This window comes from Tasmannia lanceolata, unplaced genomic scaffold (genome assembly GCF_043159265.1).
Source record: "Tasmannia lanceolata isolate RefF3 unplaced genomic scaffold, GAP_Taslan_0.1 ptg000037l, whole genome shotgun sequence".
Lineage (NCBI taxonomy): Eukaryota > Viridiplantae > Streptophyta > Magnoliopsida > Canellales > Winteraceae > Tasmannia > Tasmannia lanceolata.
The window spans coordinates 53962481-54106659 of NW_027518714.1; the positions used below are offsets into that span (position 1 = coordinate 53962481).

Below are 144179 nucleotides of genomic sequence, written 5' to 3' on the forward strand. Positions count from 1 at the left end.
ATTTCAAAATAATATAGCAAGCAAGTCAGTGTGTGTGTGTTGGGGGGGGGGGGGGGGGGGGGGGGGGGGGTGATTGGTGCCTTGTTTCATGCAAGTGGGATTTCATCTAGTCTTGTGATGGGATTTGTATAGAGAAGTTGTCTTGGACGGTTGAGTTGGATGCCTCTCGTAGTTTCTTAGTTGGATTAGGAGAGAGAGAGAGAGAGAGAGAGAGAGAGAGAGAGAGAGAGAGAGAGAGAGAGAGGTTTAGAAGACAAAAGTAATGATATACCTTATGTAAAAACTAGTGAGAAAGCTTGAATGTGTGGGTAGTGAAAGTTGTTTTGCTTAGATGTTGGGCGCTCTTTGGTTTGATCCTCCGGGTTGGGATAGTTGAGGGGAAAGGATTGCGTTAGTGGATTTGTGATTATCTCAAGTGATCATTATTTTCAGTGGAAGATGATTTCTCTTTTGTGCATGCAGGCTGAAATACCCTAAATTGTAATTTTCGAACTAGTGAAGATTTTTTTGTCAAAAGCCTGAAAATCTGGATTAGGGCTAATAAACTTGACTATAAATACTAATCTCAGGTTAATTCCTCTTAAGAGCCCCTGCGACAGGGAGGGCATGAGGGCACAAAAAGGGGATCCTATCAACTTGTTCCGACTTAGGATAATAAGCTCATGAACTTTGTCCTCCTTCACCGTCGAGAAACGAAAGAAGACTTCCATCTCCAAGCTCCAAGCTTAGCCCTACTAGTTTAGAGTATAGTAAGGGCGTAGCTCGGTTCTTTTTGGGTGGAGAAGATCCTGAGGAGATTTGTTAGCCAAAGGAGACTATTTCATCACCAGAAGGATCGAATCGAGGTAACAAGTTGATTCAGATTAAGATTTTCTTTGTGAATCCTTATATTTTATGGTTTAGTATGAGTTAGGGTTTGTGGGGGTGGGAGTGGGAGGTTTTCTCTGCTTTTTTTTCCATCTCCGGTGGATTTCAGACAAGAGTCTGGCATGTTTGTTGAGCTTATTGGAAATCTCGTGACACGAGCTTTCCAAGGAGCCCAACATCGCGCGATTCCGAAGAGAAACGAAGAAGATAGGAGGCGCCCAAATTTAGTGAAAAATCAGACAGAGGGTCGATTTCGAGTTCAGTAAATTGAACACCAACTTGGTCAACCGAGCTTGCCTCCGGTCGTACCTGCGATCTTTTATGTATTCGAATAGATGCGGAACCGTGTGAAATATTATTTCGTCCTTGGATTTGTGTCTAGCATGCCTATGTTTGCCATGTTCCATGTTCCTTTGAACCATCTCGACAAGTTTGATATTGAGCACCCTATTGATAAAAGGGTTTTGTTAACGAGTTCCCCCAGGGCAATAAGGTGCATTGAAAATGTAAATTTACAATAAATTTACATGGCGATTAAGAGTTTTACATGGGGATTAAGAGTTTTACATGGTTTTTGAGTCTTTTTTCTCAAACAATGTGTAGATTTACATTTCCAGTGCACCTTAACGAGTACTCCTGGGCACTCATTAACAAAACCCTTGAGAAAAATATATCTTTGGTTGCGATAACCAAGGCTTTAAATTTTGGTTTCGGGAGTGATTTCGGTCCTCACCGTAACTGAAATTTTTGGCCGAAATCTTGAAATTTCAGGCGAAATCAACAAAATCAAATAAAACAATATTTTATTCTTGAGAAAATTTCGGACAAAATCCCCGAAATTTCGGCTGAAATTTCGGTACTTTCGGCTGAAATTACGGGAAAGTATTATTTAATGATAAAAAATCTTGAAATCCCTTAAATTTCGGTCAAAATTTTATACCATTTCGGGTAAACCCAATTTCAGTTTCGTTCTCAACCGGTCGAAATTTAAAACCTTGGCAATAACTTCATCTATGACTTTTGATGAACACATGTTTCACACGTACATTGCATATCTATTGCTTACTTTGTTCCGGACACTTCTTGTGGAGGCTAAGGTTAAAATGTGAATTGTGAACTGTCCTGCCAATGGGGCATAATGCGTTGGCAACTATGTGGATCTCGCCCATGGGAAATGTACGTAGGCCCTCTCAAAAGGTATATGTGTAGGAATGAGTTCCGACACCATTGATCATCAGTGAAAATAGCGTGTCTTGTGGACCGCAACGTTCTATGGTAATATGTGGACTAGGCCGATGACCCTGAAGTGTTATTATTTATTCTGTGACCTATTTCTTGAAGATGAAATTACCAAATTAAGGATGAAGATTTCATCATATGCAAATGCTGGTTAAAGAGATGATGATTAGAAATTTCTGTTTTTTCGGACGGATTTTGATTTAAGGAAGGGTGTTGGAAATAGCAAATCAAAATTAATATTTATGGTTTTGTGAAAAGTCTTAGTGGTCTTCTAGGATAGCTATTATTTGTGGAAACTATAAAAGTCATTGTATGTTTAGAGTTCTTAATGTCTAAGCTAGATTATCAAAAGAGTCAATTAGAAGTTCCTATGATATTGCTTTGGATACTGACTACAACAAAGTGTTTAATGTATTTAGCTATATTATGAGTGTTTTGTGTCTATAAGTCATTTGTGTAGAGATTGTAAGCTTTAAGAGTAAATCTTCAAGGGTAGAGGTTCAAGAAGAATTGTAGAGATTAAAAGGAAAGGATTTACTCTTTTGCAGCCTATTCTTTCTCTTTTTTAGCTATTAAAATTTCTCTCACCCAATTTTGGTAAAAATTCTAATCTCCCCTTATTTTAATAAACATTTGGATAGGTTTTACTTCCTTAGAATAATTTTCCTTTTACATTCTCCCATGATAATAAAGTTTGTTCCATATTGGGTAGAACTCACCCCTAAATAATAGCTCGTAGAGCAAGGGTGCCCATTCCCTTTTTACCCATCCCCATCCATCTCACTTTACCAATGTGGGACTATTTGCTTTTGCGTGGAACCCCAACAATCTCCCCCTCCATGCGGAAGCAACGTGGACAATCTCGCCTCACCACGCGGTGGCTACGTGGGAACCATGAGATCCTAAACTGGGGTTTTCAATATCTTCCCCAAGGGACATTTCCGCCCTTGGAGGCAAACCGGGGTTACCATGCCCTGATCTATGATACCATTTGTTGGGACCCGTGTAGAACTCATCCTTAAAAGCTAGCCATTAGAGGGAGGGTGCCCATTCCCTTATAACCCATCCCCATCTGTCTCACTTTACCAATGTGGGACTATTTGCTTTTGTGTGGAACCCCAACACTTCTTCAATATTTATGCATTTAGCCTTTTTCCCTTTCTTGATTTGCTGTAATAAACCCTTGCAATTACAAAAAATTGGTAGCAAACATTCTTTATTTTTGTGCAGTTAATGGTCTTTGGCCGTCTAGTCTTTCTCTTTTCTGGGTATTGAAATCTCTCTCTCAGCCAATTTCTTCTATTTCACATCAATTTCTAACTTCATGCAGCCAAAATCAATATCTTTTTTATACGAACATATCTTTAGCCTTCTATTTTCATCTTAGTATTTTTAGAAGTTTTCTTATTATACTTACAGCAAGAATGTTTTTAGTTTCCTTCTTCTATAATGAGTAGATTTTATAGTAGTTGTCTTATTCTATTTTCAGTAGGAGATCTATATTATGTAGGAAAGTCTTTATGTTAAAAACAAGCTGTAATCTTCAATTTGGGCAATCAATGAAAAAGTGTCTTCTTCTTCCCCTATTCTTTTCTTGTTTTTGAGGATATCTCCCCGAACGTGAGATTAATTAAGTCTCTCTTCCAAGCATCGTATTACTTTTGCTTTCAATTCTTCCACTATGACATTTGCTGATTCATTTGTGGCAATTTCCCATCAATTTCTAATTTCATAACAGTAATTTAAGTATTTTGACGTCAATTCTTCTCCTATCACAACTACTAATTCTTTTGTGCCACCAATTGTTCATCTTTCTCAACTATTTCTAATTTCAACTAGGCCAGCCCTCTCTCTGTCCCAGCTAACTTTTCCTTTGGCGTCTCACAATTCTATCTCCTTAATTGCTAACTTGTTTTTAATGATCGCCTATTCTTGTGAAGGGTTCATGTTTAATTTTTACTATTGAACAAAATAAGAAGAAATGGCTTGATTAATTTAGGGAAATGATTTCAACACAATTATGTTTTGATATTACAACTACCAAAAAGCTCTTATGAACCTATCAAAAGTTGGAAAAAAACATAGTCCTATGGACATATCCATGATCCATCCCTATATAAAAAACAACACAAATGTAAAGGAGCTTTTCATGCTCTGCACACTCTCTCCCTCCCAAGTCTCCCCCCAGTTGAATGATTTTATGATCTAAGAAAAATGTCTAGAGTCGTGATGGGGTCCAAAATATGCAACCAATCGGCTGTTGACACGTGGCCCTCACAGGGACCACTGCAAAGCCCACACCTGTCCCCTGCTAGGTATGCTGCCTGGACCAATCAGGGACTTCCACCTGCCCTTACTAGGCATGAAACCTGGTCCAGTCAGGTGCTACCACCTGTCCTGGACAGGTGGCTCAGAATCACTATAAATAGCCTTCACTTGTGCTAAGGTGAGGGTTCTGAAATCTAAGACCCTTAGTGTTTTGCTCTGACATTGCTCTGCACTCCTGCTCATACTGACTTGAGTGTCGAAGCGTCCGTCCGGAGCACCACTCCGGGTCGGTCTTCTGACCCTTTGTCTTCTTGTCTGTGCCCTTGTGCAGCGCAGGACTCCATCAGCCCTTCAGGCCCGGATCAGCCCTTCAGGCATAGATCAGCCCTTCAGGCACAGATCAGCCCTTCAGGCCCAGATCAGCCCTTCATGCACAGATCAGCCCTTCAGGCCCAGATCAGCCCTTCAGGCAGAGATCAGCCCTTCAGGCCCAGATCAGCCCTTCCGGCCCTACCATAACCTGTTACCAATTTTAGACCTAACAAGTCGATTTACCGATAAAAAAAATAATCCAAAAATATTTAAAAACAAGCTAACCTATCTGATTCTTCGAAAAATGCTACCGAAGATGATAAGTGTCTGAAATAAACGTTGGGGTACCGTAGTCAGAGAAATTCTTCAAATGGGACGAAGGAAAACCAAGAACAAGGGGAAGAAATAGAGTGAAAGGGCGAAAATGCAAATGTAAAAATTCATAACAATGGCAGAGGGGATTTAGCATGCAAATTTTTAAGAGCAATAAAAAATTAGCACCCTAAAATGATAATTAATAGTAGTAAATTTGTTCCTTAATTAGCGGCAATAAAAAAATTATGGATTTTAAGAGTGGCAAAAAATTTGGAGTGCCATAAACTGTTCTTTAGAGGCAACACATATTTATGGTTTTAAGAGCGTTCAAAGAGGATAAGTGTGGGAAAAATGCAATTGAGAGTAGTCAATTTATTCTTTAGAACCATACTTGTTCTAGTTTATTTAGAGCAACAAAACCCAACTAATAGAGGCAAAAAATTAAGTGTAGTAATTTTTTCTAGAGGATGCTAGATTGACAGTCGCCCTTGCAAAAGCCGGGTAAAAAGGTGCCCCACATTGGTCAATATCCATTTATGACCGTTAAGGTTGTAATTTTCTGTGCCATCATAATGGCTATTCACCAGTGGGGGCGCACTTTTATCTGGTTTTTGCAAGGGTGCTTGTCAGCCTAGCATTTCTAGTGATTTTCATTCTTTTCTTTTTATTACTTATATTCATTGTTTCTATTAGAATAATGATATGGTAAATAAGTAGGGGACGAAGGGCGTATGAACACGTAAAGGTCGTACGATAAAGGTGCCACCATTGATATTTGATCCAACAGCAGCTCCTCAAAAAGTGAGCTGCTGTTGGATCAAATGTAAAGGATGGGATGATGAGTACTTGTTCATAAGGCCCTTCATCATATAATTTCTCCGAACAAATAGTCTATTCGCACATTAGCAATCTTGCTCTTTGATTTTTGGCTTTTTATCCACCCCTCCCATGCCATGTGACATGTGAGGATTTATTCGGTTCCACTCTCAATCTCCGTAGCAGCACTCTAAATAAAATATCTATATAAATAAGGAGGAAAATAGAAACAAATTAGAAAAAACCTAAAAAATGATTGTAAAGATAGAGACGAGGAAGAACAATAGAAGGGAAATGTTATCAGCACAACCTTATTTTGATATTTGTAAAAAACCCAGCTGCCTTTTTTTCTTTAATTGGTTCGCAAGAGGTTTTCGGGAAGGGAAATGATACAACTATGTTTTGATATATGCGCTCACCTATCTTGTCTTCCAGTATTTAAAGAGCGGTCAAAAGGTCATTACGGTTCACAAAAAACCATTACAAGCCAATTAAAAAAGAAAAAACAAGCTAAAGCTCTTTAAATATCAAAATATGGTTGTGTTGATATCATTTCGCTTATTTTATTTTTTCTTATTCTTCCATTTTAACTATAGTATGTCAATTATGGTACTTCAACAAAAAGAAGAGGAAGAAAAAGAAAATGAAGAAAGGAGAAGATGAAGAGAGAAATAGAGATTATAGTAACTGTTCACTTGCGTTCCCGAGAAAGCAAATCCCTGGAAAACAACCTCTTTTTTCCTTGACAATACAGAATTCTGGTGTTCACTTTCTTTCCTGAGAAAGTAACAAGCCTAGGTGGAAAATGACAAATAATGACATGGAAATTGCCAAAAATGATGTGGAAATGTCTCTTTTCTCACAAGTGTGGGAAACCAAATCTCACTATTTTGGTCGGATTTGCTTTCCCGGAAAAACTAGTGACAAAAGGTGGGCAAGCAGTTTCTCGTGAAACCTTTTCCTGCACAGTTCCTGCGCACATGAACAGGCGCGAGAAACCTTTTCCTACACAGTTTCTCTGGATTTCTTTTCCTAATTCCATGTCAGATTCCCGGGAGACCTTTTCTTTTCCTTTTTCGGGAAAACAAGTGAACAAAAGAGGAAAAGTCAAAATTGGAAAAAATTATTCGTGAAATGTAGATAGAGGGGTATTAGGTCTTTTTAAAACAAGGAAAAATTGCCAAGGTGGGACTCCAAAATACAAGAATTGTGAACTGGGGACACCCTTTTCAAAAATTGTTAAAGAGGGTTGATAACCCCTTTTTGAGAGTTTGATAACCCCATTTGGAGGGTTGGTAACTCCCTTTTAGAGACTTGATTAACCCCATGTCGTCCCTCTCTAACAAATTTTCAAAAGTGTGTCCCCCGTTCACAATTCTTGCATTTTGGCGTCACCATTGGCAATTTTTCTTTAAAACAAAGACAAAAATTGGGGTGGCGCTAACAAAAACTAGGCATTGGCACCCCAAATTTATCAGTAGAGAACCCGAACCCTCTCCAAAGTAACCCATTTTTCTCTTCCTCTCTCCCGCTTCGAAAGAACTTCAAAATTTTCTTACTCCAATCACAATCTGCTACTGTGCCGGGCGAGATATAATGATGCTTTTTCGCCGAGCCAAAACCCCTCCTCTTCTATTCGCCTTTCATTCCTCCAAACCCTACCAAGGTATTTCTCTCTCTCTCTCTCTCTGCCAAACCCTAACATAATAATTCATTGCACCTTATGGGTTTCTTTCTGCAGTCATTTCTTGGCAAAACCCACCATTGCGTTGTCCATCTTCGTCCTTCTTCTCCACAGACATTGTTGGCGATTCACCTATTCTTGTGAGATAACGTGATTTCTCTCTTCGGATATTACTATTTTTAGGGTTTTGGGCACTCGTTAAGGTGCATTGGAAACATAATTTAACACCCATTTTGAGAATGTTTTGAGATTTTTACAAATGTTTAAGATTGGAAACATATGTAAAATTATGTTTCCATTGCACCTTAGGGAACTCTTTCACAAAACCCTTATTTTTATTAATCGCCTCTCTTTTCACTATCTCCGTCTTAATCTTTTTGTTTCTGTTCATTCTTGCTGCCATTCAAAATCGATCATTTATGTTCCTTATCTTCTCATAGGTGCGAGATTTCATTCATTCAGCATTATACGACCCAAATCATGGGTACTTCTCCAATAGATCAGGGCCAGTTGGGTTTCTTGACAAGACCATCAAGTTCAATCAGTTGAAAGGTAGGTGGTTCTTGCTATAAGAAGTTAAATCTCTCTCTGATTATGTTGAATCTGTGCAAGAAATATGTTACGGGCCTAGATGGGACCCACTTATGATGGAATAAATTAATTTAGATTTTATTAATTTTAGGATTTGATTTGTAGTTGTTTGGGATGTGTAGGAGTTTTAGAAATAAGGATTATCTAGATTCGGGCTTTTCTTTAAATAACCTTCTTAGATGAATGAAGGAAATTGTTTCTGAAAGTGTCTTTGTGCACAAAAGAGGATTGATCCTTCCCTCGAAGTGGATCAAGAGGCTGATCTTCCCTATAAGAAAATCAATCACGTTAAGAACTGATTCGGGTTCGTAACAAAATAATTGGAGTTGTAAAGGTCCTGACTTTCTAAGTTCTACTAGAAATCACATTTTTTTACTGAATTATTTTTCTTGAAAAGTCACTGACATGGTAAGAAAGAATAAAGAAAATATTCCATAAGTTGCTAATAAGTATTTCAAAAATGTCAATGAATTGATTTCATGCTCCATTATGCTATTTTTATTATTGCGATGGCAACAATTAAAGGTAGTTTGGACCATTTAAAAAAAAAAGATATTTTGTTACACAGTAGAAACTTCTCTTGTTGTATATTTTGAGACTTCGTTGTCAAATAATGATCAAGTTCCTGGTTGGGGTGGTCCGAATGTGGCTGGATTGAAGATCTCATTCTACTTATCTTTTGTCCTTCGGAAGCAGTGCTTTCTCAGATAATTAAATTCAATTGCATTTTGGATATTATTTTGTAGATCTCTTCCATTTCTCTTGGCATTAATTTTTTATATAATTCAGGCAGGAATGCTTATTTGCGACTTTTGGATAGTCTTTACAAGCAGAATGACATTGCATGGTTTACTCCGGTGGAGCTTTTTAAGGTACACTCTATTCATTAGTTTGTCTGAATTTATGGATAGTCAGTTCTGACACCATAGGGGGATTTTCTCTTAGGCCTTCTTGTAAAGTGCAAAATTAGATGTCTCTGTCTATTAGTCCAATCCAGAACTTTGTTTAGTTTAGGAGGTGAGTTCTATCAAACTACATAATTTCAGATTGTTGCTGTTGGAGCATTTGGTCTTCATCCATTCTATCCTTCTCAGAATATTTAGGGCAACCAGATCACCTTTATTTGATACTATTGTTGGTTAGTAGGTATGTTCTTTAGTCTTAAGATTTGATTCGTGTGAAGGGGCAGTTTATTCTTTTTACCATTGCTATTTTTATTTCCATAAATAAATTTAAAATGGTCAGTTTTAGGCTTCTCATTATCATCTATTATGCTATCGGGTAGTGGAGTCAACTAATGAGTCATTGCCTTTTTTCTTAATACATCTTCTGAAGTAATCCTTTTCCCATTTAGAGCATAGAGTCTTAGATCCTGAATTGTTCCTTTCCCCTTTTCAAGATCTAAAACTAAGACTAGGTTTGGGTTCTACAAATCAAAAGCTTTCAGGAGGTTTCGTCGAAAAACCTTTGCTGGGATTGTGTGGCTGTACATATTGCATCAAAGCTGTAAGGATCATGCAAGATCTGTTGTCAAGAAAAACTTCATTTGATAGTTATGATTTCGGGTACAAAAAGATACAAATTCTTGGCTCACCACTTGAGTTCCATGTTGACCAATAATGGTGCTCGTCCGGATGAAGCTTTGTGAAGAATAACAGTGGATAACTAGTGGAGATAAGGCACCCACTTTGCATTTCAATGAATTAATGTGTGCTGCTGTTGATTCAGTGAAGTACTTCATGATCCGGGTAGAGCATAAACTCCCGGTCCCCCTTTTCTTGGTCTTCTTGTTTTTGTTTCTTGGCCATGAAGACATGAATTGTGGATGGCATGATGCGTAATTGTGGTATGAAATTGGATTTAGGGCCCTACTAAGATCATGGTTTTAAATTTTCCCGAAACGACCAAAATATTTCCATTTCCATCCCCACCGAAACGAAATCTACATGAATTCGTTCCACGTCATTTCCCCGGAAAATTTGACCGAAAAATGGAAAGATGTTATTATTTGTATTTCATTTCTTTATTATAGAGAATGAGATCTGGTAGGCAACATTATTGAACTGCACAACAAAGTAACCGTATCTTATGCATGGGATGTCAGATCGACATGGGACAAATAACATTTCATAACTCTGTGGTATTGACAGAGTTGGGGTCCTTAATGCTCCGTTTGGTTGCCAGTTAAATTTTTGTCCTAGGAAGTTTTAGTCAAATTTTGGTCCAATCCCATGTTTAGTTGCCTTTTAGCACTAGGTTTTTTTTAATCCCACTCTTGCAATGATTGCTTGTGTGGTGAAATTTTAATCCCACTTTTGTAATGATTGCCTTTTAATCCCATCCCAAAATAATCCCAGGAACAAAAATAAACCCAGGAACCAAAAATAAGCTTGAGAAGAATTTTTTTCTTCCCAATAGTTCAAGCAACCAAACAAAGTTTTTTTTTTTTCCCACCATAGTCCGGTCAACCAAACATGGGATAAAGGGGAGACTGGTCATTTTACTTTCTTGTACTTCATTACATTGTACTTTTGTTTCGAATTTATTGTTCCAGACATTTGCGACAACGCATGTCACCATGTGTTCGATGTGATTAAGCCATTAGGATGGCTTTCGTCCGTATTTTATGGTTTCTAAGTATGTATTTGTGCTTATTTTACCATTTCCCAAAGTTTCATCTTTAAATTTCATCATTTGCATTTCTTTTTTTAAAAGAATAAAAAATTTCACCATTTGCATATGTTTCCTTATGTTTCTGTGATTTTACAAGATTCCCACCGAAACCGAAATTTAAAACCTTTACTATGATATGCCAATAGACTTCTCACAGTCAAGGTATATGAGGATTTGTACCACTGGTTAGGGACGAAAGAGGGTGACAAAGATGTCTACAAGCTTGCTAAGATGAGGGAAAGGAAGAGCAGAGGCTTGAATTATATAAAATGCATCAAAGACGAGAATCAAAGATTGTTAGTAAAAGAAACGAGGTTAACGAGAGGTGGATAAGTTACTTCGATAAGTTGTTTAATGGAGAAGCTGTAGCGAATTTGTGAAAACTTGATAACGCTTTTGATGATACAAATCAGAGGTTTGTTCCTAGAATCCGAACATCAGAGGTAAGAGTAGCTATGAAAAATATGAAATTAGGTAAGGCTAGGGGGTCTAACGATATTCCTATTGAGACTTGGAGATGCTTGGGTGATGTGGGTTTGGTTTGGTTGACTAGATTATTTAACAATATTTTGAAGACTAAGAAGATGCCTGATGAGTGGAGGAATAGTACATTAGTACTTATTTATAAGAATAAAGGGGATATTCAGAGTTGCACCAATTACCGGGGAATTAAGCTAACGAGTCACACCATAAAGCTTTAGGAGAGGGTAATTGAGCATAGACTAAGAAAATAGACTAAGGTGTCAGATAATCAGTTTGGCTTCATGCCCGGACGATCGACTATGGAAGCTATCTTCTTGATTAGGCGGTTAATGAAGAGATTTAGAGAAAATAAAAAGGACCTTCATATGGTTTTCATTGATTTGGAGAAAGCGTATGATAGGGTTCCCAAGAGTGTTATGTGGTGGGTCCTTGAAAGGAAAAAAGTGCCTACTAAATATGTTGATGTGATTAAGGATATGTATGATGGAGCAGTAACTAGTGTCAGGACCACGGATGGCACGTCTATTGAGTTTCCAATAACAATAGGACTGCACCAAGGATCAGCTCTAAGCCCTTATCTTTTTACGCTAGTTATGGATGAGCTTACAGAGGGTATCCAGGATGAGGTGCCGTGATGTATGTTATTTGCAGATGACATAGTATTAATTGATGAAACCAAAGCAGGATTAAATGCTAAATTAGAGTTATGGAGAACTACTTTGGAATCTAAAGGTTTTAGACTGAGTAAGACTAAGATAGAATATATGGAATGCAACTTTAGTAATGTAAGGAGGCAGGACGAGGACGTAGTAAATATGACTGGACAGGAGGTACCTAAGAGGGATATCTTTCGCTATCTTGGTTCAATTCTGCATAAGGAGAGATTGAAGAGGATGTTAACCATAGAATAAGAGCAGGTTGGTTGAAGTGGAAGCTTGCCTCAGGAGTTCTGTGCGACCGTAAAATCCCTACCAAGTTGAAGGGAAAGTTTTATAAGATAGCTGTGAGGCCAACGATGCTCTACGGCTCAGAATGTTGGGCCACCAAGAAGCAGCACGTGCATAAGATGAGTATGGCGGAGATGCGAATGCTTAGATGGATGTGCAACCACACAAGGTTAGATAGAATTAAAAACGAAGACATCGTAAAAAGGTGGGGGGTTGCACCAATTGAGGAGAAGATGAGAGAGCACCGCTTAAGATGGTTTGGACATATCCAACATAGGCCTTTGGATGCTCCGGTGAGAAGTGGTGACTTGTGCCAAATTGATGGAGTAAAAAGAGGTAGGGGCAGACCGAAAACAACTGGGTAGAAACAGTGAGGAAAAACTTGATAGCTAGGAACAAAACACGGAACATGACCTTGGATAGGATAGAATGTAAGAAAATGATCCACGTAGAAGAACCCAACTAGAACTAGGATTAGAGCCGGGTAGATTCCCTTCTTCATAAATTTTTTCTAAAGGATTCATTTAGCCGACCCCAATTAGTTTGGGACAAAGGCTTTGTTGAGTTGAGTTGACTATGATAAGTCAATGATTGTTTTAGGGTGATGATATTTTCACCCCTGCAGTACGCATTCACCCCCCCCTTTTAACGTGATTTGACATAAAAAAGCCTTAAAGTTGCCCACTGTTCACGTCATAAAGGGGGCGAATGCGTACTGCAGAGGGGGTGAAAATATCATCTCCCTTGTTTTATTGACTGCATTTAATCGTATACATTTATACATATTGGGATAGTAATATATTCAACCTAACTTTTTTGGGGTTTTTGTTCCTAAGAAATTGCCTGTGCACTTAAGAAGGTTGCAGTCTAGGTGTTTTGAGTTTTGACTACCTTGGGCTTTCTGTATCAATCTCCGCTGTAATCAATGTTTTAAATTATGGTTTCTCCATGGTGGCCTTACAGAGGTGGTATGCATGTAGCAACCTCCTGGGCATGTTGCTCAGGAGGATATGTGCTCCTCAGTTTGTCGTCTTCGTAAAGCTTTTATGGGATTAAGCAATCTCCTCGAGCATGGTTTGGGCTATTCAGTGATGCAGTTTTGTGCTTCGGTATGAAGCAGTGTATAGTTGATCATCCAGTCTTCAGCCACCAGTTTTCTGTTGGATATATATATATATATATATATATATATATATATATATATATATATATATATATATATATATAGCAGAAGAGAAAAAGGAGAATTATTGTCCATTTAACACGTCAATGGGGATGATTTTTATCGTTTTTTGCCCTCCCCACATATCTGTACGTACTATCTATGTGAGGGTAAAATCGTAATCTACAAACGAAAAGTACCGACATAGGGTACCTGTCTATGACAATTACGGAAAAAAACTACCGAGAAGAGGTAAAGACATATGATAATGACGAAATAACTACTTTATATTACTCATGCAGGACACTTACCAAATATTGACGGATTCCGGGCACCTGAAGAGGAACAACAATTATGGAAACCTCTATTGATTGGAGGGCTAGGATCAACCTATATCGATTGGAGGGCTAGGATCAGCCTATATCGATTGGAGGGCTAGGATCAACCTATGGAAATGATTTTACGGGCACAACCAATTGATGTTGTGTTCCATCACATGGACGGTTTGGATCAACCTATAAAGCCACATAATTTCAATCTTACCCCCCTCCTTTATGCTTTTTTAATAAAAAATCTATAGGGTGATCTTAACCATCTGATTTAAGAGGAACAACATATTATGGAAACCTTTATAGATTGGAGGGCTAGGATCAGCTTATGGAATGATTTTTGGGGCACAACCTATTTATGTTGTGTTCCATCACATGGACGGTTTGGATCAGCCTATGATGTGGTCCGTAAAGTTCTTTGTCGGCCCGTGCATCACATGGGGTTTTTTTACTAGTGTGTATATATGTATATATATATATATATGTGTGTGTGTGTGTGTGTGTGTGATCGTATATGTGGATGATATTGTGATCATAGGGAATGAGAAAGCTGGCGTACAGAGGTTAAAGACTTTCCTACAATGAGAGTTTTCCACTAAAGACCTAGGTCTTCTTGGGTATTTCGTTGGAATTCAAGTAGCATACTCTCGTTGTGAACTCTCTTTGTCACAAAGAAAATAGGTGCTAGATATATAAGAGGAGACTGGCTTGATGGTGATAAAACCTGCAGCTACACCTATGGATCCGAATGTAAAACTCTTTCCGGATCAGGGAGACTTGTTAGATGACCCTGGTAGATACAGAAGGTTTGGAAAGTTGATCTATCTGACGGTCACCCGTACTGACATCTCATTTGTAGTAGGGGTAATCAGTTAGTTCATAAATTCTCCACGTACCTCTTATTGGGCAGCAGTGATCCAGATCATTAAATATTTGAAGGGCAATCCAAGGAAAAGCTTGTGTTTCAAGAAATATGGTCATGAGAAAATAGAGGGGTCTACTGACGTGGATTGAGTAGGATCTTCAGCAGACGGGAGGTCAACTACTGGATATTGCACATTTTTTGGGGGCAACTTGGTGTCTTGGAGGAGTAAGAAGCAAGATGACGTAGCTAAATCAAGTGCAGAAGCATAATACCGAGCCATGTCTTATACAAGTGGAGAACTGATTTGGTTACACTCCCTCTTTCCAGAAATTGGTATTTCATCTTCATCTCTAGCAAGGCTGCAATCCATTTCGCTACTAATCCAGTTTCCATGAGCGAACCAAACATATTGAAGTCGACTGTCATTCTGTTCGTCAGAGAATTCAGATAGGTGAAATATGCACGGTGTTTACTCGATCATTAGGCCAGCTTGCAGATGTGTTCACCAAACCGTTGGGACCTGCTAAGTTGAAAGATGCTTGTAACAAGCTGGAATATATACATTCCAGCTTGAGGGGGAGTGTTGGATGTATTTACACATAGGGGCATACTTGTCATTTTATATATGTAACTCTATTCCAATAATATATATAACATTTTCGTGTGGGAGAGGGGAATACACAACTCTCTCTCACGTCCTCCATCTCTTCTCTTCTTCTTCTCTCCATCTCTCGTGTAGAAACACAACAGTTTCAATGTGTATTTTGGTTTCGGTATCGTTTCGGTGGAGATGGAAATGGAAACATTCCAGTCATTTCGTGTTGGTTTCGGTGGAAATTTAAAACCATGCCTGTAATCATTTCAACCCATCCAATATAGCTACCCTGTTTCCAGCATTCATTCTGGTTACATAAACCATTTACACATCTGGTCACGGGCAAATGGAGATGTCATTATTTGCTATTTTCTCTCTTTGGTACCTATCACTGTAACTTGGTAGGACTCCCCACTCTTGCCAACAAGTCCACAACAGACACTCTCCTTGTCAGTGGTCTTAGAGGCAATGCTTCCTGTTTTGTTGGTGCGGATATCTGCTTTGAATCATACCTTCCTCCATCAATCATCAATGGAGCATCATGGTTTGATGATCATTGAGAATCAGTACTTCAAAGAGGATGGCACCCCGTCTTTCAGGTTTTAGGCTACCTGACTTGGACAAATTGTCGTTCTCCCAACCTTGGCCCGCTTGCGTTCAGATCCTACTCAACTTAGGTACCATCAGCTTGCCCGTCACAGGCGCTGAATCGGTCCTTTTCTACCTGGCTCTTTCGTAATGCTCTCTATAATAAATGGAAGTCAAGAATCTCCTATTCTAGTACTTTTTGTTTCCAGCTTGCAAATTTTGAAACTTAGATATGGTCCCATAAAGTTTTGGAGAATAAACAGTGCCGCAGGGATGTAGCTGTCATCCATTCTGTCCAATTCCACACGTTCCATAATTAGGAGAGGTGTTAGAAGAAAATAAATTAAAGCTTGGTGAATACATGGAAATGCACTAATCAAGAAAATTGTAGGCAATCACTGTTTCATTGAAAAGAGAAGTGACCAGTCTACAAATATGGCATGAGAAGACCTATGGATGAATCCTCTTCATAAAGATCCATTCTGGATTGATCGAAGCTTCTTTCAACATAACTATGAAAGGTAGTTACATTACATATTCCAACCAGCCACAAGGGGAACATCATGACCCCAGCGGAATCGTATTGGCCCATTTGTTAACAATCTCGTCTCATTTGAAGCACCAAACTTGGCACCTGTGATATCTCCACCCTTCGGTAGTAAATTCACATTGACTTGGATTGGAGAAAATGCAACATTAGTCTTTCGATCTCTAGCTTACCTATGTACCCCACACGCTTTAGTTTTGATTGAAATTGGCGAGCCAATGAATTATGGTTAGTGATTCATAAACTAGATACTATTGGTTGTAACTGAACTGGAGTACCATCCGCGGAATTACAACATGCAAATAGTTGATCATTGTGCCTTATGTAGAAGCAGGAGAGATTGAAGATCATATGTTTCTGCATTGCAGGACTGCCGAAGAGATTTGGTGTCCCATTCTTGGGAGATTTGGGTTGTCGTGGGTCTTTTCAGAGCGGATGGTCCATTTCCTAGCATGTTGGTTTTTCGATCCATGGGGGAGGAGGGGGAGGATATTATGGACAACGACGTTGCTGGCTTTGATATGAGTTATCTGGAAGGAAAGAAACGATCGTATCTTTAGAGGATTGGTAAAAAACTCGTATTATTTATATATTAAAGCAATATCGCTAACAATAGCTTGGGTGAAAATTCTTCCCTGTTTTAGGTTCATTTCTAGTACCGACCTGCGGAGATTAGTGTTGCATGGATTCGGATTCGTGTGTCGGGATCCGACACGGATTCGAGGTGTCGGATTTCGCAAATCCCCAAAAGTAGGATTCAAATTCGGTAATTTTTAATTAAAATAAAGTTTTCAAATTTAAAAATAAATAAATAAATAAATAAATATATATATATATATATATATATATATATATATATATATATATCTGTGTGTGTGTCTATACATATATATTCAAGGGTAGAGGGTTGGGGTGAGTTTTGTATTAAGAGCTTAGTTATAAATTCCGTTCTGGTCGCCGTTCCGTTTTGACTACCGGAACGTTCGTTCCGGTGTTTCGGCCGTTTCGTCCGGCGTTCGGGTCGAAAAAAATAGTTAAAAATATGAAAAAATAGAAATTGTTAGAAAAATATAAGAAACACTTAAATGAACTAAAAGACATCTTTATTACTTAAAAACCAAAGTTTAATACAACTAAGACATAAAAAAGTAGAACATAGAAGAACAAAAGCCAAATACATAGTGCCAACCACATCTCATATCATCTCTAAATCTAAATCAAAATGGTGGTGAATCTGGTTGATGATCATCATACTCAACCGACTGGTAGCCCTCATCATCGCCGTCACCACCACCTCTTGGAGGAGTGTCCTCAAGGTTTGCGTCCTCGTCCTCGTCGTTGGCTGCATCAACTCTCGAAGGCGCTTCAATATTTTTCCATCCAATGTCGTCTGGTGTCAGAATGGTATCTTCATCTTCCGCAACCTAATCCATCATAACATCTAGGTGATCTATACTCAGTGGGTCGCTAGTGGTAGAAGATCTTCTGTTTAAGTCCCTGAAAAAAATGTCCAACATAAATTAGTAAGTAATACTTCAAATTTAAAGGCACGTGGTGAAATATGAGAAAATTAATTTCAATTCAACTAAGTAGCATACCTTTCTCGAAACTTGAGGTTGTAATGGACAAATACCAAGTCATTCAACCTCTGGTGCTCCAACCTGTTTCTTTTTGCCGAGTGGATGTGCTCGAAAGTGCTCCAGTTCCTTTCACATCCAGTAGCACTACAGGTTTGGCTGGAAATTCTGACGGCGAAACTCTGTAAGTTCGGGACGTCATTTCCAAACTGGTTCCACCATGCAACTGTAAAGTAAACAATAATAGTTAAGCATTTACCTGTAGAAATTTTAAATAAAATATACTTAATTAAATGAACAAACCAATATACCTGGTCCCAATCTGCCTCGGCTGTGGATTGCCATCTTCATTACAAACATGCCAGTGGACTCCCGATAATTCTCAATCTGACTGGTGATGGTGTCCTGTGTAACTTCATCAGGTACTAGTCGATTAATACATTCAATCAAACCTCGGGTGACTTCATGATGCTTGGAGAGTGTAGGACTGAAAAATAGAGCAGGGTTAAGAAAGTATCCCGCTACATGGAGGGGATTGTGAAGCTGTTTGTCCCATCTTTGGTCAATAATCCTCCAGATGGGAGCATAATCTGACTTCTTGTTCTTTAGCCTAGCCTTAATGTTTTCTTTGGCCCTATCTATGGCCTCATATATGTAACCCATTGTTGGTTTGTCTTGCCGGTCTACCAAATGCAGCACCCTCACCAATGGCTCGCTGATGTTTAGAATATGCTTGTAGTTGTCTCAAATTGTTTATCCAACACTGTACTCACGGCCTCTTCAGTCAATCCATGTCGAATGTACCTACTAGCAGCATACTTATCAGACACGAACATCTGTTGTAGGGCTTTCCTATGAAGCACTAGACTTTGTATACTAATGAAATTGGTAGCAAATCTAGTCCACGCAGGACGACATAAGTCCCTCCCACCCGTGAATTTCTGTCTCATCAAGTTCAATAGAGCTGCGTGGTTGTAGATAAACCTCGTAATCTTTCGAGCCCTGTCAATTGTGCTTCCTATGAGAGGAAACATATCTGGTTTGCCCAAGTGCTCTAAAATCAAGTCTAAACAATGGGCTGCACACGGAGTCCAGAAGAATGTGGCATATTTGATTTTTAACTTATTCCCAGCAGCTTTATAACTTGGCTCACTATCAGTTATAAACTGCACCACATTTTCCGGACCTAACTCCAAAACAATCTCATCAAAAATTGCAAACAATGCCTCAGCATTCTTCACTACGCCAGATGCATTAACAGGTTTAAGGAAAACTACTCCTTTAGGACAGTACACCAAAAAGTTAATTAAGGCACGTTGTTTGGTGTCTGTTCATCCATCGGCCATAATATAATGCAACAGCCACTAGTTTTCCATGTATTCTTAACTTCCCCCAAGTAGTTGTTTACATCTTCTATAGTTTTCTTCAATATCCCCTCCCCTCCCCCCGTAAATCGTGAAAAGAAGGCGCCTTATAACCTGAGCCTACTGCATTTATGGCATCAAACATTAGCTGCCAATATGGTGAATTAGCAACATTGAATGGCAGGTTGGCATCATAGAAAAGCATGCCAACTGCCATATTTGCCCGATCAAGTGTTTCTTTTGTTGCCAAAGCACTCTTAATGCTTGGCTGGGATCCAGGGGTTGTTCGTGGTGCAAAGAAATCTCTTAACCCCCCTACAAGACCCTTCTTTTTCCTCTTTGCCCCACTCAGTTCTACAACTGCTTTCCCCTTATTCCTAGGCTGAGGTGGTCCCATCGGTTCGTCGTCCTCATCCCCCTCCCCCTCCTCCACATCTTCTTCCTTTAGTGTGGCATAAAAACTACCCACCTCTGCCCTTGATACACTTTTCCTAGCCCTTTCTTTTCTCATTTCGCCTAACATTTGTGCCATTCTCTATTTTACATCGGCATTGACTTTTTTACATGCCGCTACATCGCCAGGAACATCCGCTAGATATTCTTTAAACCAGGTTATACCTCCACCCTTTATGAGTTTTTCACAAAAGGTGCATTTAACACAGATTTTTTGACCCGGAATTACTAGGCCATAAGCCCATGTCGGGTCATCCGATCTAGCGGGTGCGGAACCAATAGATGAGGCTCCTCCAGAAGAACTCATTTTTTAAGTTGAAATGGAGAGAAAGAGAATAAGGAATGAAAGGAAATTAAATCAAATAAAGCTTTAACTTTCCTTACGCCTTTTGGATGAGAGAATAAGTTGAAGAAGCCTTAGGTTGTAGAAGAGAAGCCCTTGTCTTTAGTATAGTAGAGCTTGTTGTTGTAGGAGATAAAAAAAAGCCTTTGATCTTCTTGAGCTTGTAGTGGAATTTGAATAATAAAAGCCTTTGAGATGATCATTGTTGTTGTAGGAGAAGTAGATGTGGTTGTATGTAGTGTAGTGTAAGAGATAAAAAAGTTGTAGGAGAAGATTTGAAGAGGAAATGAGTTGTGAAAAACAATGGTTAGAGGGCTATTTATAGCTTTTGGGGTGAAAAATGACGCAAAATGCCCTCCCAACAGCTATAAAACGGTCATAAAATGTGTAAAAAAAGTCCCCAACAGCTACAATGGCATTTCTGTAATTTTTGAGATTTTTTTTCAATTTTTTTGCAAAAAGACGAAAATGCCCTCCTAACAACTATAAAACGGTCACAAAATGAGGGCAAATGTGTAAAATACACTCCCCAACAGCCATAAATGAATTTATGTAATTTTTTGAATTTTTTTGGAAAAAGACGAAAAATGCCCTCCCAACAACTATAAAACGGTCATAAAATGAGCGCAAATCTGTAAAATACACTCCCCAACGGCCTTAATGGCATTTTAGTAATTTTTTTGAATTTTTTCCGCCTTTCCATACCGTTCCGGCCGGAACAGGGAATTCCGCCGGAAATGGGAATTCTGGCTGGAACGACCGGAACGGACTGGAATTCCGGCCGGGACGGAAAATATGCCTATTCCGTTCAGTAATCCTGCCGGGAACCGGAATTCCGGTCCGTTCCGGCCGGAACGGAACGGAATTTATAACTAAGATTAAGAGAGTTTAAGGAGGAAGGGGGTCGATGTTCGAGGGTTGAGGTGCTAGGGTTTTTATTAAAAGAGTACGGGTTGTGCTTTCATATGAAAAAAGTTAGAAGAAAACGAGTTTAAAGGGAAATATAAAGGATTCGCATTTCAAAAGAGACAATGATGAATTGGATTCCCCCGAAAAAAAAAAGGATTTGTGCAGGACACGGCTATGACAAGAATTCGGGTGTGTCCCACGTGAATCCATGTCCGATTCGGATGCGGAGACGTGTCGACACGAATTCAGCAGAGTGGGGCAAATAATCCATGCAACAGACAGAGATGCTAGAAAGAGATTTGCCATGTGTTTTGCTTTTGAAGCTCAACTTTGACGGATAGAGCTTAGGTAGTCTACATCCTGCTGGTGTTGAAGACGTTAAGAGAGACGATCAGGAGAGGACCAAATGTGCCTTTTCTGGCCCCATTAGAATCACAGATTCCAATGAAGCAAAACTGAGTGCTGCCTTGCAAGGCATTAGAATTACTGAGACGGGGAACTTAAGCAACTTGATAGAGGAGGGAGACTCACTAAATGTAATGAAATAGATGGACGGCAGCCACCCCTACCTACGGAGATTTGCTGATATGGTAGATGAGATCCAGGAGAGAGTGGCTGACTTCCTGGTCCGCTTTCAGCACGCAAAGAAATCGGCATATTGTGACACAGACAGATTGGCCAGGGCCTGTGTTGGTAGTCTTTGGGGATTTTTTATTTCCTTCCGCTTGGGGGGCTATGTATTTGTTATTCTTGCTCTCTTGTATTTTCTGTTTTTCTTCTCTTGTTCCTACCATCTCGGTCGTGACTCCTGCCTGTGCCGCCTTCTTTTCTTTTTATAAAGCTATTTTTCCCATTTAAAAATAACTGAACTGGAGTGTGAACAAAATTGCATTTACTTTCATTCTTTTCTTCAATATGACTAAATTGAGCTCCATTCAGGTTCAACTTATTATTTGGAGCATGTTTGTACATTGCAAATCTGAATCTTGTTCATGCCTTACACTTGACTATGCTCATCAGTGACTTTTTGATGTTCTGAACAACTTCTGGACTTGCAGCCTTGGTATGCACATGGTATTGCTGAAGCTATAATGCGCACTGCTGATCTCTCAGTTCCTCTAAAAGTAAGCTCCCTCTTTCTATCATTCTGGGCACTTATGGAAATGTTAACTGTTAGATATTTGGATAGTGCTGGAGTCATGTGGCCGGTTTTAAATGGATCTTGGTACATGGCTTGGTTATCTTTGTTACTTTCCTGTTGTATATAAAACTTATTAATCTACACGCATATGCAGAGCCAACCTTTTTTTCTTGGTTATGTGGACATATCCTTTGGTCACCATTTGTTTTTGCTAAAGCTCAAACAAACATTTCACTAGAAAATAGTTCCCTTCTTACAGCTTATCTTATCATGTGAAATTGTTAATTTGCAAATCAAAAGAGTTTTTTTTTTTTAATGAGTCAACCATCTGTTTCTGTGTTAAAAAAATGCAACTTCTTTGGCATTTGGTCAGTTTAGTCCGTGTGTACCACTTGTTTTCATTGAACTCGAAATCCATTCAATGCTAAAATCCTTCCTTTACTGTTCTTGATAGTTCTTGATGTCAATCCTTAGTACACATTGTTGTCTTATGCTCTTCTTCTAGCATATTTAATTTCTTCATTTACTCCACTATGTTCCCTTGTGTAAGATTTTGTATGCGAATAATGTGTTTTCATACATTATGGTTGTTACTTGTGGCTGCTCAGAAAAAATGTTTATGCAACCTGCAGAGCAATAACATATTCTCTAATTTGGTTTCAAAAAGTTCTATTGTATAAACTCGTGTACGGTTTCCTTGAGTTTTTCTTTTCTGCAGAATTATTCATTTTCCTTTATTTGCAAGGTTGATTTGTTCATCCATTTTTTTTTTTAAAAAGGTTGATTTGTTCATAATTCTCTCTCATTCATGATGTTTTCTGGATTGAATGTGGATTCTGTTACTTTCAGTACTTTTGCTGTTATTTTTTAAGGCTGAATAATGCTGCTGATGTTTCATTATGTGGATTCAGATTTATGAAATTGGCGGTGGGTCAGGAACATGTGCAAAGTGTATAATGGATTACATGATGTTGAATGCACCATCGAAAGTTTACAATAATATGAATTACATGTATGTATATAGTTTGTACTTTCATATGCTTTCTTTAAGCTTTCACTTGGACATGTATTTCATTCTAATACGTTTCAGAGGTAAATCAACAAGGCTCCCAAAGGTAGCTAAATGTAATTAGAGAAGTTATATAATTACAAATGTACGTAAGACATGACCGAAAACCGTCCTAAAGATGAAATTGTTCATGCTTTGGACAATACTCAACTCAACTACGCCTTTTGCCGAAACTAGTTGGGGTCGGCTAATGAATCCTTTAGAAATTTTTCGTGAAGAAGGTGAAAGGATCTACCCAGCTGAAATTTACGAAGTCTAATCCTGACACTAATTGAGTTCGTCTACATGGATCATTTTCTTCCATTCTCTCCTATCCAAGGTCATGTTCTTTGTTATGTTCCTAGCCCTCAAGTCTTTCCTACCGAAGTTGTTTTTGGTCTGCCCCTACCTCTTTTTACTCCACCAACTTGGCACGAGTCACTTCTTCTCACTGGAGCATTCAAAGGCCTACGTTGGATATGCCCAAACCATTTTAAGCGGTGCTCTCTCATCTTCTCCTCAATTGGTGCCACCCCCACCTTTTTACGTATGTCTTCATTTTTAATTTGATCTAACATTGTGTGGCCGCACATCCATCTTAGCATTCACATTTGCGCTACACTCATCTTATGCACATGTTGCTTCTTGGTGGCCCAACTTTCTGAGTCGTACAGCATGACTGGTCTCACAGTTGTCTTATAAAACTTTCCCTTCAATTTGGTAGGTATTTTACTGTCGCACAGAACTCCTGAAGCATGCTTCCACTTCAACCAACCTGCTCATGCTTTGGACAATGTATTCAAGAAATATATTACTTCACCTTTTGAAATGGCATGAGAAACAACCGAGGTTTTAAATTTAAGTTTGGGTTCCTGTCGCCACGGAAATGGAATCGTTTCTATTTGGTTTGAAATTTCGGTGGAAATCCTGTAAAATCACGGAAACATATGGAAATATATGCGAATGATAGAATTCGAAGATGAAACTTCAGGAAATACTAGAATAAAAACCATGCACACTTAAAAACCATCAAATAAACAAGACAACTATCCAGGATGGTTTAAAAACATCAAACACCTAGTGACATGCATTCAAGGTTTTAAATCTCGGTTTCGGTTTCGGTACGAAATTTCGGACGAAATCTTGTAAAAATTTCAGCAAAATTTCCGAAACGTTTCACCGAAATTTCGGAAATTTCGGATGAAATTTTGTACTTGACCGAAACGTTTCACCGAAATTTCCAAAATTTCACCAAAATTTCCGAAATTTCACCGAAACGAAACGTTTTGGCCGAAATTTCTGAAACGTTTCGGCGAAGTTTGGTACTTTTCCTACTCAATGTGAATTTCGTTTCGTTTTCCACCGAAACCGAAATATTTTGGCCGAAACCGAAATTTAAAACCATGCATGCATTGTCACCCATTTCTGGTAATTTAGTGTGTATCAAATTTCACATGTAATTCATACAAATATTTATCAATTATACATGCACCACATTTCACATGCAAGTCATATAAATATAATTATGTAATACATACTGAGATAGTATACCACTATTACATTTGCGATTTTGGGTTTTGCATTTCGGTCGTTTCGATTTCAGTTTCGGCAAGGATGGAGATGGAAACACTTCAATCGTTTCTTGCCGGTTTCGATGGAAATTTAAAACCATGGAAGCAACATAATATTTTGCAACATCTACTTTGGAAATGTGTAATCAATTGGAAGAAGTGTATTTTCAAAACTTTTCTCTCGATCTTTTTACTAGGTGTGTAATCACACGTAGTAGACCATTGCTAAGAGGTCACATCCTGATAGAGTTGAAGACGATCGACAAAACGAAGGGGTTGTCTCCTAGTACCAGCTAAAGGCTTTGTAGCATGACCATAGTTAGCAAAACTTGATTCGGCAAAAACAAATGGGATAGCAAAAATTTGAGTTTAATACGGTACTGGTTAAAAAAAAAGGGAAACACAAGAAAATGGGTTTTAAATTGTCATGTACAAAATATGGTGAGGGTAAAATTGGAAATTTGGCCAAAAACATGTTTAAAACGTTCTAAAAAAACGGAGTTTTATTCGTTGTAAAAGTTTTAAACGGCACACCAATAAAACATGTTTTTTTTGTTGAAAAAAACGCCGTTTAAAATGGAGTTTTGCTAACTACGAGCATGACACCCATTAGATCTCTGGCTGGATAAAGATGAATACTCGAGATCAGAGAGAGATGCAAGTTGGGAGCTCAAGATGAGGGGAAAGGAAGGAAAGAATTCTCGGGGTTTTGGTTTTCCTTTTCATATATCACAAGTGGTGCCTAAATGGGTTTTAATACTACTCCATATATGTTTCCCAATTCCATTCGAAGTCTTAAATCAGTGTTTAAAAACACGGATGCGGCACCGAACACGGCCGAAGAAAATCCTAGTCAACTCAGTATGATGCAGTAGAGTACCTTGTTAATGCGGCTGAGTACTCGGTTGACGCGGTCATAATTCAGGAGAGTCAGAGGAGTTTTTATTGACTTTATAGGGCAAAATGCGGAACGCAACGACAAAACGCAGAACGCAACCAAGGTAAAAGGGAGTCGATTCAGGGGGAGTCCATGATGACGCGGGGCAGTTTTAAAACTAAGAATTTGATAATTCTTGATGTAGTGGCATGAATATATATAAGCCACATATTAAGGTTACAGGTAATATAGTTTTGGCGTTTTCTTGGTGTACTGAATTTCAAAAAGAGAGTTCGTAACCATAATATCGAAATAGTTTGAATTTCAAAAAGAAAATCGAAATAGTGAAATTCTTCTCCCGTGGACGTTGGCACACCGCCGAACCACGTAAATCATTTGCTTCTTGCTTTGTGTGTTTATGTTTCTTGCATCTCATATTGTCATTGGTTGCTCATCGGATTTGATCCTGTTGATTAGAGTTCTCTCAGTTTTCAACATGAGTACTGCCATGCAGCTCACTTCTTTCCCTCTCTGTTCTCCTGTCGTCTCTCCTCTCATTTCCTACCTCTTCGTCTCCTCTCCTCTTTGCCTTCCTATTCCCTTTGTTTTTTTGTTCTCTTTTTATTCTCGTTTCTCATGCAAGCAAGTGGAAGCATAGAGGGCCTTGTGGTCATTTCAAAAAAATAATTTACTTCTTTCCTTTTCTAAAACTAGAGGTGGGCTCATAGCAACAGTGGGCTTTGATCTTAACTCCTGTGTGTGTGTGTGTGTGTGTGTGTGTGTGTGTGTGTGTGTGTGTGTGTGTGTTTGTGTGTGCTGTGCGTATGTATTTTGTTACATTACTTAGAATATAGCCTCGAAAGTTTAGGATGAGTCTATCCTGGGATAGATTAATCTGTGAATAAGCAAATGATCAGTTTTTATCCGGGCAAACAGGCCCTGTATTTTAACAATTACATCTAGATGTACCTTGATTCTATGGGACCGGTTAATTACTGATGTCTGATTTTCTTTGTTTTCATACTTTAATTATATTATCTAGACCAAGAGATATGGAACATTTACTTGCTACTGCATTCCATTTCCTCCATTTTTTACTTACGTAGAACCTGCTCAATTACTTTAAAATCAGTTTTCTTAAATTGCAGCTCCGTGGAAATTAGCTCCTCACTTGCGAAGAAACAACTAGAAACTATTGGAGAAGTTCGTAGTCATTCCTCACGGTTCAGAGTCGAATGCCGTGATGCTGCAGATAGAAGTGGATGGGGTATGCTGACATTTAAGCCGAATAAGTACTATTATTTTGTGTTAGTTCAGATTGTTATTGAAATCTACTTTATTTCTGGGCTGAAAATCCTCTGCTTTTCTCCTGGCCACCATGGTACACCTGGCATGCAAGTATGGTCATTTAGCCCCCCTCCCTCTTTGTCTAATTCTGCTGGAAGAACAGTCTAAACTGAAATGCTAAAGCTATTATGCAATGGTGATTTCTCTCTCCCTTAAGTGACTTCGGCAAAGAGCGGACCATGAAGCCATGAGTTGTACAGTTTATGTATAATCACATAATCAGTCCAAAAATCAATCCCCCTTTGTCGTTTACAGCCTCTGCCTACAAAGACACGACATTTTTCCCTCGATGTAGCTCTTACATAAAAGAAGTTACTGTCGAGACGGAGGAGAGTGCTATATACCTTTACTTCTGAGATGCTATTATTACTTCCATGGATAGGCTTTGAGCACCCTTAAGAGCCCCTGCATAAGTTTGAGCTTAGAAGCAAGAAGTGGGTGCGGGGAAGCGTGGGGTCTAGAAGAGTCTTACTTTGGGAGCGCCATGGGAGCTTACGTGTAATATTTTCTTTATTTATCTTTCAAAATTTAAGTACATAAAAAAATAATAGTTTCTAACCATTTTCATATGTATCTTTCAAAATTTAAGTACATCTAAAAGCTAATTTCTAACCATCTTCACCATCTTCATTTGTGTGCACTCGTTCCTCGTGCCTTTTGAAGATGCACAAGCCTTTCTGCTTGCTCCAACGAAGTACTTTGAAGAGTTGGAGGAGTTTGACGTAAGGAAGTTGGTGATGGTGGGACTTATAGAATAATAGAAGCAGGCTGAGAGCGTCATTAGAGCGGTTCCCGTCTCTCTGGGGTCACGCTCCCTGGGAGCTCCTTCCTAAGGAGCATCGAATCGAGGTTCCGAGGTGGGAGCGGCACCCCAAGAGAAGGTTTCCGCTTCTAAGAGTTTGAGAGCTTAAAGTGTTTTTTATCATGTTATCTATAACTTTCTCACATCTGAATCACCATTATTGGAAGGGTGAACTAATTGGTAGAGACTCGCATTCAGGGAGTAATGTCTTAAAAGTGAAAACTTTTGTTTTTTCTCGATATTCTAGTCTATTCCCTGTAGAAGACAGGGTTTTAGGCTCGAGATCGGCTCGACCTAGGTCACTTCAACCAAAGTCATATAATTTATATCCTACGCTTTAACATTCTGGGAAACATGACTAGAATGATATTAATAAACATCGACATCATCTGACATTTCAGCTGACCTCTTTTAACAATGTTACTTCACCTGGATTTCACATCATCTTTCACTGAAACTAACATATGTTGGCCAAAACTGGCCATGTGCTCGTTGATGTTTAAAACCATAAGGGAGACACAATGCCGAGATATAGCTAGAGAAAGATAGTTGATAGTTTGGGGTAGTGAGAGAGTAGCTGAGGGAGAGGTAATCGATCTGTTACTTGTCACATTCGATTTTCTTCTGTTGAATAACATGTTGTAGGGTAGTTTAGTCATTACCTCTAGTATAGAGGGTATTGTAGTCTTTGTACTCACTTGCCCTATTTGGGCCAATATATACATTGTATGTGTGTAGAGCTCCTTAGTGGAGACTCTCCAACCTTCACTCCTCTTCTTCTTCCTCTCTATCTCTAACCCTAGCTCATTCTAACATGGTATCAGAGCGAAGATCCATGGGAAAGAAGAAAGAAGAAGTGTCACGCCATTTTTCATCCACACATCCCTCTCTTTTTCTCTCTGTCCGTAACCCTCTATCGCGCGTCACTCCCACTTTGGGTTTTCTGGTTTTCGCGCAAATCTCACATTTTGGGCAGATTTGTTTCTCCCTCAAATCTCTCTTTCCTTTTCAAAAATCTCTCTAATCTTTCCTAAAATTTCTCTCAATCTCCTCAAATCTCTCTCCCTTATTTTTCTCTCTCATTGTCTCTCCAATCTCTCATGGTTTGCGCAAACCCTCAAACAACACAATTTTTTTTTTTTAAAATCCTTTTTTTCTCTCTCCATTGAAAATCTCTCTCACTCTAGTTTCCCTAAAACCCTATTTTCTCTCCTCTTTGCAGCACCTACAAAAAAAAATCTCATAAATCTCTACCTAAAAAAAAAATCCTATCTTCCTCTTTCCACTCTTGGTGAAACCCATTTTGGGTTTTCCCTCACAAATCTCCATTCAAACCTCAAATCTTTCCTTTCTTTCTCTTTTGAATTCATTTGGGAAGAAATCTTCTTCACAATTCCTTCTTTGGCTTCCTAAATCTCCACTCCAACATCTATTTTCTCTTTTCTATATTTTTAGGCTTGCTTGGCTCTCCACTCAAAACCCCACATCTCTCATTTCTCTATACTTTCTCACCACCATCCCATTTGGGGAAGCCAAATGGCTCTCAATACTCCTAAACTCCCTCCAAATCTCTTTATGTTGTTATCCAACGCGCACACCGGATGTTCATTGAAATGTCCAAGAGAGGTATGGTGCCTTGTAAGTCTTCTTTTGTGGTTGTTGATGTTGTTTATTTTCTTTTATTGTCTTATGGTTGAGTTCTTGTCATCTTGTATCTTTTTCTTTCCATTGTCTTCTATGTGTTGTTTATGTTTTTCTATGTCCTTTATGTTGTTATTCAAGGCGCACACCAAGTGTTTGGTGAAATGTCGGAAAGAGGTGTTGCGCCTTGCTTGTCATCTTTTGGTTGCAAGTTGAGAGCCCATGGGCTTCAACTTGAGGGGGATTGTTCTCATGTAGTTCTTTGTATCTTTTCTTTCGAGGGAGTGTTGTTATTTCTCTTGATGTTGTCATCTTTGTTGTCTTCACTTGAGGGGGAGTGTTAATGTTGTCTTCTTATTAGTGTAGTCTTGTTTTCGGGTCTTATTTTTCATGTCTCTTCGTGTTGTCCGTCTTTATGCCTTATCCATTCATGCTGTCTTCTACTTCATGTCTTCTCTTGGCGTAATTTTACGCATTCATCTTTCTTTCCGGCTTTATGCCTAATCTTCATCGGACGATAGTTTCGCCATCGTTGGTCGATTATCTTCTTCCTTTTCTTCTTATCTTGAGGCAATGGTTTCCTTTTCGACCTCTCATTAGGTGACGATGTTCATGCCGTTGACCTTCTTTCTAGACGATGGTATCCCCATCGTTAGTTGGCTCCAGACGACGGTTTCCCCGTCGACCTTGTCTCCGATGGTTTCCCCATCGGTTGTTATCCTCTTCACTTGGCATTGTGCTGCTTCGCCAATGTTTGATGTGCGCACCTTTGCTGTGCCATTTTTGCTTGCTGGATTGTAGTTGTTCATGCTATGGTGCCTCCACTACTCGTGATATGTCGATATATTCGACGTGCTCTCATTCAGGGGGAGGCTCTATTTGATCGCTCTCATTGTTGTGCTACTTTAGGGGAGCTGCTCTTTTTTATCGCCATTGATCTCGATGCTATTCACTGTGGCCGCCGCTGTCCTTTTTTAGCATTATGCTTTCATTATGTATTCATCACACCAGCTTGAGGAGTACTATACCAAGCTGGATGCGTATGGGCTTATTGTACTTTTTTGATATATGGTCCTTTTTTGTTGTACTTTTTAGTTGCTGTTGTAGTCTCCCTTGTACCAAGTTGAAGTTCCCTAGTATATACACTCCAGCTTGAGGGGGAGTATTGAATAACATGTTGTAGGGTAGTTTAGTCATTACCTCTAGTATAGAGGATATTGTAGTCTTTGTACTCACTTGCCCTATTTGGGCCTATATATACATTGTATGTGTGTAGAGCTCCCTAGTGGAGACTCTCCGACCTTCACTCCTCTTCTTCTTCCTCTCTATCTCTAACCGTAGCTCATTCTACCATCTTCAAAATCGAATTAAGAAGGCTTCAGGTGGAAAACTATTTTAGAGAAACTCAAATAAAACTCGTCCAGGATGAAATAGATTGCTGCGGAAATCAACCCATATGTTTTTGGAATTCTATTTCTTTTAAAATAGTTTTACCCACATCCAAACAAACCCTCAATTTATGCACTCTTCCAGAGTTCCCAACCAGTAGGTAGTTTGGCGCAGCATACAATATCTAAAAGGTGCTCCAGGTTTTAGGCATTAATTTCAAACTTAATTATAGTCATTTGAGTAAGTTTTTTTTTTGGTTGGTAGTCATTTGAGTAAGTTAGAGTTGTTCTAATTCTGATTGGGCAAGATCTCTTTCAGATAAGTTGTCCACTATAGGATATTGTACATATGTTGGAGGGAACTTAAATGGGAAACGTAAAAAAAAAACAAAGCAGAGTGTTGTTTCTTGGTCGAGTGCAGAGGCAAAGTACAAGACAATGGCTCATAATACATGTGATTTGATGTAGTTGAAGATTGGATATTCGAGATGAGTTTTAGGTTGAAGAGCCTCTAAAGATATGGTTGAAGATTTATTGCTGTAAATTCCAGCAAAAGTTTTTCTAATACACTTTAATAATGAAATGAATGTGGGCCTCATAAATTTATCTTACTCAGTTTTATATTTTTCGTCTTCCTTCCGTATTGTACATGTTTGTTTCTTTATACGCTAAAGTGATCTTGACCTTGATGTCCTTGTATTATAACCTAACTCTTGATTTATGCATTTTGTTATAGGAAATGTGGACGCTCAGCCTTGTTGGGTTATAATGCTTGAGGTACATTTGTCTTTAGCATGTACCAATATAGGAATTCTTGAAATCTGTGCCATGCGTTCAGATGCGTACATGCCCGCAATAAGATAATTTTATAAACAAATAATTTATACATTTACCATACAAACTGTACATATGCAATTAATAATAAATTATGAAACTGTTGTTGAAAGTCTTCACCCGTCAATAAACATTAAAGGTGGAAAAAATAGAAGAGGAAGTGAAGAAAAGATGGGATGTGGAGCACAAGAGAATTCATGTGGGTTAAATCTCCCACACCAAGAATTCATCATGTATATGTATCTAATTATCGATATCACAAGTGTGCCATTAGGGCCATCCAAATGATGGGCCTTATCAAATAATACTTTTAACGAATATAAAACATATAGTATGTGTAGTAGTGAGCCCTATCTAGCTTAATATCTTCATCGGTCATTCGGTCCCCTCTATTTGGTGCATAGGTGTAATCCATTCCTCACCATTCCAAAAAAAAGGTGTAATCCATTCCTAGCTTGTGTCAAATACTTCCAAATTGGCTGCTTAGAAGAGCTTGTAAGTATGCTCGTCAATTGATCTTTGGACTTCACATATGCTGTAGATATCAACTTTTTGATGACCTTTTCAAGAACAAAATGGCAATCCACTTCAATGTGTTTAGTCCTCATGAAACACAAGATTGCTGTCAATGTAAGTGGCAATTTGGTTGTCACAGACTCACAGTACATCTTCATACACAGAGGAACCTCACATTTTGTATATCAGAGTTTTTAATCATATTAATTCACATATTGTGTGAGCCATCACACGATACTTTTCTTCTTTCCTTGATCATGCAACTAGATTTTGCTTCTTGCTGCGCCAAGTAACTAGGTTACCCCCAAGAAAGGTTCAATAACTAGTAGTGGAAACCCTATCCGAAGGAGACCCTGCCCAATATACATCTAAACAACCCTCTCTTCATAGATGGTCGCTTTTCCTTAATATGTCCTTTTTTCGGTGCTCCCATGAGGTACCTTAGAATATACCGAACAACCTCTCAATGATGCACAATATGACTTTGCATGAGCTTTACAAGGAAGGAAATGTCTAGACAATTAATAGTGAGGCAGATCCGTTTTCCACCTAGACAACATTATCTACTAAGATCTTCAATCACCTACCCTTATCCTTGGCCAACTTTATAGTAGGATCCATCGAGGTATCAATAGGATTTGCTCTCATCATGCTTGTTTCTATAAAGAGATCCATAACATATTTCCTTTACTAATTGCAAATTTTGATCGTGCAACTTCAATCCCAAGGAAATAGCACAATTTACCAAAATCTAACAAGAGATCTGTAATAGGTTTCTTTTGAGACAGACTTTTTTCAAATGCTGACCAGCAACTTCGTTCTCAAGGAAATATTGTAATTTACCCGAATGTTTGGTTTGCACGGTGTTTTGCAAATATTTCTTGATAACATCTATGTTTTGCTGATCATTCTCCATAACTGGGATATCATCCACATATATTGCAAGAATCATAATCTATCTGGCTTGTCTCCATATGAAAACATAGTGATCCGCACCTATGATACCCAGTTATGGATACTGACATGGACACTAACACATGAACAAAATGTGGCTCAGCATTTTCCAAACTGTAGGGCACATATTCGGAGATATGTATCCCATGCCATGAGATAAGAATCATACGACACATGATATCTTTAAATCAAATATAAAAAAAACCTAACTAAATTTAACATAGATAATGGAATTCATATTAAATTTAAAATAGCATTTGTGATACTTACATACTCAAAGTTATAATGCCAAGTACAAGACACTCAATATGATAGTTAATTTGAATAGGGAGGCAAATGTTTGAAACAAGACAAATATTTGACCAAAAGGAAGTATATCCATAAAGGACCCGTAAAGTATTTTAGTATTTTGTCGTGTCCTACATGTTATGTTGGGCCATAGATCACTTTACATAATTTGCAAACCTTTCCCGGCTTTCCCAAGCAAACATATCTAGGAGGTATCTCCAAATAAAGTAATAAACATATTCATTTGTATCTTCATGGAGAAAAACAGTTTTGACTTCTAGTTGCCACAACTGTCAAATCAAGATTGGCTGCAACTGCAATGGAGATAATTTCCTTACAAAGTTCAAAATGGCAACATGCACAAGGGTTTCTGATTGGTCAATGCCAAATGTCTAATTGTATATGTTGGGCAAATGTCTTTTTTTTTTTGAAGAGGCAAACATGAAAGGATATATTAAAAAGGGAAGACCAAGGAGGTCACCCAGGAGAAAACAACAAAGAAAAGAAAGGTACAAGAGCCTCAAGGAGGCATGAAATCAAAAAATTCCAATACATCCATAACAACACCCTCCCGAGCGAAAGCATCAGCCTCGCCATTTGCAGATCTGCTCACATGCTCGAAGACAATAGAAGAACCACCAACAATATCATTGATCTCATCAAAGATAGACCAAAATCTCCAGGGAGGCAACGCAGATCCCCGAAGCCATCTGATAACATTAAAAGAATCGCCTTCCACAATAGAAATATTCAGAGATCCCCTATCAATATGTTTGATACCCTCAAAAGCCGCTCTAACCTCAGCTTCACTGGAATCGCAGACTCCCAGGGGACCAGAAAAGGCCCAAACAGACTCACCGCTAGAATTGCGACATAAACCAACTATACTAGCCGGCCCCGGGTTGCCAAAACTAGAACCGTCAAAATTAAATTTCAGATATCCAGGAGGAGGCGGGCTCCACTTTGGAACCACCTTGGGACAATGGGACCCTTCCAAGCATATCACACGCCAACCTTCCCATAAATCAAAAGTTGAAACAAACTGGAAGGGGGGTAAGCATCTAGCCCTTGCGATAACAGAAGCAATGATATTGATATACACTCTATGAGGCGGTTTATGAACACCCTTAAAAACTCTAGTTAAGACAGCCTTCATCAGCACCAATCTACCACCTTTAGTGATGGGATTTCTTTTCCAAGTGTCTAGCCTCTTGTCAATTCTCTCCACCACCGGGTCCTATAGGTGTTTCCTTGTTGGGCAAATGTCTTTTTTCCATGGTTAGTTGGAATCTAAAACCGGGAACTCAGTTTTTACGTTTTGGTAAAACCTAGATATAAAACCCCCTTCACCCACGGCAAGGGTTCGTGGGAGGCTCTTTGTGTGGGGCGGCTGCAAAATGTGGAGATGGAGAGAAAAAGAGAAGAGAGCAGGAGAGGAAAAATGGTTTTTTCTTCTAGGTTTTCTCTTGGGTTTTCTCCTAGGTTCCTCTTGGGGTTTCTCTTGGGCTTTTCTCTCGGGTTTCTTATGTATGGTCTTGGGTGAGAGAAGCAAGGAAAGGGTTGCAGGTTTGGGTTTAATCCATTGTAATCCTTGTAATTTTGCCTTCTCATAGTGAAGATTGTGTTCTCGCCCATGGATGTAGGCATTGGCCGAATCACGCAAAATTTCGGTGTTCATCTTGTGGCTTGTGTTTGTTTTTTCTTTTCCGTTAATTTGTGCACGATCGGATCTGATTTTCTCGTCGAATTTTCTCAACAAGTGGTATTAGAGCTCAGGTTGGAGCGATCATCGAGGCCGAGTGGAGTGATCGTCGGTGTTATTGCCGGATCGCACTTAGAACGATCTTTGAAGGTAGAAAGATTATCCGAGAGATTGTCGTTCGGGGTTTAGCGCTACACCCAGAAGTGCAGAATAATCTGAGATGACAGTAAAATTGAGTTCTACCCAGTTCAACATCGACAAGTTTGACAGAAAGGGCAGTTACACCCTCTGGTAGATGAGGTGAAGGACATCCTAGTTCAATGAGGATTGGCTAATGCATTGAAGGGAAAGGATGGGAAGCCGGAGAAGATAACAGATGCCAAGTGGGAAGACATTGAGTCGAAGGCGGTCAGCACAATTCGGTTATGTATAGCAGATAACATTATGTTTAATGTTATGGAAGAAGAAACGCATAAATTATGGGAGAAGTTGGAAAATCTTTACATGTCAAAAAGCTTGGTTGAAGATGCAGGAAGGCAAAGATTTTCTTGAACACATGACTGTGTTCAATGGGCTTGTGTATCAGCTTCACAAGGTTGAAGGAAAAAGACAAAGCCCTTTTGCTTCTTACTTCACTTCCTGATTCATATGACAACATGGTGACAACTTTATTGTATGGCAAGGATACGGTGAAGTTAGAGGAAGTCATGACATCGGTCTTATCGAATGAGATGTAGTAGAAACATGTTTTTGATGGGAGTCAAAAGCATGAGTCGGTTGTTCATGGTGGGAATCAAAGAGGAAGGTCGTCTGACAGGGGATCAGGAAAAGACAGGTCAACATCCAAGGTCAGCGGAAAGGGTGTGCAATGCTATCGTTGCAAGGAATACGGTCACATCAAGCGGGATTGTCCGAAGTGAGCTTACCGGTCGGATAATGGTGCTACGAATACGATGGTGGCCATAACCAATGGGCATAACAATCGGCCAGCATGTTGTCCAATCTAAGAATCTTTAAATGATAATTCACGATTGTTATATTCATCACCCTACTATCTCCACACACTCTTCAAGTGTCATCTTTTTTTTTTTTTGATGACACGGGGTATCCCCACCCCAATTTTTAGGGCGGGACAAGTGCCATCTTTCTTCGGTGTCAAAAGTGTCAAAACTGCTTACGACTCATGCTCTCCCAGATACTTATCTGAAGCAGCTCATTAGCGTGTATTAAAAAGTATAAAAGATAAATAACGCCTCTCTCCAACAACTTAAGCTTTTGGAGAAGTCGGTAAGTTAACATGGTATCAGAGCCAAAGGTCTCGAGTTCAAACCTCCCTGATAGCAAAAATCCACATGCAATGGTCGGCCCAAAGTGGGACCACATGTGCCACGTGTTTGCCCAGTGGGCCACACATGCGGGGGAGTGTTAAAAAGTATAAAAGATAAATAACGCCTTTCTCCAACAGCTTAAGCTTTTGGAGAAGTCGGTAAGTTGACAGCGTGTTTGCATAACTCTTCATACTTACTCATCTTATATTGCGCTTGCTTTGGTGGACTCGCTTCCGACACCAGAAGTATTGTGGTGTATACTCTGCATGGGAGGTAGGCTAGGAAGCAGTTCTTCGAGAAATCCATTAGACTCCTCTACTAGCAGTTGGACCGGTCACTAAAGCATAAACACTACTCGATTCTACCATGCCATTGATAAACTTAGTCAAGGCAAGAAGGTTGGTACCTTCACTGTTCTTGTCAAACTCTTTCAATTGGGCGAGAACAATTTTCATATTCTCCATCATAATAAAATATGTATTCTTACTTACGCTCATCATGCAGAACCTTACGATCATATAGCTAAGGTCTATCAAGCAAAAGATGGCATGCATTAATAGAAAGGGCATCACATCACACCTTATCCATATACTTGTCACCACTAAAAAATAAAACCGAGAAATGTTTAGTGCACTTTACCACATTTCTATTTTTAATCGATCAAAGCTTATACGGATTTAGTTTTGCCGTGTGCTAATCTGAAGTTTGGAGATGGACTCTTCTGTAATGATGTTTTCACAACTTTCGCTATTGATTATCATTGTATACAGCTCACTGCTAATGGTGCAGGTGGTGTGAAAGACCGAAGATGTTCGTCCTCAACCAATCCTTTTTGCTTGAATGCTTTGGTGAAAATAAAATCTTCGGATTAACTAGAGCTTTCCCATAATCTCTATGTAAGACCTCACCTTCTTTCTCCTCATCAGGAACCTCAACAATCATCATAGATAGGTTCCTCATCACGATCAGCCCCATAATCTAACTCCTCTTCGATCAACAATTTTTACCCCTATACGCACGAGTGTTCGATATTCTCCCGTTATTTGAAGACTTGTGTCCATGTTCTTTGCACTTACAGCACTGGATCTCAGATTTGCTACTGTGTTTTTTAATTATCAGACCAATTCACTGTACTAATGCTGTGATAAAACCTCTTGTAGCCCTAAATCGATCATTACAGTTTCCTGCTTCCCTGGCCGCAGATCTGGAATCTTTCCCTCGTTCATTCTTAGAATTTATGCGTATCTGCTTGTTTGGGACAACTCCAGCCCTAAAAGGCACCTCCTTTTTTGTTCTTTACTACTGTACATTCTCACGCCCAAGGTTTTAAATTTCAGTTTTGGTTTTGGTGATCACTGAAACGGAAACATTTTGATTTTGACTGGAACTTTTGGTGGAAACCTATAAAGCCATGGAAATGTATGGAAACAAATTTAAATGCTTGAATTTTAAGATGAAACTTTAGGAAATGCTAGAAAAAGCACAAATACACACTTAGAAACCATCACACAAGCAAGGCAACCATTGTTAATGGTTTAACAACATCGAACACTTAGTGACATAATGCAGCACATACCTTGTTCTCATATAATTCACATATAATTCATATAAATATGTATTCATAAATCATAATACATATATTACATTTCACTTGCAATTAACATATACTGATATAGTGTACTACTAATACACTTACGATTTTATTCGATATACTTTTCAGTTTCGGTATCCGTTTCAATGGGGAGGAAAACAAAAACATTTCGGTCGTTTCGTGTTAGTTTCAGAGGAAATTTAAAACCATGGGTATGCCTAAGAAATCGTCAAAAAAACAAAAAAATGGAGATAGAGTATGCCCTAAACATTTTGCCGTAAACCCACAAATCGTGCGACTTGCTGTTCATTGCTTTCTAAAAAATCATTTATGGTCATCAATTGAGGAAACTTCTCTATATATTTGTCAAAAAAGTTATCTCACATCAGAAACTATGTGGATGATTTTATGCGGTCTGAGCATAATTGGCGAAAAAAATTTACTCTAGTTTCTACATATTTCCCAATTAGTGATTTCCACCTTTTTTTCCTCGGGATAATTTCAAATGTTCCCACCATGCCGAAGCTCTTTCTTTCAATCTGATGGCCACTAGGGGTGTCAATGGATCCAGACGGTTTGATGGATCATCCGAATCCGAACGTTAATGAACGGGTTCTAAACATATGAAGAGGATCCATGGGCATATTTCGGATCATCAAATCTGGGATCCGAATAATTTCGGATTGGGTATGGGCACGCCACAGATGCCCATTGGATAGTCACGATCCGAAATGGTTTGCAAAAATATCCTCTAAATTTTGTTAATGCTAACCGTTCTATGAAGGGTATTTTGGTCAAAACCTCTCTTATCACTTAACGAATCGGATGGGAATGCGATTTCACTCATTTCAGTCGTTTCATTTCATACTTTCATGAAGGAAAAGAGAGAGGGGTTTTGTTCTTTATGCATCATATTCTTTGATAATAGTTATACATTATATTTGTGTATGTAATTTTGATTAGTTTTATTGTTTACAAGCATTATTATACACATAGATTAAGCATAGATAAAATTTTAATTTAGTTGAAGAAAATGCATAGAGACACACTAATAGTGGACCGCGATTCTAACTCTTTTTAAAGAAATTAATTGTTTACTTAGCTTAGTGGGACATAATAGGACACTCCGATGGAGAGTCCGAATTAAAAAGGATCGTGATCATGACGTGAAAAGTAGGATCCGAAGAACAAACCGACTCCAACCCGACCGATAAGGAATTTGAATGGATCATGACTGTGACAGAGGTGGATCCGACCCGAAGTGGATCCGTTGACACCCCTAATGGCCACTACCTTCACCTTATTGTAATAAAAAATATGTATACTTTCCCAATATTTCCATTACTGTTAAAAAAAATAGAAAATATGTCTCCGGTGCTCAACCAATCTGTGAATTCCTTAGCCCAAATGATTTCGTCGAATTTTGGAATTTTTATTTGTAGAGTCAACTCCTTCTATCATCTCGCACCAACATCATTGAAGGATGGATGTGATTTTGGAATGGGTTCTCTATGAAATCATCCGACTCAAAAACTTTATCTTCCTGAATTAGGTTCACCAACTGCGCCAGTTGCTGGATCAAGAACTTAACTTGTCTTCTCAACTGCTCCATTGCATCTTGGTTGTCACGTGCCAGATGAACTGGTGCAATTGTTGCTCCGCCTCCCATTCTTCTTGGAGGCATGATTACAAACTATGTGAACCCCAATTGAACCGTTCTCTAATGCCAACCAAATGTCAGCAGGTGGAGCGATGTTAGATCTGGAACATGATAAATCAGATCTGTAAACTCTTTATCAAAAAAAAAAAATCAGATCTGTAAACACACTCACACCCTAATGCTCGACAATAAATCTTGTAACAGATAGAGTGGCAAGGCACCCAATTAATACAGCATTGTTGACCAAAATATACGCTAAGAGTATATCTGCTGTCTTTTTTTCTTTTTCTTTTTTGAGTTGCATCTAGAAATCAGATACAAATGTAATAGAGTCAGAGCCATTCAATGGAACTTGTCAGCAAGGAAGTTCTTTTTCATTTCTATTGACATCTGAATACACTGATAGTTTTTATCAATGAAGCGTCATTTCTCATCTTGTTTAATAGTTATGGAGCTATTCTTTTACTTTATAGGTGCTTGATAATCTTCCACATGATCTTATCTACTCTGAAAACCAAATTTTTCCTTGGATGGAAGTCTGGCTTGAGAAGCAACAGGACAGGTATATGACATTGTTCTCCCCTGTCAAACATTGCCTAAATTTATCCGTTATGGATGAATATTTGTTTCTTTCAGATCATAAATGTGAGTATGAACTTTCTTTTCCTGCATGTCACGACATTGGGCTGCATCATTTTATTCAGAAACTAGTATATTAAGGCATTCTAATTTATTATTCCAGTATGGTTCATAGAATGTGTTTTGACTTTTGTGTCAATATACATGGTATATCTTATAGTTTCTCACTATGAAATGATTGGGAAACAGAAACGATCTTCATAATTGTTTATTGATTCCTCAACAAAATTATTATTTGCCACTATAAGTTTAATTTCAAGGATTTGAAATAACTGCCCTTTAAGAAAAATTCAATTATCGTTTATGCATCTCCTAATTTTTGTTGTGTGTATGCTCCCCATTGACGCGAGTTCGAATCCCCCCGGGATTATGCGGTGCGCGGGTTTACGGGTAATTATGCTCATCCGTAGGGATTAGTCCCACCCTACGGATGGGGTGGGGATACCCTATGTCATAAAAAAAATTGTCCTGTGCTAATGTTATAAAACTGGTCTGGATTCGACCATAACTGACCACTTTTCTGGTCCATTTGAACCAAAATGAGAATACTGTCAAAAAGTGGTCCTGTCTGGTGAGACTGGATGTCTTCCTGTGACTGGGGCGTGAAACTCCCTTTTCTGGTTTTTGGAGCCGAGATGTTACTTCTCTTGAGGTTTGAAAGCAAAAATTGTATACTAAAGATTAATTCCCCCACACCTCTTGTTGAGAAAATCTGCTTGGCAAATCCGATCCGATCGTGCACAAATAAACGAAAGAGTAGAAATAAACACTAACCACAAGATGAACACCGAGATTTTACGTGCTTCGGCCAAGATGCCTACATCCACAGGAGAGAACACGATCTTCCACTATGAGAAAACAAAATTACAAGGATTACAATGGATTTAACTTGAAACCCACAAACCCACCCCTTTCCCTTGCTTTTCAACCAAGACCATACATTGGAGAATCCAAGAGAACAAACCGAAGAGAAGCCCATGAGAAACCTGTGAAGAAACTTTTTCTTTCTTTCTTTCTCTCGTCACACCCTTCTCAAGTCACCACTCTTTTGTGTTGATGAAATACCTTATATGTTGTAGCTAGATTTTCTGAACCTACAAATAATACTTTCTATTTTGTCTTCCCAACACAACCAGAGAAGTTGTGTGGGAAACAAGGCAACTTTCCCAACATTAGGTGTGAGGATTGTCTTGGAGGACATCCATCCCGTTGTCATGCTCGTCTATATAGGATTATGAGGTATCTCTACACCACATTATCTTAGGGTTTGACATTTTAAAATTTAGAATTGTTCAAAAATTTTACATTTAAAAAAAAAGGATTGTTCAAAAATTTTCTTTGTTGTTCATAAAATGTCTTGCACATCTTGATGTATTGATCCTCTCAATTTATAAGAGGAAAGACTGACCTCACATGGGTGCATACTGTTGAACAATTCTATAATGTAGGGGTACTTTGAGCAGAGTACATATGCCATAATTTCTTTATTTAGTTAATGGACAACTTCTCACCGATCTTCCTCTCGGTTGGTCTAGGGTCCCATCCTTCCTTCACTGCTAAAGTTCCATATTCATTACATGGGGCAATTGATGGAGGCTCGGGGTGCAACTCGGGTCGGGTTGAGACCAACCTGGACCCAACCTGAAGACCATTTCTCTAACCCGAACCGAGATGCAAAAAAAAAAAAGAAAAAAAAAGAGAAGAAGAAAGGAGGGAATGAGGGAACAAAGCCACGGATTGCTACCAATATTTCCGTTTTCCGAATCTCCTCCCAGTCGCCCTTGTCTAAAAAAATAAAGAAGACAAACAAAAGGACTTTCTTTCTTTCGATAAAGGCCAGGGTCTTCTTTCACCCATTTGTATTCTGCCATTGCTTCCTTGTCTTCTTTTCCCCAACATGAAACCCAAACCCACAATCACCCTTAGAACCAGAGCCAATCTATTTTTTATTCATTTCCTCTTCCTCCTCATTTAGGCATTTTCATAAATAGAAGGCATGGGAGAAATGGGTCCAGGGGTTTCTTCTTTGGCTTTTGACACTACCAAAAAAAAGAAAGAAAAAAGCAATAGAGCAGCAAGCGGCAATGGAGATGAGAAAAAGAAGACCTTACTCTACCATTCAAAGAAGAAGAAGACCTTACCCTAGCATTACCAGACGAATGCTTGTCCTCCATCTTGGCCAAGCTGGTTTGCCATGACGGGAACTCCTAGTCTCTCATCTGCAAGCAATGGAGGCTGATCGATTGCAAGAGCAGGTAGCGACTCGCCTTCGGCCCTCGCTCTGATCTGTCGTCTCTCCACCATTAGGGTTACTGGATGTAGGGAAGAGAGGACAAGGGAGGATGTAAAATTGCTTCGATTAAGGTTACTTGGTTTTCCCATCTAAACTGGGAAGTGATCTATTCTTCCTCGTTTCCTGCTTGCACCAGCCCCCTCTAGTGTATTTATGACTACACTTTTACACTGCAAACGGGTGGTCAAGGAATAAAAAAGGGGCGAATATATCATTTCCCTTAATACTTTATGCATATGTTCGGGTTTTAACTCGGGTCGGGTTGCGGGAGACCTCAGCCCAAATCCAGCCCAAACTCAACTCGGGTTCAATTTTCTTGACCCGAACCCAACCCGATTTGGGAATTCATAAACCCAACCTGCTCAAAATTCGGGTTCAACCCGTCAGGTGCGGGTTCAACCCAACCCGGGTTGACCCCTAATGGAGGCACCTAGTGCTTTCATGAGGAACAGCTCTTTCTAAAGCATATTAACAATTAAATTGGTCTTTTCAAATTTATCAATGTTGTATTAAGACCTATGATTTGTGGACACGGACACGAGTGTCGCATGTCAACACGGACACGGAGTGTCGGACACGGCGAACTCCCAAAATTTAGAAACGGGGACACACCTAAAATAGAAAGTACATATAATTATTATTTGTGAAAATCTAGAAATAGTGTCACACTCATACACATACATACATATAAAGTTACTGACTCTTCTAGCAGTACACTTAAAAGTGTCTAAAGGAGTGTCGACATGTGTGGACATAGGTGTCGTGTCGTACACGACATGACACGTGTGTCAGCAATAAATTCAAAGTGTCGGCCAAATCATAGATTAAGACCTTCATAGCCGACCCCAACTAGTTTGGGACAAAGGCTTAGTTGAGTTGAGTTGAGTTGTATTAAGACCTTCAGATTGGAAAATGTGTAGCATCAGCTGTCTACTCAATAATGTGGCGGCTAATGAAATGCAACATACTTGATTATTCATTTCCTGTTTCTATAATTTAATTCATCATGCTAGTCACTTCACTTTCATCTTACTGGGTATACCCATGTTTATTCCTTATACCTTGGAGTCACTGCTCTGTGTAAAGGGTGGCTGATAATTTGTTGTCAATGTTTCAGAAATCTGGATGCAAGGTTATTCTTTCCATTCATATGTGAACTTAATCAGAATGAGGATGCTACTTGAATATGCTTTGTTCCAATTTTATGAGTGTATTATCTTTCTTTTTTTATGAATGAGATTAGTATGTTATCATGATGATTGAATTTAGTAATAATAGCTATTGCTTTCCGGATGTTTGCTTTACACGCCAGTGATGTTACATAATAAGGGAGACCAACATACAATGTTAGATTTGCTTCTTGTTTTTTTGAATGGCAATGTTAGATTTGCTTTTTAATATTCAATCAGCTGAGTTTCTTTCTACCATGCAGACATATCTCTGAGCTATACAAACAAATACAAGATCCACTTATAAAACGTTGTATCGAGATCATTGACATAGATAAAGGCCCTAGCACTCTGGAAAGTATAGCAATTTCATCTACAAAAAGTTTGTGGTCAAAATTTTTTCCAAAGCCACGAAGAGCTTGGCTACCAACAGGGTGCTTGGTATGTTGAGCCTTTTTATAGTTTCATCTATTTCTATGCACGGATTTACTTTATATATTTAACATGCCCTTGAATTTGTAGCAACTACTAGATGTTTTACATTGGGCGCTACCAAAGATGTCTCTAATTGCTTCCGACTTCAGTTACCTCCCTGATGTGAGAATATCTGGTGAGAGAGCTCCTCTGGTTTCAAGTAAGGTAACTTTCTAATTTCTAGTGATAATTGCGACACAGTTTTCATACTTCTTTCTAGCCTGATTCACTTTATTTCTGAGGCATTTTCAGCTGATATGTGAGCAAGGCTTCAGGTTTCAGTTTTGGTATGCGTTTGATTTGGCTACCGACATGGTTTTTATGAACTTCTTTGGTCACAAGATAAGGGATGTTAGACATGCGTTGTAACGACCCGGATTTAGGGCAGATTTTTAGACAATTTTTTTTTCCAAACTCAAAAATCCGAATCGCTACCCCAAAAAGGGAAACAAGCTGACACACTACAAGAGGAACAAGATAAACTCACCATATTAATTCCATGAGACTGAAAAATTCCATAACTACAATTCTTGAAAATAAAAGAATCACCTACTACTACGTGATGTGACGGAATCGTCTTTCCCAACACTAATTCAAACTCTACGACTCTGCTCCCCAATCCCGTGATGTTGTTCTAGGTTTGTTCATCTGCAAAGGCTTCTTCCTCGCTTTCCTCGAAACCTGTAGAGGTATTGGGAGTCAGCAAATGCTAAACAAAATCATTTAGTGGCTCGCATAGTAAGAGTCCACCAAAAATAAAAGTCACAGTATAACGGTTTTCTTATGATTAGTTATTGCAACAACAATAATATAAAATTGAAACTAACTAAGAAACAGGCTAAACAATTATTTCAATTATGAAGTAATATGGAAAAGAAAGATGCAAGTGCATGAATTATCATTACAAATGCAGTCATTTATCCCCAGTGATCATACGGCAATATCCCATTTTTTTCTCATTTTACGGTGGCCTTTGGCCTAGCAGTGGCTTTTTAGCCTAGAGGTGGCTTTCTAGCCTGGCCGTCAATCATTGACCATCAAGGATTCTCCACTTCCTAATGAAGTGTAATCCTTTCTAGGATTTCCTTTGGGTCACCCTGTACGGGCCCACCTGAATATGCATCACCAACCCGAGGTCGTACGCTCTCAAGTCTCAGTCGAGGTGGCTTTTGGCGCTATGCCCAAGGTTGGCTCTAAGGGGGCCTCCCTTTTTTAGCCTCCCTCGTACAATTACCATGCATCCAATCATGTTTTTTATACGTACCTCTTTCCCTCTTTACAATGAGGGCTTTTTGCCTCTCTTACACCTGCATGGTTAGCTTTTAACAAGTTCCATTTATTTTCAACAATTTTAAATACGAGTATAATATCAACTTCAACAATGTAATTTCGTATGTAAGAGGCAACAAGAATCACAAAAAACATAATTATAACAATGATTTCATTCTTGGAAACCATTAATATGAAAGTTATTATCACTTGCCTTGATTTTTTGTGCCGATCGAAGCTAAATGATCTTGAAGATTGAACGGTGGTGATCTCCCTGAAAAGAGTCACATAACACTATAAGTTTGTTTATTTGATTCGGTATTTTCCTAATGATCACACATGTTACTAAATTCTTAAAGTCTATGTCTTCTCTTTTGGAAATCCTAAAGGTTATATATATATATATATATATATATATATATATATATATATATATATATATATATATATATATATATATATATATATATATATATCCTCTTCATACATACACACTAAACCACATATTTATTAGTAACATACTCATTAATTCTTACATTGGTATTACCTCTTTTATTCAACCTTTCAATGATAAAACTTCTATCCTAAGGTAATAACTTAAAGACATATGCCTTTTAATTATATCAACATACCTACAACTTTTGACGGTCAAATTCTCAAAAATCTCAGGTAAGACGACACCATTTTGTGCGATTATTAAAAACATAAAATTGTTAGAAATCGGCGTTAAAATCCACAAAAAATCGAACACGATTAACCAACATAACCCATATATCAAATCTGATTTTTGGCTAAAAAACAATAGTTAAATTTTTTTAATTTATAATAAGACAAATCTGTTTTGTGCGATAATCAATACTGATTCTAGTTGAAAATCAGCGTCAAATTCTAAAAAAATCAAAACAAGACAAATCAGTATTGCGCATTTATTAAAACAGTTTGTTGCTGAAAATCATTGTTTAATCCCTAGAAAATCCGAATAAGACGCAATTGTGTAATGTTTTAATCAAAACAGGTCATCACTGAAGATCATCATTAAATTATCAGAAAAATCCAAAAAAGACAAAACTGTGTATTGTATTTATTAAAATAATTCATTGCTGAAAATCAGCGTTTAATACTTTAAAAATCCGAATAAGACAAAGAGACTTATTGTGGTTATCAAAAACGGAGTTTTACTATTTTTACTTACAAAAACAGCCATATACGGCTTAAATTTGATTTAAATTAGTTAGATCTTTTCAAAAACTATTCATAAACCCCTAGAAAGACTTTAAAAATGTTCATTTACATCTTTGATTTAATATATACCGATCTATGATGGCACAAAATCACAAAGAACGAATTTTAAACAATTAACCTTTAAGGACATAAAGACTCACAAAACCTAATCAAATCAACACACTAATCCATAAAAGACAAAATTTAATAGGTTAGGCCACTTACTTGAAAGAAGATCGAAACTCGAAGATATCTAGGCTTCTTCTCCCTCTTTTTTCCTTCTTTTTTCTCTCTTTCTTTCTTCCCTTCTCTCCCCCACACGATTTCTCTCTTTTTTTTCTTTCTACTCTCTCTCCCTCTCTCTCTCTCTCTCCACGATTTGGGCATGAGCACAAAGAGTAGGAATAAACCCACGTTTTGGGCTTTTATAAGAAAAGTCCTATTTTCTATGTTTCCTACTAAATCTTGATAAGTGCAGTCACTTTCCTAATTTGCTTCAATTACAAGGTGAGTTTCATAACTCTATTAGGTCTCTTTTATTCTTATTTTATTACCTAAGTTAACTAAAAATGAAAATACTAAATTTTAATATTGGCACTCCTAAAATTGTCTAATAAGACAAAACTCGTAACTATGCCTAACCCTAAAAGAAAAAAGGCCATAACTTACTCAAATCAGGTCTGAATCGCTAAATCTTAGGTCCTTTGGATAGGCATTCGAACGGACAAGATTTGATGCCCCAAAAATAGGTTATACTAAAAGTGACGAAAATACACTATGACCGTCGATTTTTAAGATCGTTTAATCTAATGCGGGATAGGAAATACACAAGAATCTTAAAAATTGGGAATCGATCCAATATCTAATTTACATTTCTTACGGTCTGAAAACTCAAAATCGAAGATCTAGCCGTTAATATTTAATCGAAAGATACCATTTCAAAATATATATATATATATATTTAATCGAAAGATCTACGGCTTATATTTAATTAGGATTTGTATCTTTATAGGCCCTTGGTGGGACCGGGTCATTACATGCGTGCTCGTTAATCATCAGTAGATGGGCTTAAGTGCTTACCCAGTTTAAAGTGACATGCCAAGGAGTTTTAACTGGTTTTGCATTTTCCATGTTGAACCTCTCTAGCACATGTTGAATGTACTTGGCTTGTGAAAGCCAAATCACTCCCTTTATCCCGTCTCATCTAATTTCCACCCTAAAGATCTTAGCAGCACCTAGGTCCTTCATGTCGAATTTATATCTTCAAGGAGATTCCATAGTTTCAAGTACCCTTTTTTCTTTGATCAATTATGATCGGTTTTATGTTTGTAGATGTCAGCCGTACCACAGATGGCATCACACAAGCTTTTCCTGTCTTCCTCTTTAGGTAATTAGGTTTGATGTTTGTGAAGGTGAATAACATGGAATGATATTGAGTTTCCTCTTCTATATATAATAAAAGGATATGGAAAAAGGAAGCTGTAATGCATGTACTAATTTTCTCAAAAATAAAAAGGTCGTTGTCATGCATGCATATTGTTGTGGTAAAGTAGGCGGATAATGTGTTTTAAACAACCAACTCATTATTACATAAGCCTTCATTGAGTAGTCTTAAGAGGTTTGAAAAAGGAAGTTGTCATGCATGCATATTGTTGTGTTAAAGTAGACGGATAATGTGTTTTATACAACCAACTCATTATTACATAATGCCTTCATTGAGTAATCTTAAGAGGTTTGAAAAAAAATCCTTCCAAAGAGACCCTTGGAATTCTCTCCGCCACAACCCTTGGAATTCTTCTCATCCACCAATTCTAGCCATCAGTCTACAAAGATCACATATTTGAAAACTTCCTGATAAAACTTTGACATGTCCCACTAATTTTCATAGAAATTCAACATGTAGAGGTGTACAAATGCCACAATTTGCGCGACATCCATTATTTCGTAGCTAATAGCCTAATACATCAAACATGAGACCAGAATCCCTCCAAAGGGATTCATTTTGATAGAAATTCACATGTTTCAAAGCATTTCAGTAGTCTGTAAGCAACCCTAGGATCAGTTTTTTTGTTTCAACCCTGCATTATTATCGAATCCTATCCTTTGATTATAGCTCTAGCAACCCTTAAGGACCTAAGGACTTTTAAACTAAAATTAGACACTAAAACAACAAAAAATTTATTTTTACACTATTTTCATCGCTAATCCTGTCATCTAACATGAGCACCCTTATGAGGCCCAGAATGGAAAAATCTTGCAAGATCCGTAGAAATATTCATTGTAGAAACTTAGAAAAAGGTCTGTGAAATAAGCCATTAATCTCTCAAAGTGGATATTTGTACGTGAAAAGTTGTACCTCGTGGAAATTTCTTCATCAATTTGAATAAGTCCCGTTTCCCGACAACATCACATAAGTATTGAGTGATAGTTGACTACTTCACATCAATTTGTTTGATTTTTATTTTTTCTCTTTAGGATTTTTATCTCATATAGTATTATTTTTTTTCAAATTATTAAATTATATTGTTGATTCCACAACTCCTAATTTCCATGGTTCACCTTGTCTGATATTATACCAGTACCAATGCAACTTAGGCTATAAATTTTATAAATCATGCATCTTCAGTTTCAGTAGCCGCATGCCATATTAACAAACTGTTTTCTTTGAAATATGTAGAAAGATGGAATCAGTGCAGATTATAGCAATTATCTGGATGCAAAGGTACGCATTTTCTGCCATATTCCAATTATTTTCTCTAGTTTAATGGCATATGTTATTCCTGAATGCAATTAAGTTTATGTCAGTATTAAAACAGATTTCTTTGCAATGACAACTTAAACCTTGGAATAAGTAGGGGTCTCAACTCGATTGGGATGGACCCATAAGCTAATTGAACCTAAAACTTACCAATGTGTCTAAGATTATTGGCCTATAGTATCTTCTTATCATAGGGAAGATTAGGGATTATCTAATGTTAGTGAATCATATTAGCACAAAATTGATGAACCCAAACCCTCTTTCTAAAGGACTAGCACTGGGATTACTTAACAAATATGTAAACTGCATGGATATGATCAGTTCTTTCTTAGTGTACAGCAGCATGTGAACTAATTGGTAACAATAAACCAATTTCAATGACGTCTAGAACTGGTTTCTAGATTCCCCAGCAATTATTTTCTATGTGCCCCATAAAGATGTTTCCATGGAATTTAATACTGTTCTTTTACGTGCCTAGAAACCAAATTCTTTTAAATGAGCAAGTCTGTACAAAACATATATTTGGGGGCATTTCGAGACGTCCAGTCCCAAGATTGGTATGACCCATGGTTTTAAATTTCCACTGAAACCGATACAAAACGACCGAAATGTTTCTGTTTCCATGCCCACCGAAACCAAAACCAAAAAGACCAAAATGCATAAACCAAAACCATAATTGTAATAGTGATATATTATAATTATATTTGTATGAAGGGAAATGATATCAGCACAACCATGTTTTGATATTTACGCTAATCTATCTTGTCTTTTAGTATTTAAAGAGCTATCAAAAGGTTATTACAGTTCCCAAAAAGCTCTCACAAGTCAATTAAAAAAGAAAAGACAGGCTAGGACCACGCAAATAACAAAACATGGTTGTGCTGATATCATTTCCATATATGAATTGCTTGCAAAATGCCGTGTTTGTATTTTGTATAAGAGGAATAAGATTGTGCGCTCGAGCGCACCAAAAAAATGGTGTGCTTGAGGCGTTATAACGCCTCCCATTGGTTCGTGTATGTGGGACCCAAACATTTAAACCAATGGGAGGCGTTATAATGCCTCAAGCGCACCATCACTTCTCTCTCTGTATAAATATTTATATGCATTATATGTGAAATTTGGTATGTACTCTTTTATCAGACGATTGTCACTAGGTGTTCGATGTTTCTAAACCACTATGGATGGTTTTCTTGCTTATGTGATTGTTTCTAAGTATGTATTTGTTTTTATTCTAGAATTTTCTGAAATTTTATCTTTAATTTCTATCATTTTATCATTTGCATATGTTTTGTATGTTTCCTTGATTTTACAGTATTTTTGCCGAAATTTCCAACTGAAATGTTTCTGTTTCTGTGGCGGCCGAAACAGAAACCGAAATTTAAAACCTTTGTATGACTTGAATCCATTACGTAGATTGAACATTGGTTTCCATCACTACTATGAACCCAACAAGGATCATCATAAAGTAAATTGCTTTGATGAGGCTGAATTGTTTTCCATTCAGCTAAAAGGTTGTTTTGGATTTTGTAGGTTTGTTGTTTGAAGCAAAGGGTTGTTTTTGGAATATTTTTGCCTACGGGATTTAGTCATAAACCAGTAGATTCTCATTCCCAGTCTTCGTATGTCCATCCAATCAGAGCATATTTTCTTGATGACTCAAGTGATTTATGTAATTAACCACTGTATTGTTAATACGATTATGAAAAGTGAGTAGCTGGATGAAGAACTTTCTGCAGTCACTCATTCTCATTTTATGAAATTGTCTCTTAGCCCTAATTGTGTAACGTGCAGTTTTGGCAAGACAGCGTTCAAGCCTACCAGATCTAAAGCTTATCTGTTCCATTGCAGGGGGATGCTGACATCTTTTTCCCAACAGATTTCTGGCTGTTGGAACGGATTGACCACCATTGTTCTGGATGGGCGAATCAGCAGACAGAATCTAAATCATTGAAGCAAGTGAAGAAAAGACGAACGATTACGGTGAGTTATATTCATTTATTAATGCGTTAATCTTGAGTCAACCCTTGAGAAAAATGATGCGAACTGCAAATTCGCTTAACACCTCAGAAAATAAATAGTAGCTTGCTTGTGTTAGGTTGGTCACCCTAACAAAAAAAAATTTTTTAATGGATTCAATTATCTTTTTAAAGAATCCATGGGTACATTTGATATTCTTTTTGGGGTTAAAACCGGGAGTCTAGTGTCACTTGCAAGTCTGAAAAGTCATCTGACTTGGACCGCCGATGGCATAAACAATGGGACCTATAGTATATGTCTAGGTGTCTAAATACCAATACACAAGGATTCCCATCACTTGCACAGATGGCAACACAATTGAGATGAGTATTCTAGCTTGTGCAAGTGATACTACTTTAATCCTGAAACCAATTGCTTATAGTATTCACAGTTCACTATCTTTGGATCTTGACTATCACTCTCTTATGATTGTGGTCTTGACTATCATTCCCTTTATTTGTGAAGAATGATATTAATGAAAACCTTCATGGGACCCCCCATATGATGTCAGTGTGCCCAAATCCTTCGTTTGGCAGCCCTACCGTGTTGATACTATAGCCTTAAAATCACTCCAATCAAACAATCTTACCTATTTGACTGATGGCCATAAAAACGATGGTTAAGAAATAATTGAGAAAACAACTCTTTGAATATAATAAGTTACCTTTCAAAAAAAAAAATTCAGAAAATGTCACATTCAAGTACTCGGATCAAGTGGTTAAGATTGTCAAATTGGAGCCATTAAAAAAAAGATTGTCACATTGTATTATTTTAAGGCTATCATCTAAAAACTTTTTTTTTTTTGAAAGATGATAATTTTATTAAGTAATGGTTGGGACAGGTTGTCCCCGCCAATATACAGAAGCGGATAAAACCAAGTACACCATAGATGGTAATTTGAAAAAAGACCCCAATACAAATTTCAACGAGATGTATCAACTAGGCTTGTGGTAACTATGATCTCGCCCTTGTGCACCCCTGATTTGGCAATAACATCTACCTCCTCATTAACTGTTCTTCTCCGATGCTCAATACGAGGTTTTAAGACCTTAATGAAATCAAGCACTTCGGCTATTATGTTCTGAAGGTGCCATGGTCCCGGCGAACTACCCGACGCCCATCCAACAACATTCGTTGAGCCCCCCTCCACTATCAGAGACCTCAAATTTTTCTCATAAGCCCACCGCAGTCCAAATAGTAGGGCCTTGATTTCTGCCTCATTTCCATCACACTGACCTGCTAGTCCAGAATAAGACATAATGATCGTTTTGTAGTTATCTCTAATTAGGCCTCCGATCCCTCCCCTACCAGGGTTACCCACAGAGCTTCCGTCAAAGTTTAGTTTAAGCCATCCCATTGGCGGAGCCATCCATTTTGGTTTGGGTTTTGTTCGAATTATTCTTTCCCAAATTATTGCCCACCAATTCCGTATTAAATCCCCCACACCATATGAAAGTTTCTTTTTATTCCTCGCCCAAGAGATCAATTCCACCTTTATGTCCTTAGCAATTCTCCCCGTCGACCTTTCTTGATCCTCAAAAATTCGTCAATTCCGCTCTTTCCAGATGTTCCACATGGTAGCATAGGGAAAAGTGAGCCAGAGTAGTTGTCCGATCTCTCCAAAAGGTCCCCCTATCCAGTTCATAAGAAGCGAAGAAACAGATTGTGGGCAAACCCAGCACATCCCACAAACCCAGCACATCCCAAAAGCTCATGAGCAAAAGGGCAGTGCAACATTAGGTGATCCAGGGTTTCCTCACTTTGTCGACAAAAGACACAGATACTAGCAAGACTAAAGTGTCTTGTTTTCAAGCGGTCGCATGTATTGATTTTCCTGTGAACCAATGTCCACCCAAAAGCAACCACTCTTGGTGGGGCCACTGAGTTCCAGATGCATCTCTTATTAGATTGTTGAGCAAAGTAAAGCTCTACAAAGAAAGATCTAGCCAAGAAGGTCCCATCCGTTTCCGATGCCCATACCAACTTATCATCTTTAGAATTGGAGCAGTACTCCAAGTCTAGTGTTCTAAGTAATTGCTCCAGATCTTGAATTTCCTCATCCTTCGGATTCCTTCGAAGACGTATGTCCCAAAAACCTCTTCCAAGATCTCCTGCTCGACATAGGTAATCCGCCGCCGATGCCTCCTGATTAATTGCAAGCCGGTATAGTCTAGGATAATCAATCATGAGGGGAGCTTTTTCACACCACAAATCTTTCCAGAATCTGACCTTGTTACCCCTGCCTACCTTATATCTGATCCTCTGATTGAAGTCATCGGATACCGAGGCAATTGATCGCCATAAGCCCGATCCCTTCCTTTGGTTCAGACTTTGAATTGTCCAGTCATCCCCACACAACCCATACTTAGAGTCAACCACCATCCGCCAAAGAGCCTTCTTTTCATTCCCATATCGCCAAAGCCATTTCCCTAAAAGTGATTTATTCCGTAATCAAAGCTTCCCTATTCCCAACCCGCCATCTCTTCTAGATTTTGTCATTGTATCCCAATTAATCAAATGCCGCAGCTTTTTCAATTCTCCTTTACCGTCCCAGAGGAAATCTCTTTGTAACTTTTCAATTCGCAAAGCAACCTTCACCGGAATTTTGAAGAGCGACATGAAGTATACCGGCATATTATTCAAAGCTGCCTTTATCAAAATTATTCTCCCCCCCCCCCCAAAGATATGTATTTTTTCTTCCAATTCACAAGCTTTCACTCTACTTTTTCAATAACCGGATCCCATTGAGATGCGGATGGTATGCCAAACCCCGAGGGGATTCCTAAATTTGTTACTGGAAAAGTTCCTACCGTACAACCCACGGATATCGCAAGATTTTGGATTTGCCGTTGCTCCATGTTAATTCGCAGAAGCATACTCTTCGTCAGATTAATTTTAAGGCCCGAGACAGCCTCAAAGCATGTAAAAACTCTTATGATATTGGGTATTGCCTGGGGAGTGAATTGCAAGAAAACCAGAGTATCGTCTGTGAATTGCAAATGGGAGATCAAGTCAGCAAGCAGGTCTATTGCTAAGCCATGAAAAAGACCGGATTCTTCAACTTTGGTTAGCATTAGACTTAGGGCCTCCACCACCATGATGAAAAGATATGGAGCAAGCGGCTCACCCTACCGCAACCCCCTAGAACCCTTAAAGAATCCTTCCGCAGATCCATTAATAAGAATGGAGAAATTATTGTTTGAAATTAGCGACTGCGTCCACATCCTCCATTTGGTGCCAGAACCCATTCGATCCTGAATAAAATCAACTGCCTCCCAATCAATGTGATCATAAGCCTTTTCGAGATCCACCTTGAGTAATATCCTAGCTTTACCACTTCGTCTTACTGAGTCAATAATCTCATTTGCAATTAGAACCCCGTCCAAATTTTGCCTGGAGTCCACAAAGGCACCCTGAAAATGTGAGATGATATTGCCCAAGTAAATTTTCACCCTACGGGCAAGTACTTTGGATACAATTTTCGGGATACTGTGAATTAAACTAATCGGTCTAAAATATTTAACCCCTAACACCCCTTCTTTTTTCGGAATCAGAGCTATGAATGTTGCTTTAGCTATCTCACTGATTACTCCTTTCTCTTGGAATTCCATAAAAAATAACATAATATCCTTTTTCAGAAGTTCCTAGAATTTTTGGAAGAAGGCCATTGGAAAACCATCCGGTCCAGGTGCTTTGTCACTTGCCATTGAGAACACTGTGCCTCCTCCACTTCCTGCTCTGTAAAATCCCGCTCTAACCAGATCCTCTGACCAAGAGAAATAGTACGAAACTGAATCCCTTCTAACTTGGGACGCCAGCAAATTAATTGCGAGTAAAGGGATTGATAAAATTCGACTATCGTCTTCTTTAGTAAACCCATTTCCTCAATTGATGAGTTTCCCTCCTTCAAACTTGAGATAGTATTATTCCTTCTCCTAGAATTTGCTATTTTATGGAAGAATTTTGTATTCCTGTCTCCTTCTTTAAGCCAAGTAACCCTTGATTTTGCCGCCATCAAATTTCTTCTCTCCGAATTTCTTCGTAATTTTCCAGAAGCAGTAACCTTTCCGTTTTTTCAGTCGAAGAAAGTGAGGCGAAGCTTTCTTTTCGGTCCAAAATTTCTAGTGCAGTAGTTGTTTCCACCTTTACTCGCTTGGTTTCCTCGTCCAATGTTTTTTGCCAATCTGTTATTTTGAGTTTCGAGGCATGAAGTTTTTTACACAGGATAAAGCATTTCCATCCCTATATCACGATGCCTTCCCACCATTGTCTAATAAGTTCTTCTATTCCAGGGATCTCCAGAATGTCAAGACATAAACGAAATGGCCGAGGCCTTCCCGAAAAATCCAAAATCTCGAGGACAATTGAATTGTGGTCAGAAAGAAATTTTGGGAAGGCCTTCTGAGTTATCAGCGGAAAGCGATCCTCCCAACTCGAGGTTAGAAGGATCCGATCTAATCGACACATAACCAATCGGTCCTTATTGGTTATGTGTAAAAGGCGCCTTCCAATGGCAAGTCCACTAGCTCCGTATCCTGAATAAACATAGAAAATTTCCTCATGCTGGTAGATATTGAGGTTGCGGTGCTTTTCTCTGACGGATATCTGACTGTATTAAAATCTCCTCCGAGGATCCACTCTCCCTGATGGTTAGCTGTCATCTAACAACTAGTGCTCCACATTCACGTGGTTAGGATTTTCTGATGGGAGTGTTTTCATACTATGGCATCTACAAGCTGGTCTCCCTGAATTGTAGTCTCAAATCACGCTGACATTAATTGGGGTGGGCACAGTTGAACTTCATTATGCTTTCTCCATGAGTAGGTTATCATAATATCATTCCTTTTTATGTTATTTATTGATAAATGGCCTGTCTGAAATACCACTCTGGGTGAAGAGTTGGAAATGGGTCTCACTTTCTTTGAATGTTTCCTTGGTCAAATCAAGTCTAGCTACTTCCATTCATCATCCGTTCTATGATCAAAGGATGGTGACAAAATTCACCCGTCTGTAAAATATATGATTATGTTTCCAACCAGATTGCAATGGTGTTTAGCTTGCCTCTTCTCTGCCTACTATATTTTTTCATCTAATCTTGCCGTTTGTATGTAGCTTGACACTGCTGCTTTCATGGAAGAGTTCGGTTTGCCCTCTAAGACAAGGACCAAGGATGGCTACAATCCGCTTCTAGACGACTTCAAGAACACCAAATTTTACATCAGTGTACCTACACATAACACTACATAGATGACCCTTGCCCTGTTGTAAAATTTGTTTGAGGAGATAAAAGAAAATTTCAGTACTCCATCAAAAATTTACAAAAATACTTTCTATTCTTTTGAGAGAGAGAGGGTTGCTGCTTTTAAGAAGCTATTGCTGGTGAACTTCACCAACTGTTGAAACAAAAGTGAGCAGGTTTTGGGAGTGAGAGAAGGCTCATTGCATGAGTATAGAAAAAGAAAATATTCCCTGATGCCTGAAGGGTTTTAGGGTTACTGTCACAATAAATAATTAAAACATTGGTGATATTTATTGGTTCTTAATGGAAGCAACATTGATGATATTTACTGGTTTACTAATTTTCTTTTTCACTTGTTGGATTTTTTGAGGATAGAAATTAATAAACTTCTTTCTGTGTTTTTTTGTTTTTTCCAGTATAGAAAGTTTTCTTTCTGTGTTTTTTTGTTTTTTCCATGGAAAATTTTTATTAGTAATTTTTTTCAATAGAAATTTTTTATTGGAATTTTCCAGCATTTTGTAAACTCATTCTCCATGGAAATTATTTCCCAAAATTGAAAATTTCCCGCTTTTATAATGAAAATTGTAAACCGACTAGTCTTGGGATTTTTTCCATGGAATATTATTTTTTGTGAAATTGTTCACACCTTATGCATAGCATGGGTGCTGCATACCATTTTACATCTCATTTTTTTTATTTTGGTTTGATATGGTGGGGTCCACCATTTTACCTCTCATTTTTTGATGGGATGGGACCCACCATCTCCATCCAACCCATCATCCATTTTGTTAATAAAAGCCTTCAACTAAGGACCTCCAAGGGAGCATTGAGCCTGGCCGGGGGGTGTGTTGATGCCTGATGGGGAGGAATTTTTAGCTTTTAATTTCTATGGAGATATTCAGTACGATAAATGTCACCAAGATATCTCTGTGAGGCTGTCTTCTAACAATTAATTTTTGGGCCCACATATGCCACATGGCATGATCAGACCCGTTGAACTGATTGGCAACTACATGTCAACCCATTTCCATTGGCCCCACCTTTGATCAAATAATCTTAGTGCCTCGATCTATCGAAGTGTTGGGTTCCCCAAAGAAAAAGTACTGATTTTCATTCTGTTTCATATTTCGGATGAGATTTTTGCAAAATAGCATTCTTTTCTTCCTATTTCCTATAGTAGCATGGTTATGACGAAGTTAAAAAAAAATTGAAATTGCTTTGAAAGCATTCAACAGCTTTGAATTGTGAGGGTTATATGGTTGAATTCCAGTGCTGGCCTTCTTGAATTATATAGTTGAAACGGGCCACCACAGTGCAAGATTTGTTTTAAGATTTAGATTAGCAATGGGGAGCTTGCAGAACACTAGAATCAATCATGAAGAATACACAGTAGCCTTTCTATCCCATGCTGAAACTGAGAGATGCCAAATATGCTCAAAATTCAAGCCTCGAGTCTAGTTCCATTTCAAAGCAATAGTGTCTCCAGTACAGAAACCCACCCACCTAAGCAATATACAGATCTGAAATTAATTAGTCGAATCAATCACAAACTGAACAACATTTTAACTTGGGTCTTCCAATCAAATGCTGCTAGTCATCCACTGTACACCTTGGGCATATCACTCTCCCAAGGTATCATCAAATCACCATCGCTAAACATGGGTCTCGATCTTTTCTTCATTGCGGCCTGTGAACCCACCACTGATATCCTTCCTGGGCTTCCGTTTGTTGTCAAGCAGCTTTCGACAGAGCAGTCGGTGATCTGGGGAGGTAGTCTGTTCAGAGATTTTTCTTCCAAACAAACTGCCAAAATCTCTGATAGAGATGGTAGTTTTACGGTGTCATTTGGAACATTAAGGCAATCATCGGTGACCTTGATTCCAAGATTTGAGAGTTCTTCCCTAGCAGCTTCAATCCCAGCTGACATTGAAGTCTGTTCAGTAAGAGCTTTGCAGGCTTTCTCTAGTATGGATTGCAAGTACTTGCCTTGTGCCTCAATCCTAAGATGGAGATGCCGCTGAACCTGGTCAAGGAAATCCGAATGACATTTAGTACCAAGGGTTGGTGAATTATGAGGACACCACCTCTAGATTGGAGGTGAAAAAACTGACCTCCAGATGTTCATGCAGTTTTCTTTGAACTTCCATTTGACGCCTCAATGCCTCGGTAACCTGGTAACCACTGAAAAAAGCATGGATGTGAGGGAGAAAACAAGGTTGTAAGAAAATAGATAAATACAGTTAATGACTTACAATTCAGAAAAAAAAAAAGAACAAGTTAATGACTTACTCGTTCAAGTCTTGAGCCATCATTCTTGACGATGAGGATGATGAACCAGTTGCCTGACTTTCTGCATCGCATGAAGCTGCAACCCCATGATGCATATGAATTTTCTGACTAGTTATATAGGCAGTTGATGGAAAATAAGTGGGAAACAATTCTTGGTGGTTGGATTTCTGGTTCTAGGTCCACATATCTTTTTGTCTCAATGACAACTTTTATTGCGAAAGAAGAAAAAATTACTAGAGTGACTGGTAGATAAACCGAAGTGACTATCCCCTTCACTGGCTATAGAATCTTCTCCATCCTTTTGTCTCCCACAAAACATGGAGAAAGGACAACCTGTAAGCCCTTCCCGTCTAGCTCCGATGACACTTCTTCTACTATCATCTGCCATTCCTACCATTGACAACATAATTCTTATTTCTCAACTCTCTAAACTCCTATTCAATGCCCAAAATCATGACTATCCTCACAACTGTCCAAGGTCATCACTTTGTCATTGAATATTGTGCCATCCCTCTCCTACAACCCCATAATGGTATCAGGAGTGATTTTCCAGAGTCAAATTATGCAACCTTTTGTAAGGGCAGCTTTATATTGTTTGTACATATCTCTTTTTATGTTTGTTGGGCTACTTCTCTACCAATTTCTTCTCCAGGCCGATCTCCTCCACCCTCCATTTCAATGACATTTAGGATCTCACACAAAGAAGCACACAAGGACACTTACTCTTCCCTTTCCAATACTCTATTTTATAATATCATTACTAATTTTATTTTTTTTATTGAAAAATTAAAAAATCATAAAACTTTTAGAAAATTGACAAAACCAAGGCATGCACAGATTTGGATATGACCTTTTATATATATAATTTAGGTTGAATTTGTTCACTATTTTCTATCTTTGTTATAAATTATTAAAGAATGTAAAAATTATTTTAAAAATATCTTTGATTAATTTATTGTATTAGTAGTGGTACTACAACAGTATGTGTTACATAATTATATTTATATGAATTAAAATATGGTGTATGTAGTACGTATGCATATTTATATAGATTACATATGTACTAAAATTACCAGACATATGTGACAACGCATGTCTGGTAGTGTTTGATGTTGTTAAACCATTATGGGTGGTTTAAATTGCTTGTGTGATGGCTTTTTAGTGTGTATTTGTGCTTATTCTAGCACTTCCTCGAGTTTCATCTTCAATGTCCATCATTTTCATGTGTTTCTATATGTTTATCTGGTTTTGCAGGATTTTCACCAAAATGTTCATTTGAAACTGGCATGTTTCCATTTCTATCACGACTGAAATGCATACCGAAACTGAAACATGAAACCTTGGTGCAAACTATGACAAGAAAAACACAGGGACTTTCATAAGGAAGCACTCAAGTGAATGGAAATATTGCCTTGTATTTCTCAAAGAACTCACGCAACACTAGAAGCTACAAGATCTAAAGGTGGTTTGCAAATGAGGAGCTTCACCATATATATAGCTACCTATATTACACCAATGGTAAGGATTGCATCGCATGGGAATCATCCAATTTTACTAACTTCATTTTGGTTTCCGTTTCTCCTTTTTCTATTCAATTGAAACTCTGCAATTTTCCATGTCTAATAACTGTATCCCAGAGGTATTTGAAAGAATATTTACACGTATCCGTATAGGTGGGAAAGCAAAGATGATTTGTAGAACTTTAAGACATGTAATTCTCAAACATGGAAGTACAAATGAAAGTGGACTCGAACACTCTCCCTCCAATTCTAGAAAATTCTTCTACTAGAAATCTGTTTAGAAGATAGCTAAATGGTCCAAATTGAGATCCTAGGGAAACACATGGCATGAAAAAGTCATGAATCCCACCAACATCAGTGCTTGATAGCCATTTACATATTCAATCATGTTCAACCAATGATAGTCATTCAGGCAACATTCTGAAGCAGTTCAAAATATATATATATATATATATAAGCACGAAACAATTGCATAATTAACCATGCAATAGGTCCGTGTATGATATATGTGTGGGCCCACATTGTTTGGGTGATGTAAACCATTCATTTGATGGGCCTGACATAGATAGGGTGTGCCCAAAAAATCATCTCCATAGCATCATCCTAACCCATTGATTTGTGGAGGTTAAAATGGACGGGTATAAATCAAAAGGTTAGGATGATCCTATGGAGCTGATTTTTTTGGCACACCCTATCTATGGCAGGGCCTATCAATGAATGCTTTGGATCATCCACACAATATGGGTCCACTGTGTTTCTGGCCGACGGACTAGATAACGTTATCTAGTCAGCCGACTAGAAACACCTTTCTATGGGACTGATATCCTGACGACCTTGTTTTGATAATGGGACGAATTACCTTGTTTTACACTTCTCTAATTGGCTCCTAAGAGCTTTTTGGGAATTGTAATAGATTTTTTACAGCTGGTTAAAAAGGTGAAAAACAAGCTGATTTGTCTCATTATCAAAACATGGTCATGCAGATAACACTCCCCTATACATATGAAGAGAGAAAGAGCGGGAGAGAGATACCATCTTTGGAGTTGTCAGTGAAATCCTTGCCTGCTTGCTTCCCCATCCTGTATTTCTACAAAATGAGGAATTAAGAATATATTACAAAACATGGTTGGATTGTGAAAATGCCTAAAGGTGTAGATCTTCCTAGCACTTTTCACTTTATAGCCAGTAATTGAAAGAATTGTACGAAACAAGGAGATGAAAAGATACGAAGTAATCAGAGAGAGAGAGAGAGAGAGAGAGAGAGAGAGAGAGTTCAATCTGACATGAATAACGTTTTCAACTTCAAAGAAATGGAATCTAGTAAAGCCTCTTTATTTTCCTGATCTCTTGAAAACAGAAAGCCAGCATAATTATTGAGTTTCAGAACAACAGGATTGCATGTAAGCAAAATTGAGAAACATACCTGAAGGTGACTCTTCAAATGATACAGAGTAAGGCCCTTTACACCCATGGTTCTCATGATGGTCTTTGGTGTGGCTTCTACAAAAACAAGATCTCAATGGAATAAAGTCACTAAAGAAGAACTAGGATGATTTATTTAACTTAATTACAAGAATAAAATATCACTAAAGAAGTCGGATGAGTCATTTAAGTTAATTACAGGCACAGAATAAAGTTCTGTCATCATCCAAACATCCGAAATAATAAGTACTATCGGTGTTGAAGCCCAATTGTTGACTAGGACATTGCAATAGCTCCATCCATATGGTGGATATGCATATGAAACCATGATTCAATTGTTTGATTCAAAATAGAAACTTCAAGAATCCTACATTACTGTTTTTTCGAACAAGTATAAATATAAATAAAAAGAGGGAAAACCCCTTACAAAATAGACAGAAAAGACGCATCCCCACAACAAAATCACGGATTTGGCATTTCATCCCAAAGCATTAGAGATCATTGCAAGTCCGCCTAAAATTTGCTAATTTATCATCTAGGCTATTCCCTTCCCTATGAATGTAAGAACATGAACAATTTGACATTCTAGAGATAACACCATGAATTTCCATAGAGATTTCTTTGAATGTCCAAGGTGGGAGAGATTCCTTATTAAGCCACTGGATGATGTTGATAGCTTCGCCTTCGATCCACAGGTTCTGGATGGTTACTTGCTTTAAAATTAATAAAACTGGCCAAACTGCCTTAACCCCTGCTTTACTCTACATATAAATTGAAAACTAACAAGAAATGCATATAATAGGGAATATATCTATCTTTGAACGGAAGTAATAGGATCTAGTATGCATGAATCTTAGTTTTCAATTTAGGACTAGAACATGTTTTATTCCAAAAATAATCTATAGATCTAAGGAATATAAGATGAGGCTTACTTGGTATGCCAACCTAGTATGAACAGGTCCCATCATTAACAAAACATTGCGGGCACCCAAAACCCTAAAATATTCATCAAATCCACATAGTGAGAATCAGAGGATGACCATGCAACTTAAGGGACATCTGTTTTGCCTCCCTTGCTTGTTTGGTGGTATGGTCACACGGGTCCCATCATGGATCCATGATACTTATGAATAAACATGATTCATTGGATCTATGGGTCTAAAAGTGAATCCTGCTGAAAGGAAGAAAGGAATAGTCTTGGATATTGTACTTTTCTTTATTTGGGCATCTTTGGAATGGCCTCGGGTATGCCCATGCCTTTAATCTTTAATATTTTGTAAAGCAGGGTGGGACTCCTGGTCCCAAATGCTATCTTAATATTAATGAAATTTGTCATTTTTTTTCAAAAAAAAAAGTGAATCCTGCTGATTAGCTTTTCTACCCATTTCTGAATTCAAAAAAAAAAAAAAAAACACTACACATGCATACCTCGAATAAAAAACCTATATTCTTCTCTAAGGCTTCAATTGGTGGTGAAAGATCCCTGCCATCGATTTCAAGCCCTAACTCCTCCCATAGATGATTGTCTCACAAAAATGAGAGGTTTGTGACCAGACGAGAATTTATGGATAACTTAAAAAGTGTTATGTTCCTTGATCATGCGAAGAAGGACTGCGCACAATAAGATCCATATAGATCAGTATGTGCCCCTCACCCCGACCAGCAATCATATTCGAGAATCAGATATCAACAAATTGATTATAAGTCTTTCATAGCGGGGTGTTGGCCCAGCACATTAGTCGACTGGATGCAAAGAAGTCCCAATGAATTAAGGGGCCATTTGGATATGCAGATTTTAGAATCTTGGATTTCCTCAAAATAGTAGATGGGACGAGCGAAGAAGGAGACCAACCGTCGTTTTCTGATTTCTCACCCGTCTTTCCATCAGCAAGAGAGTAGGAGATCGTCCCATGTTTCTATGTTTTAGAAATCTCAAGATGGGGGAGAGATTTCTAAAACCTGGATTTCTTACTTAAATTCCAAGATTCTAAAGAGAAGTGAAACGGACGTCTCTTTCTTCTCTTGTCTCCCATCCAATGTTTTGAGGAAATCCAAGATTCTAAAATCCGCGTATCCAAACAAACGGCCCCTAAATGAATCCGACAAAATCTGTTGAAAAGTGAGCCTATGTGATTGCTCTCTCATGCAACAGCCGTCCGCAAAATGCCTTCTGCGATGGTCCTTAGCAAATCCCTTTTAGTACTGTTTTTAACTTTTACTTGTATTGCTTTAGATGGAAGATAGAGATTAATTGTTTAGGTAAGTTAACATTTAGGGTTTCTATTTTTTGGATTTTGGCCATCTATATAATGTAATGATACAAGGAAGGAAAGATATAGATTTGAATAAAGTAAATTTTTGGAAAATCTTTTCTGAAAAGAGCCTCGGCTCTTTTGCATGGTTGAAGAAACTTCGCTTCTTTACGTGTCATATCGGAGTTTTCCTCCAAAATAGTGGTATGGGCTTTCAAACCCCCACAAGATTATTTAGTCGCTGCTTGTGTGATCTCCATCTTGTGTTGCTGCTCGACGATGCAAAATGTGTGATTACTGCCTTTGTTGGTTGTATAAAACCACAACAAAAGCTGAGACTCAGGACCTTTCATTACTAAAAAGAGTCAACCTCTTGCCGGTGCTCCACATTCGACAACGATAACTACTCCCTGAACTCCATCAAATTAAAAAGGAGAGGATCTTCTATGGCATTTCTCTCCAAGTCCGAAACTCTCCACCTCCTCCAATGGTTCACTGGGTTAGATCTCTACACACATCACGAATCCAACCATAAGGCAGAGCAATCAACAGATTTTGGAGTAGATTATGATTAAATTACGATTAGGGACTCCATACCCAATCATGAACCCTTTTGTGTCTTATTTTATCTAATTTTATCAATCTAATAGAAACGAATGATAATAAAATAAACCATCAGCAAAACCTAGTAAATAAATGCAAACAATAAATTACGGATTTTAAGAGCTGACATTAATAATTTTCCCATAAAAATGCTCTCATTCATCAGTAACAGTTGGTTTTTTTTTTTTTTTTTTGAAAGGTAGAACATCAGTAACATTTGTGTAATTCTTAAAATTGCTGCATAGTGCAAGCAATCAAGTCAAATCTCCAGAAGAAAATATACATCTGTGAATCATTATGGCAGAAATCAAACAAACAACAAGCATAACTAGATTCAAATGATGAATCTACATAGCATACAAGAGGTCATTCAAGCCCACTAGGATTAAAATACACAAAATCATCCCACTAAAAAAACTAACATATAAAGATTAAAATTAGATCATATCATTAATCAAACAAGCCACATTACACATAACAGTAAAAGATCAAATGGGTAAAATGCAAAAAATGAAACCAAGAATGACTCAAATGCAGAAACCAAAAATGTGTCAAATGAAGAAAAAAAAGGGGGGTGTGAATACTAACTTTCGGGCCCACCAAGTTGAGTAACAGCATCAACAAACCGATCATGAAGCTCAACCGTCCATCTGAGACGAGGCTTAGGATCAGTGGTGAGAACCAAACAAGCATCTAAAGGGAGATTAGCCCCATCTAGAGATCCCTGCAAATCTTCATGCCCCAAACAATTTTCCAAGGAATGAATGGAAGAATACATGTTCTTTCCTCCTTGGAAAATAAAATCCAAGTTTTCTAAGCTACCAGAGAAATAAGAGAAAGCTTTCGGAGTTCATTCATGGCGGGTGCATTTGAGCTGAAGCAAAATACAGTGTTTGGTATTTTGTTTTCTTTATTTTTATACTTTTTTGGACTTTTTTGGACAGGGAAAGTGTGGGGTGGGTTTGCTTGGTTGGATAAGGAAAGGGAAGGGGATATGATGGGCAATAGGGAAAACGTTGGGGCTGGTTAAGGACAAAAAGAGAGTAGAAAGGTTGCTTTCATGTAGGCTATGAGGTGGGCCCCTGCACATGACACCACAACAGCTGGGCATTTTTTAGCTAGTGCCTAGTTGTTGGGTATATTATAAAAAGAAGTAAGAAGCAAATACATGGGGACAAACACAATGAATCAGAATATAAAACTAGCTACATATAGTTGACTGATATCTGCACGACCATGTTTTGATAATGAGACGAATCTCCTTAGTGTAGATACAGTTCTAGTACACAGTTCTAGTACTCAATTGGCTGTGGGTAGCTTTTTCTAAATGAGTGCACATAAACTTCAAAAAGCTCTTTCTAAATAAGTGCACATAAAAAAGCTTAAGTGAGAGTTCATGTCATTTTCTCTTTGGCCAAATCTAGTACCAACTATGTTTCTAATACTACCCAATCCTTAAAATTTATACAATCGCACATGAGCCCTACTAGTGAGGGGGGAGCAATACAATTCCAAAATATTTGTCAAAAGCTAGTAGGGCCCGTTTGGATACCTCCCATTTTCTATTTGGATTTGGAATTGAGTTTTGAATACAAATTGAATAGATCCAGCAGCTCATGTAGAGGGAGAGAGACAGAGAGGGAAAGAGGTACTTTGTAGTGGAGGGGAGAGGTTGAGGAGCAAAGAGGGTGAAGGAAACTGCCAGATCTATCGATTTCTAATTTCTAATTTCCACAGCAAATTTAGAAATCTGATTTTTTTTCACTGTCAAGTGCTGAATTAGAAATCCAAGAATTTGATCCGATCCAAATTAAAATGCAAAAAGGGCTGCAAATGTGAGAAATCCAAATCAAAATCTTCATGGCATCCAAACGGGCCCTTACAGTTTACAAACATGGTACGGGGAATTGATATATAGACGACCATGGTTTGATAGCTTGTGGAATTAAATCGGGTTTGGGTCAGGTGGGTTGAAGAAGAGCTCAACCCTGATCCAACTTGAAAATAAATCGGGTTGGCTTTTCTAAGAAATTATATGATGAATGGGCGTACAAACAATTATTGGTACGACAGAAGTACCGCCCTTGATATTTGATCCAACAGCTGCATTTGAAAAGGCTTTTGAAAAAGTGTGCTGATGTTGGATCAAATATCAATGGTGGGATAACACATAAGTGTTTGTACGGCCCAGCAGAGTCAATTGGGATCACTCTAGGAGTGTTGGGGACTCTTCAAACAGAGACTTGAGCAAGAACTTCAAAGTAATATAGGGTCTTTGAAGTCCTTAGAACTCGCCCGAAACAGAGTTAGGTTTAAATCCCTCCTCCTAATGTTTGGTGGGTCAAATTGGTCTGGCATAAAATTAAAAGATTCTTCAAGATGTTACCAACTGAAGATTGAAAATCCTTGAGCTAGTATCAGGGCATATAGAGAAAAGACTACAAATTCTGTGATTTCCTGAAAAGTAAAAATCATCAAGATGTCTCCAGTGATCTGTTCTTGCCTCCCCTGAGGTCTCTGCTGAATGAGGATGTTGATGGATTCCCTCAATTTAGATTTCACTTGTTAGCCCAACAGCGCTGTTGTTTTCTGCTGTGTTGGTTCTCTTTGTTTTGGGCTGGGCTGGGTTTCTATCTCCAGGCATTGCTCTTGTATATTATTTCCTAAATTAATTCTGCTTATCGAGCCAAAAAAACAACAAACCAGTTTGAATTGCAGGAATTTTCTAGAGATTACACATGAAAAAAAGTATCTCTAACCACTGCAATTCAAGTTTTATTTAGAGGGAACTTCAAATTATAATGATCTCCTTAATAAGCCATAACTACATCATTTCTTTCGTTTTCTTTTTTTCTTTTTCTTTTGATTGGTGATAACTACATCATTTCTCTCTCTAAATCTTGGAAATAACAAAATTTTCCAGGGAAATGTTTTTCTGCAACAAATGTTTTTCTTGCAATCCAAACAGAGCCTTGGCCATGCTTGGCAACTATGAATTTATTTTTCATGGAATATTAGCTTACCCAATTGTAAGGGAGGGTGGAAGAGGTAGAGTCCTGGACTCCTGGGAGGGATTGAGTGACAAGAGGGTAAGAAAAGGCTGAAAAGCAAGGGGGGGAAAATCTCCACTCAAAATACGTTTTATTTTTTTTCCCTATTTCTTAGCCACTTCTCATCCTCTCTTCATTCGTGTCTTCTCAAATCTCTCCCCCCATCTTCCCTACCCTTGTCTCAGCACTTGATAAATTAATATTGCGTGGAAGAAAAAAATTTCATGAATGCCAAACATGGCCTAAATGTGGTAATTGATTCTCATTTTTCTTTTGGAAAAAGACAATGCATGATCATCCAGCAACATTACTATCCACAGCACAAATAAGAGTCTGTCTATAAACATATATGACTATACCACTGGATGAGTTACACAAATACAAAGAATATCAATGTATTTTAGAAGAAGCATACAATTGTAACCGAGTAGACCGCAACCGAGTCGGTTGCCACCGGTCAGCAAATAGCATAGCACGGTCTCGTGAAGCTCGCGAAAGCAGTTGGAGTATAACATTCTTGACATGGACAGCAGCAGTTTCACCAGCTCGTGTGGCGAGCTCAAGGTATAAGAGTGCATTTGACATATCCCCACCCTACAGCCATAACAAGCAATAAAAATGCAATTAGAACTTAGAAAAGGCTGATCTCATCATAGTTTTTGATAATTAAACTACATTTAAATACAGCAGAAATCAGGATATTTACGATTGATATATAAAGTAAAATAAAAGAAAAGGAAATATGATATTCTTCAAATGTTTTCTACCTCTGTTATTTCGTAAGTTTGGACACCACAAAAAGGATACACAATCTGATAGCTACTAATTTGCATGGGTACATGTGCGAGTGTTGGAATCTAATATAGGTACCAAGTATTTATATAAAATTTAATGTGAAAAAAGATTCATGGATTCGGAAATAGACTTTTACTAGGTTTAAGTAAATCTAGTGTCTAATTTCCATATAATGACATTAAACATGTGGTGATTATAAATTTGTGTTAGTAACATTCAGAGAAGTTAGATGAAAGAGATCTAGACTGTCATACTGAATCCACGTAGTGTCGGAGTCCGACAAATGCCATGCATGTAGTTGGCCCATTTGGATGAATCCATGCAACATAGGCTGCTAAAGTCGAAACTTGAATGAAGAGTATTTAGAAAATGGGACCAAGAGTGAGACCACAGTGAGCAATATAAAATAGAGATTCGCAACTTATGCCTCAAATGAACAAAATAAACATAAAGAAAGGATTCAAATATGTACTATTTTCTGTTTAACTTGGTAAGACATGACTGCTGATATTTTATCCAATTAGAAAACCAAAGTTCGCTCTTTTGGTTTTGGCTGCCAAAGATTACACTACGCAAATTGACAATGGAATGCACCCACAGTAGCAGACAAAGAAAAGCTGGGTGAAGGCCCACAAAGTATACACAAGCCCTTAAACAGGCAAAAAACACAAATGAAATAAAATTAAGTAGAGCAGGGGTATGAACATACAGAAAAGAGTTTGAGACCATGTTCATATTGAGCTTTACTGTGACCACAATTGGCTGCACGTTCCATCCATTTCCTTGCTAGTCGATGATTCTGCCTCAATCCTTCTCCGGAAGAGTAACACAAGGAAGTATTATACATTGCACGCTCATTTCCACCTTCTGCAGCTCTCAAATACCATTTAGCCTGATTTCAAAAAACATCATATCATTTAATAAAACCATTCAAGAAAAATCATATCATTTAATAAAGAAAAAAAAACCATTTTTTTTTTCTTTCTTGAGTCTGCTATCCAAACAAAAACATCAAAGACAGTGAAAGTATTAATGGAAAATGAGGCCACCCAACAGAACTGAAAAAGAAATTATGAAGAAGGAGATGATGCAGAATCCATTTTATTAATCATATAGAACCAAAATACATATGATGCTGATATAATGGAAGAAATGTCATATTGCTAAAAGACACCTCATCCCTTTGAACATTGAATATGCAGCTCAAAGAAACAGCAATAGAAATACCAGACAATATTTGAAGGGAAATGTCAAAGCACACACCCATTTTGAGAGCAGACAGTTTGCATTCCTCAGTATACTATTTCACCTAAACTTGTCTTTGTGAGATGATTTGAATCTTATGCTTGAAATCATTCCCCCTATGCATTCCTGAATCTTGTAATTACTCAGTGAAGCTTACAATTTATGATTCAAATCTTACAATTCAATAGAAAAAATAGGATTCACAATTCCAGGTGAGATTGTGACTTTTAAAATTCATTCTTTGAAACATTTCGGTTTCAAGGAAGCACGGCATAACCCTGCACAGTGTGAGGTTAAGGAAACCATAGATCTAACAAAGACCACCTAGAGCAGTTGTAACAGGAACACGATAATCAAAGAGGCTTGAAGCTGTTGGTCAGCAACGTAAAAAATAGAACATGGAGGTCCAATGGTAACTGGTCTACGAGAATGAGAAGCTCAGTTTCAGTCACACCAGAAATAGAAAAGTTTCGGTTTCGATTGACAATTTTGATGGAAGTCCTAGAAAATTATGGAAACTTATGCAAATGATAGAATCTTAAGGAACTTCAGAAAATGCTAGAATAAACACAAGTACACACTGAGAAATCATCAGCTAAACCAGACAACTATGGAACCCCCAGTGACATGCGCGACAGGTGACATGCGCTGTCGCGCATGTCTGATAATACAGTACAAACAATACTTAACATGTAATTCATATAAATATTTATACATAATACATACACCATGTTTCAGTTGAAAGTCATATAAATATAATTATGTAACACATACAAATATAGTATACTACTAATACAATTCCGATTCGGTTTCACTATGCATTTCGGTTGGTATGAAAATGGAAACATTTCAGTCGTTCTGTGCCAGTTTCGTAGAAATTTAAAACCATATCTGTAAGATGCATAATTAAATGGAGGCCGCAAGAGAGGTTGAAAGTATGGTTGCCCTCCACCTTGTCCAAATCATCAGCAATTGCACCCCATCCATGGTCATGTGAGGAAGGTGCATCAGCAAATAAAAACTCAGCCCGGGATTGAGTGGACTAGTTTCCATAGAAAAGCTATGCCTCATGCTGAATAAGAAGGTTATATACCTCATAGAAGCAAGAAATAGTGTACGATCACAAAAGATGCTACAAACATTGTAAATTCACCACCAAGACCCTCAAGAATATGCCAAACTTTATCTTGACGTTGTATGAAAGCAAGCTTATCAAAAGGAGATGTAAATTTGATGGAATAATCTGAACAAAGTACAAGTACCCTGTTTATGGTTGAATGGTTAAGCACGGAGATGCATAAAGCATACCTGACTAGCGCATAGCTATCATGAAGATACATCCAATGTTCCTGTGTAGGGGACACATCAAGAACTTGAGCAAGAATCTTTGGAGAAAAGACAAACAATCAATGCAAAAAGGAGATGGCCTTCACAGTCTAAACATCAAAATCTGGATTGCGAGAAGTGATGTGGGAAGCGAAAGCGGGAAATGAGGGGTTTAGAAAATAGAAAATGCAGGAAGCGAAAAGCTCTAAAGAAAGTAAAGAGAAAATGTGCGTGAAGCGTCATTGAAAGTCAGCATGAAGCATGCAAGAAGCTTCATTGGAAGCGAACTTGAAGTACATAAAAAGAGTAGGCTACAAGTAGGTTCGGGAGAAGGGGTTAATATAGGCAAGGATAGACCTGGCAAACGGGCGGGCCGGGCCGGGTTTGACCCGACCCGTACAGGTCTGAGTCAAACGGGCCGGAAAATCTTATGGGTCATTGAGCTTGGACCCGCACCCGGCCCGTACGGGCCGGGTCGACCCGCGGGTCACCCGGATTTTTGACGTATTTTTTAAGATTTTTTTTTTTTTTGTATAGGGATTTGCTAGCCACCTTCGCCGATGCTACTTGTCGCCCATCCTTTGCTGCAAAGATCGGCATAAGTACGATTTGTGCAGAGGTGGCTAGCAATAAATAATAATCATGCCAGTACTAAGTTTTAAATGAAAAATTACGAAAAAATGGAAGCAAAGTAGAAAAATTACGAAAAAAATACCAAAAGAATGAACTAAAATATGACAATTACCGAAAAAACTACAAAGAAAATTCAAAACTTATGACAATTACGGAAAAAAGAGGCCAAAATAAAACTTTTGCTCTTCTCTATGGGCACTCGCGGGGTCCACCCAGCCCGGCCCAGTTTTGATGGGCCGGGTGGACCCGCGGGTCAATTTCAAACGGGTCACTGATTGGTGACCCCGGACCCATAATTTACGGGCGGGCCAGGTGGACCGTGGGTCCAGGTCACTTTTTGCCAGGTCTAGGCAAGGATCGCAAGTAGAAAAGTAGAGTTCATGAATAATTGAATAATTAGAATTATAAGCTTTAGAAATTTACAGTTTCACATGTTTTATTCATGTATATTAAATGTTCAGTTTTTTGGAAAAATATCCGCATAATTTTCATTCGAAACTTAAGATCAGTTTCCAAGTTGTAAATGCATTTTTTTAAATACGACCCATCTTTATCAAAAGGAAAAAATATTCATTTAGGAAGAAACAATCACCTAAATAGGAAACGTACTCTTAATTAAGAGGAAACGTGTGGGAAGCGTATAGGAAGCGCGCTTACCCTAAATTTGGGAAGCGAGAATGTTAAAGTATAATAGATCAATAGCGCCTTTCTCCAACAACTTAAGCTTTTGGAGAAGTTGGTAAGTTAACATCGTATCAGAGCCAAAGGTCTCGAGTTCAAACCTCCCTGATAGCAAAAATCCACATGCGATGGTCGGCCCAAAGTGGGACCACATGTGCGACGTGTTTGCTAAGTGGGCCACACGTGCGGGGGAGTGCTAAAGTATAATAGATCAATAATGCCTTTCTCCAACAGCTTAAGCTTTTGGAGAAGTTGGTAAGTTATAACAAAGAAGAACTTGGCTTCCAAAGCGAGTTTCCGGATAAGCGAGCTTCCCATCCTACTAGGAAGTTTCCGGTAACTATGGTCTCAAGATGTCATGTTTTGTCCTATCTTTTGACTACAATCAAGTGGTGACATCAATGAGGCATCAAGATGATGTAAGATGCTTTGACCACGAGAAATGCACAGAATTTGACCATTTCAAAGAAGAAAATTTCCAAGAGAGAGATTGACGGTGACAAGTTGGATAATGAGAAAAAAAAAAAAAAAAAGATGTGCCAGAAGAGGAAAGGCAAAGAAAAGGTGAGAAGGTATATGTTGTATTGGAAATCTAATAGAATTTGAGTGGGAAAGGGAGAGGGGGAGGGATGCTTCTTTTTGGCTCATTTTGTATGTGTTTTTCAGATTTTCCTGTGATTGATAAAATACCTGCTTGAAAAAAATTGAAAAGGTCAAAAAAGGAAAGAGAAAAGGGAGGTAGAAAGACCTCTGTTTCAGACATGAATGACAGTCATTTTCATATATGTCTGTTATGTTCATCCTATCGTCACCAGCTGAACAACCAGAATACCATCATCATTGTTTCCCCTCATCTCTTTTCCCATCTGCTTATCCCAAAGGATGCAAACCTCTGTCTGAGGACGGTCCTTTCCTATTGCAATGGCAGAGGTTGTCACCTCTTCTTTTCTTTGAACAATCTTCCTCTCACAGGTGACACTGTTTTCAATACATGAAGTTCACATACCCACATCTGAAGTAACTCCATAAATCCTATGACTTTTGCCTCTTGATCACCACTTTCTTATGCTCTTTCCCGCTTCGAACTATCTATCATCTTTTCTCCCCATATTCACCACCATGTGCCATTTCAGCAAATCATCTATGCCTATGTTTACCCGTACAAAGAATCAAAGAATGAGGAGCCCTTTCCATTCTTCACGAAGGGAGAGGTGTTGGCATTATGGGATGGTGACAGGCCCCCTTCCGAGGTTTTCTCCTTCCAAAAACCATAAGATTTTCTATTTTTCTAGAAAAAATATATGAAATCCTTACCAAGGTTTCCCCACGAACAAATACAAAGTCAAAGTTGTGAATTTCCATCCACACAGCAGGTTAGTGATCTATAAGTTGATGTATATAAGGGCATAAGAGAGGGGTTGGGACGGGGTTGGGACGGTAGCTCAATGGTTGAGGCTTTGTTTCTCAGCCTTGAGGTCGCAGGTTCGATCCCAGCTTACCTACCAAAAAACGGAGAGACAGGTTGGGACGTGTGGGCAAAGTCACAGCGCAGTGGGCACAAGCCATTGCAGACGGGAAGATTTGGACTTAAACCTCTAGCTACATTACTATAAATTTCATCCATAATTAAAATGAAGTACTATATACCAGTGATGTTAGGTGCCATTACCAGGGATATGTTGCCCTGAATTCCTACTTCCATGTGTTGAACCAAGATATTTACAAACAGGTAGGGTGATAACAGAAAAAATCATAGAAAACTTGAAAGGCAGACAGAAAAAGATTTCCTGGGAATCAAAAGAAAGATAAGTTAATAAAAGGTAAAACCAAGCTTGTTTAAGCATGTGTTCAAGTTTAGAACATCTAAAGTTAATGTACAAGATAGAAAACGGAACAGCTAACGTCAAGCACCTTGGTCATGTCGATGGGAGTAAGAATATCTCAGAGAAAGAAAAAGATTCCTGCAGTTTCCTTAAATAAACATTCATAGAGCTCACACATAAAATAAATTAAAAAAAATGAGAGGGTAGGTCATACAGCTTCTAGAAGATTGCACCCCACGCCACGACCTTGATGCAGACAAAGTGCAAGGTTGTATTGAGCACGCACGTGACCTGCAATAGCAGCTTGATAGAAACATTTTACAGCCTCCTCGAGCTTTGGAGGCTCAGCTGCAAATATGATAAAGTGTTACCGTATTACCACCAAGTAAAATGTTTTACAGAGACAAGTATATGAAATGTAACTAACTATATATACTTTCCAATGGAATCCGACATAACACAGTGGCTGAAAACCCAAGATACAGGCAATATTTGGGAACACACCGGAGCCTGAAATGATTTGTTCCTTAATTATGACGTAGAACAGCCAAGGCAAGGGGGTTCTAGGGTTCGGATTTAGGTTGATTAGGCTACAGGAATGCGCATGGACTAAGGGGCAGACTTCGATAAATTTGAGAATAGGAATTCAGGACTGTTATGATAGAGTTAAATGGGATGAAACCCAAGATAAGAACACACCGTAGCCTGGAATCATTTGTTCCTTAATTCTGACGTAGAACAACCAAGGCAAGGGAGGGTCTAGGGTTTAGATCTATGAGAAAGAGTTTTGGAGAGGGTTAAGGGTATTCATAAGGTAATCAATGGGTAAAAAAGGGTATTTGAGAGTGGTAGAGAGGTTCAAAGGTTGGACAATCCACTAGGGTGGACTGTAAGGAAACAATTGTCCTTTGGGTTTGAAATCAGGGCGTTGAGGTTTAATGCTTAGGGCTTGAAATCAGGGTGTTGAGGTTTAAGTATATGAAGCAACCAATAACTCCAAAAGCTTAAGCTGTTGGAGATGGTGTTATTTAATATTTTATACTTTAACACTCCCCTCACGTGTGGCCCTGCTTTTTAGGGTTGGCCTACAAGTTGCACATGTGGCCCCTCTTTTTTGGGTTGGCCATTATATGTGAATTTTTTAATATCAAGGAGTTTTGAACCTAGGGAAATTGCTCCGATAATATGTGAAACACCCAATTACTCCAAAGTTTAAGCTGTTGTTATTTAATCTTTTAAAATTTAACAAATTAGAATTAGAAACGGATGGTTTTAAGAAAAGTTTTAGGATTTTTAGTAAACTGGGAAAAGGTTCTTAAAAAGTTTCTTGGGCCAGAAATGATTCACTAAGTTAAGAGTAGGGATTAAGGTTAATGAGTTGAAGGCTGCAGATGATGGTTTACAGGTGCCACATTCTGGAAAAGTGGAGATTGTGGGTAAAGATGTAGGCTAGGGTTGAGAATTAGGTCAATGGATTACAAGCTAAAGATGGTCGATGGTTGAAGGTTTAGATGGAAGTGAAGAAGATGAAGGTCAGGTTGGTCGATGATTGAGGGAAGTATGGAAGATTATAGATCAAAAAAGTAGAGAAACAAGAAGAAAATCTTTGCACCACGCCCAAGCTCAGGTGATCTAATCATTCATCAATTCAATATTTAGTACTTCTAAAAAGCCACGGGCCTTACATTATATAGACATTCAAACCCCACGAAAATCTCAGGTGGACTATAGTTTGACTAAAACTAGAATTCAAATCCTGCTTGTATGTTGTAACAAATAAACCACTAGAATCAATGAATTAGAATCAAACCAAAACAAAAAACATTAAGCACAATACACATTTAGAATCAAAGAATCAGAATCAAAACTCAAGACCCATTACCTTGCAAGTAAGAAATCCCAAGATTACACTGTCCAGCAGAATCTCCTAACAAAGCAGCCCTCCTATACAAAGAAATCCCCTCTTCCTTCTTACCCATCTCCCAATAGAGTAACCCAGCATCAACCATAGAGGCGGTGGACCCACGGGCGGCGCCCTTGAGAAAAGAATCAAGGGCCTTATCAAGATTAGGGCGGACCCCACCGCGGCCATGTTTGAATCTCTTCCCCCACCTGAGAAGAACCATGGCCTCTCTGAGAGGCCGGAGCGCCTCTCGCCATGATCGGCATACCGCGCTCGCCGCTAAAAGGGTTGGGACTGTGAAAGGGGCTGCAATTCTTGAGAGAATGTCAAAAGGGAGGGAGGAGAAATTGGGATTGAGGGGAGGGGTTGAAAGAGGGGGAGTGGGTTTATGTGGAGTGATTTGATTGAGTCTTCTCTTTTGGGGTTCTTGTTTTTGGTGGGTTTGGGTTTTTGGAGAAGGAAGAATGGAGAATCGGATAGTGTCTGATGAGAAGGGCCATGTTTTCTGGTTCATATTGGAGCTTTGGCAAGAGAGAGAGAGAGGGGGGGGTTTGGGAAAATAAGAAAAATTTCAATCTTGTTTGGTGTAAAGGGTTGGAATGAGCACATAAAATAGAAGCTTTTGTAGTTTTGTGGGCAGGTGTGAGGGGAGATGGGACCTTCACTTTCATATGGGCCCAGCCATTGGTGGTTGCGGCCAAAGAAAGTGGGGCCCACATAATTGGATGTTCTAAAGCACTTCTCATCTTGGACTTTTAGAATTGGTTTTTTTGCTTCCAAAACTAATCATTGGACTCGAAATTGCATTTATAATCTGTTTTGGACTTAAAATTAATTCTCAAAATCTTAAAAAAACATGCCCTAAGCCAGTCATTTGTTGGGCTGGGCCGTGCCCCAAAAAATAGCACGGCCGAATAAATGAATGGTTTAGATCACCCAATTATAGGGGCATCAGCCCGAACTCAACCTGATTTTATGGTAAATGCTCGACCTGAATTTTGAAAAATTGAACCAAGTTGCATCCCAGCCAAATGACCTAAACAATATAAGGTAGAGAGCAGCCACCTTAAATGAGAAATCATCACTTTTCCACATATTTTGTTCTTATTAATTTTCGAAAATGATACCCCCCCCCCCCCACTTAAACGGATAAAATCCCTCCTTTAACGGTTTCTGTGAGAACCCTTTGACGTTTTTCTTTGCCTTTAAAACTTAACATATAGGTATTTTAGCCACGGGAAGTGGGAGGGGGTATTAGTCCCCTTAATTTTGTCCCTATTCACTTACTTCATTTATAGTAGCTGCTCTGTTATGCAACCGCGGGAATGCGAAATGCCTTCCGCGACAGTCCCTAGCAAATCCATTCTAGTTTAGGAGGACAGAAAGGTGCCTCTGAAAGCCATTAGTTAATTTTATTTAGAAACTATTACAATCATTATTTGCAAATAATCAGAAACATTTGAATATAAAGTTTTAAGGGTATAAAGTGGCATATTTGTTCAGTCTTTCTGAGTCCAACAAACAACCAACTGGTGACATGTGTGAGGCATTAGGATTGAAGAAGAGAGCGACAGAGGGGGAGAAAATGAGCGTGGGGGGTGCTCAATCTATTATTCTAGAAACATAGAGCTGAAGAGAGAGCCCAAAAATGGTGCAATCCCGTCTAAATCAGCAAGGGCCACATTGCAAGACTAATACGGTACTTCTCGTATTTTATATGGTGCATATGTATGTATTATAGTGTTTTCTTAACCCTTTTTAATTGACCATCTCATTTGTGGGAGTGGGGGTGGAGGTGAGGTCTTGGGTGTGGTTTCTTTTTCTGCAATGAAGTTGTCTTTGAAAAAAAAAAAATTATCTCTCTTATAAATGGTCTTGATGAAACATTGACAGCGGAATTAATGAATCTAAAGAGGGTACCATAGCCATGCAAAATTTGCTTTGATTAGACAATCAATTATGTGAATGCTTTTATCATCAATTACAAAGTGTTTCCTTATACTATATATAAAGCGTGAATTATGGGTTAAATTCTTCCTCACCTTGTAGTTATTTCCATTAATGTCCCACGGCCCAGCCCTTTGCTTTATTTCCAGCCGTCAAACACACAGAAGGCCACCTGTTATCACAGTGGTACTCTTCACTTTACACTCCAGCGTACAGCTGTCCTCAAAGCTTTAATTTTTTCCTTCCCTTTTTCCTATGTTTCACGGCTCACATCTTCGACTTTTTATATGGTGTAAGCCCTTGTAGTCCCGTATTTTTCAAAAAATATTGTACGGACCACACTATAAAATGATCCAAACCGTCCACCTGATGGGACGCAAGGTAAATAGGTTGTGCGCAAAAACATCATTTCTACAGGATGATCCCAACCCTCCGATCTATAGAGGAACTGCATATTATGAAACCTTTGTAGATTGGAGGGCTGGGATCATCCTATAGAATTGATTTTTCGGTAACAACCTTTTTACGTTGTGTTCTATCTGGATCATCATATATCCTATGATGTGGTCGGTACAGTACTTTTGAAAAAATATGGGACTACAAGGGCTTACACCATATAAAATCTCAGCTTTTGCATACGACAATAGCCACCTCAAATAAAGTTACTGAATAAGTTAGAAACTGCCAACAACTTAACCTGTGTGGCTATTGTCACCTATTCATAGCGAAATATCTTCCAGGCCAAATTGCCTACCAAATCCCTAGGCCATTTCAGGCTCACTTTTGCATGCGAGAACAGCCACCTCAGATGAATTAAAATAATAAGACAAAAAGAAGCCAAAAACTCATTCCCAAGTGCAAAATCCAGCCACAAACTACCTTTGCTCGAAATTGCTTGACAAATCCCTTGTTTTTATAACCAAACAGACCTGCTGCCTTAAAATTTGGAACTCATGCTTATTTTGGTCGGTTTTACAAACTGAATGACATAATGAGGAAGCAATTTGATAGTTTTTCCTTTTCTCTGAATTGATTAGAGGTCTTGTGGAAAGTGTCACCTCTTCATTATGTCGTTTCTATATTATCTCATGATATTGACATTTTTATTTATGCTTTGGCAACAGAGATTCACTGATATAATCGGGGATTTGTGGAGATGGTGGAGAGTTTTCATCAGCTCCTCCTTACTCAAAGCAGGTTGGGCTTCTTAGATCCTTTTTTCTTATTCTCTTCATGTTGTTCTCTTCATTCTTTCTATTTTTACTATTTTCTATTACAATCAAAGTGGGCTTTAATAAATTTATAATTTCCGATAGTTTCTGTTCTCAGAAGCTGGTGCGACTGTTGTTTCTTCTTTCATTGGGGCTGCTCTGTAAATCCTTCGATAACTTGTTCTTTTGATTGGATACCCTACTTGCACAAATTTTTTCTAAAATTATCTTGTCTATTGTTCACTAATTTTGTTCTGCTAATATTTTTATCCAAGAACAAAGAACAATGAGTCTTTTCAAGGATAAAATAAATTCATGCCTGCTAACCTGTGGAGAACACACCCAATTGATCGATCGGGTTATGGGTTTTGAGTTTGAACAAGGTTGGCTTGGTTTATTTGGTCTAATGGAGTGATTAGCGTTGAAGCTTAGGAATGCTGGACTGATTTATTTGATTTGTAAGCGTAATAGGTATTGAATTTATGAAGGTTGAATTATTATTATTATTATTATTTTGGTTCTATCATTGTGGGGAACAACCCCAATTTGATTCCTTAATTAGTGAGTTTTCAATTTGAGCAAGGTTGGCTTGGTTTATTTTGTCTAATGTGCAAATTGGGCAAGGGGGGACTCAAAAATTGCTTTCAGAGTCATTTATGATTTTCAAATTTTTATATAAGTTTTCAGTTTAAGCAAAGTTGGCTTGGTTTATTTACTCTAATGGGTTGATTAGCGTAAATGAACGGTTTGGATCATCCTATGAAGTGGGCGTCATTATATGTTTTGAAGAATACTGGAATGTAAATAAAGTGTCTGTTTGTATAAATCGGCTTTCAAATATGGACTAATCATTTTTTCCTGCATTTTCTTTTCTTTGTTGTCCAACAAAGCCCTTCACTTTTTGCTTTTGCCTCCCGCCAATCAATCAATGAAAGGTTCTACTGCACATCACCAATCATTGTTCATGCACGGTTTCTCGGGTTTTGAAGCGACCGAACATATGCAGAAATTGGGGTTTCTCGTTTGGAATTTGATCTCGGCCTATTAGGATGTGAATTTGCCTCTTGGGAATGATTGCATTGCGATAAAATCTCCACACATACAGATCTGAAATCTGTCCCATTGAAGCTTAGAAGCTTTGTTTTGTTTCAATTAGTGTTAGGTATTGGTAACAAGGACATAAAGCCTGCTAATTCATGCCAAACATAGCCCATACATTGATTGTTAATTGCTAAATTCTTTTGGTTTTTCATCAGACGCCTATCTAATACCAATGGAAGTTAAATGTTGCCTACAACCATGAACAATCCCTATAGCAAAACAGCTACTACTGGATGGGATTTTCTAATAGAGATACTACTCGCTTGTTCTCTCAATTCTTGGATGAATTAGCTTAAAAGTTAAAACTCAATGCCATTTTTAGATATTCATTACTTTGCTTGGGTTGTTTATACTTTATGATATAGAAACAAAGTTTTTGGATTGAAAGTATCATTCTTTAAAGTGCTCAAAAGGTATTTTTATCCTTTGGTTCCCTGCACAATGACAAGATAGAAAAGTCCAAAGAGATTAATAATGAGTTATCAGCCAAGTCTCTAGCTGAGGCCCAGTTTTTTAAATCTTTTTTCTAAAGTACGACATGCTTTCTATTATGTCCTATTTCTCAAAACTTTCTTTTTCTAAAGTACGACATGTTTTCTATCATGTCCTATTTCTCAAAAACTTTCATTTCCAATAAGTTAATGGATATCATTTATAGTTTACTTATATATGTGCTATTCTTTTTAAAGATTTATTGTGATGATGATTCGTAGAACATATACCTTTTGTAAACTTATCATTCGAAAGATTTTGACGAGCTTCCAAAATTATACTTACACTCTACAAGATTTTGAGACCAATTTTCCATCCAAAATGAGGAATTGTTCAAATCAGTGTTCAACAAGAGATCCTGCATGATATATAGGTCAAAGCGCGTATGGGTTAAAATCTATGTGACTTCATTATTTTCATCAACATATGTAGTTTCAACAATAGTTTCCATTAGAATACAGATTACACATGTAGTTTCAACAATAGTTTCCATTCGAAATTTACACATGCTTTTGATACATGTTATTTTGAGCTTGTAATTGCACTTACGTGACTCCTCATGCTTGGAGTATTTTCATCTTAGGCTTTTTCGGTATCATACTATTAAAAAAAGAGAAAACATTTCCTACACACTTGTGTAGGTAAGTTACCTACACACTACCTTAAAGTACAGTGGGGGCCCACATTGTTTGGGTGATCCAAACAATTCATTTGAATGGTCCTCACATAGATAGGGTGTCCACAAAAAATCAGATCGATAGGATCATCCCAACCCTACTATTTGTGGAGGTAAAATGGACGTGTATAAACCTTCACAAATTAGTCCATTTTTTGCCTCCATAGTTTGAATGGTTAGGATGATCCTATGGATCTGATTTTTTGTGGACACCCTATCTATGTGAGGACCATTCAAATGAATTGTTTGGCTCACCCAAACAATATGGGTCCCTACTGTATTTTAAGCTAGTGTGTAGGTAACTTACCTACACAAGTGTGTAGGAAATGTTCTCTCTTAAAAAAAATGTACGACCTTCAGAAACTTTCCTTTCTTGCTTAAAGATTATTATTATTAAATTCGTTTTCAGTCAGAATAGTTCATTAAGACGCCGCACGTGCACGTGCCTTTTTACTAGTCTACAATAATAAGGATATCACTTGAAGTAGTAATTGTTTCACCCACAATCAATTTGTTCATGTGCACCACCTTTTGCTTGTGATAGCTCACAATCAGCCGCTTTTTTGGATTTGGACCATCCTTGCAGTGATCTTCTTTTGTGGGACTATTAAGATCTTCAATAACCAAAGCTTGTGATTGAGAAGTTCCTGAGGCCCTGTTTGTTTTAGATTTTGAGAAGAATCCAATGATCAGTTTTGGACTCACAATCGGTCCCCAAAATCCAAAACAAGGCCTAAGAACTTTATTATGATTCCATCACTCAACAAGTTGCTCTTGACCATAGCAAAACTTCGTTTAAAAAAAATGTGTTTTATTGTTGTGCCATTTAATACTCTGTTTTAAACTTCTACAATAAACAAAACTCCCTCTTTTTAGCAAAACATTAAAACGCGTTTTTGGGCCAACTTTCCAATTTTACCCCCACTATATTTTCTAAATGACGAAATTTTAAACTTTTTTGAATTTCTGTTTTTTTAGGTTCTTTTTTTTTTTTTTATGGCCCAATTACTGATTGGATCCAAGTAAGTAGAAACAGTCACGTAGAGGTCAAGAACAGCATAATTGAAACAGAGCAACAACTTTCATAGACATCCATGGAGTGCCTCTTTGTACAGTGCGAGATTATGTAGATGAATCCTTTAAAACCATGATGGAAAGAAAATAAATGTGTTGAACTAAATGTAGCAGCATGGAGATATTACCTAATCTGCCGGTAAAACCTTAAAAACCATTAGAGAAGGATAATATCATCTGATATAGATGAAACCAACAGACCCATGACTGGAAAGTCATTTGAACTCGAAAGTAATGGAAAAAACATAGAGACCAAGGGGCCGTTTGGATACGCGGATTTTAGAATCCGGGATTTCTTCAAAATTGTAGCTAAGAGACAAGAGAAGGAGCAGACCAGCCATCGTTTTTTACTTATCACCCTTTTTTCCGTCAGCAAAGAGTAGCTGATCCTCCCATATTTCCAGGTTTCAGAAATCTCAGGATGCAGGAGAGATTTTTAAAACCTGAATTTCTCACTTAAAATCCAAAAAACACTGTCATGACAGCATACAACAGCAGCTTGATCATGAACCCTCTTTTACACTGTTTTCAAACTAAAAATCTGGATTCTAACATCCACGTATCCAAACGGCCCTCAAGGCTTGGAAAATAAACACCATTCTTGGAATAACTGGACCCAAAAAGACCAAGGACGGGACGAAACTTTAAATGGACAAGAACTAAAAGAAGACCACTGGTTTTCAAACAAAATATGCATATAGTAACAGTACTGAAAAACGATAGAATCCTGGAAGTAGAAGAAATGGCAGCATGATAAGTAAATGCCTAATTCAAGAACTATAAACTAATATATCCCCATGAATTCAGCAATAACTAACAGTACAGGATTCAAAAGAAGATCAAAATTCACTTAGTAATAAGAAATCAGAAAAGCACTCTACATATAAGACATGAAATCCACGAATCAAGATAGAAAGAACAGTAAAAAAAATTATAAGAAATAACACGATTTTCCAAAGAAAGGGCGGCTATACTTGCTAAAAAACAAATCAAACTTGGCCAAGCAGAATTGCCAAACAAACCAACGAAACTGAAGATGCTCTCATCAGACCCAAAAGTATGCCATTTTTCAGGAAAAAGGACTATTGATATCCACATGACCATGTTTTGATAACAGGATGAACTCACCTTGTTTTACATTGTTCTACCAGCTTTCAAAGGAAAATTCCCAAAAAGCTCTCAGCAGCCAATTAAAAAGCGTCAAACAAGGTGGTTTGCCCCATTATCAAAACACGAGCGGATATCAGTAGCCAAAAATGTTTTTTTTTTCAAAATATTTCAAAATACTTGACCTTAGTAATTGAAGGATCAACAGAAATGGAAATGGAGGAATGGGAACTGATCCAGATAATAAGGCATTAGCAACTATCATGTCCCAAATTATATCTTTTATTGAGAAATATTGGAATAAAGGATTCATTTAGCCGACCCCAACTAGTTTGGGACAAAGGCTTTGTTGAGTTGAGTTGAGTATTGAGAAATATTGGAACCACCTGAGAAAAAAATTGTATTGAGAAATATTGGAACCTCCTGAGAAATGGGAACTGATCCACATAATAAGGCATTAGTGACTATCATGTCCCAAATTATATATGTTGATAAGCCTTAATAAGCATTAAAGATACGGACAAAAATTGACATTGTACCAAGTTAAGAAAGGAGAAAGTAAATCTGCTGAAATGCAGAAAAATAATTAGGAAAAAGTAAGTTATAAAGCAATGTTATGAATGATATCAATAGAACAAATTCATTACGCAGAAGATAAAGCACTACTATTCCACTGTTTCATCCATGTTATATTCTTTAAGTTTAAATATATTAAATATCAGCTTGAAGTCTGGATACACCAATAAAAAAAGATATCATTACGACATACGTAACAGACGAAGATTTGCACAGACTAGTTTGGACAAGGCAGAAAAGTCATGAAAGCTAAAGCATCTTTCCACAGCAAGAGATTTGACAGCATATAAAAGACCAACTGCAATTTCATAAACAATAATCTACTCTCATCAATTGAAAAGGTAATACAAAGACGCAAAAGGAAAATATTTTCAAAAAAAAAAAAGACGCAAAAGGAAAAGGGTATTCAAAACTATCTCTCTTGATCTATAAGAAACAGTTGAGAGAAAACACAGAATCTTAAAAAACTGTATTTTGATGACAAGCAGAGCAAAGAAACAAACAGTAGGAAGGTTTATCAACAGATCATCGAGGAAATCACCAGATCCAAGCTAGAAGAAAGGAACAAACTGAGAGAAGGAAATGAAAGCATGGAGAGGGGGGAAAACCCAACCTTTGAGAAGGTCTCGCCACGAAAGCCTCCAGATCATCGAGGAAATCACCAGATCCAAGCTAGAAGAAAGGAACAACCTGAGAGAAGGAAATGAAAGCATAGAGAGAGGGGGAAAAACACAACCTTTGAGAAGGCCTCGCCAAGAAACCCTCCAGATCATCGAGGAAAATCACCAGATCCAAGCTAGAAGAAAGGAACAAACTGAGAGAAGGAAATTAAAGCATAGAGAGAGGGGGGAAAACCCAAGCTTTGAGAACCCTCCCTCTGCCTATTGGAGGATTAAAAAAGAGGTGAGAATAGTGAGGTTTCTGAAGATCTTTACATGAACCAAACAAGATGCTCCTCCTCCTTTGTTTCCATATGCCGAACCATCCATATTCAACTTAAGAAAACTTCTTATGGAAGGACCCAACCGATGCATAGAGATAACCTGCTGCTGAGCTTCCTCTTGAGTGTTAATTCCTAAGAACTATCACCTCCTAAATTCCCCTTGGGAAAGTTTTAACATCTGATGAACTCACGTCTTCCCTTGTTAATTCTTCCTATGCCCAGAATCAACATACATTGGGCCTCATTTCTCTCTATTTCTCTGCAACCAATACTTCCTATAAGACTAAAATCATTCCTTCCAAATTCCTCCCCTCTTCTGAATGTCAATAATTCAACTTTTCCATTTGCTCAAGACATAGTTAACCGAAAATATCATAGTTATTAGCCGTATTTATCGGACAAGAGACATGCAAAAAAGTGACTAGATGTCAATTGTGTGAAGACAAAAGGAATTATCCTTTCTCTCTCTTGTTTTGTCTCTCTCTCTCTTTTTTGAAAGGTAATGTGACTCGATGTCAAAAGTATACTTTGTCTCTCTTTTTTTTGAAAGGTAACTATCCTTATAATTTTGACTAGATGTCAAAAGTATGCGAGCCTTGGCACAACGGTAAGGTTGCTCCATTGTGACCTGGTGGTCACGGGTTCGAGTCACGGAAACAGCCTCTCTGCAAAGCCGGGGTAAGGCTGCATACATCTAGCCCTCCCCAGACCCCGCAATGGTAGGAGCCTCATGCACTGGGCCGCCCTTTCTCAATTATCCTTATACTTTATTCCTCCCCTCTTCACACGGTTATACTTTCTTTCTTTCTTTTTTTCTTTCTTTTTTAATGGTAATTCTTACACTTTCTAATACAGGATCCACTTTCCCATACGTACTTTCTCCAACTAAACTTGGTCCCGGTTTTTCTGATTTCATTCCAAGCAGATCTCATCCAAAATTGCTTTGTATTTGGCAAGTAAATTTTGTTATCTTCTTGAGAAACTCAACAGACAGGATTTTCATCCAATGGATTCTGCAAATGAGAAAGTGAATCAGCAATGGAACTAGTCAGTTTCCATTTGTTGCCATCTAACTCTAGTCTCCATTGTGAAGTTCTGAAATTTTTATTAAAAAATCTGAACTTTTCAGAACAATAGTGACGATCATAGGCAATAACAGATTCTCAATCCACAAACGAAATCGCTATCCAAATTCTCCACCGAGGTTCTAAACTTCGTCTTATTAACAGACATTTCCTCAGATAACTACCCCTCTTGAGCATCGATTCTGACCACACTGATAGGACTCCATTCAGCTTAGCTTTTACATATTATGTCCAATTGAGTTCCTGACAAATAACACCAAGCATTTTTTTATCTTTTTGTTTAAATGGCATCACTAAGCATTCCTTGTCAATTACTATTATTTCTGTGCCGCATCTTCAAACCTTCAGATTCCAAGACGACCTCTGGACTTCAGATGGAAGTGGTTTTTCACCTATGTTCATTTTCGTTCACTTTAAGCAGTTCTTAGTGACTTGCCAATTCTCGTATTGCCTCAGTATGTTGGGCTGGAGTCATCCTTAAACAGCCATGACCACATCTTCTCGCAGCCATTGAAATCAAAGCGATTCCCTATAGTCGGTAACTTGATGTGATGCCAAAATTGAAGGATAAAAGTGCAAATGCATCCCAAACAAATAACCACCCTCAAAAGAAATTAGCCAAGCAAAGGGGATAAAGTAGTGTTTGGTGACTTTTTTCAACGAAAAAAAAAAAACACAGAAAATCCAGAAAAACTATAAATCTATTATCAGCAATAATGAAAAAGCGTCTCGATCTCCCAGCAAAGAGCAAGACGGGATGAAGGAAGCTTAAGAACAGTACTAGTCAGGCAGATAGGCAAAAGGAGAAAGGCATAAAGATCAACAAATTGATGGAAAGCAAACCTGCCCTCATTCTAATAGGCTTACTAATATGGGGAGGTGGCAGACATTGGCAAGGGTAAAGCGCCTTCCCTTGCAAGGTACAGGGGCAAGAGAATAATGGAACAACAAGAAAGAAGAGAACGGGTATAGGAAAACCTTTAACATGAGATGAAAGTATCTTTCAAGAAAATGATAATAAACTTATGTCAGCCCAAAGAAAGCTAAACACCTCGTTTTTCCTTTCTCACTAGTTAATAATTTTGAGTCCCCTTATCTTGAATAGCTTTCTGAGTCACTCTTGGAAAGCAAGTAATCTTCTAACTCTTATTAAGACTTTCAACTTCACCTATTTCTAGACTTCTCTTGCACTCCTATTTTCCTGTTTCTAGCTTCGCTTAGATTGCAAGATACATATCAAACTCCAAGTTAGAGTAAATGAATAACTAAACTCAGATTTACAAACAAAGACCCCAAAACACTATTCACGTAGTGATATTCCAGGACCAGCAAAAGGCCACTTAAGCTTAATATAAAAGCCAACTAGAAAACACTAAAAATTCCATAAATCATAAATACACAACCCCGCAATTTTCAGCCCAAACTGTGGCCTCTAGGGCCCGCTACCAATCCCAGCTTACCGTATTATGGAGACTTCATGATGATTTTAGTAGCTAGACCCTTGTTTTTGGCATGATTTCAACTCTTATTCTACTTTTTATTCTTTGTTGAGGTACCTCAAGGCTACTGTCCATTTTGAGCTGCATCTCAAGAGAGATTGGAGAACTTTTAGTCTGAATTCATTTACCATCCCCAAAATTTATTTTGAAGAACCTATGGGTTTGTGATTCATAAATTTAGGTATGTGAAATGTGAGTTTTTCATAACACTTGTGCTTGTATCCTCACATAGTGAATATTATGTGACACTCCATTTGATCTTTATCATTCAGGTGAGTGGGGGCCTATAACATTTGCATTTTTTTAAAGGATTTTGGTATCTTATTCTCTGTTAGACAACAGATTAAGTTTGAAAAGAGACAATTTAGAATAAATCGGTCCTTATTTTCATATTCAGTCCTGATCACTAGAAGGATTTAGTTGAGATTTTCAAATAGGTTAGGATTTGATCTCCTAAACAATCCAGCGATGGTCTTAAACTCAATGCCTAGTAAGATTTGGCTGAGTGAACCCAAAAAGAAGAACCAAATCAAGAAGTGAAAGAAGAAGAGCTCACATAAAAACAACTAAAAATTCTACTTGAAAAGGTAGAATCATGCCTAATGTTGCTTCCAAACAGATTTAACATGAAGATTTGAGAAAACCAGATATAATCAGTCATATATAGGGCATTTCCTCACCCTTTCGGGTTTCCTCCCCCTTATTTTTCTAATGCCAACTTTCTTAGGGGAAACCCAGAAATCACTACTTTAGAATGTAGATGTAGACATCCAAATTGGAAGAGTTCCCATCTTCAGCCAAAAACATAAAAACTGACTCACTTTTCATTCTAGAAAATATTCAAATTTCCTTGAATCCCTTACAAGCTTTGACACCATCTTTTTAATCATATCAGTTCCAGACACAGATTTTTAACTCCTACAAGTGTAGCATGACATGAGAGCAAAATGCCAAGAAAAGCTTACAGAAAATAGTAGTGTTTACAGAGTACCCAATCGTTATGTAAATCATTAGGAATCAATCGATCCTGAATTTCGTGACATGGGTTTTCTTCCACAAACAATAAATTGAAATGAAACAGATATTATACATTATTCATAAAACTTACATGTATGAAAGCAGGATTATTTGGCTGACGGAGGGAGCTGTTCGGTTTCACAATGTACAACAGAAGCTCTACACCAATATACAGAGAGTGACAGGATTGATTTATTATATACATGGTCGGCTTAGATAGCATACATAGATGTTCTTCTTCCATTGGAACCAGTCAATTCACAAGTCATCCAATTTGGATAACTTTCCGCAATGCCCAATTCTTAGCAGCATCAGAAACCTTACTTTCCTCAACCAGAATCCAACTCAATCTCGGCGAATTCAGAACAAATAATTCAATAGACTCAGAGCTGATCCCATGACACTGCATAATGTCTATGATTTCCAAAAGCTTGCAACTCTGCAACATCGAAACCATGGCATTCACAGTCAGCCCACCACACCCTCTCAATTTAATTTCTATCAAATTCCCACATGAAACAAGCATAGACCCCAACTCCCTATCAAGTAACATATCATTATAAGATAAATCCAATTTCCGAAGCCGACCCAAATTTTGCCCCAATGAGGTCAACAACCCTGGTTCTCTCTCAATGGCGTCGCAATTTATAAGAACAAGTTCTTCGAGCGACCCGCTAATTGCGGGTCCAAGCAATTTTAAGCCGTGCCCAGTAACAAGACAGCAACTCTGCAATCGGATACTCAAAAGCCCCCGAAAATTCTCCGCAACAGCAGAGATATGATCATCATCAAGATCCAGAGGCAGGCGTAGGTCAAGCCCACGGAGACTAGACCTAGACCTACAATGGGTTATGAACCAGAGGAGCCCATCTCGGCTTCCGCCATCATAGAGTAAGAGATAGGTGAGGGAATTACAGTGCTCTGCAATTAAGAACAATAGGATATCAGCAATACTCCGGCAAGTTCGAAGCTCGAGTTCTCTGAGACCGCACAAGCATTGGATTAAGGAGGAGAAACCCTCTCCATCACCGGTGCCCTCACAGCCGCGGAGCTGTAGTTTTCGAAGCTTGGTGCAGTTTCTCCAGAGCCAGCCCATGCCCAGATCGCCCGCGGGAATTCCGGTCAATGATAGGGTTTCGAGGGGCAAATCGAAATCCGGTTGGGAATTAGGGTTCTGGGTGGAATTAGGGTTCTGGGTCGAATAAGGGTTTTGGGTAGAATCAGGGTTCTGGGTCGAATTAGGGTTTTGAGTGGAATTAGGGTTTTGGGGGGAATTAGGGTTTGAGGAGGGGCGGCAATCGAGTAGGGAGAGGTGTTTGAGAGAGGGAAAAAAGGGGAGGAATTGGAAAGAGAAGGGTTGGAGAGAAGTTATGGTTAGGGATGTTAGGGTTTGGGGGGAAAGGGAGAGGAGGGAGGAGGGGGAAACGGGGCCGAGGAGGAAACGGAATTGGCGGAGATTGAGACAGTGGGAAGAGACGGAGAAGAGGAGAGAATCGGAATGGGAATGGAGATGGAAGAGGGTGGAGGAATCTGGGATTAGAGAGAGGGAGGAAAGGGAAGGGTAACGAGAAAGGAAGGTGGAAAAGGAAGAGGAATTAGAGGAATTGAGACGGATAGAAAGAGAGGTTTTGTTGGCACGGTGAAGGGAAAGCCAACGTTTACAGACGAGAGAGAAAGAGGAAGAAGAAGAGGGGAGAAGACGTTGGAGGATTTCTGAAAGAAGTTCATCACAGAGAAGGTTCACGTTATCCATCCTAATCCTCCTCTCTCTCTCTCTCTCTTCCTTCCTCCCCTTTTTCTTGGAGAAAGGGGTGAAAAGAAGGAGAAATGGAATATGTGAAGGCGGTGGAGGGCTCCCTTTTACGACTACTACTTTAGAATCTATCATCAGTAAACAAATGTCGGATTCCGGTTTCTAAGCTTTGTCTGATGTGACGATGCCAGACGCACGCCTGAATTTACTAGAATATCTTCGCTTCGGAAATGGGAAATAATTACACTAGATTGGGGTGGCCTGGGAAATAAAATCATTTCCACGGGATGATCGTAGCCCTCTGATCGACAGAAAACTGTATATTATGGAAACATCTATAGATCCGAGGGTCGTGAGCATTCTATGGAAATGATTTTCGGGGCATAAACTATTTCTATTGTGCTCCATCAAATGTGCAACTCGGGTTGGGTTCAACCCGAAAAAAAAGTTGGGTCGGGTCGGGCTTGGGTTGAGTTTTCTGAGCACGGGTTGAGAGTTTGGGCAACCCGACTTTGTTTTTTGCAAGCTTAAAAACTAAGGTGGGGTTGGGTCGGATTTGGTTCGGGTTGAAGAAAAGAGTTCCTCAGATCGGATCGAGTCGGGTTGGGTTGGAAAAAGGGTCCCTCAGGTCGGGTCGGGTCGGGTCGAGGCCAACCCGACTTGACCCGAGTTGCACCCCTAACAAACGCTTCGGCATTCATTGTAATTTCAAATGCCAACGAATGCAGATTCCTTGTTTGGTTGCCAATATTTCATTGAAGTTCCATTTGACTACCCCTACTACTTCCACTACTCTCCAAGTGAACCAGACAGAGCCAACATGTTCTAGACATCATAATTGCTTCTTTGCACATAAGGTGCCCATGTGGCACTAATGTCTTCTCTACTTATTTTCCAACCAAATTCTACCAAAAAGTTAAATTTTTTGTACAATAATAGTGAAAAAGGTATTGTCATCTCTCTCTCTCTCTCTCTCTCTCTCTCTCTCTCTCTCTCTCTCTCTCTCTTTGTTTTGATAATGACACCCCTACCTTTCCACTACTCTCTGATAGATTTGTCGCGCAATCAAACACTACTACCATAGTTCTACTATTCTTCTAGACAAATCAAATGCTTGTCTCCTCCCTTTCGACTTCTTGTTCTACTACTCTCCGATCTACTACTTTTCAAGCCACCTCGAGCAACCAATATCTATAATGTGAGGCAAAAGCACTCAAAACAACCGTAATGGATTGGAGAACATAAGAGAGATCTATATTTCTACACAGTAAATTTACGAAAAGTGAAGGAAACATATAAAAAATGTGGTTCTCTAATTTCTATTCCCTTTCACAAGGCGGCCTTCGGTTGAAGCAAAGTCTCCCTAGGCGAGAGAGGAAGCCTTATATATTAGTGGAATACCATACTCCCATGGTTGAAATGAATAAGGCTAGAGAGGAAGCCTTATTTAGAATTCCAGACTCATTAGAGTTTTTTCTTTGTTTGGATGCAGATAGTTACCTTGTAGATTAGTGGTATGAGTAGTCAGAGGAGACAGACATTTGTAATGTTTGATCTACATAGAATTTACATGGTAGAATAGTGATAGGTAGTGTTTGGTTGCCAATAATGGAGGGGGTGTCATTAGTGATATATAGAATGAGAAGCTAGAGAGGGAAGAAAGAGAAAGAGAAAGAGAGAAAAGGAGAAAAAACAAAACTGTACTTAAAGAATTCCACCATTATGGAGAAATGAGGCATGGATGGTATAAGGAGAGAACATGGGGGCGCCACGTCACCAGACAAGCAATAATGACCTATGATTCTTGTTTGGTAGACTCTAAAGATTGTGATGCTATATTGGCAAACAAACACTTTAAAGTGCATTTTTTTTTGCTTGGATTTGAGGATAGCAAGCATGTATCAACCAAACACAGTCGGATTTGTTTGCATGTAGGAAGTTTACCTTGTAGATTAGTGGTATAAGCAGTCAATAGGCATGAGACAAACATTTATAATGTTTGATAGGCCTAGGATTTACCTGGTAGAATAATTATAAGTAGTGTTTGGTTGCCAATCTCATAAGAGTAATGGGAGGGGGTGTCATTACCAATATATAGAAAGAGAAGAGAGGGAGGAAAGAGAGAGAGAGAGAGAGAGAGAGAGAGAGAAAAAGCAAAATTCTACTTGAAAGACTTCATTTTTTAAATAGAATGGCATGAAAGGTGTAGGTAGGGAAATGACAACCGAATAGAAATAATTAAATGAAGTATAATATATTCATTTAATTATTTCCCTGATGGACATTTTAATATCTGATTAATCAGTAACATAACCAACATTATTGCATGCGTAGAGCTTAATTCAGGTTTGAATAAGGGGCCTGGCTCCCAACCCAACTAACATGGGCAACACATTTGAGGCCCATTGCCCGAGACTATCAGCCACAACGTCATTTCCAAATGTATATGTTTTGTAAACAAGAAATTATAAATCCAAAGGTTCACCTTATTCAATTTTCACATGCGATCAAGGGTTGAATTTTCCAAGACATTTTAGGGCCGTTTGGATATGCGGATTTTAGAATCCAGGTTTTTAGTTTGAAAAAAGTGTAAAAAGGGTTCATGATCGAGCTGATGTATGCTATCTTGACAGCATTTCTTGGATTTTAAGTAAGAAATCCAGGTTTTAGAAACCTCCGCCGCATCCTTAGATTTCTAAAACCTGGAAACGTGGGATGATGTGCTACTCTCTTGCTGACAGAAAGAAGGGTGAGAAGTCAAAAAACGATGGCTGGTCTGCTTTTTCTCGCCTCCGACGGCTGGTCCAATTTTGGGTTTCTTTGGTTGTAATATTTTGAAATTTATTATTTATGAATGCTGAACAACTTTGTTCGGTGTCTAGCCAAAGTTGACTCTTTATTTATTTATTTATGTTATAATAAAGAGATGTTGTGTAGTAAAGTGTTAACCTCATGGTCACCTTGGAAATTAAGCATGTTTTTTTTTATTATCTAAGACCCTTGAGGATTTATATTTGGTTATTTTATTCCAAATTTATGAGTACTCTTTTTCTTCATTCTTTTATTAACATTAAAATACTATCTTAATCTCAACTATTTCTGACATGGTAATCACTGTTGAGAAACATTGAGGCACCCTGTTTCTGTATTTTAAATTCATGTTTTTATTCCTTTCCTTTGATGCTATGTTTCACTTTGTGAAGAAACTTAAACAAACTAAGTGTTACAGCCAACAAAAAATTAAAACATTCGTACTTAATCACCCAGTTTTGTGATCAGATTCCTCTAATCATGGCTAAGGGAGACAAAAAAAAAGCAAGAAACCAGCTATATCAGGGTACGGAACCATCGCTGAAACCATCCATAGTGATTTATTTAATATTGATAAAACTTACATCTGATTTAGGAGATTATAAAACAATGAAAAGAAATCAAAATAAGAATGTGGATGAGTCAGTGATGTGATCCAGGAAAGTCAGACATGGAGGTTGCCTGCATTATTCGTCATTTTAGGAAACCAGATGATTGCAAAGTTCTATTGTTTTCATATGTATAACTCTTTGGAAGCATAATTTATGAAGGAATTGTTACTTCAAAATTTGCTTTCTTCACAGGTGAAACGTTGATGTTCCTTCCTGGGTACTCTTATAGACAGGATTGTGTTGCTCTTGGATGACCTCAGAAATGAGCTCAAATATACCATGTCTTTTCATCCACATAAGCGGTTATACTCAAGCTATTTGTATCTTCTGGTCTTTTTGTTATAATCTGATTCTTCTCTATGTGCCAACTACTTTTTATATCTGTGAATGCTTCCTAATATGGTAACCTCAAGAGTTCCTGGATAATTTTGGGATTGATGGGAATCTTGACGGGATTGTGATGGAGAGAATGAAGAAACTATGACCTTATACGCACTAAAACCAGATTTTTCCAACCGAATCATAGTCAAGTTTTGGAATGCTCACAATACAAAGCTCAGATTTAACATGCTGAGTAATCAGCAAATACTAAATACCTCAGGAACACTGACATCTTTTTTATACAAGATTTCCATCCCAACTTATATAAAATATCCCGAGTTGTGGTTCTTTTGATATTTTATATAAGTTGGGTATTTAGGAAGCTTGTAATATTATCATGAGTAACAAATTTACATTTGCTTAAATTATAGCAATATAAAATTTAAGTGATAGGAGTCAGAGTGTGAATACAAGCATTGGTAGTTCAATTCAGTAATTCTACTTTGGGTTAGCAAATGATCTGGATTAGTCAGAGCATAACATACAAATGGTGGACAGAGCAATAGTGGAAGTTCAAATTAGTCTAACTGATATGGTGGAAAATGCCTAAACTTTTCAATACCAATTCATTCTATTTAAATGGTTTTAAAGAATTTAGTTGTTTGTGATTTTTGTAAACTTACTACCACTTTTAAATGTTGGGTTTCATATTTTAGATGTTTTGGTTCTAAGTTTTGTATTCTCAGATTGGATTGGTTGGTTTGTTTTCTGTTTACTTTTATATCAGAATTTTGCTTATAGTCATCTTTGTAGTGTTTTGGGAGTGGTTGCATTGTAGATTACTTTTCTTGCATTACTGCGACAATTGTGATTATGACTTTTGATTATATCCCTCTCGGGGGAGCTTTGAATTGAAGTTTCATTTGTTTTTTTGTTTTTTTTTTTTTTTGAAAAATGACAATTATATTCAGATCAACCAATTACATTGGGGACTGTGGACCCCGATCCGAGATAGGCGGCGAGGGAACGGGTCCCTAACACCATCCGGATCATCCACGTGTGAAGGAGAGCTCTACCAAGGAACTCTCGAAACGGATGCCACCCTCACAGCATAGCATGAGTGGCGATATATAAAAGAAAGAGATACATCCTGATCAGGAGCCAGGGCTTGAAACCAAGATATATCTAAAAATAACTCAGAGTCGCCATCCATGGATGCGCCATGGAACCAAAACAAATGCTCTGTTTGCAATGGATAACCAGAGATACAAAAGGTCCGTGCCTGGTTACGAATGGGGAAGGTCTGAGAGCACCCCCGATTCGTCCGAGTGCAAGCACTTGGTCTCTTATGCCATTTATTATTAACTCCAAAGAAGTTTGGGTAAAAATCATATGAAATGGGAACAATCCTCAGGAATCGTCTACCTAAGCATGCATTTCCTGAGGATAAAATAATAAGCACACATAAAATGAGATGAAAGAAGTGCCACCTAAGCATAGCTAGGTTATGAGTGACGAGCCTAATAGGTGTCTAAGTCCTGATGTGCAAACACATGCAAGCTACAGCAAAAAGGTATAGGATCAGTACGAGAAAGTAAGAAAACACATCAAAACATATAATAACGACATAATAAATCCTAAGACTCTAAATTATTAGCCCGAGCCCTCGGATGGTCTGGTATTCATCCAAAGAAGCCTACGTATCCCCGCCTCCACGAGAATCAAGGCAACGTAGTTCTTCGCACCTATTCTAAGCTAGGATGCCTAAGACACCTAGACCTCTATCCTAGACTCGATCTAAAAGACCGGACCAGTTCTTAAAGCTTCTTGTACGATTATTTAAATTCCTGTAAATTGTAGATTTTAGGACACCCTATATGCCCTAACTAAATGCAGGTTAGCCCTAAGCTAATGCAGGTGTTTCCTACAACCTATGTGTAACTAGGCTGTATGCCCTAAGGAAAACAATAGGATTGCTAACGTATCCAAGACCTAGTCATCAGTCGGCGATGTGAATCGCCAACTGACCGGACGGAGGCGCTCCTAGCTAGGACAAACTCCTAACTCTAACACAAACACACAACAAGCACAAAACAAAAGACAAACTCCTAACTCTAAAACAACACAAACAAGCACACAACAAATAAAAGACAAACTCCTAACTCTAAAACTCTCTATCTAGGACAAACTCCTAACTCTAGAGGAAGATCTTGTTGAAAACAAGGTTTTAAAGTTGAAGGGTTAAAGTATATTTATTTACAAAGTTTGGTTGGACCTGAGATAAGAATCTCAAGCTGCACTACGTACCTCGTGGAAGAGGATCAAGCCAACGTAGTTCGAAACGAACTCTCTACCTAACAAACACTTACAGCAAATCAACTATTTTTTATGCTTTAAGTTTCTAATGTTTTTTGAGATTTTTAATGATTTCAATGTTTATGGATTTTAAAATTTCTGATGCTTTCACCCTTTTGGCCAAAGACCGGAGGGAATATACAAAATGACACCTTAGGGACAAACCCTAGGGTGAAAAAGGGAAACTATGCTCTAATAACACCGTTATAAGAGCAAATGAGTCAAAGACTCTCTAATAAGAACACAAAGGGAGTAACCGAGTCAAAGACTCTCTAATAAAAGCAACTAGAGGATAAATGAGTCAAAAACTCTCTAAAAGAAATGGAAACACGATTCGAAGACTCTCTAAGAGAGAAGAACACACGAGTCAAAGACTCCACTGACAACAACTAAAGGGTAGATGAGTCAAAGACTCTTTAAAAGGGAAAAGGAAACACGAATTTGCACATTTGGCAGAGGTAAAACACCCCACCGGGCCGGACAACTACCTAGCCATAGGTTGCAACAAATGTGCAACCCAATACCCATAAGGATAGGGGTATGTTGCCAAGCCGAGTAAGGTGTTCTCCCAAAACCAGACGATGCACAGAGAGGAGGACTAACGAGAGAATGAGACCGGGCGGGTCTTCCAAACACACACAAAGATGGGCTCTAAGCAACCTTATCATTGCCCTTGCAAAGGGGGAAGCGAGGCTAAGACAACTAATTGACCAAATTGGTCTCTAATTAACAAAAGAACAAACTGAGGTGCAATCTCAGAGAGGATTCTACAACTGAGGCTTGCCTCCAAAGGAGGATTGCCTAACGAGACAGAGTATGTCTCCTAGCACAGGTTATAGTGTCTAAAGAAATCTAATCAGAAACCCAAAAGACTGTGCTAGTCTACCCGAAGAGAGGGAAAAGGATACCAGATAATCTCAAATTTTCAATCAATTATTATAAAAAACAAATCAAATATCAGCAAAATATGATCTACAACTAAAGAATGCACAACCTGTAGCAATCATAAAATAATAAACAACATTAATTAGTCCAGACCAGCCGCTGGATAGCCTAATAAAGCAAAAACAATGTCAAACACTTCTATGCCCAAACACAAACGCCACCCCAATATGGGGATGAAATCAGATGATGCTAAAGTAATCATCTGATATCATAATACACATGATAATATTTCTAATCCCGCATTGAAATCAGACAGTACTCATGTCGATAATATCGAATAGAGTAGTCATCTGATCTCCTTCTTTCCTAAAAACAGGTATACATGGCACAACGTGACATTTGAATTTATCTGAACATATTTTAAACTGAATATGTACAGAAACTGTATTGAAATAGTAAGTATATCCAAGATAAAGCAAACTCTTACATCTATTACTCAAAACTTATATGAGCAATATAAAAATAGATGATACTTAAAAACATCAATGTGATCATCAGTTTCTTCTATTCTTTAAGAAATTAAACATGCAGATCAAAGTGCTCTCATCAAAAAATAACAGTTCTTTCTCAAAACTAAAAATTAGATATAAATAAAATTCATCAACTACTTTTAAAAAAAAAAAAAAATGATTATAATGAAGTTCGCACTGTTATATTACCATGAATAGCAATTTATCTAAACAAATGTAACCCAAGGGTAAACATGAAGCTTTAGGTAGAAATTTTTTTATTACCATTGAAGTTACTGCTGGAAATAGTTTATTTCATGTGGGGGTTAAGACAAGTGAGATATTAACTAGGATAAAAAATAAAAAATAAAAAATAAACCATTCAGAATGTTATAACATCTTTATGCTATATTTTCATGTAAAAGCACCAGCAAGATCACTTCAAATGATGAACTTAAAGTCATTTAACCTTAGAATTGAGATGTGGTCTCCTCTTCCTAATTTCTCATATGCATGCTGGAGCATTTACCATGATAAGGAATCAAACATAAGGAGCTATAATTACAACCCAAGACTCTTACTTAATTAAACCAAAGCTGTAAACACTCTCATATATTGATGATTCAAAAGCCGTCCCACCTTGGGAACCAATAACATCTATTTCATAAAGTAAATTGCCCATATGTGGAATGATATCAATAAAATATGCCAACAAATTTCTATTCTACCCATTGTTATGGAATAGAATTTTTATAAAAATGTTATTGTAGTTCTCTAATATCCCTATAAAATAAATAAACAAGAAAGATGAACTAAAACTGGCTATTACCCAAATTTGATGAGCTCTTTCCAAATGGATGAATGCAGAAATCACAAATTGAAACAATACACGCAGGGAATCAAGTTTACACTAATATCTTAGACTTTATACCATGATTATAGAACATATAGCCTACAAGACAGCTGCTGTGTAATATTTAGACAGCAATTATGTGCTTTTATCACCAACAGAATCCTAACAGGGAAAGAAATAAATTATATTAATAGAGTATAGAAACTCATAGGACAGAATTTGTACAAAACAAAGGCTGATCTATCATGCAGAAAAAGTGTTGAACCTAAATCAAAACAGGGCAGAACTGATGGACTAAACTGTGTTCAAAACAGGGTTGAATCTGTACTGAAATGGGAGTGAATCTAATCCAAAACAAAAGGCAGATTTTGGGGACATAACCTTTCAGATTTTGTCCACAAAATCTGTGCAAAAATTGGGACAGATTTCAAAGGCTGAACTGGACAAAATTGGGACATATTTTATAGGCTAAAATGGGCAAAATATGGAACAGATTTTATGGACTGAACTATGCCAGAATTGAGACAGATTCAGGGGTTGAACTGTGCTTAAAAACAGGGATGAAACAAAGGCAGCAATGGGGTTAAATCAGTGCCCAACAAGAGGTGAAGTAGGTAGACAGAATTATGCCAGAATTTAGGCCAAAACAGAAATAGATTTTATATGCATAAACCTGTGCTGTACAGAGACAGAATTGTGGGGCAGAATCTGTGTGAATTTGTGTTGAAACAGGGGTATTTGTGGACAGATTATGTGTGTGTGAATCTGTACTAAACAAAAATAGATTTGTGTCAAAATAGGGGTGAAACATAAACTGGATTAGTCAAAACAAAGATTGAATTTTGTCAAAGTAGGGGGCTGATTTTGCGTTCAAAACTGAGACAAATTCGTGGGCAGAAATTTGTACAGAAAATTGGCTAAACCTGTGCCAAAACAGGGTAAATTCATGAGCAGAAATCTGTGCAGATTTATGGGCAGAAATCTGTGCAGAAAATTGGCCAAAACAAAGCAAGTTTATGGGCAGAAATCTGTGTAGATTTATGGGCATAAATCTGTGCAGAAAATTGGCCAAAACAGGGCAGATTTGGGGCTAAAAGATGGGCTCAAACAAGGACGGATTTGGGTTCAAACCTGGGGCTAAAGTGGGTGAATCTGTGTTGAAACAATAAGCTCAAAATGTGTCCAAAACTGGGAGCTAACCATGGGCTATCAATTAGTGACCGAAGGAAATTCACTGTGATACATGACAATTTTGCAGAAAATTCCATAATCGTATTAGTTTAAGGAAATCACTCTCATCGTGCACACAAAGTGATCTAAATAAGCATTTTATAAGGACAGTGATTAACAATGAAAATAAAATCTATCCTATAGCCTAATTGAGGATACATTATTCTAAACGATTAAAATCACACCACAACTTCATTCTATTACAAAAATTAACTTGAATATTTTTTACAATGCAGCATATTAAATGACTTGAATTTTTAAACTTTGCAATTCTTATCAACAAATCAATTTTATGGCATTCGCTCGAGTAAAACAAAGAACAGATCCCCACCCATTTTCAACTGAAAGTCATTTTCTAAAACATATTAACAGCTTGTTCATCCATTTTTATAACTTCAATGCAAAAATCTAAATGCTAATAACTGTAGACATGATTATAGAATTTTACATTAAATAACCTATGACATTCAAATAAAAATAAAATTACTTCTATACTCAATAACACTATTAAAATTCTTTTCCTTTCTCTTAAAGATAAGATTAGTTCATGATGAGATTAAAAAAAAAAAACTGTCTATCTCCACATATACCCAACAACATTACCCCACTGCTAATATAACCTGGAAATATTAATATCAACATCCATGAGAACATCATACAAGTTCTTATCTTTATACAATCAGCTATAAGGGATAATAAAATTATATTTCTATGTAATCATGATTAATTCTATATTATTCTTTACTTGAACTACTAAAGTTTTTTTTTAAATACAAAACTGAAGAAAGACATGATTAAAACAAATTATCATAGACATAGAGACACACAACTGAAGAGAGATATATACATGACTTCCAATCTAAATAATTCAAATATTTGCACTGCCATTTCTTACGCACACAAATATAAGGAAGCAAAGAGACCTGTGTATATTTACAAATCCTAAAACAACCCTTTAACTTCAACTATAGCAATATGAAACAAGGTATCTCTTATTAAAATAACAGCTACAAGACCATAATTTCTTGAACAGATAATATGAACATAGAAATGAACGTCCAAATACAAATAAGACTCAATATCATGATGCATTCAGCAGAAAAAAAAATTATAAGTTCAACCTTATTTCTTTCCTTAAATATGAATGAGAAAACCATAACTAAATGGATCTAAAATGATAGGCCTTGTTTTTGATCTACCAATTATACTATAGTTCTTAAATTTGAAAAATACAAATATTAAGTATGACAAACCATACTACTAATTGTCTAAGTGATTACCCCAGGCTACTGGCCACTTTACCATTATAATCTATATCCTTATAAAATGAATGGACTCAGAAAAAGTCATCTACAGGGCATATTAACAACAAGGCTTAAGCTATAATTTATGTGCGTATGCACCAACAAGAAACGAGCACTAACAAAGGAGTCCCCCCCAAGATGTGGAATTATATGCCTTTATAACAATTCAAGATCTGTGGATGCCACATATCTATTAGATAACCCTTAGATATATCACAAACCCATGTTTAATCATTAATTGACAACAGAGTATCATAGCTATAGATTAAATTCACAAAATGTCAACTAGAAAAGTACAACAATAGCTTTTGCTCTCATAAAAAAAAATTCATATTACAACTGGCACATCTAAAATGTCTTAAAAAAAATCATTGTGATACAAACATTTAACATTTAAAGATATTTAACCAAACAAATCATAAGCATAAGTAAAATACACAGTTGTCATTTTTTTTTTTTTTAAATCGAATCAAATGCAATGGAGATTGTAAAGCACATAACAGATCACAAACAACATGGCTGCCTACAATGATGTAACTAGAGATGGGAGAATATATGATTTAGTCATCCATAAATGAAATTACAACAAAGAAAAAGAAAAAGAAAAAAAAAAAAAAAAAAAATAATCCTCCAACTCATAAACATAACCTTATAATCAGAGTCTTCATATCCTTATGAATAAAAGAGTATTCAATAAATATAGAGCTATACACCATCTCATTTAGAGTTACAGTATCAGATTATTTTTTTTAAAATAATTTAATCAATAAAAGATAAAAGATAAAATGGCTGAAATTACAGGTTTTGATTTTTTTTTTTTAAAAAAAAAAACTTGGTATAAATTTCAACAATAAGAATGAAATCTATGAAACTAAGGATGACAAGAACTGCTACTAGGATAGAACTCATAATCATATTTGAAACAAAATATTTCGAACACAAGCCAACAGATCTGATAAGGAGATGAAAAATACCTAAAAATTTCTTCCTTTAACGAGATTAAGAAGATCTCCTTGAACTTCAACCTTGTGCTCTTGCGATTTCCTTCTTCACTTCTTCAATTTCTAGTCAAACTTACAAAGAAGCTTTGACTAAAAGAAAAATTCAAGACAACGACCAAAACTCCAAGGAATTGCAGGAATGAACTAATTTTTACTAACGAAAATCAACTTTGCATGGATCTGTGTTATGTAAACCAAAGATTTGGACATAGAATTAGGGTTTAAAGGACAAAACCTTTGATCTAGGGTTTCTAAGTGAAGAAACAAAGAAATCTACTAGAAAATAAGAAAATAAAAGATCTACAGAGATATGATGATAGAAAGGGAAAGAGATATGGTTGGAACTCGAAATCTAAGATTTCTGCTAAGGAAATCTAAGATTTAGGGAAAAGAAAATTACAGATCTATGAATTTCAAGGTTAGAAAGAAATGAAATTTAACAGAGAATGAAGGTCTGTAAAAAAAAATTTGATTTGAGACTAGCCGGAGTTCCGATCGGAGAAATAGCTTGAGTTAGGGTTTTAAACTTAAGAAGAAAGATTTCAACTGAGATATGAAGAGAATAGCAAAGATCTAGAGTTTCTAAGCTGAGAGAGATGAAGAACACAAGTAAATGACCGAAGGATAATCGGGATCCGGCAAGATCCAACGGAGAAGATGATCGGAAAAGGGGGTTTAGGTTTTAGGGATCTAACTCTCTCTCTGGATTTCTACGAAAAAAAAATGAACAGTCCCCTTATTTTCGTTTTGATTTTTTATATATATAAAACAAATGTGTTGATAAACGCACTCCCACTTGATGGGCGCACAATTATTGATGAGGCGCGCCCGCCAATTTTGTCCTATTCGGCTTGGGCATCCCCTTTAGCAGATAATTCACCCTCCTTTTGATCTACATTGCGCACCTTCTCTCGGCTTGTTCACTGAGCAAACGCGCTCGGATCTCGACGAAACTTTACGGGGACCCCGGTGGGACCCTAACCTATCTTAGGGTGAAGTTTGGGACCCTAATGGATTGATTTGGTTGGGTTTTGCTCAAACAAAAGAGATTTAGGGCACGATCAAAATGGGGTGTTTACAGATGCCCCTCTTTGGCAGAGCGTGCTTGTCACGTGAATGCCAAAGCCGAACAGACAACTCATTTTGATCGACCCGAAAATAAAACAAAGTAATTTTTAGGTTTTTGGTTCAAAAATGGTATCCACAAAAGTAAAACAACAAAAAGACACTACAAGACTCCAAGCAAATAGGGAAGTGGCCTCCCACCAACCCTTAAAAATGATAACCACGATATCTCAAAGAGATAACCTTTCTCTAACGCTCATGACTCAACTAAAACAAACAAACACAAAAACACTTCTTCATTTTTGCAATCACAAACATTCAAAGAAAAATTTTGCTTTATATGGTGCCGCAGAAACCAGCTCCATATAAATCCAAATTCGTATGGTTCTGCACAAACCAGATCCACATGAACCTTCTCTCAGATATACCAAAACAATCATAAAAACAGACACTCAAAAGTTTTTTTTTTTTTTTATATATGCAATGCTGCATAAACCAGCTTCATGCGATTTTTCAAAACAAATGTGGTGCTGCATAAACCAGCCCTATATGATTTTTCAAAACAAATGTGGTGCTGCATAAATCAGCTCCATGTGACTTTTCAAAACAAATGTGGTGCTGCATAAACCAGCTCCAATACGAATCTTAAACATAAAACCAAACACTCAAAGAGTTTAAAAACGGGGCGATAGCTATACAGACCATTGCTGAAAATCCATCTGTTTAGCTATCAAGGTAACTTTGACTCCTCTCTTTCAAGGTAGCGAATCACCTAAGATTTATATAGCGCTGCATAAACCAGCTCTACAAGAATCTCTTCGCAGATATGCCTGACTCCCAACTTCGTTAGGTAGCGACACATTGCGGATTAACCTTGATTTGTATGTTGCCGCATAAACCAGCTCCATACAGATACAAAACCAAACACTCAAAGAGTTTTTTTTTTTTTTTATCATTGTATGAAAAACTTCACCAAACTATTATAAAACCAAACACTCAAAGAGTCTCATTTTAAAACTAAAGAGAAAAAAAAAAAAAAAAAAAAAAAAAAAAAAAAACCAAACCGCACAGCACAAACTCCGGTAATTTCCAACTTCATTGGAAACTTCTCAAAACGCTAAATGAAAATCAAGAACGTGAAACACTAAGCATTCAATTTCTAATCTTATTAGAAACTCAAAACAAAAAAATATTGAAGGAAAAGACATTATAAACTTTCAAATTGATGAAAGAAAAGGACCAGGCCATGAGATACAGACTCTGGTAACTTTCTACCTTAAAAAAAAAAATCTCAAAACAAATGAAGCAAAAGATTGACTCTTATTGATTTCATAGATGGACCGACTATTTCTCACAAAGAGTGACTAAAATGCCTGATCTCGGTCAAAGACTGGACTTAAGTAACGTGAAGAAATTTTCCGGGTATCAACCTTTTTTCAAAGATGAAAAATATTCAACAGAAGTTTGAAGATTGTTAGAATAAATTTTAGACTTCATTGGGGTAAAGAATTTCCAAAAGATCTGACTCCAAAGGAGACCAACTAAACTGAGGAGTTCAACTCAAAAGAGCATGTTCAAACTTCTCTAGTCTCTATCGGATGAAAATATCCATCTCAGAAATCATTATTTGATTGACATCTTTTATGACGTAAGTTATAAAAGATGCCCCTAGTATGATTACTTCCATAACAAGATTCATTATAGAGCAACACAAGAAAAATAGGCCAAAGACTTTTCATTATCAAACACTTGGGATTTACAAAAAAAATTATCTCAGGAACAATTGAATTTATAAGGCTTTTCACAGGTACAAGAAACTTGCTCTGCTCAAAAACTCTCTTCATTTCTGCCATCTGCTGATACTGCAAAGAAGTTTAAGAGTCTGTCATTTTCTGAACTCTGCTCGGTTTCACATTATCCACAGGAGCCATGAATTCTCTGTTTTTCTGAGGGTTTTTTATCACCCCAGCTTTGGGAGAATTTTGACTAAAAAGACCTCGAAACTTGAACTCGACTCGACAAAGGAAAGACTTTGACAAGTAACAAGACGAGGACTCTGACAAACATTTGACTTTTATACTAAGAAAGACTGAATCTGCTTCTTAGAATGATAAATGTTTTAAAATGGTAAAAGTCAACCACTCTTAGAATCCTTTGAATACCGCGTTTAAAGGCGTTTCATCCCTCTTTTCGATATTTCAGTTATGGTTATTATCCTTTTGGATTGCTTAGTCTCAACCTCTCTAACTCAAAAAGTATCAAAGAAAACCTTGCTGGCGCTTACTCAGACATTGAAATAATGCTAAAGAAAGTCTAGCTGACTCTTGGAAATTGTCCTTTCTGTATGAAGTCACTGCCATGACCAAATCGCCTTTTTAGGTTTTCGATTTAGCGGACCATATGCCTTAATATTTACCTGGACTGTCTGCCTTCGCAAATTTTCCATCCAGCAGGCTTTGCACCCTAATTTTTGCCTAAGCCGCCCTTTCGGGTTTTCAGCTTAGCGGGGAATGACCCTAACTTTTGCCTAGACCGCCCTTGCGGGTTTTCAGTCTAGCGGGTCTAAGACTCCATCATTTTTTCTTTCTGTTTCTCTACAAACCTGGGCCTAAAATACACCAGAAGGACTTTCAGGTAGGCTTAGGTTCAAACAGGGTAAACATTGATGGGTTTGAATGGTGTTAAAACCGAATCTGGACCTTCCAGACTGCCTACGTATCCCTGAAGAAAATGGGAATCAGGTCTGCGTAGTTCGCCCATTTGGGGTTTCAAGGATTTCTATTTTCAAAATATTACGAAAGATGTGACCGAACCTGAATTAACCAGGCTACCTACGTACCCTTAAAAAGGGATCAGGTCATAACGTAGTTCAGGTTCAATATCTTTTATGACGCAAGTCATAAAAGATGCCCCTGGTTTTGAGTTTGTCAAAGAAAGGAAATATATTTTTTTATTGGCTCAAAGGGTTTGAAAATGGTTTTAAACAATATAAGTTGTTGGCTCAAAGCTCAAATCGATCAAAGATGGCCTCCTGGTGTATCAGGCGTAATATTTTTTTAATTGATCCAGGTTTGTAGGTTCATTTAATTTTTCTCCGCTTTCATTGAGGAGTCTTACGGCTTTTCCAGGCAAGACTTCATCAATAATGTAAGGACCAGACCAGTTTGGTCTGAATTTCCCTCTCGGGTCAAATATTGGTGCCCTATTGGACTTCAAAACAAGGTCTCCAGGCTTCAAGTCTCGGACACGAACTTTCTTGTTGAAAGCTCTCTCAATCCGCCTTTGATATCCCTGAATGTGATATAAAGCTCTCAGCCTCTTCTCATCTATCATCTGCAGCTCATCATGTCTGGCTCTTGCCCACTCAGACTCTGGTAAGCTAGCCTCTATCATCACTCTCAAAGAGGGAATTCTCAGCTCAACCGGCAAAACCGCTTCCATTCCGTACACCAAAGAATACGGAGTCATACCTGTCGAAGATCTGATCGATGTCCGATAAGCCCACAAAGCATATGGAAGTTTGTTCGACCAATCTTTATAAGTCTCAGTCATCTTACTGATAATGACTTTGATATTCTTATTCGCTGCCTCTACAGCCCCGTTTGTTTGAGGTCTGTAAGGAGATGACTTATGATGTTTGATCTTGAACTCTTCACACAGGTGTAAAACCTCCTTTTTGAAGTGTGACCCATTATCTGAAATCAACTCGTGAGGTACTCCGTATCTACAAATAATATTCGCACGAATGAACTTTGCAACTGTGTTCGAAGTTATGGAAGCATAAGATGCAGCCTCGATCCACTTCGTAAAATAATCGATAGCCACCAAAATGTACTCATGCCCGCTCGAGGACTTCGGATAAATCTTCCCAATTATGTCTATTCCCCATACTGAGAATGGCCATGGCGAAGACAAAGAATGCAACTTCGAAGGAGGAATATGAATGAGATTCGCATAGACCTGGCATTTGTGACATTTCTTCACAAAAGCAAAGCAGTCTGCTTCCATTGTGGGCCAGTAAAAACCAAGTCTCAAAATCTTTCTGGATAACATTTTTCCATTCATATGAGGGCCACAGACTCCTTCATGGGTCTGTTCAATAAGCTCTGCAGCTTTGTCCTCATCCACACACAAGAGTTGAATACCATCAAAAGATCGCCTGTACAGCTCTTCACCACAAATGATGAAGTTGGCAGCTAATCTCTGAAGAGTCTTTCTCTCTTTGCTCGAAGCTTCAGGGGGATGTCCTTCACCAGAAATGAGGTTCTTGATGTCAATAAACCACGGCTTCCCATCTGGACACCTGGCTGATATTTCAATCGCATTCACATGCGCAGGAGCCCACTGTAATCTAACAGCTAGCGGCTGGACTTCCATAGTTGCAGAGATGTCAAGCATCGAAGCCAAAGTAGCCAAAGCATCAGCAAAATGGTTTCTGGTTCTCGACAGGTGAGTAAAAATGATATTTTTAAACTTTTTAACCAGAAATTCCAAGTATGCATTATAAGGGATCAATTTATCCTCTCGAGTTTTCCATTTCCCATTGATCTGACAAATAATGAGCATTGAGTCCCCAAACACATCTATGTCCTGAATTTGAAGAGCTAAAGCCGCCTCAAGTCCTGCAATACAAGCTTCATATTCTGCCATGTTGTTCGTACATTCAAATTGAAGCTTGATGGATATAGGGATATACTCTTTCCTTGGAGATATCAAAACTGCACCCACTCCTTGACCTCGGTTATTGACTGCTCCGTCAAAATACATCGACCATCTGGTACTCGGAGTTTCTTCTTCAATATCCATGATCTCTTCATCAGGAAACTCAGCCTTCAGAAAAGTACTCTCCTCAACAGGAGCATCAGCCAATTGCTCAGCTATGACCCGTCCTTTGATGGACTTCTGAGTGACATAAGTAATGTCAAACTCAGACAATAACAATAACCACCTTGCAGTTCTTCCTGTAAGGGCGGGTTTTTCAAACAAGTACTTCAACGGATCCATCCGTGACAGTAAGAATACTTTGTTTGATAACAGATAGTGCCTAAGCCTTTGGGTAGCCCAAACTAATGCTAGACAAGTCTTTTCCAAAATAGTGTACTTTAACTCATATTCTAGCATCTTCTTACTGATATAATAGATAGGCTTTTCTCGCTTAGACTCCGGATCTTTCTGAGCAAGCATACAACCCATTGCAGTGTTTGTAATCGACAAATACATCAACAAGGGTTGGCCATGAATGACGGGTGATAAGACAGGAGGCAAAGATAAACATTGCTTAACTTTTTCAAACGCTTCCTGGCATTCATCATTCCACTTCTTCGAGGAGCTCTTCTTTAAAAGTTTGAAAATTGGTTCACATGTCATAGTTAAATGAGATATGAACCTTCTCAAGTATTGAACTTTCCCGAGGAAACCTCTGATCTGCCTTTCTGTTCTTGGCGGTTCCATTTCCTGGATTGCCTTGATCTTTTGAGGATCTACCTCAATTCCTCTTTCACTGACCATAAATCCAAGGAGTTTCCCTGATGTAACTCCAAATACACATTTGTTTGGATTCAGGCGAAGCTGATATTTCTTGATTCTCTCAAAGAATTTTCTCAAAGCAACTGTATGCTCCGGTCTAGTCTTTGCTTTAACGATCATGTCATCTACATAGACTTCGACTTCTTTGTGAATCATATCATGAAGAAGAGTAGTTGCTGCCCTCTGATAAGTTGCACCAGCATTCTTTAAACCAAATGGCATTACTCTGTAGCAGTAAGTACCCCACTGAGTGATAAACGCTGTTTTCATCATGTCTTCGGGTGCCATCTTGATCTGGTTATATCCCGAGAACCCATCCATAAAGGATAACAGAGCATGTCCGGCAGTATTATCCACCAGGAGATCAATGTTTGGCAATGGAAAATCGTCCTTTGGACTTGCTTTGTTCAGGTCTCGAAAATCAACACACATTCGAACCTTCCCATCCTTCTTGGGCACTGGTACTACATTAGCGAGCCATTCAGGGTATTCAACCACTTGGATGAATTTCACCTCTAGGAGCTTCTTGACTTCTTCATAAACTTTCAACTCCCATTCAGTTTTGAGTTTTCGGAGTTTTTGCTTCTTTGGATTAATGCCAGGGATCAAGGGTAATTTGTGCTGAACAATCTCCTCACTCAATCCCGGCATGTCATCATAAGACCAAGCAAAAACCTCCTTGAACTCTTTAAGTAAAGAGATTAATTCTTTGCGCTCCTCAAGAGATAAAGTTTTGCCAATCCTTATTTCCCGAATTAAGGTTTCATCACCAATATTCACAATTTCAATCTCCTCTTCAAGTGGTTTTGCTCGGCGACTCTCCTCCTGTTGAATCATATGTTTGATTTCAGGGGAAGTTTCGTCGGCATCCTCATCAGAGGGGGAATCTTGATTATCATTATTATTATCAGATTTTAAAGCAGATTCAGTAGATGAAACAGAAACAGGAATGTACACAGAAGAAAACTCCTTTATTTCATTGAAAGTGGAATTGAATACATCCAATGACGAATGGCCCACATCAGGCTTTACAATGGACTCATGAAATGTATTTACAGACTCAAATGGTAGGTTGACATCAGTATCAACCGATTCAAACAAATGTAAAGAAGAAACGCCAGGCCCATCAGCAGAAACAGCCTCCAACTTGACCTCACTAGGTGAGGTGGACTCATCACCGACTTCAGAAATGGACTTGACCTCTACAGTACCTGCATTAAAAGAATCATTAGAAACGGAAGACCCTGAATTAGACTCAGAGAATGACACATACTTATAAACAACTGACTCTTTTGAAGGAGAAAGACAGGACTGAAAAGTAACCTGAGGTAGGACCTGAGAGGTCCAATTAGTCAAAGGTCCATCAGCCGGGGTGATAAGGTGAGTAGGATTCAGTATGAGTGGGCTCTTGCTGATCACGGCTACAGTCTGCGAACTCTCATGGAAAAGGGAACTCAGTGCATCCGACCCTACTGTATCTGCCCAGTCTATTTCAACGGTTTGTAAGCTTACCGGCTCATCCTCTAAATCACAGTCAAAGAAAATCTCCAACCCAGGAAGTCTCTGCCCAGTAGACTCATCTATCCAGGTTTCTGTAAAGCCACAGAAAGGGAAATTTGCTCCTTCCTTACGGAAACGCCCATTCATTCTTAAATCAAATGGTCCCATCGGCAAATCCAAACCTCTGCGGCGACACTCTGCCCATTTCATCATGTACCGCTTCATTTCTTTGACCTCTGCCTTGGTTGGTTCATACCCAAGTCCAAATAAACCATTAAAGGTCTTGAATACCGGCCACTCAGTCATACCCTGATGGTATCTGCCAAGTCCTGCCCCTGGGATATAGCCCTGTAGACGTATCATCCTGACTACATTGGAATTTGTACTGCTCAAAAAGAAAATCTCTTCATTCATCGCTTCTTTAACGGTTATAGTCGCCACTTCTAAAGAGAAACCAGTCAAACTAATATCTCCTTCTTTTCCCAGGGTCAATTCCTGCGAAATTTGACCCACTTCCAAATCCGGGTCTCCTTTAACAGTGACCACCTTATGGTTCAAAATAAATTTCAATTTCTGATGCAAGGTGGATGGGACAGCTCCAACTTTATGTAACCAAGGACGCCCCAAGAGCAACAAAAAGGAGGCTTTAATGTCTAACACTTGGAATTCGATATCAAATTCTTCTCCTCCTATCAATACCTCTGTGACTAGAGTCCCGATCACATCTCTTCTGGTCCCATCATAAGCCAAAATACCCTGGTCAGAAGGAACAAAGCTCTCAGGTCCGAAACCAAGAGTAGTCGCTGTACTAAGAGGGCATACATTCAGTGCAGACCCATTATCAATAAGGACTTCGGGCACTTTCTTTTTATTACAAACGACAGTAATTCGAAGCGGCTTCGTATGGTCTTTCCCCTCTGGGGGCAAATCACTGTCTGCGAACGAAAGAGTCTTCGCTGTTCTGGCCACGGAAACTACGCTGACAAGCTCGTCAGGAGTTATCTCAACAGACACCTGGGCAGAATTCAACTCTTTCAACACCACTTTCCGGTGTTTCGAAGATGACATCAATAGACCCCAAACAGAGATATTTGCTTGGGTTTTCTTCAACTGCTTCAGAAGATTATCATCTTCTTCATTCACCACGAACCGATTCTGCCTCTGGCCATCAGCAGCTCTTGCAATCTCTGCCGGATTGTCAGCGCTCAACTCAGGAGGTTTAAAGACTCGCCCTCCTCTGGTCATGTGACGCATCTCGTCACATTGATCATCCAGTAGCAACAGCTCATCGTCATCCATACTCAAAACGTAAGGAATTCTGACATCTTCTTGCTGGAAATCATCCATTTCCAAAACATATGGAGTTTTCCTTTCTTTCCCCATATCACCATAATGAGAGGCACACGACTGAGACGAAGAGGACTCAGCAATTTCTATGTCACTGAAGGACAATATATAGGGCTGCTTCCCTTTCACATCCTGAAGTTCTTCCTCGTCAAACTCCAAAACATATGTGTTATCTGTCATGATAGCACATATAAGGGTAGATGGATCAAGAATGGGCTCATCACGAAAGATGGCATTTGCTGTAGGAGGAGGAGCAACACGATGATTCGGGAGAGGATTCTGAGTAATATTCGGCCCTTTAACTGAGAGCTCATCTTTATCAATCAGATTTTGAATTGCATGCTTCAAGGCGAGGCAATTTTCAGTCAAATGGCCCGAATTCCTGTGATACTCACAATGTTGATCCAGCCTCCAGTATGGTGGTAATGGATTTGGCACAGGTTTCAGATCCGGAAGCTTTATCTTTTTGTCCCTCACCAGCTTTTTCAATATCATCGGTAAAGGATAAGGGAGGGGATCGAATTGCCTGAAAACATTTTTTCTTACTGGTCTAGCCACCTCAGCAACAGCCTTGACCTCTGGTCTGAAAGCTGGCTTGAAATAGTTCACTGCATGAACTTCTTTAGGTGGGGCCATAGGCCTCTTGCCTTCCCGCACATCGGACAATGCCTTCGCTCTAAGCCCTTTGGCTATAGCGTCCTCTGTCTGGGTGCCAGTTTTTATCAAATGATCAAAACTGGGATAGTGTTGGGGTGCTATGAAATGAAAGTATTGTGGAGACAGGCTTTTGATCACCAACTTGATCTGATCTTCTTCTGGCATCCTCTGACTCAACTGTGCAGACTTGCGCCTCCAGCGCCTGATAAACAACGTGAAAGTCTCTTGGGGACCTTGCTTTAGCTGCTTCAAGTCTCTTTTCGTTATCTCTATCCCCTCTTCCATCGAAAACTGTTCAACAAACAGGTTCGATATATCGTCCAAAGATCTGGTTTCTTCAGGCTTTAACCTCAGAAACCACTTCTTAGCTATTCCTATGAGAGACATGGGAAATAGCTGAGCCATTTGTTCACGGCTCAACCCGTGCTGCTGAGAGAGGGTTATGAACCATCTGACATGGTTTCTGGGGCACCCAGTGCCATCATATCTATCATAATCTGGTGCTTTGAACTTCGGCGGCAAAGTAACAGTAGGAGTCTCAAAGTACTCAGAAATGTCGAATCTTTTCGGCCCCTGGAACTTCATGTTTTCAATGTCCTTGGCCATCTTCTGACACATATTGAATAACTCATTCTCCCTATTTGTCTGCGGAGCACAATACTCTTCAGCATATTGGCCCTCGTCGAGGTCAATCTCCTCAGCAGGCACATGAGGTCTATTGGGAGCAGGAAATGCAGAAGGAGTAGGCTGGATGACAGGCGCTCTAGAAGTAGAGGTCTTGTCAGTATTCTGAGATTTCAGCACGGCCATTTCTTCTTTCAATCCCGAGATATCTCGAGACATGTTTCTCAACATTTCTTGAATGACCATCATGGGATCAGTTGTATCAGTCATTTGGTCAGACTCAGATGAGTTTGATAACTCAAAGGTAGGGGATAAAGATTCTCTGGATGATATAGGTGAGTCAAAATGACGGACAAGTCTAGAAACAGAGGAAGATCTAGACCAGGTAGGTTTGGACTGGTTTTCTTTTGATGGAGCGATGGTTGCTCTCTTTCAGAATCCTGAATGGAAATTAACATATTAGATTAAATGAATGATGAGTGAAATAAGACATTCTGAGCAAATAAAGATAAGAGAAAAACAAACACACTTTCATTGATAAAATTTGAATTGTGATTACAACATATGACAATACGAATCTCTGATCACAATTTGGATAAGAAGATTGACAAATAAAAAAGGAAATACAGAAATCAAGATAATCCAACAGATATGAAATTTCAAGACTCTTCAATCCGAGCTCTCCTGCTTGCAGGCTCTTCCAATATTTCACCACGTCGGGCTTGGGATGATAAACTGAACCTCCTTTCCATATTTTTGTTTCCCCAAGCAGCCACAATGGATCTGATAAGATCAGGAGTGAGATCCTCACAAAGAGGAGGAACTACAGCTCCGGGAGGACATAAAATTCCCGTAACCTGATGGAGAAATCTCATGGGTGCATAAAAAGATGATTTCTCAAGACCCATGAGGTAAACAAATGGATGTGGGTAAGTGCTAGTGAAAATTTGGAAGCACGAATGACTCACCCAACGAAACTGGCTCCACTCTACATGTTGTAACCAATTGTGCCATTCATCAATAGACTGAGGTTGATTGGCGATTGGTTTCCATGTACGGAAATTTTTCAGGGTATACGGATTTTGGTTTTGTCGCTGAAGAAATTGAAGTTTTTCACCAAGCCAGACATACAACAACTTTACACACCCACAAAAATTGTCTTTGATCTCTTGGGAAGCAATAAGATCTAGTCCCAAGAAGGTCTCTGCTAACATGGTGGGTATAGGATTCCTCCCCTCATTAATCTGATCTACCACTCTTAATAGGGTCAAAGATGCAACGTGGGAGTTTCCGCGAAGAACGTGTCGTGCGAAGACCATAAAGATTAAAGCGCTACGTCGACAATCTTGAAAACGAGAATTAGTAGGATCGACGTTTTTGGAAAAGAGCTTAATCAGGTCTTGAATTTTTACGCACTTATCCGTTAGACATGGCAGAGCATCCACAGTTTCATTTTTGAATAGTTTGCAAAACAGATTATGAGGAGATTCTATCCTTGAAGGTTTGATCCAGAGTCCCTCAGATGGGAGCTCTAGCAGGGCACACCAATCCTCAAATATGGGACAGAGTTCAAAACGACCAAATTTGAATACATGAAGAACAGGATCCCAAAGTCCAGCGGCTGCTTGGAGAAACTTCCAATTTATATCCCGACTGTTCAAATGAGTGAACGAATTGATGAAATGATCAGCCATATTTCTCTGTGACTGTTCACGCGGAAGAGCTTTAATTGCATCGGCTATCCAATTATCCAACAAAATATTCGCCATAATCAGACCTGACACAAAGATGGAAGGGATAATGAGGGAATGAAGAAAACTTGGAATAATCAAAGATTAGAGATAAACTTAATGATCAAACATAAGAAGGATACAATTGGTGACATCGAATATTCCAATGATGATCAAAGATGATCAGAAACTCAGAAACAAGACCGCGGTCACAAAATGACAAAAGTAGATCATAGACCGGATCTAAATCTGGAAGATGGATGTCAAAAATGTATGATCAAGGAGATCAACAATGATAGACTATGGCCATAGAGACAGTAGACAAACTGTCGACCATATCTAAAGACAAAACAAGCAAAGATTTGATTAATATATACGAAATATGAATGACACAACAAAAGAATGGATAAATGAGGTTTGAATTTGAAGAATAAAACAGGTGAAATTTATCATCACTGGGTCAAAGAATAAACCGTAGCTATGAGTGTGACAAGTATAAGTCACTAGCCAGGTTTAGATCTGAGAGATGGATAAACAAGACGGACTGATTCAAGCCAGGAATCTCTACTAGAAAGTAGGTCCTGATCTTATAATCAAGAGATATATGGACAAAATCTCAATGAGAAGAGCAAAAGATAGGCCACGACCATGAGAGGGGCAAGTAAAGCCACTGGTCGGGTCTAGATTTGAAAAACGGATTGATATGACTAATTAGATTAGACAAGGAAACCTCACTAAAGAGTAGGCCCTAATCTGATAATCAATATATAAGATATATACATATATATCCTAACCAGGGGCACCAGCCCTAAATATGATCCCATAGAGTCAAGACACTTGACTCAAGACAAACATGTGAGTGTACTAGGACCGCGCTGTAGTCACATAAGGTGAACTACAATAGTCTATGAATAGGACATGGCTCCTAAATCTAGGCTCCAACATGTGTGAGAAACACATGTTCGTCCTTATATGGATACAATATATATAAACACATGCAGATCCTAATTGGGTTTCACTAAGCCAGCAAATATATTCATGTACATAATATATGTAAAATGAAAGTAGAGCCCCGGACTCAATATATTGGGTACTATGCTTATGATCCATACTTAACATGTATAACACAAGTACGCCTAGTGTTATACATAGTATGCTTCATTGCTCATCGGCTGCTGTAAACACAAGTACGCCTAGTGTTTACGTCTGCAGCACCGGCGCATAGCTTGGTAATAGATACAACAATCCCAGCAGGGTAATGACATCCCATCTGGCATGTACTGTATCTATCCCATGGAGCTAATAATAATAAAATCAAATAAGAGAGAAAAATAAAAAAAAAATAAAAATAAAAAAAAAAATAAAAAAAAAAAAACAAAATGATGTATGCCGTGCAGTGTGTGAATCCCTTGTTTTAAACACCTATTTGGTGCCCCTAGATTCTAACCAATTAAACTCCCATTTATAATGATTTTATCCCAAAATTCTTCAAAGTTAGTAACAAATGGCATTTTAACAGAGTTAGGCAATGTTCCAAGAAATCCCCAGCAGAGTCGCCAGCCTGTGGACCCCGATCCGAGATAGGCGGCGAGGGAACGGGTCCCTAACACCATCCGGATCATCCACGTGTGAAGGAGAGCTCTACCAAGGAACTCTCGAAACGGATGCCACCCTCACAGCATAGCATGAGTGGCGATATATAAAAGAAAGAGATACATCCTGATCAGGAGCCAGGGCTTGAAACCAAGATATATCTAAAAATAACTCAGAGTCGCCATCCATGGATGCGCCATGGAACCAAAACAAATGCTCTGTTTGCAATGGATAACCAGAGATACAAAAGGTCCGTGCCTGGTTACGAATGGGGAAGGTCTGAGAGCACCCCCGATTCGTCCGAGTGCAAGCACTTGGTCTCTTATGCCATTTATTATTAACTCCAAAGAAGTTTGGGTAAAAATCATATGAAATGGGAACAATCCTCAGGAATCGTCTACCTAAGCATGCATTTCCTGAGGATAAAATAATAAGCACACATAAAATGAGATGAAAGAAGTGCCACCTAAGCATAGCTAGGTTATGAGTGACGAGCCTAATAGGTGTCTAAGTCCTGATGTGCAAACACATGCAAGCTACAGCAAAAAGGTATAGGATCAGTACGAGAAAGTAAGAAAACACATCAAAACATATAATAACGACATAATAAATCCTAAGACTCTAAATTATTAGCCCGAGCCCTCGGATGGTCTGGTATTCATCCAAAGAAGCCTACGTATCCCCGCCTCCACGAGAATCAAGGCAACGTAGTTCTTCGCACCTATTCTAAGCTAGGATGCCTAAGACACCTAGACCTCTATCCTAGACTCGATCTAAAAGACCGGACCAGTTCTTAAAGCTTCTTGTACGATTATTTAAATTCCTGTAAATTGTAGATTTTAGGACACCCTATATGCCCTAACTAAATGCAGGTTAGCCCTAAGCTAATGCAGGTGTTTCCTACAACCTATGTGTAACTAGGCTGTATGCCCTAAGGAAAACAATAGGATTGCTAACGTATCCAAGACCTAGTCATCAGTCGGCGATGTGAATCGCCAACTGACCGGACGGAGGCGCTCCTAGCTAGGACAAACTCCTAACTCTAACACAAACACACAACAAGCACAAAACAAAAGACAAACTCCTAACTCTAAAACAACACAAACAAGCACACAACAAATAAAAGACAAACTCCTAACTCTAAAACTCTCTATCTAGGACAAACTCCTAACTCTAGAGGAAGATCTTGTTGAAAACAAGGTTTTAAAGTTGAAGGGTTAAAGTATATTTATTTACAAAGTTTGGTTGGACCTGAGATAAGAATCTCAAGCTGCACTACGTACCTCGTGGAAGAGGATCAAGCCAACGTAGTTCGAAACGAACTCTCTACCTAACAAACACTTACAGCAAATCAACTATTTTTTATGCTTTAAGTTTCTAATGTTTTTTGAGATTTTTAATGATTTCAATGTTTATGGATTTTAAAATTTCTGATGCTTTCACCCTTTTGGCCAAAGACCGGAGGGAATATACAAAATGACACCTTAGGGACAAACCCTAGGGTGAAAAAGGGAAACTATGCTCTAATAACACCGTTATAAGAGCAAATGAGTCAAAGACTCTCTAATAAGAACACAAAGGGAGTAACCGAGTCAAAGACTCTCTAATAAAAGCAACTAGAGGATAAATGAGTCAAAAACTCTCTAAAAGAAATGGAAACACGATTCGAAGACTCTCTAAGAGAGAAGAACACACGAGTCAAAGACTCCACTGACAACAACTAAAGGGTAGATGAGTCAAAGACTCTTTAAAAGGGAAAAGGAAACACGAATTTGCACATTTGGCAGAGGTAAAACACCCCACCGGGCCGGACAACTACCTAGCCATAGGTTGCAACAAATGTGCAACCCAATACCCATAAGGATAGGGGTATGTTGCCAAGCCGAGTAAGGTGTTCTCCCAAAACCAGACGATGCACAGAGAGGAGGACTAACGAGAGAATGAGACCGGGCGGGTCTTCCAAACACACACAAAGATGGGCTCTAAGCAACCTTATCATTGCCCTTGCAAAGGGGGAAGCGAGGCTAAGACAACTAATTGACCAAATTGGTCTCTAATTAACAAAAGAACAAACTGAGGTGCAATCTCAGAGAGGATTCTACAACTGAGGCTTGCCTCCAAAGGAGGATTGCCTAACGAGACAGAGTATGTCTCCTAGCACAGGTTATAGTGTCTAAAGAAATCTAATCAGAAACCCAAAAGACTGTGCTAGTCTACCCGAAGAGAGGGAAAAGGATACCAGATAATCTCAAATTTTCAATCAATTATTATAAAAAACAAATCAAATATCAGCAAAATATGATCTACAACTAAAGAATGCACAACCTGTAGCAATCATAAAATAATAAACAACATTAATTAGTCCAGACCAGCCGCTGGATAGCCTAATAAAGCAAAAACAATGTCAAACACTTCTATGCCCAAACACAAACGCCACCCCAATATGGGGATGAAATCAGATGATGCTAAAGTAATCATCTGATATCATAATACACATGATAATATTTCTAATCCCGCATTGAAATCAGACAGTACTCATGTCGATAATATCGAATAGAGTAGTCATCTGATCTCCTTCTTTCCTAAAAACAGGTATACATGGCACAACGTGACATTTGAATTTATCTGAACATATTTTAAACTGAATATGTACAGAAACTGTATTGAAATAGTAAGTATATCCAAGATAAAGCAAACTCTTACATCTATTACTCAAAACTTATATGAGCAATATAAAAATAGATGATACTTAAAAACATCAATGTGATCATCAGTTTCTTCTATTCTTTAAGAAATTAAACATGCAGATCAAAGTGCTCTCATCAAAAAATAACAGTTCTTTCTCAAAACTAAAAATTAGATATAAATAAAATTCATCAACTACTTTTAAAAAAAAAAAAAAAATGATTATAATGAAGTTCGCACTGTTATATTACCATGAATAGCAATTTATCTAAACAAATGTAACCCAAGGGTAAACATGAAGCTTTAGGTAGAAATTTTTTTATTACCATTGAAGTTACTGCTGGAAATAGTTTATTTCATGTGGGGGTTAAGACAAGTGAGATATTAACTAGGATAAAAAATAAAAAATAAAAAATAAACCATTCAGAATGTTATAACATCTTTATGCTATATTTTCATGTAAAAGCACCAGCAAGATCACTTCAAATGATGAACTTAAAGTCATTTAACCTTAGAATTGAGATGTGGTCTCCTCTTCCTAATTTCTCATATGCATGCTGGAGCATTTACCATGATAAGGAATCAAACATAAGGAGCTATAATTACAACCCAAGACTCTTACTTAATTAAACCAAAGCTGTAAACACTCTCATATATTGATGATTCAAAAGCCGTCCCACCTTGGGAACCAATAACATCTATTTCATAAAGTAAATTGCCCATATGTGGAATGATATCAATAAAATATGCCAACAAATTTCTATTCTACCCATTGTTATGGAATAGAATTTTTATAAAAATGTTATTGTAGTTCTCTAATATCCCTATAAAATAAATAAACAAGAAAGATGAACTAAAACTGGCTATTACCCAAATTTGATGAGCTCTTTCCAAATGGATGAATGCAGAAATCACAAATTGAAACAATACACGCAGGGAATCAAGTTTACACTAATATCTTAGACTTTATACCATGATTATAGAACATATAGCCTACAAGACAGCTGCTGTGTAATATTTAGACAGCAATTATGTGCTTTTATCACCAACAGAATCCTAACAGGGAAAGAAATAAATTATATTAATAGAGTATAGAAACTCATAGGACAGAATTTGTACAAAACAAAGGCTGATCTATCATGCAGAAAAAGTGTTGAACCTAAATCAAAACAGGGCAGAACTGATGGACTAAACTGTGTTCAAAACAGGGTTGAATCTGTACTGAAATGGGAGTGAATCTAATCCAAAACAAAAGGCAGATTTTGGGGACATAACCTTTCAGATTTTGTCCACAAAATCTGTGCAAAAATTGGGACAGATTTCAAAGGCTGAACTGGACAAAATTGGGACATATTTTATAGGCTAAAATGGGCAAAATATGGAACAGATTTTATGGACTGAACTATGCCAGAATTGAGACAGATTCAGGGGTTGAACTGTGCTTAAAAACAGGGATGAAACAAAGGCAGCAATGGGGTTAAATCAGTGCCCAACAAGAGGTGAAGTAGGTAGACAGAATTATGCCAGAATTTAGGCCAAAACAGAAATAGATTTTATATGCATAAACCTGTGCTGTACAGAGACAGAATTGTGGGGCAGAATCTGTGTGAATTTGTGTTGAAACAGGGGTATTTGTGGACAGATTATGTGTGTGTGAATCTGTACTAAACAAAAATAGATTTGTGTCAAAATAGGGGTGAAACATAAACTGGATTAGTCAAAACAAAGATTGAATTTTGTCAAAGTAGGGGGCTGATTTTGCGTTCAAAACTGAGACAAATTCGTGGGCAGAAATTTGTACAGAAAATTGGCTAAACCTGTGCCAAAACAGGGTAAATTCATGAGCAGAAATCTGTGCAGATTTATGGGCAGAAATCTGTGCAGAAAATTGGCCAAAACAAAGCAAGTTTATGGGCAGAAATCTGTGTAGATTTATGGGCATAAATCTGTGCAGAAAATTGGCCAAAACAGGGCAGATTTGGGGCTAAAAGATGGGCTCAAACAAGGACGGATTTGGGTTCAAACCTGGGGCTAAAGTGGGTGAATCTGTGTTGAAACAATAAGCTCAAAATGTGTCCAAAACTGGGAGCTAACCATGGGCTATCAATTAGTGACCGAAGGAAATTCACTGTGATACATGACAATTTTGCAGAAAATTCCATAATCGTATTAGTTTAAGGAAATCACTCTCATCGTGCACACAAAGTGATCTAAATAAGCATTTTATAAGGACAGTGATTAACAATGAAAATAAAATCTATCCTATAGCCTAATTGAGGATACATTATTCTAAACGATTAAAATCACACCACAACTTCATTCTATTACAAAAATTAACTTGAATATTTTTTACAATGCAGCATATTAAATGACTTGAATTTTTAAACTTTGCAATTCTTATCAACAAATCAATTTTATGGCATTCGCTCGAGTAAAACAAAGAACAGATCCCCACCCATTTTCAACTGAAAGTCATTTTCTAAAACATATTAACAGCTTGTTCATCCATTTTTATAACTTCAATGCAAAAATCTAAATGCTAATAACTGTAGACATGATTATAGAATTTTACATTAAATAACCTATGACATTCAAATAAAAATAAAATTACTTCTATACTCAATAACACTATTAAAATTCTTTTCCTTTCTCTTAAAGATAAGATTAGTTCATGATGAGATTAAAAAAAAAAAACTGTCTATCTCCACATATACCCAACAACATTACCCCACTGCTAATATAACCTGGAAATATTAATATCAACATCCATGAGAACATCATACAAGTTCTTATCTTTATACAATCAGCTATAAGGGATAATAAAATTATATTTCTATGTAATCATGATTAATTCTATATTATTCTTTACTTGAACTACTAAAGTTTTTTTTTAAATACAAAACTGAAGAAAGACATGATTAAAACAAATTATCATAGACATAGAGACACACAACTGAAGAGAGATATATACATGACTTCCAATCTAAATAATTCAAATATTTGCACTGCCATTTCTTACGCACACAAATATAAGGAAGCAAAGAGACCTGTGTATATTTACAAATCCTAAAACAACCCTTTAACTTCAACTATAGCAATATGAAACAAGGTATCTCTTATTAAAATAACAGCTACAAGACCATAATTTCTTGAACAGATAATATGAACATAGAAATGAACGTCCAAATACAAATAAGACTCAATATCATGATGCATTCAGCAGAAAAAAAAATTATAAGTTCAACCTTATTTCTTTCCTTAAATATGAATGAGAAAACCATAACTAAATGGATCTAAAATGATAGGCCTTGTTTTTGATCTACCAATTATACTATAGTTCTTAAATTTGAAAAATACAAATATTAAGTATGACAAACCATACTACTAATTGTCTAAGTGATTACCCCAGGCTACTGGCCACTTTACCATTATAATCTATATCCTTATAAAATGAATGGACTCAGAAAAAGTCATCTACAGGGCATATTAACAACAAGGCTTAAGCTATAATTTATGTGCGTATGCACCAACAAGAAACGAGCACTAACAAAGGAGTCCCCCCCAAGATGTGGAATTATATGCCTTTATAACAATTCAAGATCTGTGGATGCCACATATCTATTAGATAACCCTTAGATATATCACAAACCCATGTTTAATCATTAATTGACAACAGAGTATCATAGCTATAGATTAAATTCACAAAATGTCAACTAGAAAAGTACAACAATAGCTTTTGCTCTCATAAAAAAAAATTCATATTACAACTGGCACATCTAAAATGTCTTAAAAAAAATCATTGTGATACAAACATTTAACATTTAAAGATATTTAACCAAACAAATCATAAGCATAAGTAAAATACACAGTTGTCATTTTTTTTTTTTTAAATCGAATCAAATGCAATGGAGATTGTAAAGCACATAACAGATCACAAACAACATGGCTGCCTACAATGATGTAACTAGAGATGGGAGAATATATGATTTAGTCATCCATAAATGAAATTACAACAAAGAAAAAGAAAAAGAAAAAAAAAAAAAAAAAAAAAAAATCCTCCAACTCATAAACATAACCTTATAATCAGAGTCTTCATATCCTTATGAATAAAAGAGTATTCAATAAATATAGAGCTATACACCATCTCATTTAGAGTTACAGTATCAGATTATTTTTTTTAAAATAATTTAATCAATAAAAGATAAAAGATAAAATGGCTGAAATTACAGGTTTTGATTATTTTTTTTTTTAAAAAAAAACTTGGTATAAATTTCAACAATAAGAATGAAATCTATGAAACTAAGGATGACAAGAACTGCTACTAGGATAGAACTCATAATCATATTTGAAACAAAATATTTCGAACACAAGCCAACAGATCTGATAAGGAGATGAAAAATACCTAAAAATTTCTTCCTTTAACGAGATTAAGAAGATCTCCTTGAACTTCAACCTTGTGCTCTTGCGATTTCCTTCTTCACTTCTTCAATTTCTAGTCAAACTTACAAAGAAGCTTTGACTAAAAGAAAAATTCAAGACAACGACCAAAACTCCAAGGAATTGCAGGAATGAACTAATTTTTACTAACGAAAATCAACTTTGCATGGATCTGTGTTATGTAAACCAAAGATTTGGACATAGAATTAGGGTTTAAAGGACAAAACCTTTGATCTAGGGTTTCTAAGTGAAGAAACAAAGAAATCTACTAGAAAATAAGAAAATAAAAGATCTACAGAGATATGATGATAGAAAGGGAAAGAGATATGGTTGGAACTCGAAATCTAAGATTTCTGCTAAGGAAATCTAAGATTTAGGGAAAAGAAAATTACAGATCTATGAATTTCAAGGTTAGAAAGAAATGAAATTTAACAGAGAATGAAGGTCTGTAAAAAAAAATTTGATTTGAGACTAGCCGGAGTTCCGATCGGAGAAATAGCTTGAGTTAGGGTTTTAAACTTAAGAAGAAAGATTTCAACTGAGATATGAAGAGAATAGCAAAGATCTAGAGTTTCTAAGCTGAGAGAGATGAAGAACACAAGTAAATGACCGAAGGATAATCGGGATCCGGCAAGATCCAACGGAGAAGATGATCGGAAAAGGGGGTTTAGGTTTTAGGGATCTAACTCTCTCTCTGGATTTCTACGAAAAAAAAATGAACAGTCCCCTTATTTTCGTTTTGATTTTTTATATATATAAAACAAATGTGTTGATAAACGCACTCCCACTTGATGGGCGCACAATTATTGATGAGGCGCGCCCGCCAATTTTGTCCTATTCGGCTTGGGCATCCCCTTTAGCAGATAATTCACCCTCCTTTTGATCTACATTGCGCACCTTCTCTCGGCTTGTTCACTGAGCAAACGCGCTCGGATCTCGACGAAACTTTACGGGGACCCCGGTGGGACCCTAACCTATCTTAGGGTGAAGTTTGGGACCCTAATGGATTGATTTGGTTGGGTTTTGCTCAAACAAAAGAGATTTAGGGCACGATCAAAATGGGGTGTTTACAGGGACAAGAAGTCCCGGCTTGCAATTACAAGACATGAGAGGCCAGAAAAACCAAAGGGCATTCAAAAGAACTACAAACAAAGAGAGTCTTCTTTAAGCATTACAATGATCCACCTTCCAACGAAGTCTAACCACTCCAAAGCCCAAAAAATTCCTTGAGACACCCAGAGGTGCATCTCTCCGCAAGAGATTGATAAAATCTTCCACCCTCCAAACAATTAATATACTTTCAGGCCAGGTCTGACTGAGAACTGGATCCTGCCCACCAGCTTTTCAAATTACAGACTCAAACATAGGAGAAAGAATCCAGGGAAAAGTTCCCTTAGCAGCGAAGAACCAAGTTCCTCCAGCATACTCGGATATAGCATTAGCATTCTCCCAATTGCATACCATGTTGAACCCAACTGCCAGAAGCCCAAACTCTAAAAAGCGAACAACAACAACATGAAATACACCAAAGAGGATCCTCTGAAAGCCACAAGTACCATGTTAAATGCTTTACCAGTACCTAGCTTTCCAAGACAACGCCCGATCTCGAGGATGATTCCTAAAAACCCAAAAACTTTTCGAAATCCAAACATCGCAAAAGCAGAACATACGCATAAAAAACTACCCTCTAATTTTCAGAAGGCAAAGCCTCCCGGTTTTTTTTTCCTTCTCCTCCATTTTTTTCCTTCGAGTCTCTTTCCACCAACACCACAAACAAGTTCTTGGCCCCATTGCCATCCCCAAACCCTACCCCAAAAACATCTCCTATAGACATCAGTTCATTAAAGTCTTCAGAAACAATCCCTTCTTCCATAGCTACCCTTGAAAGTTATTCCACAACCTTACCTTTACCTTTGTTTCTTCGTCCTATCCCAAAAATTCCCTGATCAAACATCTATTTTCCAGATCCTTTAAATCTCAAGAATTCGTAGAGCCCTTATTCCAACTCACCACCAACTGCTCCAACCTCTTTATCTTTGCCACTTTCTCCTCTTCCCAGCGGAAACGCCGCTCCTCGGGCAAAGCTTCCTTGAAGTGTGGAAGTCTACAGAGAGGAAAAAATAATTCCTTGGCAGTTTTTTTCCTCATGATCCTGAAAAACTCTTCTGCTTTATCACTTGCATCCCTTTTAAATTGCTTCCTTTGTCTTTTCCAAAATCTCATTGAAATTTCTCTCGGCGTGGGAAACTCTTCGAAAGCCAATCGCTCATCATATTCCAGTTCCTTCAGCAGATTTTGATCCTCTTCTATAGTCCTGCTCACCATTCCATTTCGAACATAGAAAATGTTATATTATCTTTAATTTAGTTACTTCTAACATAGAAAATGTTCGAGCAATATGCAATCAGACCTTCTTTCCTCCATCCTAAAACTCGAATTTCTTTCTCACTTTTGATTTTTAGGTTTTCACCAATGTTCCTTGGTGGTGTCTCATTTTTAACCGGATGATCAACCCATTATGCACTCAGGGGACCTAAAGCACGTTTGCTTTCGTTGTGCTTAGAAATCGACGGAAACCCTTTTCAAGTTAATTCAAACCCTTCGTCTTCTCTATATGTTTTTATGAATTTCATTTTTCTTCCCTCCTTTTCTTCATGTCTGTTTAGCTCTATTTCTTTAGTTTATTTGTTCGGTGTTTCTTTGTTACAATATTTTTATTATTCATTTTGTGTGAATTATACAGATGTCTTTTCAATTCTAGATTTCATTGCATCAATTAATTGAAGAATGATTCTATCCTGTGGATCATTGTTTTCTAAGGGAGGTTGCATGAATTCTTTTCTCTAACTATAAACTGGATTTGTGTGGGTGAGACATTCAAAATATTTCCCACTTTTCAAGTTGAGATTTGAAGGTTTTGGCCTAGAACTTGAGTTTGGGTGAATCTGATTCTTATATCTTCATGCTAACTACTTTTTATATCTGTGTATGCTTCCTGATGTGTTAACCACAAGAGTTCCAAGGTAATTTTGGGGTTAATGGGAATCTTTGATCTTTATATAGAAGCTTTTCATCCCATCTCATATAAAATATCTAAAGAACTATAAAATGGCATCTGCTAGTCGGCTCCAAATTTGACTTATTAAGCTCCTTATTCTTCATGAGAAACATTGTATATTTTACAAAAACTTCGCCTTAAATTATAAAATTTCAACCATATCACGAAGAATATTTAGTGAAGGTCCTAAAATTCACTGAATGCCTAAAGTTCACAATGTGGTTGGCCTGGTGACCTGCTGTGCATGTGGGAATCAGGATCATTTCACATGAATCATTTCATATTAGTGATCGAATTTGGCAGTTGATTGCAATTTAATTGTGCCGGTTCAACGAGTTACCCATACAACCTGCAAAGCTTTGTACAGACGTCATAAAACCTCAAGAAACAATGTTATGGGGGTATTGATGCTCCCTCTTTTTCTTCATGTTCTTCTCACAAGTGGCAAAGCTTTTATTTGTTTTAAAAATGCCAAAATGTTTCTCTTGCAGAGTCTTCAGCAAAGAGAGGAGCTTCATATTCCAAGAATTTTTTTTCATAGAAAATCAAGTAAGTTCTTAATGATTACTTACAGATTGATGATTTTTCTCATTTTTAACTCATTAACTGGTTTTGTTGATTATTCACTGCACATATCTTTGCAATTTCTTCTTCTCCATGCAATTTCAAAGAGGAAACAGCTACAACTCGCCTAGCAGATGTGTTGTTCAGAAAATCGGCTCTGGCCATTGCTTGCACATGTTCTATGGAAAATACATAGATTTTTGAATTTTTATGATCATGGTTTCCAATATGTTTTTATTGTTAAGTCATTTTTTACAAGACACATACAATTACACGCATATGTTCTGAGAATATATGGGCATGACCTTTCTTGTCTAATAAAGCATAAAATTCACCTGGTTTAGTCTACTTTTTCCCTCAGACACAACCCAATTGGTATGTGAATGTCATATATGGTTAAATGGTTACAAATTAAGCTGTGTGCATATGAAAATCCCTAGAACACAGAATTGTTGGATCCCACATGCATTTGCATGTGCATTTTTACTAGTTAGGAATAACCCGTAAACCCCTTACAGAATCACTGGTCCATAACAACCCTTATTTGTGTTAAACCTGAAAGGAGTGATACAATTAGTGTTAGTAGCAGCAAGCAAATCAAGAAAATTAAAGAGCTAAATGCAGAATTATAAAAGAAACTAGAGTAAAAATAAACTGATAAAGAAAACTACATTATTCAAGAAGAATGTAAATGGAAAACTATTCTAAGGGAATAAAATCCATCTAAATGCTTATTCAAATAGACGAAAGTTAGAATTTGTACCTGCAGAATGACTGTTCAAGGTTGGATGTTGGGTCGCACTCCTCAACCAAATCCATTTGATTGAAGGATATTAATTCTTTCTAAAGTAGCAATTCAGCTCACAAATCCTCAAATTAGAAGAACTGTGAAGCTTCCTAGCTAGGAAAGTTTTTTTTTTTGTTACGAACCTAAATCGATCGTAACATGATTTAATCTTCTTAGAGGGAAGATCAGCCTCTTGATCCACTTTGAGAGGGAGGATCAATCCTCCTTTGTACACAAAGACAATGTTCTGGAAAAGTTTCTTCATTAATTTCAAAAGACTGGTTACAAGTTATTTATAAATAGAAAACAGAGTTACCACTCCATCCAAAACTCTCTAAACCAACCTTTAGTCTTGATTAAGGTCTGATGCAAAACCCATAGTGTGTCATGAGCAAAACCCATAGTGTGTCATGAGCTCGACTAGAAGGGCTTCTACAACCCTCATTGGTTTATCCTTCCTCTTAATGCTTTTATTGTTTTTTTTTCTTGGCTTTTTCTCTTTAGCTTTCGAGGCTAGGAGGCTTGTCCTCTAATTGTATGTCCCTTACTATGTATAAAATTTTGGAGGTCCGCCTCGGGGCCACATTTCTTTCCGGGTTAAAAAAAACACACTCCCACCACCAATCCTAACAAACCAATCTAGATAGCCCTTATCTCTAACACTCCTATCCATAACAAACAACTAGAGAGAAAGTAGCACAAAACATAAATTAATTTATTCTACTTGGTAGGACCCATTTATGCACGTAACATTCCACCTCCCTTGAAATCAACCTGTGCTCCAGGTTGGATTATTGGAGAAAATAATTTATCCCACCAGGGTCCGAAATTGTATTGGGCATGATTTTGTTGTGCAACACAACTAATGTTGGAATTCCATCTTAAAAAACAATCGCAGTTATCCTTTGAAGTCCACCTTAAAAATTCATTGTGATCAAACTCGAAAAGAAATAAGATTTTTCATCTTTGTTGGCATCGATTCTCACACTTTTCTCTACACAAACATCGGTTTTCTCAAGTTCCAACTTTTCGTTTTCTTTTTCTTTTTCTTTGATCTCTACGTCGATTTTGTCCAAGCCTTCCGTAAATCCCCGGTGTTCTTCCATCAATTTCAAAACAAGCACGTTGTCTTCTGAAAAGCATCACGCATGGAATCCAAAATCTGAGAAGTTGTAGCCATGGCGCAAGATCGACCGTTCTGATACCACTTGTTGCGAACCTAAATCGTTAATAACGTGATTTGATCTTCTTAGAGAGAATATCAGGCTCTTGATCCACTTCGAGGGAAGGCTCAATCCTCCTTTGTGCACAAAGACACGCGTTCCAGAAAAGGTGGTTTCTTCATTTAATTTCAAAAGAATGGTTACATGTTATTTATAAATAGAAAGCAGAGTTGCCACTCCTAAAACTCCTACCACCAATCAAATAGCCTTTATCTCTAATACTCCTATCCATAACAAACAACTAGAGAACGCGTGCAAAGTCACGGCCTAGTTGCCTGATTAAATTGAGGTCACCTTTATCCTTTTATCCGCTTTATTCTGAGGAAGTATTTGGGTCGTTGGTTTTCCCATCTTAAGTTGGTTGGCTGGATTCAGTTATTTTTCGGTCAGACCTGGCCTAAAAGTGTTTCAACTGTTTGGTGGGCGGAAAGTTTTATCAATCTCCTGCGGAGAGATACACCTCTGGGTGTCTCAAGGAAGTTTTTGGGCTTTGGATTGGTTAGTAAAGAGGATTATTGTAATGCTTAAAGAATACTCCTTATGTTTGTAGCTCCTTTTGACTGCCCTTTTGGTTTTTTCTGGCTTCTCATGTCTTGTAATTGCAAGCTGGGACTTCTTGTCCCCAATGTAATTGTTCGATATGAATATAATTGTCATTTTTCTATAATAAAAAAAAACTAGAGATAAAGTAGCATAAAATATAAACTAATTTATTCTACTAGGTGGGACCCATTTATACATGTAACATTTTTAAGGACCTTTTTCCTTGTAGAAATTTAGTTTCTGAATTTCTTCCATGGAGGAAATTACTTTTTCTGAATTTCAATCTCAATTCCTTGATATTTTCGTAAGAGTAGCTGCCTAGAATGAGGCCCAGGATCTCATTATTGAACTTGTAAAGTACTAGGTTATCAGATTTGTTCTATGGTTATCAGATTTGTTCGATTGGAACTGGTCTTTACTGATGGGTATGGCTAGACATAACAAAATTTGGAGATTTGGAATCATCATAACAAGATGAAAATAACTAATTAAGAAAGAGCACATGTACTAATGTACTCATTTGTATTTCTAGCACTCTCCCATGAAAATAACATCGTAATAGTCTCTAATAATTCAGGCACCCGAATATTTTTTAAGTTTGATTACATACGAAAAAAGTGACTTGAACCATCATAGTTAAAGTTTAATTTACAGGGATCTTTAATTTATAATGATATCTCTAAAATTTATGAGTTTCCTCTTAAATTGTAGAAACAGAAATTTTTTTCAAAGTGTCATTCTTGCAATCCAATTATCCTAAGAAGGCATAACTGGAACTGTGGAAGCTCGCGCTCTCAATGCAATCATAATAGATCACTGCCAAAAGATGTGGGTGAGGACTCCACTCGTACCCTTTTCTCGGCTACACACTAGCGTGTTTGTGCAAAATACTGCTTTCACTACAAGTACTCACAAGCAAGGTTTAAAATTTCGGTTTCGGTACCGGTTTCGGACCCTGAAAATTTGAAATTTCGGTCAAAATCTGGTACAAAAATCGAAACTAATATTTTATTCAATATTAAATTTCGGTGAAATATTAAATTAATTTTTTAAAAAAGGTCAAATTTCCGAAAAACCAAATTTTCAACCGAAATTTCGCCAAAATAAATGACCGTTTCGGTTTTTGGTGGTTTCGGTGTCGGTCTCCACCGAAATTTCGGATTTCGGTCGAAATTTAAAACCATGCTCACAAGAACCTCCTCATTCTCTAGAGCCTATTTGGTTGCAAAGAAAAGACTTGGCAAAAAATTTCTCTCCACAAGCAATATTCGTTTCCTTTTTCGTTCCCTTTCCACTGCTTTCCTAGAATTAGCTCTTGTTGTTTGCTTGTGTACCTTGAAAAAAAGCATCTCGTCTTTGCCTTCTTCCTGCAATGACGTAACCTAGTAACTCGAAACCACTTCAAACCCAATTGCTCAAGATGCCCCACAATGCCCCTGTGCACAACGACCTTTGGCGTCAACATGGCTATCCTCAGCGATGAAGGCCTCTTCCCACTCTATTTCCTTGCTTGCTAATTTTTGGAGTGCAACTTGTTGGGGATTCCATGCGAAAGCAAAAGGATCCCACATTGGAAAAGTTAATGGATGGGAAAGGGCTTATAAGGACTTGGGCACCCTCTCCTTAACAGCTAACTTTTAAGGGTGAGTTCTACCCGAGTCCCAACAAGTGGTATAGTAATCCTAGTATACCCTCGAGGATGGTGAAAATCCCTCAGAGAAGATTTTGTAGTTCCTAAGTTCCTTCCGTCAAAAAATCCCACATTAGAAAAGTGAAGGGATGTGGAAGGGAGAAATAATATGATGAGTGGGTGTATGAACACGTACTCATAATCCCACCCTTGATATTTGACCCAACAGCGGCCGCTTTCTGAGGAGCTGCTGTTGGATCAAATATCAAGGATGGTACTTTTATTATATCACCTTTACGTGTTTATACTCCCATTCATCATATAATTTCTCTGTGGAAGGGCTCATAAGGACTCGTGCACCATCTCCTTAACCGCTAGCTGTTAAGGGAGTGAGTTCTACCTGGGTCCCCACACAACTTGGGTCGGGTCATGCTTGCTAATAATGAATTGGAATCAACCTGCACCCAACCTGATTTTATTGTAACAGGTCAACCCAAATTCCCAAAAAAGTTGCACCCCAGTTGCACCCCTTTCACTTTTTTAGTTGGAATGTTTTGCTTTAAAAAATGTACTTTCTCTTCACTTGGAAAAGTTCTCCCTTTCAAGCATTAAGAAACACCGTCAGTCAAATGGGTGAAATTTACAAGGAATTATGTTGATAAGGAAAAAGAGAAACAACTTATTTTCATTGGTCCTGATGGCAATAATTGTAAGTATTAAGCGTGTTATAAAGATGACGTTGAAAGGGTTTTCATGAATTGTAAGGGAGTGGTTAAAGGAAGGGAGTTGAGCGGAATAAGTATTATAAAGAGGGACATTAAAGGGGTTTTCATGAATTGTAAGAGAGAAGTTAGAGGAAGGTGGTTGAGTGGAATAAGTTTTCATAAAGAGTAACAATAAAAGGATGTTCATTCATTGTAAGGGACTTCATATGAAACCCCTATAAAAAGACATCACCTTTATATGAAGAAGAAGATAATAGAGACAAAGCACAAGAGAACTCTCGAATTATAACTTGGTTGAAAGGAAGAAAACAAGCTTTTGTACTCAATAAAATAGCCAAAAGAGTACCGTCTTATGGTTTTGTACTCAATAAAATAGCCAAAAGAGTACCGTCTTTCGCGTCAGCAGCAATCACATCCACATCCGCATCCACACAGTAGGTTGCCCGTCCCTCTCCACATCCAATGTCCACACCACAGCCGAGTCTATTTTGTTAGGTGCCGAGATGGGTCTCACTTAGAATGGAATAAATTACTTAGATATTTTGTGAATAAGATAAGATCTTGTAAGATTTGATATATTTAGTAGTTATATTAGATTAGAATACTTATCTAGATTACGATATCGACGGAAAAGGACTTTCGGAAAATGCGCAAGATGTGATTTTTCACCCATTGGTTTGCAATCTCCAACCTTAAGGACAAGGTTGATTTCACGAGGAGTGGAATGTTATATGCCTAACTAATGAGACTCGGATTTTTGCCAAAAAGTTCCTCCTACAAAGAATATAAGCCAAATAGTCCGTAAAATTTTGATATTATCCACCAAGTATTACTTTTAAAAAATTATTGCCACAAGGTCCTTAAACTAAACCTGACTTTACTTTTTGTTGTAAAGACTTCCAAAATGACAATTTTACCCTTCAAGCTAGCCCCTTAATTAAGATGCCTTTAATAATCACACAGTCACACGTGCCTAGCTTTCCATGAAACTGTATATGAGTAGTTTAGTCTATAAGACTACAAAAATATAAAGTGGGCCCCATGATCCGAACTGCTGATTTGCGGAGGTCTTTGTACTCGCTATTTTTAAAACTTTTTTAAACCCTCTATTTTACATGAAATGTATTTGAGAGCTAGGATCATCCTATGAAGAAAATTTTGGGGGGAGTGTATACACGCCGATAATAACAAATTAACAGGCAGATCTTCTAAATACATGGGCTCGACTTATTTTTTGTAACCGTGTATTTACAAAGCTATCGTATAAAATCTGCTTTATGAGATCAACGATCAACTAGTTAGACGATCTTGACCCCTTCATTTGAACTGTTGATCTGATGGGTCGTCATAGGGAGATCTTGCGAGAGAAAATAAAACGTGGTATATTGGTTGAAAAAATCATTTACAACTAAGGGTAAGTTTGTCATTTAAAAAAATTTGAGGAGCAAACTAACACCCTTGTCGTGGAGGGACTTGGTGGCAATTATTCTAAAAAAGCATTACCGTGCAGCTAATATTCAATTCTCAAGGACTTATTAGAAGCTGTATTATGAAGGAGGGACCATTTGGCAAAAATCCCTAGATAATAAGATTATATTTGGTAAGATATTATATATATTAGTAGTTAGGATAGATTAGAATGCTATTTAGATTAGGATAATCTTGATTTAGCATTTTCTATGTTTATCTCCATCTATTTCTGTGTTTACATAAGCACATGTTACGTTAATGAAAGGAAGGAAGAAATCGTATTAGAAATTGTATATTTTCGAACAAAGGAGGATTGATTCTTCCATGAGAGTAGATCAAGAGGCTGATCTTCCCTCTAAGAAGATCAATCACGCTACGAACTGATTCGGGTTTGTAACAAGTGATATCAAAGCACTCGATCCTAATCTAAATAGCATTCTAATCTATCCTAACCACTAAATTGGTAAGATCTGATTAACTACTAAATATATCAGATCTTACCATAATGATCTTATTATCTAAAATACCTAATCAATTTATCCTACCGCAAGTGGGTCCCATTAATTAGGGGAGTGATAAATCGACTCCGAAATATCTTAAATCGACTCCCCACGTGTCCTTCTCTCTCTTTATCACTGCCCATTAATTAGGCAGTGACATATGCATTATGCATGCGTCAAAAAGCGTTAAAGTTGCTCACTTTTCAGGTCAAATCACGTTATAAGGGGAGCGCATGCGTAATGCAGGGGGGGGAGTGAAAATATCATCTCCCCTTTAAAAAATATATATATATATATATATATATATATATATATACAGTGGGACCCACACTGTTCGAAGATCCAAACCATTCATTTCTTAAGCCCCAACATAATGTAGTTATGCCCCAAAAATCATTGCCATAGGATGATCCTAACCCTCCAATCTGTAGGAGGGTCATCCTAACCGTCCTACTGATCAATTGTTAAGAATCACAAAAAATCGGCTTGAATAGGTCAAATTGGGTAAAATCAAATTAAACCAGGGAAAAATCGGGTTGATCAGGAAAAAATTGGCTAGGAAAAATCAGGTAGAATCATTGCGAAATTGGGTTATCCCAAAATTTTCATTTTTTTTCCAAATTTGACCTAATTTTTTTCGTTCGTCACATTTTTTGACGACTTTTCCTATTAAGCATACAAGCCTAGCTATTACATCATCACAATTCGCAGCTGATGTATTAAACATTTAACCTTGTACTCTACTTGTATGGCTATATTTCAGTGATATGTCTTTATAATGCTACTATACCCAAAAGTGATTTGATGTAATCCATACCAGTGAATCTTTCTAAGAGCTATTGCTTGATTAGACAAATCTGGGTGGATAGTATCTCCTCATTACACAAATCTCATTACACAAATCTCTTGCAAAAACATATACATCTGTTAATAGGCAAAATATCTATAGAAATTTGAAAACAGTATAGCACTAATTAGCAAACAATCTACAAAACTCGGTCTTTTGACGATTCTACCCGATTTTACTAGATCGACCCGAATTTTACCGGTTCAACTCGATTTTTGACAGTTCAACCCGATTCTTTACGCAAAGAGCCAATTTTTTTCAAAGTTTGATCCGATATCTTTTCATAGATTTTCATTTAATCAGCTGAATCTAACAACTTTGCAAGTTTGGATTCTTATCTTTCTACTGTGGGATGGTTGCCGACAGTATTCTAATAAAGATGACAGTCTCGGCTTATTGTATTGGACAAAAAAAAGGCTTTTTTCTTGCTTGACGTGTGCACTTTCCTAGTGAAGTTCTGTTCAGTTGCTAAATTGGCGTGAGAAAGGAAAGGAAAGGAAAGTGACATGGCAAATGAAAAGGAATGGAAAGGAAAGTCTCTTAGTTGGGTGTTCTGTTAGCTGGAAATGGGAATTTGGGTGTTCTGTTACTAGGAAAGTTACCCAAATGCAACATCAGACTGATTTTCTCTTTCCAATGGAAAGCTATCTAAAATGAACCAGAATTCCAGCCGAAATGCAGCAACTGAATAGAGCCGAAGTGAGATGATGGATGATTTCTCTGTGAAATGAGAAGGAAAGTGTCATTACTGTCATTGTATTTTGCCCCATCATGTATAGGTAGCTTAAAAACAATAAATCAAAGTGGGTCCCACTGGTCAGGACACAATGTGCCTTTATGTAACAAAGAGGAAAAAAGTCCCATTGTTTTTGAAAAATGGACTTGGCATTTCCTTGTTGCCATTAATGTTGGTGGAGATGTCGGTGGTGGTGGGCTATGGGCCCACTTCACTCTCTTTTTCTAGTGTCCATTTTCCTTGCATGTTCCATTCCTAGCATTGGCTAGAAGGAGAACGCCCATAGCTTTGAAAACCTTTTTAACCACCTTCTAGTTGTGTTTTTATGGGTGTGTGGAGGATTGTAAGTAGTGTCATCTCCGGTGGTAAGTAGGAGGGGAGTGCCTTTATTAAAATATTGGAGCGAGGGTAACAGTCCCATCCAATTATTGAGAATAAGATAAGAGTTTAAGTGGGTAGGTGGATTAAAAAGACAACTGCACTTATCAAGAGGATTAGATGTCTACTAGGTAGCCACGAATGTGACCCCGAGCTAGGGACAGGACGACCGAAAGGACGAAGCTTAAGGTGGGGACAAAGCTACAATTTATATATCATAATCATAGGAAAGTCATATATATACGCCCCTTTTGATTACTTGGACACCCAGCAGCAGTGTACGTGGCAATCAGGCCCATTGAATCTTTCTGGCATGAAGTACATCAGTCCCTGCTCCTGCTCCTGTCCCTGCTCCTGCTCCTGCTCCTGGGTGTCACAAATAATAAAAAAGGGGAGGATATTACATCACTTCCCCGAAGATTTTTTTTTTTTTTTTTTGTGGGGGGGGGGGAGGGGGGAGTGATATATCGGCACTCCCCCTTTTCTTACTTGGGACAGCCAGTTCCAATGTATCTTTGCAGCTGACTGTTAGGGTTGAATTTGTCATCTAGCGACTTTTGCATCACGAAAGAGAGAGAGCCACACGGTTCACTTTTTAGCAGATTTTGTCTTATTAATTTAATTGAGATCAACACATACTCCTCTTTATAACTGCACCCATATTTTATTTTTTGAGAAAGTTGTCTTATTTCCCAAGGCTCATGGGAAGGCAGAAACCGGAATAGGAAAGTGGCTATTTTGGTTTTGGGAAACCTATGCGTTGTAAAAGTATTTTGGTTTTGGGAAACCTATGCGTTGTAAAAGGGCTCACGGTTCTTCTCTTGGGCGTGGTGGCCAAAACGAGAAAGGGATGAAGAGAGAGGATGAGGGAGATATAAAGAGGGAAGGAAAAAGTGGGTTTTATTGGGTTTCTTCTTCCTCTGGGGTTTCTTATTGTGTGTCTCTATTTGGTTGCTGGGCTTTTTTTGGTTCCTTGGATTTATGTGGGAGAAAAAAAATTCAAGGAGATTGGTGGGAAAAAAAAAGTCGTAGGAGTATCCTGGTAAAATAAAAATCCCATGTTTGGTTACCGGACTATGGTGGGAAAAAAAAAAAAAACTTCATTTGGTTGCTTGAACTATTGGGAAGAAAAATATTCTTCTCAAGCTTATTTTTGGTTCCTGCGATTATTTTGGGATGGGATGAAAATGCAATCATTACAAGAGTGGGATTAAAAAAATTCACCACACAAGCAATCATTACAAGAATGGGATTAAAAAAATTCTAGTGCTAAAAGGCAACCAAACATGGGATGTGACCAAAATTTTACTAAAACTTCCTAGGACAAAAATGTTACTGGCAATCAAATGGTTAGTAATTTTCTCGGGGTTTTCTCTTGGGCTCTGTTCACTTGCTTTCTAGCTGCAGGAAAAGAATCTGACTTGGAAAACTGGAAAAGAAAGGAAAAGAAACTGTGAGAAAATTCCGTTGTTCACTTGCCGAGAAAGGAAAAGAAAGTATGCAGGCAAAGTGATTTTCTCAGGAAAGTGATTTTCTCATCCTTTTGGTGAGAAAATTTAGAGGGAAAGGAAAAGAAACTGACGTGGAAAACTGGAAAAGAAAGGAAAAGAAACTGTGAGAAAATTCCGTTGTTCACTTGCCGAGAAAGGAAAAGAAAGTATGCAGGCAAAGTGATTTTCTCAGGAAAGTGATTTTCTCATCCTTTTGGTGAGAAAATTTAGAGGGAAAGTGCAAGAAAGTTGGTTTTCCACGTCATTATTTATATTTTCCATCCGTGTAATTCCGCTTTCCCGAGAAAACAAGTGAACGACGAAAAATGTCAAATCATGTCCAATCATGGGAAAATTTGGCTCACTTTCTTCTCCTTTCCTTTCTCAAGAAGGCAAGTGAACAGAGCCTTAGGTTACTCTCTTGTACAGTCTTGGGTGAGAGAAGTAAGGAAAGGGGTTGCGGGTTTGGGGTTTTGGGGTTAATCCATTGTAATCATTGTATATTGTTTTTCTTATAGTGGAAGACCGTGTTTCTCACCCGTGGATGTAGGCTTGGCCGAACCACGTAGATCTTAGTGTTCATCTTGTGGCTTGTGTTTGTTTTACTTTTCCGTTAATTTGTGCACCATCGGATCGAATTTGCCCGGCGGATTTTCTCAACATTATTAAATTTCAGGAGCAGAACCAAGCAAATCCATACACGCCCCATGGTTTAGTGAGGGGCGCCCTTAAGATAAAGGCAAGTAGTTGTCACCCCTTGTTAAGAGGCTATTGCTTAGGAATTGAAAGGGCTTTTGATGAGCGATTAGAAGAATAAAAAAATTAAGGAAAATGTTCCAAAAGGTAGCTCCGTTCTAGAAGGGAAAAAACTAGTATGGAAAAAGACCAAAATATCCTTGTTTAAGGGTTTAAATTATAATTAAATGCCATCTTCACTGATGTTGTTTCTAGTGTCCGCACGAGACAAATTTTGATTGGGGGTCTCTTACTAGGCCAATATGGCGTAGGATGAAAGGTGATTTGTTAGCCAGCCGAAAACCGATATAATACTTGCACTAGATTTTAGATCTGTTTTTCGGTAGGCGGATAGACCACCTTCGCCGACCGGCATCTCACCCCCTCGCTTCTCCCCGATGTTAGGGTTTCCCCTTGAAATTGGGGATTTTCCTCCCTACGATTAGCACTTTTCTGTATAAAGTTCCCATATTATAGGGTTTTTTAATAAGTAAAATTCTAAATTTTTTCCCTCCATACAGTTAGCAATTTTTTCATGTAAAGTTCCTGTAATATAGAGTTTTTTTAATATGCCTCTCTCCCTCACTAAAAATCTAGATTTGAGGCTAAGGGAATGTCACCTTAGGTACGTAAGTAATTATGAGAGTTTATATGTTTCATGTACGTGAAGTATTTTTCAAAAAGTATTGTAGGCTCACTTCATAGGTTGATCCAAACTGTTCACTTGTTGGGCCACACCATAAATAGGTTGCACCACGTAAATCATCTCCACAGGATGATCCTAACCCTTGGATCTGTAATAGGATTGCCCATTCGATCGGAGGATTAGGCTCATCCTGTCGAGATGATTTACGCGGTACAGAACATGGCGTATAAATAGTTGGCTCCACCCATCAGAACATGAGGTGTAAATAGTGGTCCCCGCTACATGGAAATATGAGGTGTAAATTTTGGGCTCCACTTTAAGCATGAGTTAGGGGAGATGGTGGTCCCTACCTATCAAAACATCAATTGCAAAATGGGGGACCCCCACATGCTATAACAACCATTTTTTGCTCCCCTAAGCAGATTACCGGCTCCACTCTTACCGAACTTTTCTCCAATACCCAGGGGTGCAACTTGGGTCGGGTTTGGTTGGATTAAGACCAGCCCAAGGTAGTATTACCTCAACACTAGCGTGATCCAACCCAAGCCTCGAGTTGAAGAGGGTCAACCCTAACTCAACCCACCTCTAAATCTCTCAACCATAACCAAACCCGTCTAACTTGATTTTCTAGATCGGAATGGGTTAGCTCAGGCTAAGTTTGGGTAGGCCTAGGGCAAAATTATAAAATATAATCATAAGATTTTGAAATTTTGTTATAGTATCATAATAAAATTTGAAGGACGGGCATTGGGTTTCGTTCAAATCAGGTTACCCTAAGTGTAGGATCGTGACGCTACCACCTATCCCAAAACCAATTGGTGATGGGAAAGATGCAACAATTATCTTTATCGAGTAGCACCATTGCAGTACTGGGGGGCACACAGGGCTAGGACCACGTGGCCAACCTCCAATCTAGGTCCTAGCACCCAAGCCCAAGCCTAGGACCACGTGGCCAGACTCCGATCTGGGTCCCACGGGGCATTGCAGGTACACAAGCCCAGACCAAGCGGCCAACCTCTGATTTGGGTCTAGCACCCAAGCCAACACAAAGCTTAAACCCTAACCCAACCTGACCCAAGAAGATGCCAACCCAACCTGAGCCAAAATCGGGTTGAGCCCATCGGGTTAAATTACCTAGGCAGAGAAACTCGACCGGTTGAGAATTTACCCTTGAGATAAGGGTATTTTGGTAAAACCCATATTCTGTTTTCTATCTAAGAAAGTAAAAGCAAATCAAATAATAAAGTCCGACATGGTGGAGAATGCAGTATATATGATGGCAAAATCAAATTCTTAACACTATTATATTTGTTTTGCTAGCGTCCATTGCAAAAGGCATTTTGCAAAAGGATAATGATTACGCTTAAGGATTTTTAGATAAAATCTGGCAGCACGATAGCTGTACTAGGAGGGTCTCAGCAGCTAAACATAGAGAGTATGCCGACAATGTCAAGATAAAGCAGGTCTCTCAGCAAGAACACACTGGTAGTGACAATGGCAAAATAGACTCACAATCGACATGTGGAACGCGATATGATCATGATCAATCTAAGGATCTGGTTCATGGAAGATAGATCATGACTATAAAGATAATGATGTGAAATCAATGATTTGATCATAATCCAAAAGATAGATATATATATGGATACTTGATTAGATTAGGAAGGAAAACCTAACTAAGAAGTAAACCCTAGTGTGTTATATATATATAAGCAAATCAAATAATAAAGTCTGACATGGTGGAGAATGCAGTATATATAATGGCAAAACCAAATTCCTAACACTATTATATTTGTTGATAGGGATTTGCTAGAGTCTATCGCAAAGATGGTCTGTTGCATGTGAGACCAGCCACGCTCACTTTTCGGCAGCTTTTGTCTTCATTCACAAGGTGGCCGGTCGACTTACAACAGATCATCTGTGAAATGCCTTTTTGCGATGGACACTAACAAATCCCTTGTTGATAAATTTCTATAGATAGTGGTGACCAAAGAGTGTTCTTTTTTGTGTCCCTGTCACAGTTGGGCCCAATCCAAAAAGTGATCGTACTATTTCGCTTGGAGACATAAATACATTTGAAATGACGGTCAAGAAGAGTCGGTCGGTGGTCTACATTTTATAAAATTTTTATAAAAGGATGTCCTCCAATTGGGACTCCTTGGCTGGTGATTAAAATAGAAGCACGTTGAACCATGTGAGATAGATGAGTCACTAATTTCAAAACGAAGAAAAAAAAAAAGTTTTTAACACTCGGCATGAATTTCAAAAAAAAAAAATTACTCGTGAGGATATCGCAAAACTCTCTTGGATAAGGGCCACTTGGATATATTATAATTGCCCATTTGGATAAGTTATTCTTGGGATTGACAACTTTGCTTGGATAAGTTTAAGGCATGTTTGACGACAATTAACAAAAAATACATGGAATATTTGTTAGCTCAAGGTGAGAGAAGGGTAAAGAGGGCGAGAGAGAGAGAGAGGGGCGCAAGGTTTTAAATATCGGTTTCGGCCACCACCGATACCGAAATATTTAGGTTTCACTGGAAATTTCAGCAGAAAACATGTCAATTCTTGACAAAGATTTCTGTTTTTTTTTTTAAAATTTCACAGAAATATATAAATTTTTGGTGAAAAATTTAGCAATTTCGGTGGAAATTTTGTAATTAAGTGTGAAAATGGAATTTCGATCAAAATTTCGAGGAAATTCTAGGGAAAGCCTATAAAAATCCGATTCAATGTGCTTTTAGTTTCAGTCCAAACGGAAACTGAATTTTGGCCGAAATTTAAGACTATGATGAGGGGAGCATGTGATGAGGTTGGTAAACAAAGGGGAAAAAAACTCCATATTTAATTTGATATTTTGTTGTCCCTACTTTCTAACCTCTTTCCATTCTCTCTTCACGAACCACTCAATTATCTCTCTCTTCGACTTTTGTTCCTCTTAGTTGGTAAACAGAACCAAGTAATTTTTTCAATGGTTGCCCAAAATGCCTTAAATGGGAAAGTTATGGTAACCCACAATTTGCGGACATCAAGAAAAAGGTAATAAAAGTTATAAATTATAAGTAGTAAGGAGATATTCGAAAAATACTTTCGATAGAAAAATAGTAACGAGGTACATTCAATATAAAAAGATGATTAAAATATTAAGGGCGATGATATTTTAACCCCCCTTCATTATGCATGCGCTCCCCTTATAAGGTAATTTGACGTCAACAGTGTGCAACTTTTTGACGTCAAATCAACTCTAACTTTTTGACGTCAAATCACCTTATAAGGGGAGCTCATGCGTGATGCGGGGTGTTAAAATATCATCGCCCTTAATATTTTAATCATCTATTTATATTGAGTGTACCTCGTTACTAATTTTCTATCAAAAGTATCTTTCCAATATCTCCTTACTATTAAGAATTTATAACTTTTATTACCTTTTTCTTCATGTCCGCAAATTGCGGGTTACCATAACTTTCCCATTTAAGGCATTTTGGTGAAAATATCATCTCCCAGTATCAAATGCAAAATAGTAACAGATATAAGGAATTTGCTAGCGTCCATCGCAGTAGGCATTTCTCGGATGGGCTGTTGCACATTAGAGCGGCCAGGCAGGCTTTTGCGATGAACGCTAGTTCGAAAGAAAAAGGTGATGAAAATAGTAAATATTGGATAGGGGACTGATAAATTGACTCCCCGAATTGATAAATCGACTCCCCATGTGTCTTTCGCTCTCCTCTTCTGTAAATATCCAATAGGGCAGTGATAAATCGACTCCTCAAATTGATAAATCGACTCCACATCTGTATTTCTCTCTCCTTTAGAGGGCAGTGATAAATCGACTCCCCATCTGTCTTTCTCTCTCCTTTCGAAAGGAGAGAGAAAGACAGATGGGGAGTCGATTTATCACTGCCCTATTGGATATTGACAGAATACTTATGATAGAAAAAGGCATTGAAAGCATAAACTGCTAAGTAAGAACGAAGATATTGATAGCCTTTAATATTGGGAAGGGAGATGATATCCACACTCCCTCACTTCAATATCTGCACTCTTTTCTTTCTTTGAAGAGCCCTTTGAATACTTGTTGGAAATAGTACTGAACAAAGAGAAAAGTATTTATAAAATAAAATAAAGAGAGGACTGCCTCGATCATAACTTGTTATAAATCATAAAAAAATAGCTTAATAAAGAATAAGAGAGGCGTGCCATTATAAATCATAAAAAATAGCTTAATAAAGAATAAGAGAGGAGTGCCAATATAAAAACAAGGGCGGATTGATATTTAGAATTCTAAAATGGGATCTGATATTGACACCCTTGAATTTAGTTGATTATGTCTTCTAGGTGACTTGACGGGTCAAATGGTCAACCCATGGGTCGTATAAATAACTTATCTTCTACTGCAAAAAATACTAAAAAGGGGTAATGACATTTTCACCCCCGCCCCCCCCTCGATCAGTACTTGCACACCACCTGGAAACGTGATTTAACCTAAAGTTGCCCACTTTTCAACGTCAAATCAGGTTATAAGTGGTGTGCGTGCACGTAAAGCAGGGGGTGAAAATATCATCTCCCAAAAGAAAAAAAATAAACAATGAAATCTCAGTAAAAACTTAAAAAAATAATTTTTTTGTATAGTTGTTACTCCATATATTCGTCCCGAGTTGAAAAGAAGATTTTATTACTATCTCATTTTGGGAGTTTTGAACCAGAGTTTTAGTAAAATTAGTTCTTACTTGAAACAGTTGTACATCTTCCAAGAGGGGATTTGCAAGGGATCATCATAGAAGGCATTTTGCGGACGGGTTGTTGCATGAGAGAGCAGCCACATGGGCTCACATTTTGTCTTATTCATTTTATTCGTCGTAAGTGGCGTGCTCTCATGCAATAGAATGCCTTCTGTGATGGTCCCTAACAAATCCCTTCCAAGAGAAGTGAGACAAGGAAGACGAAGAGGCATCTTAGATAAGTTATAAAATATGAAGTTATATTTTCACCCTCTTTCCGTCCTTGGGCCACACCCATTCTAGTGTAAAAAGAGTAGTAGTCCTATACACTAGAAATGGGGTGGCGAAGGACGAAAAGGGTGT

At 37.9% G+C, this 144179-nt stretch overlaps 4 protein-coding genes across 7 annotated transcripts; 1 reads left to right on the forward strand and 3 right to left on the reverse strand.

Annotated features, from left to right (window-relative positions):
- Window positions 1–7136: 7136 nt before the first annotated feature.
- Window positions 7137–60668, forward strand: LOC143862168 (NADH dehydrogenase ubiquinone complex I, assembly factor-like protein (DUF185)). Of its 3 annotated transcripts, none has more exons than XM_077373167.1 (14): window positions 7137–7483; window positions 7559–7641; window positions 7942–8053; window positions 8882–8964; window positions 21986–22051; window positions 22980–23080; window positions 26713–26831; window positions 31479–31519; window positions 40089–40177; window positions 43980–44157; window positions 44239–44355; window positions 49358–49402; window positions 50972–51147; window positions 51290–51421. In XM_077373167.1, exons 1-13 carry the CDS (start codon window positions 7414–7416, stop codon window positions 51116–51118), a joined length of 1251 nt encoding a protein of 416 aa, XP_077229282.1. In that variant the 5' UTR covers window positions 7137–7413; the 3' UTR covers window positions 51119–51147; window positions 51290–51421. The 3 variants fall into 3 exon arrangements, with proteins under 3 accessions (XP_077229282.1, XP_077229281.1, XP_077229280.1); XM_077373166.1 differs by lacking the exon at window positions 50972–51147 and adding an exon at window positions 60240–60668 and having other exon boundaries at window positions 7157–7483; XM_077373165.1 differs by lacking the exon at window positions 50972–51147 and adding an exon at window positions 56570–57020 and having other exon boundaries at window positions 7169–7483.
- On the reverse strand, window positions 58128–65734 carry LOC143862171 (protein PHR1-LIKE 3-like). Its single transcript, XM_077373170.1, has 6 exons — window positions 65371–65734; window positions 61929–62005; window positions 61538–61592; window positions 58986–59061; window positions 58808–58877; window positions 58128–58719 (listed from the first exon to the last, which is right to left on the reverse strand). The coding sequence occupies exons 1-6, from the start codon at window positions 65558–65560 to the stop codon at window positions 58291–58293; spliced, it is 897 nt and encodes a 298-aa protein (XP_077229285.1). The 5' UTR covers window positions 65561–65734; the 3' UTR covers window positions 58128–58290.
- Window positions 65735–68123: 2389 nt separating this feature from the next.
- Window positions 68124–76832, reverse strand: LOC143862170 (F-box family protein). 2 transcript variants are annotated; one of them, XM_077373168.1, is made up of 4 exons: window positions 76218–76832; window positions 74550–74683; window positions 69337–69519; window positions 68124–68426 (listed from the first exon to the last, which is right to left on the reverse strand). In XM_077373168.1, exons 1-4 carry the CDS (start codon window positions 76750–76752, stop codon window positions 68223–68225), a joined length of 1056 nt encoding a protein of 351 aa, XP_077229283.1. In that variant the 5' UTR covers window positions 76753–76832; the 3' UTR covers window positions 68124–68222. The 2 variants fall into 2 exon arrangements, with proteins under 2 accessions (XP_077229283.1, XP_077229284.1); XM_077373169.1 differs by lacking the exon at window positions 68124–68426 and adding an exon at window positions 71181–71221 and having other exon boundaries at window positions 69404–69519.
- An 11909-nt stretch (window positions 76833–88741) lies between these two features.
- LOC143860603 (RNI-like superfamily protein) lies at window positions 88742–90889 on the reverse strand. The gene has a single exon (XM_077371326.1). It carries the CDS (start codon window positions 90852–90854, stop codon window positions 89232–89234), a length of 1623 nt encoding a protein of 540 aa, XP_077227441.1. The 5' UTR covers window positions 90855–90889; the 3' UTR covers window positions 88742–89231.
- Window positions 90890–144179: the final 53290 nt, after the last annotated feature.

Excerpts from the sequence above, each read along its gene's own strand:
- LOC143862168 (XM_077373165.1), top strand. The coding sequence starts at position 7,414 with ATGATGCTTTTTCGCCGAGCCAAAACCCCTCCTCTTCTATTCGCCTTT. Across the intron at positions 23,081-26,712 it reads TACAATAATATGAATTACAT|CTCCGTGGAAATTAGCTCCT; the intron begins GTATGTATATAG and ends CTTAAATTGCAG. Across the intron at positions 49,403-51,289 it reads GCAATTATCTGGATGCAAAG|GGGGATGCTGACATCTTTTT; the intron begins GTACGCATTTTC and ends GTTCCATTGCAG.
- LOC143862170 (XM_077373168.1), bottom strand. The coding sequence starts at position 76,752 with ATGAACCAGAAAACATGGCCCTTCTCATCAGACACTATCCGATTCTCC. Across the intron at positions 69,520-74,549 it reads GGTGCAATCTTCTAGAAGCT|GCTAAATGGTATTTGAGAGC; the intron begins GTATGACCTACC and ends TTTTGAAATCAG. Across the intron at positions 68,427-69,336 it reads ATGGTCTCAAACTCTTTTCT|GGTGGGGATATGTCAAATGC; the intron begins GTATGTTCATAC and ends TTATGGCTGTAG.
- LOC143860603 (XM_077371326.1), bottom strand. The coding sequence starts at position 90,854 with ATGATAGATTCTAAAGTAGTAGTCGTAAAAGGGAGCCCTCCACCGCCT.
- LOC143862171 (XM_077373170.1), bottom strand. The coding sequence starts at position 65,560 with ATGTATTCTTCCATTCATTCCTTGGAAAATTGTTTGGGGCATGAAGAT. Across the intron at positions 62,006-65,370 it reads TCAACTTGGTGGGCCCGAAA|AAGCCACACCAAAGACCATC; the intron begins GTTAGTATTCAC and ends TTGTTTTTGTAG. Across the intron at positions 58,720-58,807 it reads AACTGCATGAACATCTGGAG|GTTCAGCGGCATCTCCATCT; the intron begins GTCAGTTTTTTC and ends TTCCTTGACCAG.